We start from the raw sequence: 138,556 nt of genomic DNA, 5'->3' as shown, positions 1-138,556 counted from the left end.
ATGAAGTATCGGTGTTTACCAATATGTGCTCTAGATATATTGGAACTTCCATTGGCCTCAGACAGAAGGGAGATGTGTCTGTGTATGCATGCATATGTATGATAAGATAAAAGTCCCAAACTGATGATATTGGAAAGAAAGTTCACCATGAAAGCTTACTTGGTTGTTTCCTGTACTTTACCATTGGGACTTCAAAAATGGATAGAAGATTTAAATTCTTCCTAGAATGTTGCACTACAATTATTGCAGAATAACATTAAAACAAAATTTCATGAACAAAAAAAGAGAATATGAAGCAAGTCAACATGGTGTACCACTTATAAGCTACATGAAGCCCTTTGTCCTTCCCAAAATTACTTGGCACCATTGAACCCAGTGTTCTATGAATAAGATTTGAGAGCAGCAGTGAGTGATTAATCTTAGAATCTGATATGAACCTGAAAGTGAGTATTCATTTAAAACTGTGTATTTTTAATAATTTGAATAGCAATGAAATTAGGCCAAAATCAAGCACTTCCGAAAAGTTCCATCCCATATGCTTATCTCTAGTTTCAGGGAAGAGTATTTCTACACAAAATTTGCAAAATTAATACCAATCTATAGTAAGTAAATTCTCGGTTGATTTATGCCTTTGCTTTAGTCTTGTTTTTTTCTTCCTCTTTTACTACTTTGGGTGCCGAGGGAGATACAAAGTATTTGCTTTAATACCTGGAGCAAATTGGTTAGTATGGCCAACAACAAAAGTACACATATTACTTTTAATAAAACATCCATCTACAGCTGCTTTGTTACCTCATGTGCCTGTCTGTAATGAAAAAGATGCCTATAACTGCCTAGGCTTTTTTTAAAGTGGTGTTTGAAAGTTAATTCTTTCTAGCATACAGCTAATTTTTTAAATATCAAGAGATGACAGCAGCCTTCTGGGATATCTTCCATGGGGCAGTCCAGCAACCTTACTAGATGAGTTCATTTGTAAATGTTCTAAATTATTTGGAGAGATTTGATGGAAAATGTGGCTCTCCAGATACTCACCCAACCATCCTGACCAGTAGGAATATTGGAAGTAGCACTAGTTAGCTAGAGGGTAGTAGACCTGGCAGTGTAAGTCTATGGTAATTAACTAGAAGAAAAACTAATGAAACTGGTAGGTTAATGTCTGTTTGGTAGGAATGCCTTGAAGGGAAATTTTCTTACTTAAAACAGGCTCATATTCAGTGCTTCAATTAAACAATTTGCATTGATGAAGTTTTTAAACATTAAGTTTTAAGTATCAACATTTTCCATAATTTTGTAGAGGTTTAGAGCCCAAAAAGATATAATTAAGAGAGTTTCATATTCATAAAGAGCTGCCAGTTTCTTACAAACCTTAATCCAGCATCCATTATGATATTGCATTTTATCATTCACAGTTGGGAATTATCAGCATGAATAGTCCCTGGTTGAAAATATAGTCCAGAAATCATTACAGTATAATTTTGCCTATTAATGTAAAAGATTACAAGAGAAGTAGCATGCAGGGCAACAGTGCTACAGTTCTTTTGTAAATGTATCCATAGATGTATAAATTGTTTCATTTTTAAAATACTGACTGATGGCAAAAGGTGATGTACTCATTCTAAAGGGAGATCTTGAATTGGTTATTTTAAAGATAGAAATATATTGCACTTAGACTTTTTTTACTGCTTCTACCTCTCTAAACAGTTTTACAAATGTCAGCATATTGCCTCCAACCATCTGGGTCCTCATTTTACTGACCTTGGCAGGATGGAAGGCTTGAGTCAACCAATGAGAATCAAACTGCTGGCAGTTGGAAGAATTAGCCAGCATTCTAACTACTGTGCCACTACGGCTCTTATAAGATGCTCAGAGGATAGTGGCGATGGATGTGGAAGTATTATAATGGCAAGCTACTATAGAGTGGACAGATAAATGGCAGTCTGTTCTCTGTATGCTTAAATATATTTAATTTCCTTGGGTTTTTTCCCCTAAGGCTCCTGTGTTTGCTTCAATTGTATCTTACTGCTATCTCTGCTGTTTTTCCAATATCTGCTAGCTGGCTTACTCAAATGTTACATTATCTCTGCTTTTTCTGTATCTAAAGAGAGTGATCTTAAGCACATTGAAAACCATGTAGCAAATATAAGAAGCCAGCATGAATTTATCAATATTTTTTCCTTTGTTTCATAGATTTATATGGCCACCCAATTCACAAAAGCAGCTGTGAATGACTTACAATTTGAAGAAACACTGAAGGCAAGGAAGTTTAAAATTTAAAATGAAATAATAAATCTTTGGAACACCACCACAGGATAGGAACAACAAAAAAATAAAACTTTCTCATAGTTAATATGTAATGGATTTTCCTTACTGAAATGGGCAAGCACTTTCGTGCCCCTTTTAAGCCCTGCCTGGGTTGCAACAGTACAATAGCATCATATACATAAAACAACATAAATATAGGCCTGCTAGCCAAATAAGGGGATGGCCTTCCTTGCTTAAAACACCTGCCATTGTATTAATATAAAAGTTAAAAAGGTATCGTATGTAGACAGATTGAAGTAGCTGGGTATGTTTACTTTTGTAAAATAACTGCATATAGCGGGGGGGGGGGGGAAATAGAGCAGTTTAACAGTAGAATCAGTACCAATATAGGAGAATATTTGTAGCTTAGGGTTGAGATGAGGGGTCCTTGGTACTCTCTGAGCATGGCTGTTTTCCTGCAGATGTTTCATTACCAAGCTAGGTAACATCATCAGTGCTCCCCAATGGAATCGGTTAAAGAGGTAATGGGCCCCCAGCATTGGACATGTTCAAGCAGAAGAACTCATCTGAGGCGCTGTAATCAATTCCTGCACTGAGCTGCTGGTTGAATTCAAGTCTGATCTCTTCCAACTAATTATATCTGCCATTTTTCCTAAGCTTAATTTCAGAACTTAAAACATTTCTAGTGTATTGAAATAAAAGTTCCATTACTCTGTCTTGAAAGTTTTGTTGCATATGTAGGATAATTTGGATTGTTTTATTTTTCATAGTAATATGAACAATTAACTGGTTTCTCAGTTACATTTTCCTAGCTTTATTTTTAATGAATAAACTCTTAACTACTTTTAACACTAACAAAAGGAAACTGCTTTCTTAGGATCATCAAAGATCATGCAGAGAATGGGCAATAATGGCTTCAAAATGTCAGGACTTCAGAGCAAGTTTATAAAATGGCTTGCATCAGAATAAGGTATATAAAAAATAATCAAATTCTTCCAAGACAGCCAGTTCAGGGTTTTGAGTCAGTAAATAATAGCATTATTAACAGTCAGCCAGAATGGATTTGGCATTTTTATCCATCTGTGAAGTCCTTCCCAAGGACCTAGGATGGGCAGATGCTGTTAAAGGTATCACAAAAAGTAAGTAAAGCTGCCTTTTGTAATTGTTTGATGGTGATTTTTTTCAATGTGTAGTATAGTAGTAGCAGTAGCAGTAGTAGTAGTATAACCCAGTTTGGTCTAGAGATTAAGGCACAACGCTAGAAATCAGAAAACCATGAGAACTAGTCCTCCCTTGGCATGAAAGCTGGTTGAGTGACTTTGGGCTAGTCACTCTCAGCAGGAGGGAAATTCTTCATCTTTTTTTTAAGCTACATTTTATCATAAGATTAATGTGAAAATCTATAAACTGAAAATTTATACAGGTAGTCCTCAACTTACAACAATTCAATTAGTGACCATTCAAAGTTAACAACAGCATTGAAAAAAGTGACTTAGGACTGTTTTTCACACTTATGATTGTTGCAGTATCCCGGAATCATGTGATCCCTTTTTACGACCTTCTGATAAGCAAAATCAATGGGGAAGCCAGATTCACTTAACAACCATGTTACTAACTTAATAACTGCAGTGATTCACTTAGCAACTATGGCAAGAAAGGTCATAAAATGGGAAAATATAACAAATGTATTGCTTAGTAACAGAAATTTTGAACTCAATATTGGTCAGAGGTTGAGGACTACCTGTATATCCACTAACTCTTGAGATACCATTAACACAGAAAATTGTTACAGTAAAGTGCCTGACAGAAAAAAGGTCTATTATGTCAACCTATTCAACTAGAGGAAGCAGGTTAATAGTTGAAGAATAGTCCAGTGTCAAAAGTCAATGCTCTGTATCTTTGTTTCCATTTATAAATTTTCTGAACATTAGTTGCACAAAGGATGAATATATAAAATATGGCACAATTAATCCCTTCTTAATTTTAACCTAAAGGAAATTAAGATACTGATAAGCCAACAGTTTTCACAATGTAAGGAATAAAAGAATTGGGAGTTCTCCAAAATCTGTACACAGTTCAGGAGTATTCATGTTATTTATAAATTATTTGACACTTGAAGAGGAGTAAATGAACAGGTTTGCAAATGCTAACAGGTTACTCAAGATTTGGAAAGAAGAAGTAGCCTGTGAAGAAATCAATAGAGTTATCTCCAGAGTATATGAACAAGAAATGAAATAGAAAACTGACTTGGACATAAATAAATATAATACATTTTGGGATTCCATTTTTTTATTTAGTACAATAATTTTGCTTAAATGACAGAGGGAATTCTGATGAATAGATCAGTGGAAATTATGTGTGGAAACAGTCAAAAAATTCCATGCTATGGAATTACTAAATTGAAAAATGTCAGTTTTATAATGTTCTTATATAATCTATATTAACAGATTTAGAACACTATATCCAATTTATTCACTCTTTTTTTTCCTAACAGGATTTTATTTATAATTATTTGTCTCCTCCCTAATCAATTGAACAATGAAAAGAAATAAAGAAAAACAATAGAATGGTAAAGAATAAGGAGCTTTTCAAGAAAATTAGAGATATCAAGGGAATATCTTCTTCAAAGATGGGCATGATAAAGAACAAAAATAGTAGGGCCCTAACAGAAACAGAAGCGATGAAGAAGAAATGACAAGAATACCCACAAAAAATCATAAAGAAAAATCTTAAATGTCCCTGATAACAATGATTGTGTGATTGCTGATCTCAAGCCAGAAGTTCCGGAGTGCAAAGTGGGCCTCAGAAAGCATTACCAGCAACAAAGCTAGCAGATGTGATGGTATTCCAACTGGGCTATTTAAAATCCTAAAAGATGATGCTGTTAAAATGCTGCACTCAGTATACCAGCAAATTTGGAAAACTCAACAGTGGGAAAAGGTCAGTTTATATTCCCAATGAAGGGCAATACCAAAGAGTGTTCAAACTACCATACAATTATGTTCTTTTCACATGCTAGCAAGCTTATCCTCCAGCTCCTACAAGCTAGGCTTCAGCAGTATGTGAACCAGAAGCGCAAGCTGAGTTTCAATGAAGCAGAGGAATTACAGATTGTCAACATTTGGTGTATTACAGGGAAAGCAAAGAAGTTCTAGAAAATATCTATTTCTTTGATTGTGTGAATCACAACAAACTGGCAAGTTCTAAAAGAGATGGGAGCACCAGTCAACCTTACCTGTCTCCAGAAAAACCTATATGCATGCCAAGAAGTAACAGAACCAGACATGAAATAACTGATTGGTTCAAACCAGGGAAAGGAGAACAACAAGACTGTATATTGTCACCCTGCTTGTTAACTTATATATAGAATACCTTGTGTGAAATGCCAGGCTGTATGAATTAAGATTGCGGGGAGAAATGTCAACAACTTCAGATACGTAGATGATATCACTTCAATGGGAGAAAATAAAGAAGAACTAAAGAGCCTCTTAATGAGGGTGAAAGAGGAGGGTGCAAAAGTTAGCTTGAAACTCAACATTAAAAAAATTAAGATCATGGCATCTGGTTCCATCACTTCCTGAAAAACAGAAAGGGAAGAAATGGAAGCAGGGACAGATTTTATTTTCTTGGGCTTCAGAATCACTGCAGTCAGTGACTGCAGCCATGAAATTAAAAGTCACTGGCTCCTAGGGAAAAAAAACTGGCATATTAGGATATTAAAAAGCAGAGTCATCGCCTTGCAAAATGTTGGACACAACTTAGCGACTGAACAACAAGCCTGCTCATTTATGTGCAGCTTACAATGTCTAAAACAATAACATAAACCACATTACAGAGCTTGAAAAGATGTAGAGATGGGTAACTACTGTAAATGATCTGTGTGGAGCACTGCATTTGTTCAGACACTGAACCTGAATCTGTGACTCACCTGCTGCTATCCTGCCCTTTATGCTTGAGCTTGGCACCTCAAGCTCATTATTCCATTTGTCAGCAAATTCTCAGACTAATCCCAGTTAGCAATCATAGATTATCTATTGTAAGATCAATCTATAGAAATCACCAAGGTCACAAAACTCCTCTCTGGGTGCATCCCATAAGACTTGATCTCATCTTGTACTTACTATTATGAAACTTGTCCATTTTGCCTTCACTTTTTCTAGCAAGCTCTGCATATGAAGTCAGCCTTGCCATGGCAATCTTTTTGAAAATATTGGGCTTTAACCATATTTAATTCTGGATCCATAACAGTTGTGTTTTGACTGTTTTCCTTATTTTCTAGGTTGGTCCTGAAGTTCAAACATTGAGAAGCTATTTTTTTGGTCTTTGACTATCGAATAAATGATTGATCTTTAGAGAAAACAAGATCTATTGATCTGATACAGCAGAGTTCATTATTTACTTCTGAAATTTCAGCACTCATCAGAAAAACAATTAATGAGAATATTCATTATCTTTTAAATTAGAGTGATGCTGTTATTTCATCTACATATTGCCACTTTTGTGCCCTGATTTTATGTCTTCAGAACTGAATTTTATTTTCTGGATTAAATATCATTTAAGTATAAATTATTACAATCTACTTTGAATCACGCATTAAATAAATTGATTTTATATTCTGCAACAATTCAGGATTTTGTCAAGAAGGCAAATTAAATCAGTGCAAATTGGATCAAATAAGCTGAACTCTACTGGCATAACAAGAAAAGAAATGAAATGATGGTTTCAATATTGCAGAAAGTATTCCACAAAACTATGAGTCATTTTTGGCTTGGCCAAACATTTACTTTTCAAGTAGCAGTTGCTTTTGGTTAGCCAAAATTAATTCCAGGCTCCTGTTTTGACATTGCAGTATGCTTCTTAGACCTATTGCACTTATAGATGTGTGAGTCCATAAGAGATCTGGATTAGCACTTGTTTAAAAGGGATTATCTACATGGAATAACTTGGCATCAAGCATACTTTTTACGCTAGAGAGAATTATCACATCAAGATTGGCCATTGTTGACATATATCAGCTTTGCCAATCAGATATGCAGTGACCCCCATTGAGGAGTGGTGTTAGTCTATGCACATTGATAAGTACCTAGACTCTGATTTTATATTCATGTAGCTGTATTTATGAGCAAGACACAGATGGGTGCTTAAGATTTATTTATCTGGGAATGAAAGCCTCCAGAATAGTCAACCTTAAGTGCCCATGAGACTGAATGACATGAGGCTAAGAAATCCCTAAGAGTTCTGCACACTAGTTAGAGACTTGAGTAAATGTCAATATGAGACAGTTCAGTAGTTAAAGATGCTAAGCTTATCAGCTGGAAAACTGACAGCCCAGGTTTGAGGCCCGAGTGCCACGTGATGGGGTGAGCAAAGGCACGTAGATAAATAGGTACCACTTTGGTGAGAAGGTAATGGTATTTCATGTTCCTCAGCATATAGCCATGCTGGCCCATAACCATGGAAATGGCTCCCTCAATTAAGAAACAGAGATGAGCACCGCCCCCTAGACTCAAACACAATTGAAAAGGAAAAAACCTTTACCTTTATATTATTTAAGTCTGCTGAAATATCATGACCAGGTCATTGATTCATCTAGTTTCCAAATGGCTTCCCATGAAAATTGAAATTGGCCATTCACTTTCATATACTTTAAATACATATCATTCAAATGCCAACAAATCCAATAGTTGAAATGCCATACTACTAGTCACTGCTTCTAAAATAATGCAGCACATATTTATGTATGTAAACATTCTATAATTATGCCTTTAAATAAAATCAAAAGGGAAAATCAAACAAGATTAACAGGAAACACTCAGAAAGTAAAAGAAACCTTCATATGCAGAGAACCGCAGCAAAAATCTAACCAAGAAAATATAACTAACAATAACAAATCATACATGCCCTATCATTCAAACTGCACTTTATAATATAAACTTACAAAGAAAAATAACTTTGGACTTCTATATTAGTGAATCTCAATAAAATGGAAATAATGCAGACTAACAGGTAGAATTATTATTAAAAATAAGTGAATTACAATATTATTTTTTATTCACACAATACTCTTTGTGCCCCAACAGTATTCCATATCTGATAAGACCTATTTGCAGGTCTGAAAGCCATCCATCCATCACATCATCTAATATACTGCTACAAAGATGGTTTTAAGATAACTTTTTTTATCTATCTGGTGTTTTTTTTCTCTTCCCCTTCTCCCATTAACTTTCCTAATGAAGACTTCTAGATATTTGATTTGATTATGGGCCATCAAGTCGGTTTCAAATCTTAACAACCACATTGTTAGATTTTTATCTGTGATTATTTGTCTCTAACTGGTTTCCAATTGTCCTGACACTTGACAGCTGGCCTAATAAAGGTATTTGCTTCTCTGGATATTAGATTTTTAAATAAAGAAGCACACAAGTTCTCCTATAAAGATGTAACTACTGGCTTTTCTATTAAAGAATGACAACAACTTGCACCTAAACATCGGCAAGACGAAAGAGACGGTGTTAGACTTCCGGAGAAAAAAGGAGGAACCTGCCCCACTTTACATCGGGGAGGACTGTGTAAAGAGAGTTTCCTCCTTTAAATTTCTGGGAGTCTACCTCTGTGAAGATCTGACCTGGAAAGTTAACACAACCCAGGTGGCTAGAAAGGCCCAACAGAGACTTCACTTTCTTAGGATCTTGCGGAAGAACAGGGTAGAACAACAGCTAATGACCCTCTTTTACCGGTCTACCATAGAGAGCGTCCTCTCGTATGGTATTGTGGCTTGGTATGCTGGTCTGACAGCCGCGGACTGGAAAGTATTACAGAGGGTAGTGAGCACAGCACAAGACATTGTGGGCTGTTCCCTGACACCACTGGATGACATCGCCAGGGCTCGTTGCCTTGGAAGAGTGAGGAAGATTCTCAGGGATGACTCACACCCTGGACGGTATCTCTTTACTACCATCCAGTAGGAGATACAGGAATATAGCCAGCCGTACCAACAGGCTGAAAAATAGCTTTTATCCGTGGGCTGTTAGGCTTTTAAATGGGACATAATCTTATGCAGAATTGACTTGGGAGACCGGTGTGTGGTGTAGTTGGTTCACATGGTGTGGTAGGATGGAGGGTTTGTTGTCACTGTGTGTTGGGGGGAGAGAGCACGGGGTGAGGCTCAGTTAATCTCAATGTACACCTGTTGTACTTTGACAATAAAGGTTTGTTTGTTTGTTTGTTTGTTTGTTTGTTTGTTTATTTATTTATTTATTTGAAAGGGAAAGAAACATTTGCTTCTCCCATTAGAGTGTAGTCTAGAAAATTGATGTTCTGAAAGATATCAAAGAGTTGGAAGGGGTCATTTAGGCCAGGGGTCCTCAACCCCCACTCTGTGGACTGGCACTGGTCTGCAGCGTGCCAGAAACCAGTCCATGCAAACAAGTGAAGCCACATCTGCAGGGTGCAGGCAGCACACAAAACCATGCACCCTCTGGTCCGTGAAAAAAACCTCTCTCCATGCAACCGGTCCCTGGTGGCCAAAAGGCTGAGGACCTCTGATTGAGGCCATTTCCCTGCTTAGTGGAAGAATTCAAATAAAAAAAGTCTCAAAGTTCACTTCTCTGAATTATTAGTCTACTGTCAAACTGTGCTTACAGCTTGAAAATTTTTAACATTTAACCTTACAATTTAAATTCATTATTCTGTGACCTATTTGTTTCCTATCTTGATAGGAAACAAATCTTGATCTCTATATCTCTTCAGTTATTTGAAGAATATTTATATTTCTTTTCCGCTTTCTCAAGGCTAAACACATTCAGTTTCCTCAAGTTCTCTTCATACCATTATTTTCTAGTTCCTTACTCATTCCTGTTGTCCTAGTTTGCATCTATTTCAACTTGTCTAATTTTTTTTCTAACTGGAATTCCGGAACAAAGGGTGTGATCCCATAAATGTAGAATAGAATAGAATAGGCACAAATGGAAAATCATATTCTACACTAGCAGAATAAGACAAACTGACAAAGTATTTATGATTTTAGGCAATACATGTGTCATTTTCTGTACCTGTTAAGTCTGTTTTTCTTTTTCGAAGTGCTTTTGTTTCCTGGCAGAGGACGACGTGACAGTAAGTCAGCGTTCTTCTAGGATACCTACTGCTGTTACCCACGCTTTGGGCATGGCAGAGGATCCATCGGGGCTTGATCTGGCAGCCGAAGAGGAAGGGGCTGTCGGGGCTGCAGTTGCAACTCCCCCTGATCCTGGCGAGCCGGAGGGGCCAGCAGTGCGGCCGAAGACCAAGGGGGTTATAGCCTCGGCTGAAGCCGGTGACAGTTGGGAGGTAGGGTCTCTGGCTCAAAGCGGGGGAGGGTGGCAAAGCCCTTCCTTGGAGCGTTGGGACCAAGACCGTGGTGAGGGCCGTCCACGGGCTGGTGTGTCGGCTTGGAGGGGGTGTGGGTCACGTGATGTTTTCGCCGTGGTGCCGCCGAGCCTGCTTGCTGGTGTGAGGAGAGAAGCGGGAGAGTCGGAGCAGCCCGGCGCGTCCGACCGGCGGCCGTGAGGTGGAAGCCGCCGTCGCCTCGTAGGCCGGGAGCCGCCAGCTGGGCCGGCGCCGAGGAGAGACCCGCGGCCGCTCATGTCCGGCCGGGCCTGGGAGACCCTTCCCTCGTGAGGGCGGCTGCTTCCCTCCCTCGCCCACCCGCCCGCCCGCCCGGCGTAGCGCTTCGGACCCTGCCCCGGCCCCTAAGATGGCGAGCGGGATGCTTGGCCCCGCCGGGGAGGGCGGCTGCCCCGCGCTGGAAGGCAAAGGCGAGGCGGCCGCAGCAGCAGCAGCCACGGCCACGGGAGACGGCGGCGGCGGCTCGTCCAGGCTGGCGGCGACTGAGGAGGAGCAGGAGCCGGCCGAGAGCGCTCCCTGCCCGCCCCCGGCTCAGCCCCCGCACCATCTCCTGCTCCTGCTGAGGAAATCGCCCAGCAGCTCCCTCTGCCTCGTCCAGGAAGAGGACGCCCTCTTGCCCGGGGACCCCGCCGCGCTGGGCCGAGCGGGAGCCCCTACCACCCCCCTGGGCCGGAGTGGGCCTCCGCTCGCCTCTGCCCGGGCCTCTGCCCTGACGCCCCCGGCCAGCCTCACCTGGGGGGACGACGTGAGGAAATGCGGCTACCTGAGGAAGCAGAAGCACGGGCACAAGCGGTACTTTGTCTTGCGGGCGGAGAGTCACCTGGGCCCGGCCCGCCTGGAATACTATGACAGCGAGAAGAAGTTCAAGAGTAGCTTAAGGGCGGCGGCGGCGGCTGGAGGCAATGTGGCCCTTTGCTGCCCATCTCCCAAAAGGGTGATTCCTCTCTACCAGTGCTTCACTGTCAGCCGGAGGGCAGATGCCAAGCATAAACACATCATTGCCCTGTATACCAAGGATGAGTATTTTGCCATGGTGGCTGAGAACGAGGCCGAGCAAGAAGGGTGGTACCAGGCCATCAGTGAGCTCATGAGCCAAAGCAAGAGAGGGTTCTTGGAGCAGGAGGACCAGGCCGATCAGCAGCTGGACGACGACGACGAGCACTACGGAGCTGCCCTCTGCCCGGGAACGGTGTTCAAAGAAGTTTGGCAAGTCAACGTGAAGCCTAAGGGTTTGGGGCAGACCAAGAATTTGACCGGGGTGTACAGGTTATGCCTTTCCAGCAAGGCCATTCACCTGGTCAAGCTCAATACTGAAGTACCCTCCGTCCACGTGCCAACCGTTTGGCGGACGGCAGCCCCTTGCAGGGAACGAAGTGCGCCTGTCTGGAGAAAAGGTCGATGACAGTCCAGATCACCGAGTATCCCCTGCTGTCCGGCAACCCGACAATGAAGTCCATGGCGATGTCTTGCCATGGTCGTACGGGGTCTGAAACCGTCTGTAGCAGACCCAATGGCTTCCCGACACGGGGTTTTGCTGTGGCGCATACGTGGCATCCCCGGACGTGGTGTTCCACGTCCGCCTTCATGCACGGCCACCAAAATTGACGGCGTGCTAAGTGTAACGTTTTCAGGAAGCCGAAGTGACCGGCCTGCTTGGCGTCGTGACAACGGCGCAAAATGGCGGGGCGTAGTGCCTGAGGCACGTACAGCTTATCCCCGTGCCAGGCCAAGCCGTCGCGCATAGTCAGAAGTCCGGGATGCTCCTTCAGCCAGGCGTCTGTTGCTAAGGCCTCGCCCAAGGCCCGGGACAAATCGTCCCCCACGCTGCAGACTGCCTGGGTCGCGCTCGGGGATGCGCTAGGCGGGATGAGTTCTTGTATAACCGCTTCTCGTTTGGTGTCGTATTGCGGCAGCCGTGAGAGCGCATCAGCAAGAAAGTTCCGCCCCCCCGGTACGTACTTCAGGACGAAATTAAAGCGCCGAAAAAAGAGAGCCCATCTAACGTGCTTGGGCGCCAGTTTCCTCGGGGACTGCAGCACCTCCAGGTTCTTGTGGTCTGTCCAAACCTCGAAGGGATGGACAGCCCCCTCCAGAAGATGTCGCCACGTCTCCAGGGCCGCGCGCACGGCGAACGCCTCCTTCTCCCAAATTGCCCATGAGCGTTCCGCCGAAGACAGTTTTTTGGAGGCGTAGGCACAGGGTTGCAGCACGCCCTCCGTGTTCCGTTGCAACAGCACAGCCCCTACCGCAACATCACTGGCGTCGACTTGGACCACATACGGACGGTCGGGGTCGGGATGTACCAACACCGGCTCCCTAGCAAACAGGGCCTTCAACGTCTCGAACGCCCGTTGACACGAGGTGGTCCATGCCAGCTTCAACCCTGGACGTGGTTTCTCCCCGGAGTTCCGTGTCCGTAACAGGTCTGTCAGCGGCAGGGCTGTCGCTGCAAAACCTGGAATGAACTGGCGGTAAAAGTTCGCAAACCCCAGGAAACTCTGAAGCTGTCGCCGCGTCCGCGGCGCCTGCCATTGCAGGACGGCTTCCACTTTGCGAGGGTCCATTTCTATGCCGCTCGCCGACACGCGATACCCCAGATAATCCAGCCTCGTCTTGTGGAACTCGCACTTGGTGAGCTTCACATAGAGGCGGGCAGCCAGCAGCTTCCGAAGCACCTGGCGCACGAGGGCAACGTGCTCTTCCATAGTCTTAGTGTATATCAGAATGTCATCCAGGTACACTAACACCCCGCGGTACAGGTGCTTGTGAAGCACCTGGTTTATCATCTGCATAAAAACGGCTGGGGCCCCCTGGAGTCCGAACGGCATGACACGGAACTGGAAACTGCCCAGCGGACAGTTAAACGCCGTTTTCCATTCATCCCCAGCTCTGATCCGCACCCGGTAATACGCCTCCCGTAGGTCTAGCTTCGTGAAGATGCGTCCCGTCGACAGGTGTGCCAGAAGATCTTTCATGAGTGGCAGCGGATACAGATGTTCAACGCAGACCGCGTTGACGCCTCGGAAGTCGACACACAAGCGAAGCGTGCCATCCTTCTTCTCCCGAAACAGTATTGGCGCTGCTATCTTGGATCGGGCAGGTTGGATGAACCCCCTCGCGAGGTTTTTGTCGACGTAACGACGCAGCTCCTGCATCTCACGAGGCGTCAGTGCGTACATGCGCGGTTTCGGCAGTTTTACGCCCGGCTCCAGCTCGATGGCACAATCTGTCGTTCGGTGGGGTGGCAGAGCGTCGCACTCTCTTTCGTCAAAAACCTCCGCTAGGTCGGCGTACACCTGTGGGAAGCAGGCTTCCGCCACCCCCTCTGCCCCTTGGACCCGCTCACCCCCAGGCCGCTCTGCAGGACCCACATATGCGTGTGGTGGTGGTTGTGGCCCTGTCCCCAACCGCAGGTGCCGGCAGCCCTCCCCCCACCAGATCGTGGGACCCCACTTGTCGAGCCATGTCAGTCCCAGAATCACTGTCTCCGTCATTGATGGTACGACAAGGAAGCGCAAAGTCTCCCAGTGGGTCCCCATCTCCAATCGAATAGGACCCGTCACCCGAGTGACCGGAGCCCCCCCCAAAAGGGACCCGTCCACTTGCTGGAAACGAAGAGGAGTTGGCAGGCGGCGTACCTCCAATCCCAGCCGAGCAACCACCACTTGGCTGATAAGGCACCGGGTGCTGCCTGTGTCGATCAGTGCTGGGCAAGCCTCCCTACGTCCCGAACGCGGGTTGACGAGTACGACCGGTACTGTGAAGGGCACCACTGGGCCACTCACCATAGGGTCCTCCTCCTCCTCCAGGCTCTCGTAGGGCTCTGGGTCGTTGGCCTCGGGTGGTTCTGTGCCGATTGCTGCTGTGGTCATCAGGGATGCCAGCTGGTGAGCTGCTCTTGTTCGCTCCAGCGACTTCCGTGCGGTTGGGCCTTTTCCGGCGGGAGTTGCTGCGGCGGCACGAGGTGCCGGAAAGGGGCAAGCGGCCACTCGGTGCCCCGGCTGATCACACCGGAAACACTTTATAGCCGATCTTGGAGGCGGCACGGGTGGGCTTGCCGTTGGGGCCACGGCCTTCCGGCCCTCCTCCTTCGGCCTTTCGGGGGTCCTACGGGTCCCGACCACCCCCTCCGCCTTACCCCTGCATTCGCGCAGCCGGACGTCCAGTTCTACGGTGACCCGATACCACTCCAACAGTCGCTCGGGCACTCCACGCACCACGCACGCCCTCCGCAGCGCGCCGTCCAGCCCCGACTGGAAGTGGTGTACCAGCAAGCGTTCCGGCCAAGAACGGAGCTTACGGGCCACCCGGCGGAATTCAGCGACATACTCCGCTGCGGGCCTGCCTTGTTGTCGCAGCCCCACCACCTCCGCCTCGGCTCTGTGAGTACGGGCCACGTCCTCGAACTGCGTCCGCAGTGACTCCAGGAACAACCCGACGTCAGCTAGCTCCCGGGCATGCTCGCCGTACAGGTCAGCCGCCCATGCCGCGGCCTCTCCCTGCAAGCTTGCTGTGATAGCCACCACCATGGCCCATTGGGAGGTATAGGCTGCACCGTACTGGTCCAGGTGGTGAATGGTGTGGCTTAGGAACATGGCAAGCCGGTCAGGGTGGCCATCGTACGTAACCGGCAGCGGTGGAGGGCCCCAGAACACCCCCGGGCCCCAGGGGCCCCCCTGGGCCCTGGGCCCCCTTGTACCTGGCGCTTGGTGCCGCCCGCTCCATGGCCGGGCGGAAGCCCCGGCCGTTGTTGCCCACCTGGTGGCCTCTGCCTGGTCTGACACCCCGGGGCGTTGTCGTTCGGCCTGAACAGCTCCCATCTCCGTTAGCCGTGATGGTGGGCCCCGAAACCTAGGGCCTGCCAGGCGGGAACTGGGGCGGCCCTGCCTGGCCGGGTGTCAGCCTCTGTAGTGACCACCGCCGCGACTCCTGAGCCGGTCCCGCAGGTGACCAAGGTGCAGTGTCCTGAAGGCCGAACTCCCCAAAACGGTCCCGCAACACGTCCATCGTGTAGGCCCCTGGGGCCGTAGAGTAGCTCCACTCCTCGCCTACCCCACCCCTTCAACGCTGATCCGGAGGGAGCGCGCCGATCAGCTGGGCGCCGGCCAGCTGTTCGGCGGAGCCGCGGCGCGCTCCGTGGTGTCCGGGCGAAGCCACGCCCAGCACAGCAGGTTTCGGGACTTGCCGGTGGCAGTGTCGAGGCCCGAGCGGGCGGCGGACCGGCGGGGCTTGACATATGGATTTTCTTTAGGAGGAAAATCCAGAAAAGGGAAAAAATCTATACTTATACATATACACTTGCATGCACGCACACACTTAGTTTTCTTCTAAAATGTGGACAGTAACTCCCAGAATTCTCATAAATAATGGGCCAATTGGTTATGGATAATAGAAATGGTAGCTTCACATTACTATAGGCTATTAGCTTGGAGAAGTCCATATATAATCTTATATTGTAAACAATAATTCATTGCGTGCCTCTCAATACTCCATTGAAGTTGCTTGAAATAACATTTCTTGGCTGTATGCAAGGCTATTGAAGGCTATTTTGGAAAAGTTCTGGTACCGCTTGTTCCCTGAACAGTGAATGAGGTAATTCAATTAGCAGACATCCCACCCTGCCCTCCACCCTTTATATTAGATTTACCTCCATTGTGCAATTCATTTACATGTCCGTACACATATGAACACAAAAGTTTAAACCATAGCTGAAAGATTTATGAGGGGGCTTGAACTGGTCAATTGTAACAAACTGAGGAAATATACTAATCAGAGGCCAAACAATAAATCATCAGAAAATAGGGCTTAGCAGGGAAACTGAACGAGGGCATTCTGTGTAACTAATAATTGCCAAGTGAGCTTCTAAGTACTTGAGCTTTAGAAGTGTTTGGGTGAAGTTATCTCTGGAAATGGAGACATTTCCATCCATTATCTCTGGAAATTTCACATTACCAAAAGATCCATTCTGTATGTTTTTAGCCCATATCTGACTCCTTTCTGTGAAGGAACAGCAATGCCAATGGATGCAGTTGCTGATCTAGTAGGGAGATCCCCAAAAGGTGAAGCTTTGGTTCCCTTTTTCCATTGTAATTTGCAATCCAAATTTGGGGTCAGTTGGAATCTAACCTAATCCTACAAGATTTCTCGCTTCCAAGGAATGAGCCTAAAGCTGAGTGTGTAAACATTCTCTGAGTCTAGAGATACTCAGAAAGATTTCATGAGAGCATTCCTATACAGCAGTCCTGAATACTTAGGAAAATGCATTTAAAGAGTGTCCTCACAAAGACAGGTTTGTGCAAATACTATTTTCTGCTATCATAAAAAAATCGGGGTGGCAAGAGTTTCAAAACATCAAGATGGAGCTATGACCATGGAGAGCTGATGAATTATAGATTTTATTCATACAATGTGTTAGGCTAAAAAGATTAATACGTAGATACAACACCATTTGACTAAACTCTGCACATAACTTTTTAACCAAGCTCTGGCACTCTTATGTGGTAAAAATTCAAATTGGCCTCCCTTTGATGGAACCAGAGACTTGATCACATGCTCATTTAATCCTAGTTATGGACTTGATTCATGGATCACACAATTGCCTTAATGCAATTTTCTTTGATTTTGGCTTAATGCATCTGTGTGAACAGCCATTGTGATCTGTAAACTATAATTTATACAGTAGTTTAACATATTACATGAACCCAAATTAGCTGTGATGTTCTAAATTATGATTATACAAGTTAAAATGATGTGTGATCCCAGACAGAAAATAAAAAGATTGAGAAAGAGCTCTTCCAAGAAACAGAAACTTTAGTGGAAAGCTCTGTCCTAATTCTGCTCCATTTTCTTATGTGTGCATGTAATTATGAAAACATTTGGAACCAATATTTTTGTTTCTCTGCAGGTTACCCAATTTAAGCTTAGAGAGAATTTGACACACCAATAAAGACAAAACAGCCTCTAGACATTGTCAACATGTATTTAGCATGTGTCTAGAAGTAACTGGTAATAATTTACAATAGTGTGAGATAGACATTTTCTCAGTTTTTCCTTAACATTCTAGTTTGGTAATGTTAAAAGGTATTTCCTTTAAAAAGTATTTCAGTCAAATTCCAATGAGTGGTGTTCTTGTTCTTACTTAGTGATCAAGATGTATGCATGAATGTCTTGTCTTTCACTGTGTAGTCATTGTTGAATAATTCCTTTTCCTGGAGAAATTTCAAAGAATTATCACCACCATCCCTTCCTGAAGAGTTGATTGTGTTCTGGATAATTCTCAGAAGAAAATTGTTCCTTCTGCCAGACTTTTGCCCATGATCAAGAATACAGTCATGTCTTTCTGCACTCAGTGTCTCCCATGAAGAAACTCTGTTGCCTTCCTTAACAAACCCCCATCTTGAATCCTTGAAACCAAAGTTCTTTGGATTTGAAATTCTTGATAGGAACCTTCCCACTCTGTGAACCAATCATAGTATACAGTATCTGCATTTTGCCTTTTCTCCACTATATTTGCCTATTTATTTTCCCACAGCAGCATTGCTTATGTGCCCATTGTGTGAGAAGCAAGAGAAATACCTTTCATCAATTTATTCCCCCTGCCAAGTTTTAATCATCTTTCTTTTACAACTAGTTACCTGTTGACGTCAGTTTAATAGCTCAGGGGGGTTTCTGGAGAAGTAAGGCAAGCCTGTACTCAGGCTTACTTGTAGAAATGCCTAAATATCATAAAGATCTCAGAATTTAGTAGGTGAGTTATTGCAGCTGTGATACCATTATAAGTGACTTGTAAACCCTTGGGGACCTTCACTATGAATCCATAACATGGCAAAATCAGACTATCCTCATGTTAAAACAACCCACAATAACAATTAAGAAAAGTTATAACCCTGTGTAACTATCTTTTGAAGATTTGAATTCCTTCAGTTCTGGCTCTGTATCACTATGAGCTTGCTTCAGGCAGTAGAATGGCTTATATACTTCACTGCACAATTCATTAGTGTTTAGGAATGTAAACTTTTATGTGCAATATTGGGAATGATTACTTGAGGGTATATGTAGATTAATTAGCATAGCAAACTGCTAATCAAGCTCCAAGTTGCATCCGGTTCATTCATTACGTCAACCTCTTCCCATGTACGTAGAAAATAGTCTTGGCCAAATTTTCTGATGGGTGTTCACTTATTAAGAAATGCTGATGTAGCAGCACACTTCAGCATCTGCCTAGTCACAAATGTGCTTCTTTTAAATGATTATCCCAAGTTTCTAAGTTGGGAAACAACAATTTATTAGATGTTGCATTGGTTTGTAGAGAAACTGTGTTTTAAAAACTTTTGAATCCAGGTATACAGAAAGTTGCTTTACAGTCAGACCACTTCTTATCCCTTCTGAAGATGTAGCATGGCAAAATGCACTAAACTTAAAACATATGTTTTGTTTGAATTATTAGAATTGCAACTGTGATTCCAGGATTACCTGACTTAGGTTGCCCCCTCTCCTAGCTTCACTGAACTGTCTTAGATCTTAGGTATGTGTTATCTGAGGTATGTATTATCTGAAGCTCATCCAAAGCAAAATGTACTATGAATGAGAACTCCCAACTGTCTTGTTCCAAGTTACATACAATCTGGGCTGACCTTTGTTTCCTAGAAAATTGCTGGGCAGTTTCTTCCTAGTGCTGTGATTTTTATGTTATCATAAGTTTGGAGGTTAAAACTTTAGGATTTGCAAAAATTGGCGAGTCTTGCTATTAAATAAAAATAGCTTTCCCAACCTATTTCCTTCCAGATGGCACTTCTAAGGTACTGAAGACGTTATACACTTGATAGAGCTGTAGAAACTAGCATGGTGAAGAGTGAATTGGATTTACAGTTTGATATGATCAGAACAGTTATTAAGGAAGGAGACCAGGACTACAAAAAGCTTTCTATTGGTGTCAGGATCCAAATGATCTTTTTTTTTGGATCTGGTATTATATCGATTTTCTCTTCAGTTTTGATTCTCACTTTCAATTTTTCATTCCTATCCAATGATTGTCTCTGGCTTGATAGGGGTTTGCCAAAATTAGTACAGGCAAAGCTCCTTTAGTTTTATTATTTGTATTTTATTGACATTGTTTTATACAAAAAAGTATTTAAAGCCTTGAGTGTTCTAATTAGCATTGTAATCTGTCTAAAACAGGGGTGTCAAACTCAATTTCATTGAGGGCCACATTAGCATTGCAGTTGCCCTCATGGGGCCGGGTGGGTATGGCCAGGGTGGGCGCGGCCTACTGGGTGGGCGCAGATGGAGTGTGTATGGCCTACTGGGTGGGCATAGCCAGCTCTACATCATTGCCATCAAGGGTGCCTATGGGGGCCTGGGCAGGAGTGGGAAAGATCTGAGGGTCTCTGGCAGAAGGAGGGTCTCTGGGCCAGGGCCAAGGCAGTGGGGGCCGTTCCCTCACTGTTTCCAGGATGGCTTCGCGGGCCGCATGAAACCACTTTGCGGGCCGGATCTGGCCCCCAGGCCTTGTGTTTGACATGTCTGGTCTAAAATGATATTTATTAAAAGTATAATAAACACAGAGAGAAACATACCACATAGAAACGAAACATGGGAGGGAGAATTTAGCAAGAAAAAAGCTATAATAATAGAAATAAGAAAAGAGAGAGAGTCTTCTGAAACTTTGATAATAATAGCAATTCTCAAGTTAAAGGCCTTCAGTACTGTTGAATTACAACTTCTTCAAATATCAGCGCAAAAGAGTAGATTTTAGTGTAATTATGCTTAGTGGGCTTGAATACATTGGCAGCTTTAATAAAAGGATTCTATAACATTTCTTGTAGATTTCTTTTTAAAGTCCCAAAGCAAAGTAGAAGATTCTGTTTTCCACCTTCCTGTATAAAAATGGAAAGCTAACAGGTGGCTGACAGACATAGTAAAAAGCCTATAATAAAAATACTGGATGGATAAAAGAATTTGAAGATGAATTTAGTAAAAAATCAAATGGAAGAACTAAAATAACAACCAAACAGTTTTAAAAAAACTGAAAAGGAATAAAAATAAAATTCTGGAGCACCACTTGAACAGCATTAGCACTGACAGAATCACTACCAGTCAGTTGGAAAAGGCAGCTTTACTTGGAATAATTGATATCCTGCAATGATACTTTTAACACCATCAAATAACATCTGCCTATCCCATGTTCTTGGGAAGGACTCGATAGGTGGATAACAATGCCAAATCCAGTCCAAGCAACTGGCTGACTATGTGACCAACCATAATAATAGTTGTGTTTCACTAGTTAATCTGTGAAACAAAGGAAAATGAACAGTTTTTTTTCAGGGCAAAATGGCATTGGAGGGCAGTGATCGTTATTATTATTATTATTATTTAAATTTATATACCGCCCTATTCCCGTAGGACTCAGGGCGGTTTACAGGGAAAATTAAAAAACATAGCATACAAAAATTAAAATCAGTTAAAACTATTAATTAAATTCCAGTCCCTGAAATTAAAACTAAAACCCAATTAAATTAAATTAAATTAAAACCCCTCAGTCTGGGCCAAACAGCTCAAAGAGCCAAGTTTTCAAGTCCCGGCAAAATGAGCGAAGGTCGGGGGCAGTCCTGAGTTCCATGGGAAGTTGGTTCCATAGGGCCGGCGCGCCCACAGAGAACGCCCTTCCCCTGGGAATAACCCACCAGCATTCCTTAACCGGCGGTACCCTGAGAAGACCCTCCCTGTGGGAGCGCACAGGACGATGGGAAGTTGATGCCGGCAGCAGGTGTTCCCTTAGATGACTGTAGGAGAAAGTTATGTTCCTACCACTGTGCACAGTAGTCAGTTGTACTAGCACAAGTTGGAAAACACTATTTTGCATGAGTGCTTCCTAAAATGAATAAAAACAGATGGAGGTTGCCTTTGCATTGACTGGCATTGGGTGGAAGATGAATCATGTATGTTCCTGTCTCAAGAAATAGTTAAAAGCTTCTCCTGATACTGCAGCAAGTTGGTGGTTCAGATATGCCCTGACTGTTGTTTTGTCCAGGCAGGGGTAGTGCCCAGTCTATGATGTCTTGAGTCTAGTCAACAATCAGAATTTATATTCTGAGTAGCCTTTGGAATTAGAAATATTCAGTCTGATTTTTATCAGTTGTAATTTTGTTATACATTACATTCCATCACTTCAGACTTTTTAGTGTGGGGTCAGCTTACAGAAGCTTTAGGAGGCACTATTGTGCCACACTGAAACTAGCATAAAATCTATTTTTTATATTTAGACGTTCTCTATTCTTTTGTCTCTCATTTCTCCAACTGATGCTTCATTTTCTTGCTTTCCCATAAGCTGCCATCAGCTAATCATTCTGGGACATTCTTAGACTGTAATTTGTCTAACTGTGTAGAGATGAATCATGGGGAAAATGTACCTGTGTAGTGTCTAGGAGTCAGAAATGGCTTGACAGCCCATAATCAAACAATCAATCAATTAGTGGATTTGGAATAAACCTCAAGATTAGGCTTGTTCAGGGCATTTGAAAACTCTGAATTGGTTCACACAATATAACTACCTGTAACTAGGTGAACTGAACACCCAAAAAGTTATTTTTAACTTTACTTTGTGGCTTAGAATATTGTGGTAGCCCACTATTTTATTAGTTTACAATTCAGGACATTCAGTGAATTTAGAAAATGTTTGAATATAGTCACCACTACCATGTTCAGTATGCTGTATGAGACACCAGCTCAACAATAATAAAAGTGGGAAATGCCATTGAACTTCCTACTGTACCTTCTATCAATGTACTTTTATTCTACATTACTTCCTTCCCCATGGCTTCATGAGGAAAAATCTGAAATACCAAAAGAGCTCCAGAACTGTCTTTTAAATGCTTGAGTTTGACTGTCCTGAATAAAAATATTCAAATGATTGTGTCTTATCCTGAGGCATCCTTTGGAGTGGCTCCATCTACATCTAAGGCTCAGGGCAGTTGCTTTACCCTCCACCCAAAAACCTTGGATTTGCTGAATTATATATACTGTAATGGAGAATATTTGTAGCTCAGGGTTGAAATGTGGAGTCCTTGGTGCTCTCTGAGCTTGGGTGTTTTCTTGCAGATGTTTCATTGCCTACACTAGATAACATCATTATGAGGATGTTATCCAGTTTGGGTAATGAAACATCTGCAAGAAAACAAGCTCAGAGAGCACCAAAAACCCTATACATACTGTTTATAAATTCTCTTACTGGGGTGAAGGAAGATTGAACCTTCCATTTTAATGTGCCATTAATAATTAGACTCATACTTTCTCCTTCCCAAGAATAAATATTTTAATGTACAATGATAGGGAATCTTATGGCAGTGAGAAGATTCTGTCATTCAATAAGGCTATATTAACCCTGTTCACCATAAAACAATAAATAACAAAATTTACCCCTTCTGTGACTATAAATGTGACCTCAGATAAATCTGTTCTGCTGTATAATTGACATTGGTCTACCTGAGTCAAGATTTCTATTCTTTTGCTCATCCAAAGAAACAAGGCATTCTTTGGTCCTTCATGCAGAATTGATTCATTTCTTAACCTTGTGCCAGAAAAATTCTTACTCCAGTTAGCAGCCAAACTAAAATGATAATAACCAAAATGGAATGCTTTGCTGCTTAGTGTCAGTGAGGTTTATTAGTTCAAGAGGGTTCACTTAGGCCTATCTTGACTGTTGTGATTAGTCCTGTCGCCAGACAATATGATGCTTGCAAAAATCTGTCATGCATTTGCCATATCATTGTTCCATGCCTGTAATGTGTACTTAGCTTTGTGTGATAACAGGATGTACCTTGCGAATGGGACTGTTGCATCTCAGCAGGCCTTATCCTGTCTAAATACCAGATAAATAAAAAGAAGCCAAACAGGCAGCTTGAGAAAATACAACAAATAGCTCACAACTGGCCATCTGTGAAAAAAGAGGAAGGTAAAGATCCTGCAGATTCAGAGTAACAAACAATGTTTTCCCTATGATTTTTGTTTTAACCAGGCATGTGAAATAAGACTGGAAATATATATTTATGATTACTATGAAGGATTTATCCAGAAATACTATATGATACAGCTACAAATCAATTGACACCCTACACATAGAAATCCTACTATTAGTTTTAGGCCAGTTCCTTGCAGCCAAAGGTGGTGTTTGTGCAGTAACCAGGAAGAATGTTGCACCTTTGTACTTGAGAGCCAAGGACAAAATCCATTCGTCCAAATCTGCAAGAAGTCAAGGACTTTAATCTTTCTATTACCTTTTGTACTACTGGGGGAAACCATTCCATGTTAAGGACCAATTCTTCTAACCCCTTGCCCCTGCATTTATTGATTTTTAAGTAGACATATGATTGTATCTCTAAAACAAAATACTGGAAAATATTTAAGAGATATAATTATGCCAACTCTTTTCTCCAAAGTCTATGAAAATACAATCTTTAAGATATAATAGAGTAGGTCAACTATATAATTTGATCCCTGTTTATCTTGCGAGTCCCTTGGACTGCAAGGCAATCAAACCAAAAGGAGAAACTTGAACTTACATGTATGGACATGCCTCAAGCAACAACTCATCATGCTTAGCCACTCCAATATATGGGCTTATGCTTCCTGGCACAAAGCCAAGTTGTGACTTTGTGCCAAGAGAGACTATAGGTAGAAATGTATAAGTGAATCACAGGCAAAAATTGGATTGTGAAATACTTCCCATTTGTAATTTTGGAGTGGGGGATGGGGACCAGATTTCTGCACAACAATCTGCTCTGGTACTCTTGTCTACATTTTGGGCTCTCTTTCATTCATGAATATTGGGACAACTGTGAATTTCTCTGTCCTCACACAAAGATCAGTCTCACTTTCTCCCAAGCTAATATCTTTAATGATGATGCAAATTGACAAAAAATCCTTAAACTCTACCCACACAAACACCAAACAGCACCAGTTTGATTGGAGCAACACAAAAATCATCAGCCACGCTACCACCCACCATGCTCATGAATTCATCAAAGCCTGGCACTCCACAAGCAATTCCATCAACAGACAGATTGACTTACAACCAGCATATGAACCCCTCAGAATCCAAATCAACCACACAGCCAACCAGAGACAGCATGGACCCTCAACCAACCCACCCAGGCCCCCATCCCATCCCAATGACCCTGACCTGATGTAACCTCTCCATCACAAGACCCACCACAAAACTCTCACTCAACACACCCACACCTGAACAACAGAAGAACACTGACACTGACATCCCTTAAACTCTTCTGAAAATGTTACCTACCCTGGTAATGAAGCTTTCAGAAACCAACCCACAAGCTCGGAGAACGAACCTTTGCCCTCGGCAAGTACTATTATTAAAATATATGCAAGTCACTTAAATTGAAAAGTTTGGATGAAGTTATAAAATATCACAGATGGACAGGTGAGTTTCATAGCTGCCAAAAATTCAAAAGAGCAGAAATTTTCATTGCACTATTTGGTGGAGAAATAGATTGCATAATTATTGTCTGCCTCCTCTACTGCATTTATTGATTTTTAAGTAGACATATGATTGTATCTCTAAAACAAAATACTGGAAAATATTTAAGAGATATAATTATGCCAACTCTTTTCTCCAAAGTCTATGAAAATACAATCTTTAAGATATAATAGAGTAGGTCAACTATATAATTTGATCCCTGTTTATCTTGCGAGTCCCTTGGACTGCAAGGCAATCAAACCGGTCAGTCCTAGAGGAAATCAACCCTGACTGCTCTTTAGAAGGCCAGATCCTGAAGCTGAAACTCAAATACTTTGGCCATCTAATGTGAAGGAAGGACTCACTGGAGAAGAGCCTAATGCTTGGAAAGGTTGAGGGCAAGAGAAGAAGGGGACGACAGAGAATGAGGTGGCTGGATGGAGTCACTGAAGCAGTAGGCGTGAGCTTAAATGGACTCCAGAAGATGGTAGAGGACAGGAAGGCCTGGAGGAACGTTGTCCATGGGGTCGCGATGGGTCAGACATGACTTCGCAACTAACAACAACAATTTATCTCAATCTTGAAGTTGTTAACTGGTAAGTGCAACATTGTTACAGCCAATATGTGGCTCTAAGTACTATGTATAATAGTATAATCTTCCATTTTTGTTTGTTATGATTTTTAACTTCTATCATCTTGAATCTAAGTTCATTAGAACTTCTCCCACATACTTCAGCCAGGTTTTCTTTGGGACCAATTGCTGTAACTTTCCAACCCACAGGGAGTGATTTTTTCAAAGAAGTTGATACGAAAATTATCATGGGGAAAATGTGTTCAAACTTTTACATTCAATGTATCTGAATTTCACAGACTATAATAAGCTGTTTGCAGCACTATTCTTTCATTTTTTTGATTTTCTGTTTTTTATAAATTAACATCCCTAATATTTTGGCAGTAAATATATTTGGAATATTTTGAGCTTTCTCAAAAAATCTTAAATAAGTTCAAGATTCTGCAGCGTATAACAGCATTGGTAGATAGTATTATTGACCAATAGATTCACATGTTAGAAGCAATGTTTTATGCTACTTTTTCTCCAGAGCCACCATGCCAGTGCTCTGAAGTCTGAGGCAATCTGGCCAGTTCATTTGTTGACATTGGCTGTTACAGCTATTTTGTTCTTTAAATTGTTCAGCTTGTTCAAGCTGAGCTCCATCAACTAAGAAGGCTTCCTGGGAGCCAATATTTGCAGATACCTTTGTACTGTCAATATTGATAATAAAGCTACTGTAGGGATAATCAGCAGTTTTTATAGTGAATAAGATTTCAAAATCTTCTCTTTCACTTTCTGTAAAAATCATGCTTTCAACAGCGAACGTTAGATCTATGATGAACTCATCTTGCCCAAATTTGACACCATACTAATTACGATTTTCAACATGATTGCATTGATCACATTAGTGAACAGAAAGACTTTTTGCTGTCTTATATTAGTACATAAAGGGAAGTCTTTGGATATGTTGACATTAATGGATGGAAATGACTTTATGATTTCTTATCTACCCGCTGCAGAAGGGTATTATTTTACCAAGCATTTATTTTGCAATGCTGGCTGATGGATACTATTACATGCCATGGCAATGTCAACAAATGCAACAATGAGGCTCTTTCCATACCTGTTGTGTTCTTGAAAAATTATTTACTACAAATATTTGATCACAGCATTCGCTTTTAGGAAACCAGCTTATTCGTAGGATACAGTAGTTGCTTCTGAAGCCTTTATTGATTAGTTTCACAAATATTTTGCCTGCAATTGAAAATAAGCTAACCCCATGGTAATTTTTACATTCTTGATTGCCTCATTTTTTAAAATTGTAACTTATTGTCTGTTTCAATGGATTTGGTATTTTTGTGGCTTCCAAGCCATTTAAAATAGTGGAACCAAAATATTAACACATAATCTTCACTCTTTAACACCGCTGCAATGAATTTGTTTGCTCAAGCAGCTTTCCCTCTTTGTAACTGATGTATAATAATCACTTTTATTTCTGAGAATATGGACTTACATTCTTGAAATATTCATCTTGGTGATTCTACTGGAATATCTCCCTGAATAGGATGACTTTAAAAGAGTAGCAAATACTCTTACAGTTATGCAGTTATGCAGTTCCACAGCATACAAAACTGCTTTCTAATTTTCTGATCTTGTCATTTGAATATTAAAATTACCGTATTTGAATATTGAAATTTACTACTGAGGCAGCATAATACAAGTAAAGGCTGTAATATTCGTGGCAATGTGTGGCTTTTTCAAATCCTTCTATTCCTTTATTATCCCAATAGGCATTCTCTTCTATTTTGAAGCAGGTACAAACTTAAATTGCTGGTACTATGCCACATTTTTGAATGTGCACGGTTTTTGTTTGTCATTTAGTGCTAGACATTCATCTGAAATCCAGAGTTATGTTCACTATCTTGCTACAGGACAGGTTTCTTTGGCAAATTCTTTATTAATGAGAATTATAGTGCTTGATCACTTACATCTTGCAGATGTTTAAGGGTGGCAAATCAGTAGCAGTTGCAAATTTTTGCTGGCAAGTAAGATCTTGTAGCTTCACCCAGTCATAACATTTGGGTGTGGCTAATTACAAGCAATTTGTTTCAGTTGGAGTTGTAGGAATACAAGTGATGGTTAGAGCCACAGTTGGTGCCTCTCATGACCAGACCTCCATGAGTGATGTTTTAAAACTGCTGTTTATTAGGACATAATATCTTTTCCACTGGGTAAAGTTTGTTTTATGTACTGTTTTAGTGGATACTGAAATAAGCTGTTTCCAACTGTTATCTCATTTGCTGCTGCAAATGATAGCAGGCACAGGTCATTGTTGTTCAGCTCCTCAGCACCAAATTTGTCCAGGACATTTTCTCAGCCTTGCAGATTTTTAACAACATGGAAATTTTGGTTACCAGTTATCAGAAGTAATCCCCTCCATAGCAATGAATCCAGGATTATTTATATATCTGCATAGAATTTATCTTTTGCCTTATCTGTATTTCTTTGTAGGAACATATACTGCAGTTATGTGGATTTTTACTGTTCAAGCAAGCAATGGAACTATTAATTTAAATGGTTATTTAATTGGAAATTCATAATACTTGGCAAGCTATGTAATCAATAGCAAAGCCAACACTTTTGTAGGTATTTTTCACCTAAAGATCAATACAAAAGTATCCAATTGCCACTTTCTGGTATGTGGACATGGACATTTCCAGATCCTACAAGTCATAATTCTGACAATGGCACAAATAAAAATTTCATATTGAAATACACCTTAAACAGACATATTTTGTTATGTCTGACCTGGAACCAGCTTGAGCATATCAAGTACCCATTTTAAAATGTTTTCTTGACTTCACAATTCTGGTTGGAAACATACTTTTCAGTAGCACCTTTACCTCATCTGCTAAATCTCAAATGAGATGTATGTTTTTCCTTCCCACTTGTCCATGTCTACATTATGATTCCTCAGCAAGGAATCATAACTTGGAACTGGCAGATGTTGCAGTATAATAGTCCCTATCAGAGGAGAGTTAAACAACACTATATAATTAATGAGGACCCAGATTGTGGGAGCAATATGCTGACTCTGTAAACTGCTTAGAGATGGCTGTAAAGCCCTGTGAAGCAGTATATACTCTAAGTCTAACTGCTATTGCTATTATTGTCTCATTGTTATTTAATTTCTGTATCAGTTCCATGATCAATCATTTAATTAAAATAGAATTTCATCCATAAAATATGGCAGGTACCCTCTCATGTTATTCCACTGAATACCGCAGGTAGGTTGCCATGTTTCTATATGTAGATGATGCAATGATACTATCACTATCACTCATAGGGTAAAACAGATGTTTCAGTCTATCATTCTTTAGAAAGCAGCAGCTACTATGAAAATGTAATACAAACAAGTTCAGAAAGATCTTTTCAGAAAGATCTAAAGTGTTGACCTAGATTATTAATAGGCAGAAATTTGTGCAGGTGCTTTGTTTGGGTGTAATCCCACTCATTTGACAATTGAAAAGCAATTTTTATGTACAATCCAAAAGGCTCATGGCAATTTGTTTACTCTTTGCTCAAGGTGAGCCTGCTATTGTTCGAATATCATTAAGGTTCTTGCAGTCAAACTCCTGCAGCACTTCCTTTATAGAATTATAGGAAGTCTGATACCTTTATCTGAGATTATTTGATCCAAGTTTCTAATGAAAGGATTTCAAGGGGCATCTAGCATTCCATATTTAGAACTCCACTTGGAGGCAGATCTAATAAAAAATGAAATTAGAGCCTTGATGAAATATTTTGTTTTTTGATTAAGCAAACTTCTCATCACAACGACTGTGGTAGATCTTTATCATGCTTCCTGGAAGCTGAGGGTAGAAGAATATTGTTTCAGGAGTTAATACAAATCATCTCAAGGAAAACTGATTCATAGACTTACAGATATGATTCCAACACCAAACACTTCAACCAAGCTTGATGCTAATTATCTAACTAGAAGTTGGTTCTAAGAGGTATCTCCCCCCCTCCCTAAACCCAACAAGATAACAGATCAACAGCTTTATTCTTATTTGCATGGAAGTAAAGTTTGAAAAATGTTTTATGTTACTACACATATAATCAACATACGTACAGATACACAATCAGGTTTTCACAGATACAAGGTTAACTTCAACAACTACAAGGGAAATCAAAGGTGTTTGAATCTCAGCATCCAGAAGAAGAGTTCCATTTCTGGCTACTTGCACTTTATTATACTTCCTCTTTCCTGACACACTTGTAAATTCAAGTCAGCTGCTCACCCAAGCGAAACACTGGTTATTCCCCTCTCCCTTGGCTTCAAATCTTTCCACAATGAACATACAATATGAGTGTTTTCCTTAATGAATGGAACATAGATGGAGGCAATCCACATCCCTTGAAGTTGCAGGCATGCATGTCAGAAAAGCATATACCCTGCAGGGAGAAAAAAAAATTCATTTTCCTTCTACCTCTTACTTAGGACTAGTTCTAACTCTCCTCTATATACCCTTTATCACTTATCCCCCTGTTATATTCTTCAGTTTTCTACCCTCACTTTAAAGCTTTGCCTTCTTCCCCTCGTACTTTGTTTCATTTTCAGACTCTGATTCTTTTTCATGTCCTCAAGCTTTTTATTAGGAGAACCACTTTCTTTTCTTTTTCTTAGTCATTTCTTCCAGGTTGTGTCTAACAGAATAACAGAGTTGGAAGGCACTTTTGGAGAACTTCTAGACCAACCCCCTGCTTAATCCGGAAACCCTACACATGTACCATTTCAGATAAATGGTTGTCCAATCTCTTTTTAAAAAACCTCCAGTGTTAGAGCACTGTAACTGATTAATTGGTCTAACTATCAGGAAATTTCTCCTTAGTTCTAAGTTGGCTATCATCATCATCATCATCGAGTCGAGTTGGAAGGGACCTTGGAGGTCTTCTAGACCAACCCCCTGCTCTGGCAGGAAACCCTATACCATTTCAGACAAATGCCTGTCCAGTCTCTTCTTTAAAACCTCCAGTGTTGGAGCATTCACAACTTCTGTAGGCAGGTTGTTCTACTGATTAATTGTTCTAACTGTCAGGAAGTTTCTCCTTAGTTCTAGGTTGCTTCTCTCTTTGGTCAGTTTCCATCCATTGCTTCTTGTTTTGCCTTCAGGTGCTTCGGAGAATAGCTTGACTCCCTCTTCTTTGTGGCAACCCCTGATATATTGGAGCACTGCTATCATGTCACCCCCTAGTCCTTCTTCCCATTAAACTAGATATAGTTTTCATTAAAGTAGTCTGTATGGGTAGAGTCTGTCTGTATTAAGCAAAGTTATCAGGTCTGCTCCTTGTCCTTCAATAGATGTTCTTGTCATTTGCTCTATCTCATCACAGCCACATTTCCACATTTTTTATACATTTTCCAAAATGTTTTCCTCCCCTTAGCTCTATTGGATAGCCTTTCCCATTCTTCCAAAAGTCCCGATTCTATTTTCCTTGCAGGCTGTATTCAATCTCTTGTATCTCCTTTTAACTGATCCCATTATCTTTTCTCTGAATTCCACCATTTATTACTGTTCTGATATGGCATAATGGCTGATCAATAAAATGTAATAACAGGTTAGCTTTATGTTCTGTTTCCTCTTCTGACTCCTGTTAATTATAAACTCTGGGCATCCAGATTCTTAAAACACAAGTTAATTCCATGCTTCTTATGATAAATCTCTACCACTTTAAAGTATTTTCAATCATTTCCCCAACTTTATTGCCATTTTCTGAGTTGCAATGCAAACATTAGAATAGAATCTTTAAAATACCAGAGCAGGATCTGGTTAGTTTCAGATAGTGTAGTAGTGTAAGCAACTTATTTTTCACAATATCTCAGCATACCCATCTTTGCACATTTTAACATTTTCCTTTCATCTATTCTTAAGGGCAGATATGAGAAAATATTACTTAGCCATGTGGGGAAAGTGTCCTAGAAACATTGGGCCATGTTTATTTGTACTACCGTTACTTAAAGTACATCCATAATTCCATCTTAACTTTCCTATTATAAATAAATCTCGGGGACAAGTTTTACATAAGTGTTCTGCTTTCAGATAAAACTATTTGGCAAATAGCAAAATTTTGTTTGGCAGCTTGTTGGGTACAGCACTGTTGTAATGAAGAGCACAAAGTGTAGAAAGATAAAAATCTGTGATCTTCCCCTTTTCTTCATTTTGAAATGTTTTTGAAATGTTATGCTGTTGCATTATTGTATGAAATAATAATAATAATTAATAATGATAATGATAATGATGATAATGATAATGATAATAATAATAATAATAATAATAAAATAATAATAAAATAATAATAAAATAATAATAATAATAATAATAATAATAATAATAATAATAATAATAATAATAATAATAATAGTTGGAAGGGACCTTGGAGGTCATCTAGTCCAATCCCCTGCTCAGGCAGGAAACCCTATACCATTTCAGACAAATTGCTGTCCAGTCTCTTCTTAAAAACTTCCAGTGTTGGAGCATTCACAGCTTCTGGAGGCAGGTTGTTCCACTGGTTAATTGTTCTAACTGTCAGGAAATTTCTCCTTAGTTCTAGGTTGCTTCTCTCTTTGGTTAGTTTCCATCCGTTGCTTCTTGACTTGCCTTCAGGTCCTGCTTTGGAGAATAGCTTGATTTCCTCTTCTTTGTGGCAACCCCTGAGATATTGGAACACTGCTATCATGTCAACCCTCGTCCTTCTCTTCATTATCTTAACATGGGTAGTATTTTGCTAGTTATTTGGTTGGTAGGTTATTAATTTAATATTTTTACACAGTATGTTTGTTTTTTACTGTTTAATCTACCCAGTAATTCAATAATTACTTTTAGACATACTTTTATTATCATTTTAATATTTGTGATTGTATTGTAGTTTAGCTCATTTTAATCTTACATATTTCTTTTTTCAATATTCTCAATTGTATTTTTTCTCTAATTACATAAAATTCAACTTAGTAACTATACTAAAGGTTATAAGTTAATTCCTATAGGGGATTGATCAAGTTGTTGAATGCAAAAGTGATGATGAGCATATTGGACTATGACAGAGCATACCTGCTTAATAAAGAAGAATATTTGTAGCCCAGGATTGAAATGAGGGATCTTTGGTGCTTGATTGTTTTCTTGCAGATGTTTCATTACTCAAACTAGGTAACATCACTAGGTAAGGAGTGGGTTTGCTCTCAGTTTATATGTCAGCGTTGGTGGGGGTGGTCTTACAACTTCTTTGGTTGGGCTGCTTCCTGTTGGCTTATTTGGCAGTTTTTTGACTGGATTATTGTTTATACAATTGTTGGTCTGATGTTAATCTTGGAGTTAATCTGTGCTCATCTGGGTACTGATTGCTGGTGGACCTGCTTAAGTATATTCTAAACTCATTTGCTAAGTTCAGACCAGTCACTATCTCTCAAAACAGCTTCACAGGATGGTTGTTCTGGAAAGATACCATAGGCAGAAGTGCTGTGCACATTGTCTTGAGTTCCTGGACAAAAACTGGATACAAATAAAATAAATCATTAAAAAACTATACAGATTTTGGACTGTTTTCAGCATAAGAAGACTGTTTTAGATTTCACACCTATTGAAGTCCAGCAGGACCTGTTAGAGTCATAGCATCCTAAACTTGAGGTAAGCTCACATAGAGGTAATCTATGTTGCAATACTGAACATTTAATTAATTAATAATTTATTGGCTGTCCAATTCCCAATTTAAGCTCTAACTTTTTTTTTGAGAAATGTTTAGTATGAGCTGAGTTTGGCACAATTTGTATTTTGTTTTTAATTCTCTTCTTCTTGTTCTGAATCAAGTATCTCTGACATCTGCTGCTGCATTGCCTTTAATGCAAGGTTGTTTACTAAGTGCTACTGTATATAATGCTGGTCCTTCATTATTATTGGTCTCTATATTTTTCTATTTTGTTGTAATATGGTTTTATTTGCAAATGTAAGCTCTTGAGGTTTTTAATCTGAAAGAAATAAAAATGTGAAAGTATTAAATATTGCAACTGCTGATAATATTACTAATAAAACAAATAACAAGGAGCATATCATTAAAAGCATATTATAAGGTAATGATATTGCCAGTTTTGTGGGGTTAATATGCAGTGAGTCTCATGCATATTCACTCATCCACTCAAGAACTTAGAACACCTTCAAATCATGAGTTGAATCTATAGACCATGAGTTATTATTTTATCTCATACTAGGAAATTCAATTTGACATAACAAAAGAATAATTCTGTTTTAAGGAAACTTCTTCATATTGCCCGTATGCCACGTCTATTTGATAGAGCTCCTTTAGGAGTCAGTCCTCAGGTAGGTAAAAGCATAAAGGGAGGCCTGCTGAACTGAGCCAAAAATCCATTTCCAGCATTGATTGATTTTCCATATCATAATACTTCCAAGTAAACAATAAGCTTTCCCTATCCCCACTCTCCTGCAGCTACTGTTCATTGAAATTCTGCTCTTTAGTCAAGATCATAGATTTACTCATCCTCTGATCATATTAGTCTCCTAGATTTTCAGTGGAGGATGTCAGAATATATAGATTCTTATTCATCAAAATATAAACCGATGACGATGCTCCCTACCACACCTTTTAGACCCCAAGGATGATGCTAATTTTCCTTACCATATCTTGATTCCAAATGAAACACTGGCCTGCAGCCACCAACCATTTTAATTTTTAATAATGCCTCTGAGACATGAAAATATCCTTGGTAATAAGTGTGCTAATAATGCACATAATGCTTTTTAGTATGTCAATGGTTTTTTCCTTCCTAAAATAAATTCAGTTGGAACGGGAAATTTGAAGAGGCACACATGCAGTAGAAAAGATCCCAGCTGTTCATAATTTATGAAGACTAGAGTATAATTATTTCAAGCTATTAAATTAATTGAATACATAATAAAAAGACATCATAGCTTTGTAGATTCTCCCCTTAACCCCCACTAAATTCATATTTGAATATTACCATTATTATTGAAACTATTACGAAACACGAAAAAGAATGAGCAAGTTTTCAAGGGCTCCAGAACTCTTCCTCAGGCCTCATATTACAAAACCGGTGGGAAAGAGAGGAGAAAAGGGTATTTCTGCTGGCAGCTTCATGTCTAGATTACTGGAATGAGTGCTGAAGTAAAATGGTCATTAGGCTTTATTTGTTTGTTTTTCTAGTATACTGGCTGTAAAAGAAGGTTCGTTTTATTCTGTATAACACAAGTTCCATTAGGGAGCAATGGTAAGGGATTGTAGGGGTTTCCTTCTTCCTTTCTTTGATAAATATTTGCCATCTCAATTTGCCCTTTTCTAAAAGAATTGAGAAACTGTCTACAGAGAACCGCCTTGCTGTAATAAACTATCATTGGGGCTTTTAAAATAAATAGTCAATCAAGCAGGGAAACTCCCCAGTAGGAAATGATTGCTTTCTCTTTAAGAATGATTATTGAGAGGGGGTGACAGGAAGAGTTCACCTACAGGAATGTGAGGGCTGCTCTCTGTTTCCATTGAATCAAGCAGCTGAGCAGCTATTAATGTTTTCGGTTAAGAAATGATACTGAAGGGAAGGTGGAGGACAAGCAGGAGAGGGATTCCCATCAATGCCGGTCTTTGGAAACAAATTAAAAGGGTACAGAATTAAGGGGTCAAGTAACAGGAAAAGCTGCTATGGAAAATGGCATCTTAGATTGCTCAAAGTACTTTGGATTGAGTCATGGGTTTTTATTTCCCCATGCCATTTAATAGGGAAGCACAAAATAGTCTGTTTTATTGTCTTTTTTGGCGCCACTTATGAGTGGACTGGTCTGCCTGTGTTGATTAGGGTGAGACTTTGTTTGCTTTGTTTAAGGAATTAATGGTAGATTCCAATTCCTGTTATAACCTGATCAATCTGAAAATATATATCCCAGGATTAGGAGACTGTAAGACAGGGAAAAAAAGTCAGAGTCAATACTGGAGTGATAGACCATCTGTAAAACACCTTACAGTATACTAGTTTTTTTCTGTCAGTTATGTTAATGGTAGACTTAATATTTGTCTTCTATTAAAAAATCCCATTGTTGCTTATCAATTATTCTGCCTAAAATTCTGCATGCATTTAATGATACAATTTTTACACTTTTAGTTTATGGATCATATTTCACCAGCTATTTGTAAATAAGGCCTAGCAAGTGCTTTGAATTTTTTGTTATAAAGTTTGTAGAGTGAATCAGGTTTCTAACTATTGCCTTGTTTTTTAAATTCCTTTAAAAGAAGAATATATTATAAGAATATCTTATCTGAAAATATTGGAACTGGTCAGGTGCTTCTCACTATTCCAAAGATAATCTCAAAATATTTCATCTTTGCCTTATCAACAGTTAAACCTTGCAAATTATTATTTTTCCATTGACCAAATTTCTTAGCATTTTCATATTCCTGAAACTGAACGCTTAACAGAGATTATAAATCCAGACTAATTCTTTTTCTAGTTTATTGTTTTAGTTTATTTCATACAATTATATGCTGTTTACTATTGAATGATTTAAAATTTATGTTTATGTATTAATATTTCTTTGTTATTTTACTCCAACATTTTTAGCATCTTGAAAACATGGCATGCTTCTTAATATGAATTTATCCAGTCCTTATTAATTTGTCTCACATACCCACACTACTACTCCATAAACTGAATTTTGTAACAGTCCATGCATATAATATAATATCATAACTTTTGCATCACACAGATTGGTTGCACTATAATCTTACTAATCCCAAGCAAGAGAGAAAATGTTGGGACATTGGTTTTCTAAAACCATGATCCCTAGTTTAATTATTTAGTCTTTATTTGTATTTTAGGCAAACCATTTTTATAATAAGTGATTTGCTGTTACTGGTTTTAAATGATTTTAAATAACACAATGGGCATAGAATTTGATAGATTATAGTTTCCCTACAGTTGCATTAAGTCTTACATTACTTCACCCAAAAATATAGCTTATAATCCTAGCCAAATTCATATATATTATGCTTCCAGACAAAGACAAACCTTCAATACAGTAAGTACAAATGAACTTAACCGACAAGTCAACCTTTAGTCTTTCCCAACATTTGCACTACCTTGGATGGATTTATCTGTGGTTTGTGGGTTTGCCCAAAGAAAGCACATGACCTGAACTCTCTTTAGCCCTTCCCTAGCAGCAGACATAGTAAGAACAGAAAAAGAATTAACTGGATAAATCTACTTTTCTAATTCCTTTTGTGATTTGTGGGTTGCTATAAAACATCCAACAAATGTTCTGCTTGAGCACAGGGCTGGACTAGACCTCCAAGATCTGGTCCAATCTTAGAATCATAAGTTCTAAGAATGCTGCTGTTAGAAACCAAGTCCTCAGCCCTAAGGCTTCCAGATAAGCCATACTTTATTGTTCTTTCCCATAGTTCTATTACATTAAAAAGGCATTTTTAGATTTTAATTTCTAGTTTCACTTGTTGTTGTTGTTAGCTGCGAAGTCGTGTCCGACCCATCGCGACCCTATGGACAACATTCCTCCAGGCCTTCCTGTCCTCTACCATCTTCTGGAGTCCATTTAAGCTCACGCCTACTGCTTCAGTGACTCCATCCAGCCACCTCATTCTCTGTCGTCCCCTTCTTCTATTGCCCTCGATCTTTCCCAGCATTAGGCTCTTCTCCAGTGAGTCCTTCCTTCTCATTAGGTGGCCAAAGTATTTGAGTTTTAGTTTCAGGATCTGGCCTTCTAAAGAGCAGTCAGGGTTGATCTCCTCTAGGACTGACCGGTTTGATCACCTTGCAGTCCAAGGGACTCGCAGGAGTCTTCTCCAGCACCATAATTCAAAGGCTTCAATTCTTTGGCGCTCAGCCTTTCTTATGGTCCAGCTTTCACTGCCATACATTGCAACTGGGAAGACCATAGCCTTGACTATACGCACTTTTGTTGACAGGGTGATGTCTCTGCTTTTTAGTGTGCTGTCTAGATTTGCCATGGCTTTCCTCCCAAGGAGCAAGCGTCTTTTAATTTCTTGGCTGCAGTCCCCATCTACAGTGATCTTGGAGCCCAGGAAAATAAAATCTGTCACTACCTCCATTTCTTCCCCATCTATTTGCCAGGAATTGAGAGGGCCAGATGCCATGATCTTGGTTTTCTTAATGTTAAGTTTCAACCCAAGTTTTGCACTCTCCTTCTTCACCCGCAACAAGAGGCTCTTTAGTTCTTCTTCACTTCATCACTACATCATAAGAAAAAATAGATCTGTGGGAAGCAAAAACACAAACTATTGTCTCAATGCAAACTGTCTCTCAGAGACTCAGGCATGTTGCATGTATCTGTGAAAGTAGATAAAAGATGAACAAATATAAATTGGAAAAAATAGTTAGAAAAGGCATAATAGAAGAACATATCCATCCACAGACTGGAATCCACAAAAACTGTGTTCTATGAACCAAAATAGAAGCAATTGTGTTTAGGTGAATGGCCATCAATTACATACTCCATGTTCTAACAAAATACCCAGTACATCTGAAAGAAATCTACCAAAAACAAAAACACCAAAAAAAATCTTTCAGCTTCCTTTTTTCCCATAGCAATGGGCTTTCCCTCAAAGGGAAATATGTGACAATATTTCCTGAAATCATTCATATCTTACAATAACTTTGATAACGACACTGATTATTTTTTTGAGCAAACCAGGAACAGCATTTTTCCACCAAATATTTCTTATGTAATGGGTGTATTAAGATATATATATTATTCTTTACAAAGGAAATACAAATTGATCATAAATCTTTGCTCCACAGTAAAAGAATGTGCTTTTAAAAAATCTACAAGGACTATTACTTGCTTAATCTCATTCAGTCCTATTTTAATATTATTGTGTTCTCATGTTAATAAAATTGTTTCTGATTTTGTTTTTAAAATAAATCAATCTACTTGCACATATGTCATCAGCTATTATTGTTTTAAAAAGTGGGTCTTTGATAAAAGTAGGGGATCAAAAGAAGAAAGAAGTTTTTAGTGTTTTAATGTATAATTTTAGGGATAGTGAACTTCTTTTAGCTAATAAACAGCAGAATCATGAGAGTTTTTCAATCATTGACTAAGGTAAATCAGCCTTAGCAACTTCCAGATGTACAAATTTCAGCTCCCAGAATTCCCAGCTAGCATGTTCATTAGAGTAATGAACATTTTAGATGTTGAGGTTCACACATTTAGGAGTTGTAGAAGTTGTAAATATAGGATTAACTTGTTATTTAAATGTCTGTCTTGGTAAGATTTTTAGAAAATTGTTAAAATTAACCAACTTTAAACATATTTAAATCTAATATAAATTCCATCTCTCAAGACAGATAGAATAGAGGTCAATAAATTGAAACTGATATCAAACACATGGACCCTTTTGTATCTCCATCTATTGTAGTTGTAGTTTGTATTCTAAAAATTGAAATTGTAAGGAAAAGTCTTTGATTCCTTTTCTTGCAGCTTCCAACCATATAATTCAATTTCAGCAATGCAACATCAAAAAATCAGCAATGCTGTAAGCTCTTATATTGTAAAGTTTATGCTACAGAAAACTATAATATAAGCCTAGAGGTGTTTAAAGAAATTTTTAAAACCTCCTAATCGGCAAACCTGGGTTAAACCTAAAATATTCTAGACCAGACCAGCCTCTCTACTTGCACTGTTCCATTAACTTTATCACACTGTCCACTGACCATGGCTGTTTTCCAAATATTGTTAATTGCAATTCTACTGCAATTCTACTTCTACTAAACAGGAGGAGGAAGAGGAGGACAAGAAATCATAGACCTTCCATTGAAACAAGCTGATTATCCCTTTCAGCTTGTTCCAATGGAAAGATCTATGATTCCTCCTCCTCCTCCTCCTCCTCCTCCTCCACCTTTCAGGATAATCAGGATAAAAACATAAATTCAAGCATCATCAAACTCAAACTTCATTCTCATAAAACATCATAAAAGTTTTGCAATCCTTTAATATATTTATTGTTAAAATCCATTATTTAGTTGTTGAAAATGTTCAAGAAATCCAACTCTTGAGGCTAAGTTTAAAATGCATCATTATGAAACAGTAAGGTAACTAGTTTCATTTTGTAAAGGCCTCAAGAAAATATAGACTCTATACTTTGGGAATTAAGAAGGATGTTGCATTTTCATTTATGTTAATAACTATTAAAGCCAGACTAGTACCAAAGGGGAAAAGTCGTTTAATCTAGAATGGAGTGAGGTGTTCTCCACTTCTTGGTCCTGACATCATATATATGATTTCATAAAACCTCAGGTCAGAACTCACAGCTACAGGTAGATCAGTCGCCTGATTACATGATCTAACTAACCAATTACATGATCTAACCAAGCCAGATGCTTCATGCTGAATATTTCTGATTCCTTTCTGCAGAACACTCTGAGACTACAACAGTATTTGCTACCTCTCTCACTCTAGATCACTCTAGATTGCAGGCTCAGATCCTGAATGTGGGAGTTAAAAGCATTATAACACTAAGAAATATTGTGAGAAAGACCGTAAAAAAGGTTGTTGCATTCTCTTCTGAGCAAACTTTCTCCAAAATAGTTCCCCTACTCTTTGATACTATACACTTCAAAAAAAAAGGCATCGACAAATGAATAAAAGTTCGAAGGCCAAAGATAAGGAGTGTTTGGAATGCAAGAGCTATGAAAAAATGCTGAAGCAACTGGGCATATTTATTCAAGGAAAGAAGGAACTGGGAAAGCAATCAAATGTTCTTTGAGTTTTTAACCCAACCATCTCTCCCTGTCCCCCCCCCCGCCCCCAAATCAGACTGAAGCAGATGATCTATTATACAAGTAGAAGAGAAACTTTCTAGTGATTTTTAACTCATTTTAATCTCCAGATGCCATGCTTGTTTGACAAAACATTCCTCTCTATATTTCTCTGATAGCCAAAGTCTAGTACGAATATATTCTTCTTTCTGCTATGCCATATCTTACTGTATCCCTCCCTTTGCAAACATTTATATCTTCAAATTCAACATTCCTTCTCAGCAAATCACTTGAGACAAACACGGAAACTTTCAGCTGTTGTGAGATATATCCAGTTTATTCTACCCTAGTATGTGAGCTGAGTGGATAATATTTTAAGCCCTGAAGCTCCAGCAAGATGCTAAAGGGGAATCCAGGGCTGCAATTGTATGTCCCGTGCACCTGAGCACGCGCACGCACACGCACACACACACCTCTTTTTTCCCCCCACACATACATCAATTTTCTAGTAATGCATAATCAGTGCTCTGTGGTTTGACCCCCTCTGGCTTAGAGCACTACTGAGATGAGGTTGGTTGTACAGGTAGTCCTCAACTTTCGACCACGATTGAACCCAAAATTTCTGTTGCTAAGTGAGACATTTGTTAAGTGAGTTTTGCCCCATTCTACAACCTTTCTTGCCGCAATTATTAAGTGAATAACTGCAGTTGTTAAGTTAGTAAGTGAATCTGGCTTCCCCATTGACTTTGCTTGTCAGAAGATCGCAAAAGGTGACACTGTGACGGTCATAAATGTGAATGTTGCCAAGCATCTGAATTTTGATCATGTGACCATGGGGATACTGCAACAATCGTAAGTGTGGAAAAACAATCATAAGTCACTTTTTTCAGTGCTGTTGTAACTTTGAATGGTCACTAAATGAACTTTTGTAAGTTGGGGACTCCCTGTAATCTGAGATATCTGAAAGCCGACAGGCTTAGTGAAATCTAATCCAGAAACAAGGAACACAATGAAGATTCAAGATGCCACAAAACCTCCCAATTTTTCTTAACTATCACCCCTTCTCTGATACTCAAATGCCCTTTTGACATCCATATGCATACAACCATTTCTTTACAACCCATTTTATTTAAAATATTCATAAAGCTCTGTTTATAAAACACAAGCAGTATGCAATAAAAAACCAGCAACTGAAATATTAACAAATAACAACTGGTAAAAACATACTTTAAAATAGTGTATTAAATGATATGCTACTGCCCTTGTCATCTCTCTGTGCAGAGGAATTAAATGAAAGTATTTATTCTGAAAACGACTCTGCAGTTATTTGCTTTAGAAAATATCCCGTCCCAGATTTGTTGAAAATTCTTCAGAACATTATCTGTCACATGATTGTTTTAGTTTGCTTCCTGTGGAAAGTAATAAAAAAGAGCTGGGAACACAGAATACAATCTATTGAGAAGCATTGCTATGCAAAACCTGCATCCTCCTCCTCCTTTTTTTTGGTTCCTTAGAAAAACAGGTTATGTAACAAGAGCTCTGAAAATTCAGAGTAATTCTAAAAAGATAAGGGAGGATCTAACCCTGTATTATTCAGCATCCCATTTCTGACAATAGAAGCCAGCATGAACATAAATAGGATATCAGAGCATAACTACTCCACTTCCTATGATCCCCAGCCACTGACGTTTCAATTTATACTGCTTCTGAGGATTCCCAGAAATACTCAGCTGAATTTTTAATGTAACTTTAAGGGGAAACTATTAAAAACATAGAGAAAAATCACAGTACATGCATTAAATAAGCAAGCAAACAATTGAACTGAATTGAAATTTTCTTTGTAGTCCTGGCTCCTCCTTTCTCTGGAATGGATGTCTTGACATGCCATTCAAATGCTAGGTACAGGCCTCCACAAAGGTACCCCAATAAATGTATATGTAGAATAATACAAACTATTCATTTAGTTTCTTTTATTTCTTTAAATAAAGCCAATATGCATACTTTATTTCTGTTTAATCAATCCTAAAATATATTTTCCGTTGCAGTGGCCTTTATCTTTTCTACCATCTAAGCTAGTCTATCATTCCTTATCTGAAAAATAATATTGAGGATTCTCTGATTGTCTTCCTACATAATGAGATGTTTTAATTTTATTATTTTTATAATGCTATCCCTCCCAAAGAATTCAGAGTGATTTGGCTCATGTTAAAAACTAGTTGAACACAGCAGAAACAAGCAAGTTTTGCCAATGGCCAAAGTAATGGGGCCAAGCCCTCCTTTTTTTAAAGCAGTTTCTAACTTCGTTCTGTGGCTTGCTTATAATGTTGGACAAGTCACAAAAATATATCAGGACTAATACAGACCCCAACCATGAATCCCCACTCACATTTCATATTACATGCATAGAAAGCTAACAAGCTACAATATTCATAGATATTGATGTGCATATCACACCAAGTAAAAAAAAACAAAATTCATTTGTGAAGTGTATTTCTTCTTTTTTTTTGTAAATAATTGTTCTCTTTCACCTTGTCTCCTGAATTTGCTTCTGCTTCGGAAGAAAAAACAATTAATGCTGCATTTAGATTTGCCTGTCAATTGCTCCAGCATTTGCCTGATTTTTGTCTCCATCAGTCAAATCATAACAAAAGATGTTTATGCATCAAGTTACTGACCCCAAACATGAAAGAATGGATGAAAAAAGAACAAATGTTTTAATGTTTTGGGGTAATTACTAATCCAGACCCCACAAAAATGTTGTGGCAATACTTCAGACAAGTAGTTCATCCTAGAAAAGAAACTTCAAGGAGGTTTTTTGTTGTTGTTTTCAATATTTCTCCACTGTAATTTCTAAATTTGGATAGTCTCCTTTTATTTACTTCATACTATCTTTTAAGATTGGAGCACGTAATAAATACGATCAAATAAATAGACAAACAAGCAAATGTGACTAAGTTGAAACAGTCTGCCATAGAGGAACAGTAAGCTGATCATCAATTACAGGAAGCAAATGGTTGCAGTTACTTAAGCTAAACAGAAGGGGAGGAGAGTAGGTAGAAGGGAAAGGGAGGGGAGAGAAGGGCGTTTGGGGTGAGTAACCCTTTGTGAAGGTATAGGACAGGGGTAGGCAACCTCGGCTCCTTTATGACTCATGGACTTCAACTCCCAGAATTCCTGAGTCAGCTGACTCAGGAATTCTGGGAGTTGAAGTCCATGAGTCATAAAAGAGCCGAGGTTGCCTACCCCTGGTATAGGAAGAGAGAATGTATGTATCTGTTTTCTTTTTTAAAAAATCCAGATATGCCCACAGGTTCTGAGGTTTTCCAGATTATCCTTTGTTTTGTTTTGCTTACATTTTTAACTCATATGTCCATTTTTCCCCCTCATCTCTTGGTTTGTTTATTAGGTGGATATGTTTTTATTGATTGTATAATTTTTGTTTTGCCCATCGTAAGTTTTGAATTCTTTTATGAAAAGAAAGGCAGGTCTTAACCATTTTAATGTAGGGGATGACCAGGCTGAGCCTGAGGGAGGGGTCAAACATGTCATCAACACATCTTGAGTCCCTCGCACCCACAAGAGATGTACATCCAGCCCACCTTGAATTTCATTGACTCTTATCTGGTGCCAGTCTGCATTGACCGTTAGTAGTTCGGTTTCTTATAAAAAGAGCTTAAGCTTGCCCTTATATTCATTTGAACTGCCTGGATCTCCTGATTTCCCACGCTTTAAATTAAATAAAGCAATACAAAACAAAATTCCACAAGGCTGTTGCCTATTGCATCTTCCCATCTCTCTGAATGGTCTGCATCAGTGTTCTCAGCCTGGGCAACTTTAATATGGACGGAGTTTAGCTCCTAGAATTCCCCAGTCAGCATGACTTCATCCTAAATCTGGGGTGGGTGTGGGGGAAAATCATCCTGGCTTTAGTCAGAGTTGGAAGAACTCTTGTTAGTACTAAGTATTTGGAAGATTTAATTGAATAAAACAATATGCTTAAAAAAACAAAGAATAGCAAGAAGGAGCATTGGTAATATTTGTTTCCAAAAATGTACTAATAGCCTCATAAAACAACATCACCATAAAACTGCTTCTGCCAGTATGCAAAGACAGCATGAGCTCCCATACAGGAAAAAAAAATCAGTAACTTTTCTGCTTCAGAAGCAGGAGATATTTTTCTTTCCAGGGACAGTGTCAGCTTGTGCACTTAACAGTTTGTATGTAACCTCTTGTTGCTTAACACAGGTGCATGTCCAGAAATGCCCCCAAAGTTCATGAGTCATTCAGAAAGAGACATTGAATCAGAGGAGCCGAATCAGAATATCAAGTCATTATCCATTGGATGATTGAAAGCAGATGAGCAGCCTTAAAATCAGATTTTCGGTACATACTAGTGGGAATTGAATAAAAAAACACAACCCTCAGCTTTGGAGGGCAAAGAATAAGATCTGGTGTTGTTAATGCTCAGAGAAAACTGTTAAACCTGGGAGATCCCCAACATAATCAAAATAGCAATACAAACATGTCTCTTTTTACTGTAGAAAATAAGGTAAGTCCTCAACTTATAACCATTCATTTAGTGACCATTCAAAGTTACAGTGGCACTGAAAAAAGTGACATCGCTGTTTTCACTCATTGGAGCATCACATAATCAAAATTCAGACGCTTGGCAACTGGCATGTATTTATGACAGATGCAGTGTCCCAGGATCCTTTTGGGAGCTTCTGATAAGCAAAGTCAATGAGGAAGTCAGATTCACTTAACAATCATGTTACTAACGGAACAGCTGCAGTAATTCTCTTAACAATCGTGGCAAGAAAGATAAAAAAATGGGCCAGTACTCACTTAACAACTGTCTCACTTAGCAACAGAAATTTTTGGATCAATTATGGTCATAAATCAAGGACTAGGTTCCTAGATCCTTAATTTGTCCATTCATCTCAAAACTGTTTCTTAACTTCTACCTCAGTACATTCTAGCATGGAGTCCTCATTCTCCCAACTCCGTTGTTCTTCACCAGGGTTCTTCAAACTTGGCCCTTTTATGACTTATGGACTTCAACTTCCGGGAATTCCTCAACCAGGCACTCTGGCTGAGGAATTCTGGGAGTTGAAGTCCACAAGTCATAAAAGGGCCAAGTTTGAAGACCCCTGTTCTTCACCATCCCAAAGTCTCTTGGTCCCACAAAAGAATTTGTCTTTTATTCTTGCTTACTCTATGCTTGGAATTCTCTTTTGGAACAGTTGCTCAATAAAAATGTTCCTCTCATTTCTTACAAATCTCTCCTCAAATCCAGACTTTCCATGAAATTTTTGAAACAATCCACTAGCCCCCAGATCTTGTTATCATTTAGCCAATAACAAAGTTTAGCTAATTGTGCTAAATATCTCACGGTATTCTTTAATGGTTTGCAAGGATAGATATCAAATAATCATCTTCTCAGACTAATAATTGGGCTAAAAATAGTATCATGGTAAACGTAGAAATGAAGGTGGTAGTCCTTGCACTTAAAATATTCCAAGGCAAGGTGATGGCTAAGATGCTATATGGAGCTGAGATTGGAGTGGAATGAAAAGGTTATCACCTAGTAGGAAAAAAAGCCTTTAATAATACTATATAAGTAATAAAAATTCAAAAGATTTATTTTATTTATTTATTTATTTTTTATTTTAATTCCATTTATATCCCGCCCTTCTCCGAAGACTCAGGGCGGCTTACAAGCTTAGCAGTAGCCTTCATTCTATGTATATGCCTGCTTATTAGGGCTTTCACACACACCCCAAGCGGCATTATTACAAAGTCAGCTTAATTGCCCCCAACAATCTGGGTCCTCATTTTACCTACCTCGGAAGGATGGAAGGCTGAGTCAACCTTGAGCCTGGTGGGATGCGAACCTGCACTAATTGCAGGCAGCTGGTGTTACTTAAGGAGGCATTAGCCCACTGCTCCACCAAGGCACAAGTTTAGAAGCTCAAATAAACATGAACTGTAATCATTTTTTTATGCCCAGATCATTAATCTGGTTTTTATTTCTTCCACACTGATGATAGCATGATTATTAACATAAAAGTGCTATATTAATGACTGATTAGGTTAAAAACAGATCATCTAGCTGGGCAGCCACTAAATTTATTCTAAATTACTTCATTTCAGGCTTGATGTATCACAGTCCATGCTCACTCTAAGTTACGAGAACAGAAATCTAGATTATCTGGAGGGCATCTAGACCTTTGGAAGACTTTGTCCAAGATTTCACTATGGGCACTTGAAGCTGTTGTTTTTCTTGCTAACAGTTGACTCACAACAGGTGTAAACATCTTCTAAACATCTTCAGTCATTGAACCAACATCTCAAAGGAAGAGGTGCCTGAAGGAAAAGCAAGTAGAATAGAAAGTTAGCTGACCTTAGACATTCTTATTTAAAATATGCTCAAGTTCAACAGCATTTTATTAACATGGTTCATTTTTCAAGCAAATGTTTACATCTTAATAAACAAATACCGGTATCTATGCAAACCTCCCTCCCTCATATTATCTACATTGGCTAAAATAGATTCTTTGAAGTTTCAGGTAAGATCTTTTCCCAGTCTTTCCAGAAAAGCCAGGAGGAGCTTTGGCTTTCTCAATCAGACCCATCTTGGCTTACAAGGTGCAGCCTTTATGGCAACCTATTGCCTACTCACATATTCCTAGAGTCTATGCTTCTAGAAAACTACAAGTCTGGTTTAGATGGGGAAAGCCAAAAGCAGGGAATTGACCAATCAAGTCCTGTCATTGTCTGAACTAAGCATCTGCCTCCGTCTGTTGTGAATCTGCTGCAATCCAGAGTAGAAAGTTTAAAATCCCTTTTGGAACAGCCAAGAATTGTTCTCAGTCAGGTGTAAGAATGCCAGACTCCAATCAACTGTCCTGTTTTTGCATGCCTATTCTTCCAAGGATATAAAAACTGGTAAAAGAAGAAGAATAGCTGAAAAACCTAGAATCGCAACAGTCTACTCCACAATAGCCATTCCATGCCTATTGCTTTCTACCTGTTTCGGGGAGGGGAGAGGGGGTACACTAGAAATGCCATGATACTCTGGCAGGGCTGTCATGCACAAAGATTCCTGGGACATCAGGCATTTCCTGGAGAAAGTTGGCTGGCCATTGTATTCTCAAAAGAGGACTTTTTAGCAAATCATAAACTGAACAAATGGTTTGACTTCTTACAACATACTAAGCCCCCCACCCTTGCAACCAACAATCTGTAACCAATTAGGTGTATAATTGATTTAGTTAAGCTTATTGTCTGAACCAAGACAGAGATGAGCAAATTGTTTCCCAATGATCTTCTAAAAGTCTAGCTCTCTAAATGTGCTTCAGATTAAGTAGGCTTAAAGTGATGACATACCCCAGACTTAGAGGTCAGTCTCTGTAAGCTGCAGGGACTCTCCCATCAAATAACCTCTTTTGTATTCATGCCAAATAACGGCTACAAGAAACTTTTTATTTTCAGCAAGGTGATTGTCTTAAAGAAGTCTACCAAATGTTTAGAATAGTATTCTCAATGATTATCATAAAATTATGTTTCCAATGTTTCAGTTTTTTACTTCATTCTTTGAATTGTAATGCTATTGCACTTTTTAATGGTGTATTTTTGATATTTTTATTCTCTGTGCCACTCAGAACAAGGAAACCTATAAATTGCAAATAGTTTAATATATTATAAATTTCCAGATACTCTTTCTGTTATATGCATTTTTTACCAGAGGTCTTTTTACTAACGCCCAATAAATCTGGTATATGTTGCAGGGAGCTTCCTTTCCTTTCTTATCTTATATTTTCTCATCTTTATCTTAGTGTTTTGTAAGATGTTGCCTTTCTAGTTAGAGTGCTACCAGCATACAGAGCTACCAGCATAAAGATGCTTTTCTCCCTGTGTAAAGATGGAATCTTTAACATCACAAAAACCAGCGGTCCCTACAGCATTTGTAAAAAGTGGGAGAGTAGTATTGTTGAACTCATCTATTTTTGCTGGTAGGTACACTGTCAGCACAACTTAACAAATAGGATTAAAAAGAAATTGAAATTTATTTCCACTCATCCTGTAGCTGCAATAAATCAGTTTGATGTTTTCTGTGGCCTAATACCACAGACAAATTTATGTAGTCACTAGGAATCAAAAACAACTTGATGACACATCATCATCATCATCATTAAAAAAAACACAGACTATGGAGTTTTTTTAAAAAAATTAAAATGACTATAGAAAAACATGAATCTTAAAAAGGAAATTTTTGAAGAATGTAATGAAAACCTTTCTCTCTCTCTCACACACACACACACATTCTCACACTCACATACATACGATGCAAGCTCAATTTTTAAGGGCTGAGTATTGCAGTTGCTATTTGGGGATTGAATGCACCTCCAGGGATATTTTCTTTCTGTTTTGTTGAAATGTTCCCTGACTGATGACAGTTTCAGATTTACGTTTGGGCTATAGATTTTACTACAGTAATATATATTTAAAAAATGGAAGAGTGATATGGTTGGGCTCATCTATGTATGATAATAGTATGAATGCCTATCATCAAAGGGTGATTTAAAAAAAAGCATGAGAATCATCTACAACTTGTCATGTATTATAATTGGAAGTGTTTGCACTGCGCCTTGTGTTAATATTTTAAACTAAAATTTTGCATCAAAATTTGCTTCACTTAAGAAACCACATATCCCTTCCCTAACTTGCACAAAAATGAAATAAAAGAAAGGATAATAAGAGAACAATTCTCCACTCAAGAGTTTGCTGGTCAGAAGGTTGCTATCCTTTCAGCAGAACAGCCTATGCATTCAGTACTTGCTCAGCCTAGAATCTAGGCCCTAGATGGAAAAACTTTTGATAATGCAAAGATGGTATAAAAGTAACAGACTCCTCCCTCTTTCCCTACTACAGTGAAGACTCAGATAATGCCAACAGTGTCTCCTAAATGCTACTTATTTAGCCAGTAAAAGCATGAAGAGGACAACAATATAACACAACATAACACCATAAGGTTTATTTTATTTCCTACTGCTTTTATTAAGGAGGTTTAAGAACTGGTCGATTGCTATTTTTGATGTTCCTAGCCAGATGTTTGTAATGTTCTGGCAAGAGGGGAAACAGATTCACTTAATAACAGCAATGATTCACGTAACAACCATGGCAAAAAAAAATTGTAAAATCAGGCGCAACTCACTTAACAACTGCCTTGTTTAGCAGTGGAAATTCTGGTCTCAATTGTAGTTGTAATTTGGGGATAACCTTTATGTGCTTTATGTAACAATCAGTGTAGGCAAAAGCAAAAAGGGACAGAATAATAAATATGTCAAGAATGATTTGCCCTTGCAGGGGTGTCAAACTGCCGGCCCGTGGGTCAAACGCATCATCCGGAAGCCGTGCCCACCCCATTGCCAGCAATGGCAAAACTGCCCCAATATGTTGCGTGACGTCACGTGATGTTGCGATTGTGACATGTCTGGCATAGAGGATATTGCTGAGAAACTGCAGTGAAAATCTCTTCCTTTTTGTGGTTTACAATGGATCTCTGTGGACCTGTTAGTCAGCGATGCTTACCTGGGTTAGAGAGAGGTTAATCTGTTTGGGAAAACCAGGAAGTTGACCCACCTTGTCAGAGCTTGGGAAAATTTAGGTGCAACCCCATGCAGCCCTACTCTTATAACTTATTTAAATTTAAATTTATGTGCCACCCACATCTCTGTGGCAGTGACTCTTGAGTGGGTTACAAAGTGATAAAAGGGTAAAAAGAGATAATACAAAATGATTAAAATTAAGATTAAATAAGAAATTAAAACCAAGAGGACTGATATTAATGTCATACCCTTCAAAGATGAATTGTGCGTGTGTTTTGTGTGCACATGTGTATGTGTGTGCACTCATGTGACTAAGGAAGTCTGGGGCATCTACCTGATCCTTTCTGCTGCACAAAACTGGCTCAAAATAAATAAGCAAATAAAATAAGTAAGCAGTAGAAAATGGTGAAGGGGAACTTACAACCTCTTAACCTTTATCACATTAGCCAAAAGTTAAGGTGACTGACAACTAACAGACTTGTCTATCTAAGACTGTGTGCTATAGATGCACAAAAGAGAGTCAAACAATCATCCTTAACTATGAATCCCACACATGGTGGAGAGGACAGGCCTAGCTAGCAGAAGTGGAAGGGTAGGTCCAAATGCCTGGGGAAACACCCATGACTTCTATATCTTGCAAAAGGCTAATAAGGTAGGGCGATCCACTTGGCAGGCATGACATCAAAGTCCAATAAGATGTCATTGTTTAATAGAATGAACCTGGAATATACTCTATTGAGGCTGTGTGTGTGTGTGTGTGTGCGTGCGCGCGCGCATGCACATGCACACACACAAACAAGAAAGGCAGTTCTAAAAGTTACAGCTCTTCAACACAATTTTTCCTCTCATGTTCCAGAGTGTTATTTTTTCAAGTTATAGCATGAGCAAGAAGTACATGGAAATATTGACTATTTTTATTGCCATCATTAATTTATATTGAACCAATCGAAATGTGGTGCTTTACATAGAACAGGTTTGACAATTTTCTACTCAAAAGGCCTTACTATCTATTAGGCAATAATGTTGTTTGCTGACATTTCAAATGGCATTCCTCGCATACCACCATAAGTATATTCAAAACCATGAGGACTTCTTAATGAAAGTTGTATATTGAGATTTAGAAAGAGAAGCACCCCATGCTAAGATTGTATTGATTGCATATTTAGATGCTTTCATAAAGTCCTATTGTCAAATAAATTATTTATATTAAATTATTTTTAAAGACCTCATTCCAGATAGGCCATCGTTATGCTGTATGGGGGCAATCAGTGTGTATCTTACTCCTACTTTCAAGGCTGAAATTCAAAGGACACATATACACTGCTTACTTAATCTAATGGGATTTGTATGTCAACATGTATATCTTCCAAGTTATATTTTTTAACAAAATGTGTTTTTGACAACTTTGATTAGTGAAAAGGCTGACTAATTTTAACGCTGATTGGAAACTCCTTTTGGATTTTTGGAATGAAATAGAAAAATAATAAAATTATGACATATGAATTTAATGATTAGAAAAATGCTAGATAACAGGAAAAAATGAAAATTGTGTTGTAAAGTTAAGTTTAAATGTTGAAAGGAAGTTTAAAAAAGATGTATTAGAAAGTTTTGATTTTATGAATGTTTTTAAAGAAAAGTTTAGTGTTTTAAAATGGGTGAAAAGAAGTATTTTCCCTTTAAGGTTAAAGAATCTGAAAGAATACAGTGAATTTTGTTAATATAAATGGTGATAGTTTATAAAAAGTATTAAGTGCAAACAGAAATGGTTGAATTGACTGTTTTATTCAAAGAGAATATATTTAATTAATTATTTAATTAGTTTTTTTATTTGGATATCATTCTGGATTTTGTGCTTGTGATGAAAAAAAAGAAACTTTGATTTTGTTTTTGCTGTACCTCATATTTTCTTTCTCCCTTTTTCTTTCCTTAATTTCCTATTTTTGTATTTATACATTGATAAAATAAGTCATGAGATAAAAGTTTAATGCAAATTTATACTTACATCTACTATAAAAAATCACTTCTTTGTATTTTTTTCCTGCACTTTTGTCTTTGCTTTCTTTTTCACACTTTCCTTTTCTACTTAAATCATTCTTTCTTGTTAGTTTTTCTATTGAAAAATCTAATAAAATTATTTTTTTTAAAAAAAAGAAAAATATGTGTTTCCTGAATTCCAGCAGAAAAAAAGTCCTATTATGGCGCAGAAATCTTTGAATCTACTGGTTTTCCCCATGTGTATCCCAAGGAAAATAAAGAGGAAAAGTGATTTTATGTGATATTACACTGTTGCACGTGATAGAAATTATGAATGCTATGGCATTTGCATGATGTAACTGATACAAATTATACAATGATAGTATGAAGCATGTGAAACCTTCATGGTTTCTATGGGACACTCTGGGACTTTGCAATAACTCAAATTATTGCCTTGCGTCCATTGGCCTGCAAAACTGGAAGGTTAATTCTGTTCATTTCAGATTAGGGCCCCTACAAGTCATTCCTTTCTCTTGAAAGAGTTCAAATCCAAGTTTATGAAACATATTTTTAAAGTACTTTGTTATAGTCTGAAAGTGGTGCATATCATGTAGCCTACTTAAAACAGAAACTTCTTCCTAATTTGCATTTTCTCTTATTGGCTTAAGCTCTCCTTTTTTCCAGACAGCTTGACTTGTTTAATTATGACCAATTGCTTTCAGTCTTCCTTGTGCCAGGCAACACATGCCAAACTACAACTCGGTGGGTTTTCATGGCCAGCCATCACTCTGATGGGCTATGATCGCACATTAGCTGATCTCAAACAACCAGCCATTGATTTAGAGTTGGAAGCACATTTATCCATTCGACCTAGAAACACCTTCTTGAGCTACTCTGCATACCTTTTCCAATCAGTAAGATATCCTCGCTGCATAACAATTCTGAAATTTAGAAGGGCTTTGCCCTTGGCTAGATTCAATATCCTCCCAACAGCTGTTACTGAAGGGAAATGCTAAAAAATCTCTTTTCAACAAAGATTGTGTCCTGTGTCAGAGAAATAATTGAAACAATGGAGCACAATGTAATAATAATAATAATAATAATAATAATAATAATAATAATAATAATAATAATAATAATAATAATAAGAAGAAGAAGAAGAAGAAGAAGAAGAAGAAGAAATTGGGACTTCCGGTGGCTCCGCGGCGACGGAGACAGCCTTCCCGGGCTGCCCGCGGCTCAGCTGTTGTTTTTTCGCCCGAAACAGCGCCGATCAGCTGTTCGGGCGAATTTGAAGCCCCCTCCTCGGGAGAAGAGGAGGGGGCGAGCTCCCAGGTAGGGGTAGAGTTCTCCAGGGCCGCCTGAGCTTATGGCTTGGGCGGCTGAAGGATTGAACTCCCCCGTAGCCTGGGCTGCTCCCAGCTGGCCGGCGCCTCTGCTCCTGATTTCTTGGAGCAGAGCCAGGCGTCTGCGACCACCCCTGCCTGAAGGAATGACTATGGATTAAAGGAGCAGGCAGAGCGATACAAGAGGAAAAGGTATATTTTACTCTCCAGCTTGATGGACTTTTTTGAATTATAAATCTGAAGTGAAAGTGCGTCACATTTGGTAAAAGATGGCGGCTAAACCACCCCCTAAAACTCTTCGGAGTGCTGGAACTTCTCCTGTGCAACAATCATTACTGCAGGCGCTGCATCCTCCTGATGTATTGACATCAAAGGACTTACAAGATGCTCTTGAAAAACACGCCCAGGTAATTTTGGAATCAATTAATCATAGATTTGTACAGATGGAGGAGAAATTGGAGAAATTGGAGGAGAGAATGGAGGAGAGGATGGAACAGAAGTTCAGAGTGATGAAGGCAGACATCTTGTCTTCAGTGTGTAAAGTGGCTCGCTGTGTGGAAGAATTGGAGGAAAAGCTAGAAGATTTGACTCAAAAGAATGCTATATTAGAAGCAAAAGTATTGGAGAATGAAGATAAAGTGGAAAAGGAACTGAGTCTTGCTCAATATTACCAGATGCAGTTTGCCATTAGAGTTAGAGGCTTAAAGGAGAATACCAAGGAAGATCTAAAGCAGCTGGTTTCTGAGGCTTTTGAAGTAGTGTTGAAACAGCCAGCATCTGAAATAAAAGGAGGCATGGATAAAGTGTTTCGTGTGAATTCATGGATTGCTAGACAGAGAAAGTTGCCTAGAGATGTGGTGGTTTACTTTGCAAAAAGGGAAACTAGAGATGAAGTTATACGAGCTGCTTATGATACTAAAGTTGTGATTGCTAATCAAGAAGTCTTGGTCTTAAAAGAAATTCCTCCAAAGATTTTAAGGAGAAGGAAGGATTTTACATTTCTTGTGCAAGAGCTAAAGCAACGAGATATAAGGTTCAGATGGGAGATCCCAGCTGGGTTGATGGTGACGCACGAAGGTAAAAGGTACCGTCTGGTTACTGTGATGCAAGCGCGTGATTTCTACAATAATGTTTTAAATGCAACGCCATTAACACCTTTGGAAGCTGAAAAGGGATCTGGAGAAGGAGTGCATAAAGAGGTCGAAGGTGGTCAGATAGAAGACAACGGTGTTGGAAGAGATCAAGATACAACTTCGTCGGATGATTCTATAGAACAGAGGGTGACGCGTGCTGCTGCAAAACGATCTAAGAAGAGAAAATAGTAGGATTTGCAGAAGTCTATGGAATTTCTACGACGTATTCATAGTCAAGTATGGGAGGGGGAAAAAGATTTGGGTGTAGACGCAATATATTTTTTATATGTGGTGGTTTTGTGGAAAGGGTGAGGTTTTTTTTTTTGGATTAAAGTTTGGTGGAATATATAGAAGATTTCCAAATGGAGGTTAAAGTTTTGTTTGCAATTTTTTTTTATTGTTTGGAATAATTATAGACGTGCTGGAAGAGGAACGGCCGATTACAGAAGAGTGGACTTTAAAGTTTTCTGATTTGGTTGAGGTGGCGAAGATTTTGGTTAATTTGAAAGATTATTTGTAAGAACGTTATATCATGGAATGGACAAATTGGGGTCTATTTAGGACAAGTATAGGCTGAGAAGTATTATATAGTATTTGAATAATTCCTCTTTCCTTTTTTTTCTGTTTTTTTTTTATCTCTTTATATTTTGGGTTTTTTTTTCTTGTTTTTAATGTATATTTAATATTATTAAGGTTTGTTTTATTCTATATAAGCTAGAAAGTGTTTCTTGTTTATCTTAGTTTTTTATATATATTTAATATTGCCAAGGGTTGGTTTATCTTATATAAGCTAGAGAGTGATGGATTTTAGAATTTATAGTTGTTAGTATATGGTTGCTTATGTTTGCCTTTCTTTTTTTTCTTTTTCTTTTTATATATATACCTTGTATTCAGCTCTGGGAGGTCGGGGGGGGAGGGGGGGAGGTAGGGGGGGGAGGAGGGAGGGAGGGTGGGGGGGAGGTAGGGGGGGAGGAGGGAGGGGGAAGGGGGGTTTTTTTTGAAGGAAAATTGTATTTTAAAACTTTTCAATAAAAAAAAAAAGAAGAAGAAATTGGAAGGGACCTTGGAGGTCATCTAGTCCAACCCCCTGCTAAGGCAGGAAACCCTATACCATTTCAGACAAATGGCTGTCCAGTCTCTTCTTAAAAACTTCCAGTGTTGGAGCATTGACCACTTCTGGAGGCAGGTTGTTCCACTGGTTAATTGTTCTAACTGTCAGGAAGTTTCTCCTTAGTTCTAGGTTGCTTCTCTCCTTGATTAGTTTCCATCCGTTGCTTCTTGTCCTGCTTTCAGGTGCTTTGGAGAATAGCTTGGCTCCCTCTTCTTTGTGGCAGCCCCTGAGATATTGGAACACTGCTATCATGTTACTGCTATCATGTATAGTATTGTTTCCTTTACACAAATACTCATCAGCACTTATTATCTCTGTTCTTCATTAAACATCTTGCTCATTTTGACTTGTTTTATTTTAAGTTGTTAGTATGATTTTACTTAACCATAGCTAAGAAAAAGTACTGCTCTATAGTTTGTACAGTATGCCAGAATATTGTCTTAGACATGTTAGAACAATTTTTTAAATAATTTTTCATCTTAATTAATTGTGATTTTATTGTTTTATTTACTGGTTTATTATCAAATAAACATAGATTGACTGATGATTGTAAACTAGATGGATTTGTGAATGAGCTCAAAGTAGTGTGGACAGAAAAAAAATGTTAAGATATGGTAACTCATCCTGGCCTTTTGGTATTATTACTGATATTCAGTCCTAGCAACTTAAGGCTGACTGCATTTGCATATCCTGACAGAAAATTAGATAGGACAGCTAATATTTTCCAAGTCAGAAATAATATTCAAGCAATCTCTACAGAAATGGTATGAAAGTGATAGAATTAAATGCATAGAGACAACAATACAAAAATGGTCAGTGGAAACAAACATCAAATGCACAGGCATAGCATAGTGGATTCCTGACTTAAGAATGACATGTGAAAAAGTTCTTACACTAGCAATTAATTAGCAAATGAATATGAATCAGTAACCTGCTAGGCCTGCAAAAGAAGTGAATGCATTTTTAGAATTCATCACGATAAAAACAACTGAGGCAGGATATGCTACTTTTCAAATTTCTGAAAAGACATTATGCAGATATCATGAAATAAAAGAGATTTAGTAAGGCAGATTCTGACTGTTCACTGAGAGTCTGGGCAGCCTTTTGTTAAGGATGCTTTAATTTGGATTCCAGTATGGAGCAGGGATTAGAGCTTTCCATACCTCTTTAGGTGACCACCACATCCAGATTATTACACTACCAATAATCATTCAGATAATTACAGCCTAGATACATGGGCCTAGTTTTTGAAAAATATTTCAAGAATGGGTTCCCAGTTTAAGTACTGATGGCAGAGGAAAGATATAGGAAAAGAATCAGATTCAAGCAGCAATTCTTGTTTTTTATCCCTGACAATTTGGAAGACTCATGACCTGTTCAGTTGGACAGTAAGCTACCGTAGTCTTACAATAAGCTCAGCTCAGCTATTTTGGCTCTTAGCCCAGGTATTTGGTGAGGGTCAAAGCCCCTTCCCCTGATTTTATAAGTAAACCATCTAGAGTTGCTGGGGTTGTGCAAAGTAAAATCAAATAAATAAATAAATAAACCATGGATATTGGTTGAAGGTGTTGTATGAACAGATTATTTCATAAACCATGGTGAAGCATATTATAATGTACCGTATATACTTGAGTATAAGCCGAATTTTTCAGCCCACTTTTTGGGCTGAAAAATTCCACTTCGGCTTATACTCCAGTCAACAAAAAAACTTACCGAGGACTTGTGCGCGGCCGAGGCTTTGGTGCTTCCGGGATCACGCGCACCTCTCCCAAGCCACCGCCGTCCGAGACCTGCCGAAGTTTGGGGAGGTTTGGGGAGGTGCGCGCGCACCTCCCCAAACCTCCCCAAACGTCGGCAGGTCTCCGTTCCTCCGCGCCCTGCCTGCCTGCTTCTTTCCGCAGCGGAAAGAAGCAGGCAGGCAGGGCGCGGAGGAACGGAGACCTGCCGACGTTTGGGGAGGTTTGGGCGCCTCCCCAAACCTCCCCAAACGTCGGCAGGTCTCCGTTCCTCCTGCCGACGTTTGGGGAGGTTTGGGCGCCTCCCCAAACCTCCCCAGGTCTCCGTTCCTCCGCGCAGACCTGCCGACGTTTGGGGAGATTTGGGCGCCTCCCCAAACCTCCCCAAACGTCGGCAGGTCTCCGTTCCTCCTGCCGACGTTTGGGGAGGTTTGGGCACCTCCCCAAACCTCCCCAGGTCTCCGTTCCTCCGCGCAGACCTGCCGACGTTTGGGGAGGTTTGGGCGCCTCCCCAAACCTCCCCAGGTCTCCGTTCCTCCTGCCGACGTTTGGGGAGGTTTGGGCGCCTCCCCAAACCTCCCCAGGTCTCCGTTCCTCCGCGCAGACCTGCCGACGTTTGGGGAGATTTGGGCGCCTCCCCAAACCTCCCCAAACGTCGGCAGGTCTCCGTTCCTCCTGCCGACGTTTGGGGAGGTTTGGGCACCTCCCCAAACCTCCCCAGGTCTCCGTTCCTCCGCGCAGACCTGCCGACGTTTGGGGAGGTTTGGGCGCCTCCCCAAACCTCCCCAGGTCTCCGTTCCTCCTGCCGACGTTTGGGGAGGTTTGGGCGCCTCCCCAAACCTCCCCAGGTCTCCGTTCCTCCGCGCAGACCTGCCGACGTTTGGGGAGGTTTGGGCGCCTCCCCAAACCTCCCCAAACGTCGGCAGGTCTCCGTTCCTCCTGCCGACGTTTGGGGAGGTTTGGGCACCTCCCCAAACCTCCCCAGGTCTCCGTTCCTCCGCGCAGACCTGCCGACGTTTGAGGAGGTTTGGGCGCCTCCCCAAACCTCCCCAGGTCTCCGTTCCTCCGCGCAGACCTGCCGACGTTTGGGGAGGTTTGGGCGCCTCCCCAAACCTCCCCAAACGTCGCACAGACCTGCCGACGTTTGGGGAGGCGCCCAAACCTCCCCAAACGTCGGCAGGTCTGCGCGGAGGAACGGAGACCTGGGGAGGTTTGGGGAGGCGCCCAAACCTCCCCAAACGTCGGCAGGAGGAACGGAGACCTGCCGACGTTTGGGGAGGTTTGGGGAGGCGCCCAAACCTCCCCAAACGTCGGCAGGTCTGTGCGGAGGAACGGAGACCTGGGGAGGTTTGGGGAGGCGCCCAAACCTCCCCAAACGTCGGCAGGAGGAACGGAGACCTGGGGAGGTTTGGGGAGGCGCCCAAACCTCCCCAAACGTCAGCAGGTCTGCGCGGAGGAACAGAGACCTGGGGAGGTTTGGGGAGGTGCCCAAACCTCCCCAAACGTCGGCAGGAGGAACGGAGACCTGCCGACGTTTGGGGAGGTTTGGGGAGGTGCGCGCGCCTCACTTGCTTCGCGTCTCCTGAGGGAAGGGGGGGCGACTGGAGCGGGCGTGTTTCCTCGCCTGCTGGGCGCCGCGATTTGCCCGGGGAACGCGCGGGCCCCGAATGGCAGCGTGGAGCGAGGAAGCGGACAGCCAGGGCTTCCCCGAGAGCCGCGGCCACACAGGGTATTCCTGTGTATTCAGGCTTGCAAAATGGCGGATCGAGCCTCTGCTGGCGGCAGAGGCTTGCAGAGCGCGGATCCAGCCTCCGCCGGCGGCGGAGGCTTGCAGAGCGCGGATCCAGCCTCCGCCGGCGGCGGAGGCTTGCAGAACGGCGGATCGGCTTATACTCGAGTCAACAACTTTTCCCAGTTTTTGGGGGTGAAATTGGGGGTCTCGGCTTATACTCGAGTCGGCTTATACTCAAGTATATACGGTAATACCCAATGCATCTGTGTGCTACTTTTCATATAGGTCTGTGTATGTTTTCATTCAACTTACCCTGTCAAAACCAGCTTGAAAACACTGTAGAAACTCTCTTTAGCATTAGTGTTCCCATAACGTTGTTGAGGTTCAGCAGCTGAACTCTTAACCCCCAGTTCAGCAGCAGCACAAGATGAGGGGCAAGGAAAGTTCTGCAGGTTTAGCTGAAACCGTGAGCGCGGTTGCCTCGTCACTGCTGAAAATTCTTGCTTGCTTGTATCTCCCTGATGAAGAGAAGGTGACAGGCATCATTTCACCATCTTTCTCAAGAATAACTTCTCAGCCTTTTGTAAGATTGAAAGGATGGACTTTAAAAAAAAATGAAGCACGCAGAGCACTGCGTATGACATAACTATTTCCCAATCCTATCCAGGATAAGAAGGAATGGATTTGAATGGGAGACGGTTTCAATTGTTTTTCATTGCAAGGATGGGAGAGTCAAGGTGGGGAGGGGGGCACTGGAGAAAAAGGAACAGGGAAGCAATTATAGAGCAATCTAAAAGCAGTTAGTTCTCATTAACTTCTGCTGAGCTAGAACTAATTTTCCCTTGATTTCATTAGGAAAGTTTATTGCTCTGGATCCTATTCTGAATTTCCATGGGTGGTGTTCTATTTCAAGGAAGAAATAATAAGAGTTGCTGTTGTTATTTATTTATTAAACTTGCATGCTGACTGATTCTCGGTGACTGAGTTAAAGAAATTACAACAGAATCACTAAAACATAAAGACAGGGACATCATTTATGCAAATCACATTTCAGAATTGATGTTCACCAGTGAAATTTAATTTTTAAAATGACTGTGCTGTTTTCTAATAAATAATATAAGTTAAAAACTTAAAACAGGAGCATCCCTAGAGTATCACAAAAAAAATGCTGAAACCCAGTCTTTTTTTCATTTGCAAATCCCATCTTGACATTCCCTACAGAGCCCCTTAGACCAAACAAGCAAAAAAGCATGCTTGACTTCATTTGCTCCAGCCAATTTGATAGCCTGTAAGTCTATTTACATTAATATTTAAGGGTGCCAACAATTGTAAAATATTTTCAGCCTCATGTAGACTTTTTCTTGGTAAAGGATAACCTGGAGAACAGAATGTGCTTACTAAGACTATGGAAAGTGACTACACTGAATAGGAAGAAGCAAAATGGAAAGTGTGATAAAATGCTAGGAGGTGTATAGGGGTGTACGTAGCTTAAAGAACTTTTGTTTAACATAGTCCAGCTTCCTGGAAGTTGAAAATAGTATATTAAAAAGCTGGTTTTGGTTGTTGATTTGTAACTTTTGTACCAGAAATAAATCAGACCTTCCTATTATCTCATTCAGCTGAAATAAGGCCTAGGTCTACAGCAGACATGTCAAACTCGTGATGTCATGTGACATCATGCAACATATCTGAACTTTTTCCCCATTGCCGGCAATGGGGTGGGCGCGGTTTCCTCATGACACGTCTGGCCTGCGGGCCGACAGTTTGACACCCCTGGTCTAAGTGTAAGACTAGATCCCAGCCATGCTGAAGGAAAGTTGGATAATATTTAATTGATCTGCTATGTTTGTCAATGTCTACAACAGACATAACAAATTCGCGACATCACGTGACATCGCGCAACGTATTGGAGCTTTTTCTCCATTGACGGCAATGGGGTGGGCGCGGTTTCCTGATGATGCATCCGGCCTGCGGGCCAGCAGTTTAACATCCCTGCTCTACAACATTAAGATGTGTGGACTGCAACTCCCAGAATTCCTCTGTCTGCATGAGAAACACTGGTCTAGAATCAGATAAATTAATCTGCCCTGTAAATTCAGCAAGCTAGGTTCAAATTACATTATCTTAGAGAATGGGTGCCAAATTGTGGAAAGAATCCAGAAAGGGAAATATTTTGGGAAATATTGAAGGGGCAGAATATATTTCCCCAAGGAATTTTGATGGCGGAGGCCAACACCCCCACCCCAGGTCTTTCTGCCCCAAACAGGAACCAGGTCTGCAGAAATGCAGATGTGATAATCTTGTCAGAAAGACTGGAGCCAGGAAGCTTGGATTGGAAAAAATGATCCTTAGATCAACAATCCCTCACACCAAAAATCCAACAGTCATCAGCCACAGCCACAGGGAAACAGGATATAACCTTTGGGACATAATAGGATTAACCCACCACCATCAGAATACCAGAAAGGCACACTCAGACTCAGGTGAAAGTTCATGCCACAGGAACAACTCCAAACAAAAGCTCAAGAAGTTATAGAAGCCCACTACTCTGCTACGGTCAGTTTTCCAAGAGCCATCTTTCTGTTTGGCTCTCCTCTTCAATAAACTACAACCTTCTTTCTAAAGCAGTCTCCATTTTGATTATTCCCAGCTTGGACTGGACCCTGGTAAAGACTTTTCCTTCAACAATATTTTAGTAAAGCGCAACAGTTTTTATTAGCTGTTGTACTTTTAAGCGTTAAACACGTGTACAAATTTTACAAAACATCCCACAAAATAAGAGACACATTAAAAAAAGAAGGTAATTATAAACTAAGCAAAAAAGCAATGAAAAAGGCGTTTCAAAATATACATATCACGCGTCCATTAAACATTAAACAGCATTGAAAATTTTCTAAGTTTAAATGAAAGAATAAATAACACCCTTTTGTTGCAAAGGCCGTGAAATCTGTGCCAAAGGGAAATATTGCAAAACATTTCTACGATTTGTAAGAATACGCGGGTCGCCTTCCTCGGCAGGGACTGGGAACCTCCGGAAAGCTCGTGTGATTTAGACACTTCTCTCTTTTTTTTTTTTTTGTCTATCTATCTTATCGTTGGAGGCGTTTTGGTGCAAGAGCGAGGCGCCGGCCTTGCGTAAAAGCGCCTTCAATCCATGCTTTTGCGTACATCTATCTCCAAGCAGCGAGAGTGCCCCTGCCGGGCCATTTGCAAACAAAGCCCGCGGGCGCCCAACGGGTCACAGGTCGTAGACCAAAATCCTACCAGCGCAGTCAGGAATGTGCGCGGGCTACTCGGGCAGTAACGCGCGCTTCCAGCCCCCAGGCCGTGCGCTGTCTTATCTACGACTTTGTTCACAAGGAAACCTCAGTAAACTAAACGAGACGCATATTGAGATGCGTATGTCGGCGAAGCAGCCGGAAACCGTAAAGAAAGGTGTGGGCAGAGTGAGCCCGCTTCCCGGAGACTTGGAAGTGACGCCCTCCTCCAGCGGGGTCCCCGCAGTATCTCCTTTCGGAGGATTTGAAGTTGGGACTTGGGAGGGAAAGAATTTCACTGACGTTCCCAATAGGGTCCGTCCGATTTCCTACGCTCTGCAACTAAAGCAAAACAAAGCGGGAGGGTCGGCAGCGTCTAAGAAAAGTCTCCAAAAATGACCCGAACTGGAACCAGCACCTGCTTCTCTGGAGTAGCCGCCGAGAACCCGACCGTTTTTACGTAGCTGAGGAAAGAGGGAGGGGAAAGCCACGTATCTTCAGCACATCGGAGCGTAGGGCAGGCTTATAAAAACTGCAGCTCCCGCTCTTTCCATAGGGGCTGATGGCAAGGGAGAATAGAAGCGAGCGCGGGATCCGATTGCTGCTGCTGCTGCTGCGATTTCTTCGGCCGGCAAACGGAGGCGCAGCGCGGACTCCGGGCTAAGTGGTGCGGGCACTTCGGCAGCCTGAGCAGACAATGGGGCTTCAGTCCGAAAACGGCAAAGCCCCGGCAACCGATGATAAGCCTCCGCGGTTGAACACCTGTCAGGGCAAGGTCTTCTGTAACATTAAGGTAAGAAGGACCTTCGCTCGGAGAGAAAGAGGGGGAAGCGGTTGGGAAGGAGCCCTCCTCGCCGCTGGCTTCGTTCGCAGAGGAGGGGCGCCGTTTCCTCCTAAGGACCGAGCGGGGTCGAGATGCTCTGGCTGCTGTTCGCCCCTGTCAGCGCAGCCCTTCTTGCCTCTCGCCTGGCTCGTTTGGACTCATCCGAGCCCGCTTTAAAGGTCATTTAAAAAAAGGGCAAGTTTTCAATCGTGAAAATATTAATAGACAAAACCCACCATTATTTAATTCAGATTTCTAACCTATTAATGGGTTTAATGGGTATTAATGGGTGTCCATAGGGTCGCGATGGGTCGGACACGACTTCGCAGCTAACAACAATGGGTTTCTTGGAAGCTGTATACAGCCCTTGAACTGAGTGCAGTATATCAAGACTATGGTCCTCTCTGTGCACTTATTTCCTCATTGATTTGCCACATTTATAAGGCCCCCTGACTCTATAAAAACTGAATGACACCTAACGTTAAAAACAACAAATAACAATATAAACAGTGAGAAGACCGATGCATGTCTAGGGGGGAAAAAAGTTCAAACATACAAAATCTTACACTGTAGGCTTTTTAAACATCCAGGCTCAAGCCGTGGAAAAAAAAAGACTTGGAATTCTTTCAGGAGAGTGGCTTTGTGGGAGATGCTGTTCTAGAGGGCACGTTCTGTGAAAGAGGAATAAGATTCCTGATTTACTGGGAAGTAAATTGATAGGAAATGACTAAGACTATAAAGCTTTCATAACAAGTAAGATTTAGAACATCCTACGCAAATTAGATAGGAAGTTTATGAAATCAATAACAATGTATTACTCTGTGTGTATGTGGTATAATTATCATTTTGCAATGTACATATGCTGTATATTGCAAAAAACAAAATTCTTTAAAACCAAAATTCTTTACTTGCCCAAACCTATATGCTTTTGCTGTGATTCAGTTTAATTAAGCTGGAGTATTAGGTGACACGTCAAATTGGGGTTGCTCTCAGTGAAACATTTAGACAAATGCTTACCTCTTCGACTTATCTTCAGTACTAAGTACTACTCCAAATGTTGTCCTGTAAGTTGTCCTCCCTCATTTTCCTTTTTTCTAAGCACGGTCTTATTTTATGTTCATAATCTGCATCTTATATCCAAATGGTCTGATTTTCTGCCTACTAGTCACTGCCTGAAGGGAACAGTCAGCTTTTACTTATCCCAGGACTGATTACTTAGTTCTTCTTGCAGTCTTTTCTTATACGAACCACCTTTAGAAGGTGTTTAACTTCTTTCTATGAGTTTTACTTAATGCCAGGCTTTCATAACTGTATATTCTCACTAGAAAATAATTGCTTTAGCTTTTATTTTAATATTTGGGGACATCCTTCATGACGTTGCTTAAATCTGTCATTGACATCCTTTCCAGACTATCTCTTCTCTGGCAGGCTGTCCACCTTTATCTACTTCTGAGCTCACGAAAATAAAATTATCCACCAACTTTACTTTTTCTCGTCCACTGTACATCCACTAAGCATTAGTGCTTCCTAATAGTTTAACACAAAGTCAGGTATTGCTTTCCTCACTTTTGCTTTCACAATGAGCTCTTTAAGATGACCTCTTCTTCTGGCAAACAAACCTGGGGTTATCAACATAGCTTAAATTGCTTAAAAAATGGTTGGAAGTGATTTTTGTCTTGCTTTGCTACTCTGAACTCTTCTAAATTCTGTTCTTACAGTACTTTCTTATACATAAGGTCTTTCCAAAAATTATTACATTTTCTGACATCCTTTAGCTTATTCTGGTATAAATTATAAGCTTTGCTGTATTACTTTATAAACTAGAACAGACCATCTTATATTAGCTATCTGTTCTTGAATCACTCTGCTTTTTCTGAAACCTCCTTATTTACAATATTGGGGATTTCTCTGTCCCTATAGGGCTTCTTTCAGACACTTGTTTGCATGAGAAATTAGTATAGTAGTTCAATAATTTGCACTTTCTCTGCCATATATGTGAACACTCATCTTTTTCTGTCTCTAGGCCATATAATGTCTGTGTTGAAAGAAACAGTAGCCATTTATCATCTTACCTTGTAGCTTTAAACCATTTTAAAGTATACTTTAAATCATGCTTTCCTACCTGACTACTATTGTGCTTCACTTTGGGGAGAATATTTTCTTTCTGTCATCCTATAATACTGTCCATAAACAGTCCATAAACAGCTTGATTTCTTTGATCACATTTTTCTCTGGTGGTTTCTTCTGCAATTATTCTTGAGTATTCCTAACTAAAATTCATGTTTTCTGTGATTTCTCCAATATTCTTATCTTAAAAGTATTGGTCATTTTATTTTCTCCATTAGCTGACATTTTTATTTTTTTATTTTTTTGTGTTTTATAGCTTGATACCAAAAGATGATATTCAAAAGTATATTCAGTTAATATATACAGTTTTTCTTGCCCAAGGCAATTAGGATAACTTGTTCTGAAAGCACTGGAATCTTTTCATTTTGAGAATATTGTTTTTCCACTTTAGTTTTTTCATGTGTCTCGTTCTTCTCATAGATCCTCAGCTTTAGTTTCCTATAAATGAAGTGTGCTAAATATTTCACTTTCTGGATGAGACTGCAGTGAGATGTCAGGTGATCACAGAGAAGAGGGAATCAACCTATTCTTCAAAGTACCTGAGGGCAGGACTGAAAGTATGGAAAATTATCAAAGAGAGATCCAACCTACAATTAAGAAGAATTTTTCTGACAGCAAGAACAATCTGTGGGACGGTTTGCCTCTGGAAGTTGTGGGTGATCCATCACTGGAGGTTTTAAGAAAGGATTGGACAGCCAGTTGTCCACAAACGCTATAGGGTATTATGCTTGAGCAGGGGGTTGGACTAGAAGACCTCCAAAGGCCTTTTCAATTCTGCTATTCCATACTCAGTATTATATTTTGATTGTATGTCCTCTAGATCAGGGGTCCCCAACCCCTGGTCCGTGGACCAGTACTGGGCTGCGGCATGCCAGCAACCGGTCCACACCAACAAGGAAAGCCCCATCCACAGGATGCAGGCAGCACACAAAATCACACCCCCTCCAGTTCGTGGAAAAACCTCTCTCTACACAACCAATACTTGGTGCCCAAAAATGTTGGGGACCCCTGCTCTAGATCTCATTTTATTGGCATACTTACTGTTTTAGCTTTCTACGTTTAACTGATATATTCATTACGGTCTATTCCACAATCTGTCCCTAGTAATATCCTGGATGACGAGTGCATTTCTCTATCTTTTGTTTTCTTTTATGTAATCTACTTGATTCTGATACGGTATATATTCAGTAATACCCATGAATAGAATTATTGACACTCTTGAAGGTGTTGCCAATAGGATTATCTTCTATTTACGTATTTGTACATTTTTGGATTTACTCAGTCCAATTATTTCAGGTTCTCCCATTTCACCCATTTGCCTTAAAATCACCAGTTAGTAATATCAGTGCCTTTTCTTTATAATGTGTCTAGAAACTCTTGCAATTAGCCGCATAATTCCTCAAAATTTCCTTCTATCGGGTGTATCATAAAGCTGGTTGGTCATTCATTCATATCCCACCTTTATTATTTTTTATAATAACTCGTGGTGGTTATTGGGTTATGAACCAAGTATCTTGTTTGATTGTTGCCACTTTGTTCTGTCATACGGTTTCATGGCTGAATCATTTAATCATGTAAGTTAGAGCAACAAATTCTGATCTACTTATTTTTACCTATCCCTTCTTTATTTAACAACATACGTTTTTCTTGCTCATGCTTCTTAAATTTCTTGCTTTGATTTTAAGTTTCCTTGTAAAACTACTAGCATGATCTGTGAGCAGATTTTCTTATAGCTGTGTATGTCAGCATTTCTAGATCTATTTTTGGAAGTTCAGAGTTTTTTTTCCTAATAATAGACGAGTTCTTCTGTCCTAGGGTCTCATCACCTGACATCTCAACCCAGCCACATCGAAAAGGTTTTATTGGCAGAAACACAGAAGTGTCTTCTTCCAGTTTGGAAGAAATTTTGGAATGCCTTAGGTTTGTTTCAATTATTAATGCAGAATCCCATTTACTGTCATCAGCACTGTGTATTAATTTTAATTTTGCCCCTCGTAGTTTAGCTCTAACAGGAAGGGTTTCCCTACAGAGAGCTCCTGCTTGTTTTTTTCTGATTAAGTCAGTATCAGTTTTTAGTAACCAATACTTCTTAAGAAACATCTATCCCGAACCTGGCCATTCAAGTCCTCCATGGATGCACTTATTGCTGTAAACCAGTCCATCTGTCTTGCTATTGATCATCCTTCATCTTCTCTTTCCTTCTAACTTTTTCAGCAGTACAGATTTTTCAAAATCTTTACATAATATATCCAAAATATGATAATTTTAAACTGGTTGTTTGTGCCTCGTAATGACAATTCTGAATTGATTAGTTCTATGCTCAGTTCTATGCAGCCGCGAGAGTTGTGTTGGGAGTTTCCCGACACTCCCATGTTACACCTCTGCTCCGCGAGCTGCATTGGCTTCCAGTTGTCTTCCGGGTGAGATTCAAGGTGTTGGTAATGACCTACAAAGCCCTACATGGCATGGGTCCAGAATACCTTGGGGAGCACCTGCGGCCGGCGTCAACTTCCCTCCGCCCAGTACGCTCCCACAGAGAGGGCCTCCTCAGGGTGCCACCGGTCAAAGAATGCCGACTGGTGGCCCCCAGGGGGAGGGCATTCTCTGTGGGCGCGCCGGATTTATGGAACCATCTTCCGGTCGAGCTCCGGATGGCGCCTGACCTCCGCTCCTTCCGGCGCGATCTCAAAACCTACCTTTTCGAACAAGCTGGCCTGGCCTGATGGGATGGGGTTGGGTTTTATTAATCTGTTTTAAACTATTTTTAATGTGTTTTAACTTATTCATGGGCATTTGTTTAATCGTTTTTCATTTTTGTATCTTGTTTTTTAATATGTATTGCCCTGTTCACTGCCCTGAGTCCTTCGGGAGAAGGGCGGTATACAAATAATAATAATATAATAATAATAATAATAATAATAATAATAATAATAATAATAATAATAATAATTATTATTATTATTATTATTATTATTATTATTATTATTATTATTATTATTATTATTTTCTTGGCTATCCGTGCTATAGTCATAAAAGTCTTTTCTAACACCAACATTCTAAAATATAAATAATTTTTCCATCCTGCTTCTTCAGTGACCAAGGGCCAGTTCTATAGAATATCCCAGGAAAATAATTTCCTGCACAATTCTGATATTTGCAGATATCGACAAATCCCAGCATCTGAATATATTTCCCAATATCTTAATTGCCGCTCTATTAAGTGGTATTCTGCATGTATTTTTGACTGCTGATTCATTTGTAATTGATTGTTAATCCTAAAAATCATACATTATATACCACTTCAGCATTTCATTGTCAGTGTTAAGGCTGGCTGTTGTACCTGTTTTCATTAATTTGTCCTTTTATGTAATCATAGTCCCATTTTTAATTGTGCTCATGACTTTCTTGACTAGAGTTTGCACATAATTTGCATTTTCATCTGTCAGAGTAGCATCATTAGTATGTGCAGACTATTAATCTTTCCTCCTCCAATTTACCCCCCCCCCCAAGTCCCGATATACTGCCTCATCATGGTGGAGAAGTGTCCCTGGGAGGTTTGAGCAACGAATGCTGGGAGTGTATCCCAGATATATATAGTCCCAGTAGGGTCACCCAAGGCAGTTGTCCAGTTAAAACAAGCAGGTGGTTATATTGGATAACAGTGACATAGGAAGATGCTGGAGGTGGATGCTAACTATTGTGACAATGGCAAATGCATTTCATACCGCATAGAAAAAGGCAATAGTAAACCCCTCTTGTATTATATCAAGAAAACACACAAATAGACATTGTTGTGGTAGGAAGGTTCCATAGCTTTAGTGACACCAAAAGAGTGGCATCTCCCTTGTTGTGGTACTAATAGTAATCCCCTGGGATTAATGTTATGAGATAATTAGTAACAACAAGAAAACATTTTTAGAGATGGCAACTACTTGTACATTAAATAGTTCTTTTTTATTTTTACCTACTAACTAGATTTTAATTGAATAACAAATTGCCAAGATGAATTATAGTTTTGTCTGTGGAACTTACGATTTCAGGATATTTGCCATCTGGATAACTTGTCCTCTGTTTTATTTACTGTATGTTAGCATTAATCAAATCAGAACATTTGAATTAATCACGTATGCTTTTCAGACAGTTACAGCTCTCCTCTATAAATAGTTGAAAGTTACTTGAAGAACTTAGCACCACGGCACCATTTCCAAATGCAGGCATCCTGCCCCTTGTGTGCAAATAATAGTGGCATTCAAAGAAAGCTGTACATGTTAGTGCTCTTGCTGATAGAAGAATGTATAAGTGATGAAAGATGTATTCTCTGCCATGTATAGCTCTACTTTATATATATAGTGTTTCAGCTGGTGGAGGCAGGGCAGCTGGGAGAAGCAAAAAAGAGACTAGGTCACTCTCCTGGTGATAAATAGCTGGTAAGTAGAGATAGAGTATAGGGACGTGGTGGCTCAGTGGGTTAGGACGCTGAGCTTGTCGATCAGAAGGTCGGCAGTTTGGCGGGTTAAATCCCGAGTGCGCGTAACAGAGTGAGCGCCTGTTACTCGTCCCAGCTTCTGCCAACCTAGCAGTTCGAAAGCACGTAAAAATGCAAGTAGAAAAATAGGAACCACTACGGTGGGAAGGTAACAGCGTTCCGTGCGCCTTTGGCGTCTAGTCATGCCGGCCACATGACCACAGAGACGTCCTCGGCCAAGCGCTGGCTCTTCGGCTTTGAAACGGAGATGAGCACCGGCCCCTAGATTTGGAAACGACTAGCACGCATGTGCGGGGTAACCTTTACCTTTACCTTTAGAGATAGAGTAATGGACAGGAAAAGAAAGAAAGGATGTCCATGTTCCAGACTACAGGCACATTAAATATTGTAATTCATATGAATGTAACTGTCTGTTAGTTTTTAGTCAGAGTCTACCTCCTTACCCCCTCCCAGCCCCTACAATTTTTCTTTAAAGGCACTTGAGCAAGCTGCCTTTTCTGAATTCTGGCAGGTGGTGCAACGTCAGGTCAGACCATATATTATATAACGATGAGTATTTGCAGTTGAAACATTTTGTGTTAAGTTTAATTTTCTGTATTTTTTAAAAAAACTTCCTTTTTTATTAAAGAGTTTTACAAAAACAAAATTTTACAATATATCCCCAAATCCCTCCCACCCCAAACCCGCCCACTTGCCCCCCCCCCACTTCCCAGAGCTAAATACAGGATTATAGTTAAATTATAAAATACCGATTTGGGGAATTCCTGGACACGCGATAGAGGGCGTATCTATGGGAGTGAGTATGGATATGGTTTCTTATAAGGAACTACTTAGATTGCGAGGGAATGATTGGCAACTTAAATCATTAGAGGAGTTAAGACAAGAAAACATAAGTTACTCTTGGTTTCAATATACCCAATTGAAAGCTAGGTGGAAGTCAGATCAAAAGGTTGGCATCACAATTACAAATCAAAATTTAGTAAAACAAATTAGAGATTTAAATTGTGCACATATAAAGAGGATATATAATGCTTTAATTGAATTGGATTCGGAAACGGAACTGGTTAAAGACTGCATGATAAAGTGGGCACAAAATATTCAGGAACCAATTTCGTTGGACACCTGGGAGATAATTTGGGTCAGAAATGTTAAATTTACTCAGGCTCAAAACTTAAGAGAAAATTTTTATAAAATGTTTTATAGATGGCATCTGGATCCCAAGAAGTTGTCCAACATGTATCCTAATTTACAGTCTAAATGTTGGAGATGTGGTAGTTTAGAAGCTACCTATTTTCACATGTGGTGGACTTGTAGAAATATAAAAGCTTTTTGGATCAAAATTTGGTGGGACATTCAAAAGATTTTTAAGAGAAAGATAAAGTTTTCTCCGCAATTGTTTTTATTGGGTATTGTTGTAGATTGTGATGTTAAAGAAACTAACTTGATGTTGAACATGATAACAGCAGCACGGTTACTGGAAGGACAATATTGGAAGAAGGATAGTTTGCCCACTATAGAAGAATGGGTGTTTAAAGTTTCGAATCTTGCAGAAATGTCTAAGATTTCTGCTTATTTGAAAGATCATTCACAGGAAAGATATATTTCAGTTTGGAGGAGATGGATAGATTATATTCAGAACAAATATGGGACTAAAACGTTCCATTTAGCTTATGAGTAGATTTTAGTGGGATATTGTTATTGGTACCGTATTTTCCGGCGTATAAGACGACCCGGCGTATAAGACGACCCCTGACTTTTGACAAGATTTTCAAGGTTTTTCGTCTTATATGCCGGAAAATACTTACATGCCAGTTGCCAAGTGTCCGACACAAGCCCGATTCAGATTCAGCCCCGTCTGATGCAAATGGTGCAAAGCCACGCGCTCTTCCAGGCCAGACTCTGCAAACAGCACGCCAGAAGCCGCACGGCCAAGCGTGATTTGGCTTTGAGAAAGCATTTGCAGACGGAGCAGCCGCCGCGTCTGGAGCCAAGCCCCGCCCAGGAGACGGTTGGCCAGGCGGGCCCGGAAGACGCGCTAGAGAGCCGGGCTTGGGGCGGCCATGCCGAGGCCGGCTGGCAAGAGCCGCTGCATGGTCTGCGGGCAAGAGGGGCACCAAGTACCGCTGTTCCGCACTCTGTGACCAGGCAAGCGATTCTTCCGGTCGGCGCGGGTCAGGCGGTGCCTCGGCAGGAGCAAAGGTGCTCCCTTCCTACTGTCTGTCGCGGCCTATGGGCGCGACATTCAGCGGGGCCCCTCTTCGCAGCACGCCGCACGGGCCTCACCCGTCTCCCCATGGACGCACCTCCCTCGCTACGGGAGCCACCCCCGCCATCCCTGCACGCCACAGACGCAGGCCCACCTCGACTCGTCGTGAGCCTGCCTTCCACGCGTCAGCTGCTTCTTCCGACCGTCCGACGCCGCGTCCGTCTCTCCAGCGATCGCCGGCCTGGCTCGGAGGCAGGGGAGGCTCACGAAGAAGAGGCTTCTCCCTCCCGTCCGAACCCCGGTGGCGATGGCGACAGCGGCGGCTCAGCTCCAAGCCATTCCGTCCACTCCCCCGATCCGATGATTGATTGACACACCGATGCCCGGAAGCTGGCCAGCGCGTGTGCGCGCGCAGGACAACTCTGCCGGGTCTCGCCCGGTGCCAGCGGGCTCCGCGGCATCCTTGACCAGGACCGGACCCATCCGGGCTGCAGTGCCTAGACGCGGTGTGGGCTGGGAAGTTTGGCGGCGACATGCTGGCTGGGAGGCGGCTTTGGAGCGCGTTGCCGGGGACTGCAGATCAGAGAGGTGAATAATATTTTCCGGCGTATAAGACGACCCGGCGTATAAGACGACCCCCCAACTTTTGAGACGATTTTTATGGGTTAAAAAGTCATCTTATACGCCGGAAAATACGGTACTTTGTTTGTAGTTATGTTAAAGGGGAGTTAAAGCACATTATGAATTTGGTTAATTGTATATTATGCATAATTTTTATTTAGAATATGATTATTGTAACTATAAAAAAAACTTCCTGAAAGAGAAAAGTTGAAATGTTCTACATAAATTGCTTCCAGAACTTTATAGCATGGAACACTGCATAGACATCAACCAGATTCGCTACAAGTGAGCACCAGAATACAGAAACAAAATCATGTGCATAATTTTTGGGAACCTACAGGTCAAATCTGAGGGACAGATTCCTGACCAAAGTCTGTATAGTTGATCAAGAGGGAATTTTTTGTTTCTTTGCTTATTGAATCAGTCAAAAACTGGGAAAGTCCTGAGAAAGGCAAAGCAAAAAGCAACCACAACCTTATAATTTCTGGAAAAAGTAACATAATCCACCACCAGGTGAGAGAGAAATAGCTCACTTAGGGCTTTTCTGTACTACCAAATTGGTACAGTCAGATACCACCCAAATTCTATCCTTGAGGTAACATACAAAATTCCAGCAAATCATTTGCTGTTCTGTCACTATTGCATAATTTCAAGTCATTATGGACTGGCATTGCTTGTGTGACAGTTGTTATAGGCAGGGTGAGTGGTTTTACCCTCTGGCTTTGCTGCTGTTCTTTCCTCAACAAGTCACCAGCCATTCAAGAAAATAGCCATCAATCAAGGTATGCTAGCAGGAATGGGGCAAAGCTAAGACTTTGCATGGACTGGTTTCTCCAAACTACCAAATAAACAGAACAAAATGTCTCTTCTTGAAAGATTTTGGATCAAAAGCAAACATCTTTTTTGTCCCTAGCATTTTCAGGATTGGAATTGACCCAATAATTGAAGTGTACAAAAGTTGGATTGCTATAAGGGACAGTGTCAGTAAAGCCTGACAAACTTTTCTTTGTCAGGAAAAAATGCCATTGCTCAATCTAACTCAATGTTTCTCTACTTCAGCAACTTTCAGATGCATGGACTGTTGACTGAGGAATCTTAACGTTGCTAAGATTGAGAAATACTGCTCTGTGTTACTTCTTTTACCAATAACACTGGTGCAGTGGTCTGCATGGGTATACTGTATATATTGTAGTCCTACAATGTCTCTTCTACAAAATGGTCAGTGGTGGGATTCAGATATGTGAACAACTGGTTCTCTGTGTGGATGCTGTTTCCGGAAGTCCATTCTGGGCCTGGGCAACAAAAAGTTAGGTACCAGTTCTGCCAACATGGTGCAAACTGGCTGAATCCCACCACTGTACATGGGTCTTCTCTACTCAAGAAAGTAGGTTCTTATGATCACTTATGTTTTTGTAGTGATGAGGAATTCAACTCAGTCTCAAAGTGCTTTCTTACATTTACTCTGCATTTATCAGATCAATGGAATTTTAACACTGTCATTTTTTCATTAAAAAAAACACCTGAGCTTTCCTTGTTTCTCAGCAAATTAGATTCTTTGCAAAAGTTTATTGTACCTGTGTGTAGTTTGGATATAGCACTATCTAGAGAAACTATGCAAGTGTTTTCATACATTGCAGCATATACCCACTTTTTTTAGACATGGCCTCATTAATTGCTTAGCATTTCTAATGTTTCTTGTGGTTTCTCTTGCTGAACTGAAGCCCTGATGATAGAATTGTTTTATTGTTTCTCATATTTATGTTTCAGAATGGCATAATTGCTCTCATTAGCTTGGATTGATTCCAAGACTTCCTTCCCACGTCATTTATTTGCTTGTACACCTGGTACAATAATCTTAATCCCATAGGAAGTGCATTTTACAAGGGCGTGGTATCTCAACTTGCATGTCAGCATGCCATGCAGATACCATTAGCTCTACATTGTTAGCTCAATATAAAAGACAGACCAGCATCAATAATTTAATGGTACTGAACACATTGGCTCTATGAAAAACTAAGAAAATGGCACTGCTGTCATAAGCCGATTTCTATTGTTACAATGCACAATATTACTGCTTTTAAAGGTACCCACAATCTGAGGTCTGTTAGCTCAAGATAAAGGAGTTCCTGTTTGTTTTGTAGCGGTGTTTATAAAACGCCTTTCTTAAGCTTCTCCAGCAATAACACCCATTGATTTAGCATAGAACCTTGCATGCAGAGTATGTTTTCCCCACTGCTCCCTGTTTAAACTTATGAATGAGCCTCACCATATAGTTGAATCATTTCCTCATGACTTGTAAAGTGTAACTGAGCTGTTTATAAAGAAATAAAAAAGCTAGGCTTCTTATATCACTCTGCTTTTCTATCTGCTATCTGAATTGTGGAATAATGGGTGTCACCAAGAGATGTGGGTTGGGGAATTGGCAGTTGAGACTGCTGAATGATTAATTAAGTCCTGATGGATGAAAAGTTCATATCAGGTTTGCCTTTCGGCACTTAGAAGAGGAGAGGCAAGCTAAATCAAATAACATGGCACACTCATTGCTTGCTGGATTACAGAGATGGGTGAATAGTAGGTTAAGCACCTTTAAAAGTTAAATAAATTATCTTGTTGGTTTTCACATAACAGTCTTTCAGATGTATTAACTCCCAGAATTCTATGCAGCATGAACAAAACCTTTACTATTGTGGAATCTGGGACTTCTCATTCCACTTTGGGGAATACTGAGTTAATTAGAGGAATGACATGTCCTCCATGCTTTGCATACATGGTTTTAGTAGAGAAAATGCTAAATATAGTAATGGAACAAAAACAGTGCTATTCTCGCACTATTTAAATATATTCAGATATAACCAGTCAGCAGCAGTGAACATGGAAACACTACTTCCTTGTTAATAGGAATCAGCAGAGAGACACATATTAAAAATGTAACAATTCTGAGCCAGAGAAAGGTGCCTGATAATTTATATGAATTGAAATCTGCTTTGTATTAATATACCGGTATTCTGCTTCTACTAGGCTTAGAAATAGTCAAGGAGCTCTTCTCAGCTTCTTGATTGTTACCAGATGTTTTCTTCCAGTTTCAAATGTATCTTTATAGTTGCTGGAACTAAAAAAATTGCTTTAAAAACACTCTTGTGGGTTAAAAGCATGGAACTGAAAAAGCTCCTGGAGTTACAAGTTTTGGAAAAATCCATCATTGGAGATGTTGTCTTAATCTGGTCTTTGCGACTGTTGAGAAATTGAAGGAGATGAAAGAATGTATATTGTTGAACTAAAAGAGATGGCTAAAATTGCATCTAACTCAATCCTTAGCAGAATTAGTCCTACACACAGCATCATAAATTCCTTGATGAATTATTGAATTAAGTATAAATTATTAATTTTAAAATGTATATTGTGAAATCCCAAGGCCATGTAAATACTGCTGGAATCCTAGAATTGGGGACCTGGATTTAAAAATCTCTTCCCTTTGGGAATTATTAAATGATTTGGGGTTGGTCATACTCTCTTAGGGCAATATGTCCCATGGCTTGATTGTGGAAGTTGGGTGGTAAAATATACCATGAGTGAACTCCATTGCAAGAAAACGTAAAGAGGCAATGTAAAAAAAAAACCTGTCAGAATGTTTCTTTACCCATCTGAAGAACTTTTGGTGCTGAAATGTCAGTTACAAAGGTAGCAAAAAGATTGAAAGCATTTAAAATAGGAAAATAAGGAAATGTAGAAAGTAATTCTTTACTTTATCTTCTTTAAGAGACATGTTCACTAACAATTTGGCAGGAATTTAGCAAAGAATAAAAAAATGCAATCTAGTACTCTCTCAAAGTTTTGCAAACCCAGGAAAAGGTAGTTGTGACAATAAAGTAGGTAAGGAAAAGGCAGCTGTTTAAGAACTATGGTGTCTGGTGATACTGAAAGATTAAATTTCAGTTTATACTAAACCATAAATTATACTTTCCAATACTTTGGGATATGTTTGGATTCACACAACACCTTAACAAACCACATAATGCTTTGTATGAACCATTAAATAAAAGCCAAAAAGTAGCTGGTTATCTCCAAGGTGCCCAAACTGGAAAGCCACAGGACAGCAAGATTGGGAGAGCCACCTGAGAGTCACAACTCTGAGTGAACCTATAATACCCATTACCAACATCACTTGGAGTCCTTAGGATTAGTTTGGTATTATACTTGTGATATTCTTGTCTTTGTCCTAAGAAAGTTTATTAAGAGAGTTGGACTTCATTGATGGAAAAGTGGAAACATTAAAGAAGTTAATATTCTTCTATGGGTGATTGGGGTATCAAAATTAATTGTTTTCAGCAGCACCAAAAACACCCTCCTTTTGCAGGTGCAAAATCCATGCAAAGTGTATTTTATATCCTTTCTTCTATTGCCTCTAAGGCAGAATAAATTTTATTTATTTATTATTTATACCAGTATATGTCAGCTGCTCCTTAATAGCTTTCAGAAATATAAATAACTAAAATAAAGGATTATTCTTTATATTTCTCTAGTAATCCTATTGAATGGAGTTTTTCATCTTTGACAACTTGAAGATGGGTGGACTTCAACTCCTAGAATTCCTTGGCCAGCTATGCTATGCTGGCCGGGGAATTCCAGGAGTTGAAGTGCACCCATCTTCAAGTTGCTAAGGTTGAAAAACACTGCTATAGAATAAAGTTTTAATGTGTAACTAAGTTCTAAATAATGCATTTAATGTTAAAGTGACATCCAGGTGTTACTTCATTCTGAATCCATTTCTTCTCTGCAAGTCTTTGATATTTTTAGGTAGGTTGCCTTTCTGGACTTTGGCTCACCCAGCAAGTCCATTTTTATCAGGTTATCTCCAAAACTGCATTTAATTTCCTGACCTTTAGATAGGGAGGAAGGTCAGTTTAGTATATAGGTAGCCCTATTGAGGCATGTCTGCCACTTCTGTCCTTAGCTTCTTAGCTTCTTTTGAGATGTTGGTAGGAAAACAGGGTGCTGATCACTGGAAATTGAGTCAGGATGTGGCATATGTCTGACTTGGCAGCTCCGCCAACAGAAGGAATGGTTCATAGCAAAGTAGATTTGTATCAATGAAATACTTAATATAAAGAATGTTCTATTTTCCTTTGCCCAGAGAAGCTGCCTTGCTCTGTTAGCTTGTCCTGCTATGTTTAATGAGTTGATATTATTTTAATGTCTTGTTAGTAATTAAGAGACAGGAGAATCCCATACGTGCCCTGTAGTTTTAGTCAGATCACTTAGAGTAGATGTGAGCAGTCTGAAGGATGTATACACTCTTGTGCTTATGAGTAGCCCCCTTGTTTTTACTATCACTTGGACCCCGGTAATGTGAACTGCGGCACCTTTTTATTTGCTTTCTTGTGTGTCCATTTAAGCATCACCTTTCTGCCCTCTTGTCCTCAAGTCCTATCCAGTGCACAAAAGCAGTCCTTGTCCAAGGAAAGAGAGCGGGTAACACTTGAACAGTACATTGTGGCTCATTTTTGATCTCGAGGAAAACAAGATCACAAAGGCTAATTCTTTCCATATTATCTTTGAGAAATCTCATAGACCAGTAAGGAGGGCACTTTGTTCTCCTTCAAAATGAGGGGAAAGGATCTAAGAAGCTACCAATCTGTCAGTTTGACAGCAATACTTGAGAAGTTTTTAGGACAGATATAAAGACATTGAACAGTAAGCACATTGAAAACAGTATAGACTTCATAAATTTTGCCAGGTTAATCTTCTCAAATGTTTGACTAACTGGATTCCTTAGTAAACTGTGGCAATGTTGTAGGAGTTTTTTGTGCTTCTGTATGCCTTTGATTTAGTAGTGACTCCTGACAGATGCCCAGATAAGTCCCTGCAATTTTCTTGGTGAGGCTTTTGGGAAGTGTTTGCCATTGCTTGCTTCTTGGAGCTGAGAGAGAATAACTGGCCTAAGGTTATCCAGCTGGCTTTACTGTACGCCTAAAGCAGGGAGTAGAACTCACGTCTCCCAGTTTCTAGCCCAGGGCCTATACCACTACACCAAGCTCGCCGTAATGTAGATCTAATAAACTTGATTTATGCAAAGCATCTGACAGTGTATCCACGCAATTCTCTTATTAACAAACTAGCTAAGTGTGGGCTCAATGGCCTTGTCTGTAACTTACTAAGGTATCAAGTATGGTGCCACGAGGATCCCTCTTGAATTCTCTGCCCTTCAGTCCTTTTCTTAATAGCTTGCATGAAGATGTGGAGGGTATGCTTGCCCTAATTATATTATAAGATATAAATTTGAGTTAGGTAGTGAATCTCCTCAAAATAGACATAACAATTAAAGTAATCTTTATTGGTTAGAGAAATTAGCTGAAAATAATAAAAAAGCACAAAGTTTTGTGGAAACAAAATTAAATACACAAGTACAGAATGGGAGATGCCTTGTGAAAACAATCTTGGAATAGTAATAGATTTCAAACTCAATCAGAAATATGACTGCAAAAATGGCAAATGCAGTTCTAGGTTACAGCAATAGAAATATTGTCCCTGATCATGAGAAATAATGTGGCGGATGTGTTCAGATAAAGGCAAAAGAGTCACTGGGAATGTTTTAATTGGGATTCTTAAGTTGAGCAGTGTTTTCAGTGCCTAAAGGCATATTCCAAGATAAGGTTAGCATAAAGAGGAAGGATAGGTTACTTAATACTGGAGTAGTTGGTGGCAAAGTCTAGGGTGTTAGTAAGAGAAGAAAGTTTAATAAGCTTTAGGTCAAGAGAAGTGAAAGTGAAAGATTGTAGACTAAGAGGAGAGTATAGTTAGTGCTGTTCAGTTCCCAAATGAGGAAAAAACACCATAGAAATTGGGAAAACATGGGAGTAAAAACATATACAGGGAGGAACTGTGAGTTTTCAAAATAAACCAAATTGAAACTAAAGGGCAGTTTTTAACAACAGCAAAAGGAAGCTTTTTATCAGTTACTAACAAAATGGAGAGGTTTATATTACAGGTTTTGAGAAGAAACTTTGGACTCTGTAATCAGCACTTGGTAAAATATTTATACATAATTTTAAATTTTATCCTTTACTCACAGAATTCAGTATGGTTTGCGTGGGTTTCTTCTGCCCTTTCTTTCTTGGGTTAACAATGATGATTCATGTATTTTTGGGGGGATAAACGTCTGCTTACAAATCATGTAATTTGGACTTTCAGATCATGCTATAAGCCAAAAATAAATAACATTTTGCTATAGCGCAGTGTGCAGACTAAGGTAGTAACTTGTCCCAGTGAATCCCATGGCTGAAAGAAGATTTCAGCCTAGTTCTTCTAGTCAAAACTTCTCCCCATTTTTAAGAAAGTAAGAGCTAATTAAAAACATATCAAGCCTCAGAGTAGTATTTCTCAGTATGAGCAAATTTAAGATGTGTGGATTTCCAGAATTCCTTAGCCATTCCACATATCATAAAGGTTCAGAAATAATGTCTTAGAGAACAAACAAGCCTGGACTTCAAAAAACTGAATGAGAAAAAAGATAATTGTAGGCAAAGAACAAATTCTAATGCTCCTATATGATTTGGAATATTATAGTTAATTTAGTGTAATCAGTTGGGGATTTGACCCAAGAGGCAATGTTATTTCTTGAATGATAGAATAGAACGGAACGGAACGGAACAACAGAAAAGAACAGAACAGAGTAACAGAATCAGTCCAACACCCAGCCCAAGCAGGAGTCTGTACACCATTTCTGTCAGATGGCAGTCCAGTCTCTCTTCTTGAAAGCCTCCAGTGATGAAGTATCAACAACATCTGAAGGCAGTCTATTCCATTGGTTGATTGTTCTCACTGTCAGGAAATTTCTCCTTATTTCCAAGTGGTCTATATATATTATTTTGATCGCTCTTTGAATGATGGGTTACCAGTCTATTAATTTTACCTCCCTTTATCACCTTTTGAGGTTTGTTATTAATGCCAGTGTTGCTTCAATTATTTTAGCATCCTGTAGTCATTCTAGCATTTTGCAGTCATTCATACATTCAGTATAAATGTCTCTCATGGGAAAGAACAAGATTACTGGCATTATGCAGCCCCTCAGCTGTATGCGTTTGTTTGAAATGTTAATTTTATGCTGAAATTGAGACGTGAGAATGTTGAAAATTACTTAAGCAGGGTTTCCTAAAAAGGCCAGTGCTTTTTCAAACATTAACTTCATTCAGATATCTCACTGTTTGCTAGCAGATTTCTTGAATAATAGCGATTGCCAGCCAAGGCTTAAATTGTGCCTTAAATTAGGAGAAAAGAGTTTCCATTAGAGAGTTCAAATTGTCTTCGTTGTTTCTCATTGATCCAAAGACAGGGGCCTTGTGTATTAGGGATGAGTGGCTTTTTCTGAAGCCAAGATTTGTAATTGGTCTTTAGATGATATGCCTGGAATACACTCCAAAAGTAAGGGGACTAATTTGATTTTATATAATTAAGTTTAGCTAAATGAGGTAATAGGCTTACTCCCCATGTATTTAATAATCTCCCTTTCTGTTAATAATTACTTTGAAGTGGCAACTTTCAGAGCACTTTCTGGAAATGCGTGCAGATCAGGAGCCATAGAAAATGTGTGCTTTTGTAATGTGGCATTGCAGGAAGGTTCTGTTACTGAACTCTAGAGCTGGCCCTGTCATTTGACAAAGTGTGGCAGCTACTTTTTTTTTTATTGAAAAGTTTTAACATACATTTTCTCTTTAACAATCCCCCCTCCCCCTCCCCTCTCCCTCCCTCCCTACCCCTCTCCCCCTCCCCCCCCCCCGACTTCCCAGAGCTAAGTACAAGGTATAAAAACAAAGAAAAAAACAATCATAAACATCCATATGCTAACAACCATAAACTCTAAAATCTATCACTCTCTGGCTCATATAGGATAATACAAACACTATTAATATTAAATATATATAGAAAAAACAAGAAAAAAAAGAAAGAAAAAGAAAAGGAAGACTTATTCAAATGCTACATGAAACTTTTTAGTCCTATATTTGTTCTGGATATACTCAATCCATTTTCTCCATTCCATAATATAACGTTCTTGCGAGTGATCTTTCAAATAAGCCGAAATCTTTGCCATCTCTGCCAGGTCAGAAACCTTTAAAGTCCATTCTTCTATAGTCGGCAGTTCCTCTTTCTTCCAATACTGACCTATTAAGAGTCTTGCTGCCGTAATTAAATTCAACATCAGCTTAGTGTCCACAACCGTAGCATCTGTAATTATTCCCAACAAGAAAAGTTGCGGACAAAACTTTATCCTTTGCTTGAAAATCTTCTGCATATTCCACCAAATTTTAATCCAGAAGGCCTTAACCTTTTTGCAAGTCCACCATACGTGAAAATATGTTGCATCTTCATCACCACACCTCCAGCATTTTGGCTGATAATTCGGATACATACTTGCAAGCTTTTTAGGATCTAGATGCCATCTATAAAACATTTTATAAAAGTTCTCTCTTAAATTTTGAGCTTGTGTAAATTTTACGTTCCTCACCCAAATCTTTTCCCACGTATCCATTGTAATAACTTCTTGGATGTTTTGAGCCCATTTTATCATACAGTCCTTAACAAGTTCTGTTTCTGAGTCAATCTCTATCAATGCAAGATATATCCGTTTAATATGTGCTGGTCCCTGATTTCTAATTTGCTTTATCAGATTTTCATCAGTCATTGTAAAGCCAATTTTCTGGTCTTCTTTCCACCTGGCCCGTAGCTGAATATATTGAAACCAAGTTTGAACAATCTCTTCATCTCACAAGAAGCTATATGGTTTCAAACACCAGACATTTCTTTCCAAGCTTAAAATCTCTTTATACGTAGTCACATCATGTTTAAAACCAACATTTATGTTTTCTATTGCGTGTTTTGGAATTGCCCACAATGGTATCTTACAGTCTAACTTATGTCTATACTTCTTCCAAACTCTCAACAATGCCTGTCTTAAAATATGCACTCTAAACACATTATCTACCTTCTTATCATACAACAAATATGCATGCCAGCCAAACAGCAAGTCATGGCCCTCAAGATTTAATAATCTCTCTTGTGTCAAATTAATCCAGTCACTTATACCTGCTAATGCAGCAGCTTCATAATATAATTTAAAATTAGGCATTTTAAGACCACCTCTTTCACGAGTATCCTGCATAAACTTAAATTTAACTCGTGGCCTTTTCCTTGCCCAGACAAATTTATTGATACCTCTCTGCCATTCTTCCAAATTAGAATCTTTCTTAAGAACCGGTATCATTTGAAATAAAAATAAAAATTTAGGCAGGACATTCATTTTCACTGCTGCAATTTGCCCCAACAAAGACAATTGCAGTTTTTCCCAACTCTCCATTTCTTTTTGGATTTTTCCCCATAATTTTTCATAGTTATTTTTATATAGTTTTGTATTAGAGGGCGACAAAAGCACCCCCAAATATTTGACCCTTTTAACAATCTCAAATCCAGTTAACCCTTCTAAAAGGGCCTTTTGCGATGCTGTCATGTTTTTAACCAAAATTTTAGTTTTTTGTACATTAACTTTGAATCCAGAAACCTTCCCATATTGCATTATTATCTCCATCAGGTCCACAACAGAGCTCTCCGGCTGGGTCACTGTAACAACCAGATCGTCTGCGAACGCTCTCAATCTATAATCCTGATCTCTAATTTGTATACCCTTAATTCTTTCCGAGTTCCGTATTTTTACCAGTAATATCTCCAATGTTAACACAAATAACAAAGGTGATAACGGGCACCCTTGCCTTGTACCCTTCTCGATATTACATGCTTCTGACAAGCTATTATTAACAATTATTCGGGCTGTTTGTTTTTGATATAATGCCCTAATTGGTTGCAGAAATTTATCCCCAAAATTCATTTTATTTAAAACTTTCATCAAAAATTGCCAATTCAATTGATCAAAGGCTTTTTCAGCATCTAAAAAAATTAGCGCCGCAGGGATCTGGTTGTTCCTTTCCAAAAATTCCAACACATCAACTATATGCCTCACGTTATTTTTCATTTGCCTACCACTAATAAACCCAGTTTGATCCCCATGAATCATCTGTTGCAGAACCCTCATCAATCTATTAGCCAACACCTTAGCAAATATCTTATAATCTGTATTTAATAGTGATATCGGTCTGTAGTTTTTTACTTGAGTAACATCTTGGTCTTCCTTCGGAATCAAAGAAATAAAAGCAGTTCTCCAAGACGGAGGCACCTTTCCCCCTCTCTGGATTATCTGGAACAATTCCTTTAACGGTTTTATCATTTCTAATTGTAAATTTTTGTAGTAGGCCGCAGTCAAACCATCTGTACCTGGCGCTTTATCCACCTTCAACTCCTTAATTGCTGTAAGTATTTCTTCTTCTGTAATCAATTGATTAATCTCCTCTTTTTGTAGTTGCGTAAGAACCGGAATGCTAGCATTCTCCAAATATACATCAATGTCTTTTTCATTAATCTTCTCCTTAGCATATAATTTAGAATAAAAATCCACAAAGGCTTCCTTAATAAGATCCTGTTGAAACACTACCTTTCCCTTATATTCAATTTTGTCTATATTAGAAGCCCTCTGCTTTTTCCTTAGTCTATAAGCTAGCCATCTACCTGGCTTATTAGCATTGCAAAAAGTGTTATGCCTGGCAAACCGCAAATTGGTAGCCACCTGGTCAGCCATTAGTTTATCGAATTGTCCTCTTAATAGCTTAATAACCTCCTTAGTCTTCACATCCAATGGATTCAGAATCAAGGCATTCTCTTTTTCCTTAATTTCATTCTCCAATTCTTTCCTTCTAGCTTCCAAAGTACGTCTGTGTTTATTATTCATATATATCAACACCCCTCTCATATAGGCCTTGCTAGCATCCCAAACCATGTCCATAGAAGTATCCTTATTCATATTAATTTCAAAAAAACCCTTCATTCGCTGTTTACACTCTTCCACATTTTTCTGATTTCTAAACAAGTTCTCATTTACACGCCACGAGCGCCTATCTCTATTGTCCTTATTAATCTCTAACCATACTGGGCTATGGTCAGAAATAGCTCTTGCACAAATCTTTACCTTCTTAATCCTAGAAAAAAAATCGTTAGTCAACAAAATGAAGTCAATCCTGGAAAAAGATTGATGTCTATCAGAAAAAAAAGTATAATCCTTTTCATGCGGGTGTGTGTCACGCCAAATGTCTCGCAATTCCAAATCATCCTTCATTTCAAAAAAAGATTTAGGCAATCTGGCATGACACGGAACACGCTTAAAAAAACCAGCCTTATCCATCTGTACGTCCAAAACACCATTCCAGTCCCCCATAAAAATAAACGATTTGTAATCCAACTGGGTAAGCTTTGTATGAAGTAAGCTAAAAAAGTCAGCTTGTTGTTGTTGATTAGGAGCATACAGTCCAACTAAAAGCGTTTTTTTGCCTTCTAACAACAAATCTATCATTACGTATCTTCCATACTTGTCTGCTTCAATTAAGTCCGCTGTTAAAGCACTTTTAACATAGACAACCACTCCGTTTTTCTTATTCATTGCAGAGGCGACAAATTGCGTACCCAACCTTGAGTTCAATAAAAACTTTTGGTCCATAGCCCTAATATGCGCTTGCAAGCATATAACATCAATCTTAAATTGTTTTAAATATTGAAAAACTTTCTTTCTCTTCTGAGGCGAATTTAGTCCATTAACGTTCCAGGTTAGAAATTTAGTCGCCATGCTTGTCATCCCGAAGCTGTTGGAGCACATCTTTAATAGCCCCTCTGTCGCCTTTGGGCCGTGCTCCTCCCACTGCCTCGCTATAAGTACGCTTTGAAATTTCCATAAACTTCTGCTGGTCTTGTTCTTTTATTTGTTTTGCTCTTTTTAAAGCAGCACGCGTCACCCTCAGCTCTCCAACATCAGCCAACGAAGTTATAGTTTGATCCCCTCCAGCACCATTCTCCTCTGTCTGTCCATCTTCTTCTCCAGATCCCTTTGCCGCTTCCAGAAGTGATAGTGGAGTTGCTTTTAAAACATTATTGTAGAAATCACGCGCCTGTGTCACAGTGACCAGACGGTATCTTTTACCTTCATGCATCGCCACCAATCCAACTGGGATCTCCCATCTGAACCTTATATCACGTTGCTTAAGTTCCTGCACAAGAAATGCAAAGTCCTTTCTTCTTCTTAAAATCTTTGGAGGAATTTCCTTTAAAACCAAAACTTCTTGGTCAGCAACCACTACTTTAGTATCATAGGCGGCTTGAATAACTTCATCTCTAGTTTCTCTCTTTGCAAAATAAACCACCACATCTCTAGGTAGCTTTCTCTGTCTAGCAATCCATGAATTAACACGAAAAACTTTATCCATGCATCCCTTTATTTCAGATGCTGACTGACCCAATACTGCTTCCAGAGCTTCAGAAATCAGCTGCTTTAGGTCTTCTTTAATATTTTCTTTTAAGCCTCTGATTCTAACAGCATACTGCATCTGATGAAACTGAACAAGACTTAATTCTCTGTCCATTTTATCTCTTAACTCTTCATTCTCCAATAGCTTTACTTCTAATTAGCATTTTTTTGAGTCAAATCTTCCACTTTTTCTTCCAAACCTTGCACACATTCAGCCACACTTTCCACTGTAGACAAAATGTCTACCCTCATCGCACTGAATTTCTCTTCCATCCTCTCTTCTATCCTCTCCTCCATTTTCTCCAATTTCTCCTCCACCTTTGCCAATTTATCACCCAGTGTTTCTAAAATTACCTGGGCATGTTTTTCAAGAGCATCTTGTAAATCCTTCGATGTCAATGCAGCAGGAGGAAGCAAGGCTTGCAACGATGTCTGTTGCACCGGGGAAGTTCCAGCACTCCGAAGAGTTTTTGAGGGAGGTTTAGCCGCCATCTTTTTTACTTTTACTTGTTACGCACTTTCACTTTAAGTTTAAAAAGTCCATTAAGCTAGAGAGTAAAAATAAAAGTCCTCTTCACCTTTTCCTCTTGTACCGCTCTGCCTGCTCCTTTTATTCCAGGGTCTTTCCTTCTGGCAGGGGTGGTCGCAAACGCCTGGCTCTGCTCCAAGAATCCCGGAGCAGAGACGCTGAACAGCTGGGAGCAACCCAGGCTACGGGGGAGTTCAATCCTTCAGCCGCCCAAGCTTTAAGCTCAGGCGGCCCCGGAGAACTCAACCCCTACCTGGGGCCTCTCCCCCTCCTCTTCTCCCGAGGAGGGGGCTTCAAATTCACCCGAACAGCTGATCGGCGCTGTTTCGGGTGAAAACAACACAGCTGAGCAGCGGGCAGCCCGAAACGGCTGTCTCCGGCGCCGCGCCGCCACCGGAAGTCAGTGTGGCAGCTACTTTGTACAACTGATTTGGGGTATAGTAAAAGGGCAGAAGAGTATTAAGGGGCTATTTAAGAGATTGTTGTTGCAGTTTCACTGAAGGAACAGTAGGACTTCAAGTGATGTATTATTTCACAAACTTGGATCAAGTAGCAAATAGGCGCTGTGCAGTTGAAAATTAGTTAGTCTGGCATGATTGCAGGTGCAGACAACCTGATGCTTTCCAAATGTTGGAGTCTTGGCTTCCCCAATTTTTTCCAATAGCATTGCTTCATGAATTGTTTCAAAACATCTTTTTCTGTACCTCCTTGCCTACTTATGCTTTATTGAAATTTTATGCTTAGGTGCACTGATCTTCACTTTGAGAACGTGATTACCAATCTTATTTTTCAGCCCCCACTCCTCCATCTTTCTCTTCCCTAACCCTTTCTTGTTCATTCTTTATTTATAACTCTTTGAAATCTGTTAGTGACAGTTGGACGGAAGTAATTAATTGATGGCAAAATCTACCTTTGATAGAGATTCTGAGTTTTAATACCCTCCTCTCATCATAGCTTTAAAACTTTGATTCAAAAGTGCTTGCAGAACCACCGTGATTGTTGTAAAATAACTTGCACTGATTTTGCATTCCCCACACTTTCTATGGCTAGCTACAATGTCTGTAATAACCTGTTTGGAGTTGCCCTTGCTCTCTGCACATCTGACTCATGTTTCATTTTATCTTTTTTTTCATCCCTCTACTTCTGATCCCTCAAGTTCATGTCTGATTATTTAAAACAGACTTTAAAAAGTGTCCCCAAAATTGTGTTAAAGGTAAAGGTAAGGGTTCCCCTGCACATGCGTGCTAGTCGTTTCCAACTCTAGGGGCCGGTGCTCAGCTCCGTTTCAAAGCCGAAGAGCCAGCGCTTGTCCAAGGACGTCTCCGTGGTCATGTGGCCGGCATGACTAGATGCCAAAGGTACACAGAATGCTGTTACTTTCCCACCGTAGTGGTCCCTATTTTTCTACTTTCATTTTTACGTGCTTTCGAACTGCTAGGTTGGCAGAAGCTAGGACGAGTAACAGGCACTCACTCTGTTACGTGGCACTCGGGATTCGACCCGCCAAACTGCCGACCTTCTGATCGACAAGCTCAGCGTCCTAACCCACTGAGCCACCGCATTCCTTAAAAATTGTGTTAAAAAGTTTAATTAAATTTTTCTGGGCGAGAGGTTATGAATATGGCTCTGATGGATTTGGGACCTTCTGTTCTATTCCCTATTGTTATATGTCTATTGACCTTATTGTTATAACTGTATAATTAATTATTAAGTCTTATTTCTAATTACTGAAATACCTAGAAAGGCAGTGACCTTAAAAAAATCTCTTTTGCCCCTAATGCTAACACGTTCCTGTCTCTGCAGAAGAAAGCTGATATTTTTCCTGCTCTTAAACTATCAAAGCAAGTTTTGGCAGTGCAATCTCGGGGGCAAAGTTTTATTTATTACAAAATTTATTTGCTGCTCATTTCGTGTCATACGATTCTGGGTGGAATGGGTTGCTGAGGGGCTCAGACTACAGGTTGCCAACCTCTGGCTTAGAACTGTGTGCCAATTTAAATATCACGATGTCTGTTCAAAGTTTTATTTAAATATCACGATGTCTGTTCAAAGTTTTCAGCTCTTACGATCTTTTTGGCATACCTAATAATAGAACTGTTTTTAGATGGATTTTTTGACTTTCATAGAAAGAGCTGGCAAACACAATTTAGGGCATTTTAAAGAACTATTATTTTTTTAAGGCTGTGTTCTGTGAGACACCTTTAAAATGTTATATTTCAATCACTTTTAAGTACTTCCAGATATTACAAATTTCAGCTCTCACAATTTCTGAGTATTAATCATGTGGACAGTGGTAGTCGTCATCAAAACCAAGAGGAGGGCACTATTTGCTTATTCTTGCAAATGTCCCTGCATTAACACTTTATGAAACAGAAGATTCCTTACATGGTTCAGCCCTTGGTCTGTGTCATTTTAGGATGTCCTAGTAGTCCTTTATACTTTAAAAGAGGTTTTATACAACTGATGTATTTGCCTGTCAATCCAAAATCTTTAGATAGTGAAAGCACCTCTGCTGGCTTTTCTCAAGAGCAACCAAAATGATACTGCTTACACATAATTCTCCATGAGTTAAGATGTTCAAATACAGGACAACCTTATTTTAGATTAATGAAGGTTAACTTAAACTTTGGGTACAGTATCTTGCATTTGTAACAATGAACTTAACCCCAGAAGAAAACGTGCCAGTAGCGTTGCTCCAGTAATTCATAGGAAGAGCAGAAAGGAACAGAATAAAAATATCTTTACTTATAGCTGTTACATATGAATAAACTCTTATTCAGCATTAATTTTATTGATTGAAATTGTTCTCTCATTTGTAGAAAGAAAGAAAAAGGTAGGATAGATGAACAAAGAAAAGCAATTGAGCATGTAGCTTAGGAACAGCCTATAGGTGCTCATTTTTATCTATCTATCTATCTATCTATCTATCTATCTATCTATCTATCTATCTATCTATCTATCTATCTATCTATCTATCTGTCAGGACCCACCCCAAACAACGTCTTAGGAAGACAAAACTCTTGGAGCCAAATCTAGTCCAAAAGGAATCTTTACTATGACATGCTTGCTTGTAGGAATACAAGACAGGACTTAATATTGTTCTACAAACTAAAACCTTATAAAGAGTTCCCGGTTCAACCCCCCCTTAACCCCATTTGGTCAGTCCCCCATCATTTACCTCGTATCATCCCTCTCGTGGGAAAAAGGAACTTAGGACCTTTTATGTTTATTGCTCTCTTCCTTGACACAAGCCAGATGCTACCTACCCTAAACCTCCCTTTTGTTTCCCCAGTTCAAAAGGCTTCTCTTTTCCTTTGAAATGCCTAATACAGGCTCAATACACATTCGTTCCTTCCTCCTCGGGAGATGGCAGAATCCAGGAACAACGTTTTAAACATACATTTATGAATATGATATAAATGGATTCTGACACTATCTATCTCTTAGTCATAATAAGGCTGGTTTACTGTTAAACAAATGTAATATAATTGGTTTAAATTTATGTAGGAATTCACACATTTCTAAAAGCCCATGTATATAGATATCCTATGTGAATAAAATGCACATACCTTGCAAGGAGATATCTTTTCACTGCCAAATTTGTTTCAGGGAGTCCTGATTTCAGAGTAGTTTGTGGGAAATACGGGGGACAAAACGGAATAAAGATAATCCATTCATTCAGTACAACTCCCTCTTTTGACATGCATCACCAGTATGTGTGGTGAGTGAAGGAGAAGTAGCATCAGAAAACACTTCTCAGTGGTGGATCCTATTTCTCTCCCCCTCCAATATATTTTGGCACAGGGATTGGACTTTTGTATTCTTAAGGGTTTTTCAGTGCAGATGTAACATTCACACCTCAACAATTCTCTTTGCATTACTTAGACATACTTAACTGGAAAAATACAGTACAAATAAGGATGATTGTCTTTGGTTTCTTGTTTCTCAAGATGATGATCAGGCTTTCCGAAAACCGCTCCCTTTACTTTTCCTCTGACAAAGGATTCCTTCAAATGAAGGTTTTGTGCCAAATTGAGATTCACTCTGGACTGTTCTGCCTCACAACATCATCTTGTATGATAGGCTGAGTCCATGCTTTACTCCTGATCCTTGATTTTATATAAAGGTATATAAAAGGGAAGTTGCTTTTCTGGAAACAGAGAGTAAATCCTTAACTCTAAACCATGGTAGGATTTTATTGATAATTAATTCAAGGGGAGTTACTTTATACATGAACTTTGATTTTTATTAGCTAATGCTGCAACAATGGCACAGACTTTTTTCTGCCAAATCTCTGGAAATGTTCAACAGTGCTTATATTTCATAGCAGATGTTTGAATGTTGCCTTTAGAAGGGTAAGCAAAGTTGTTGACTGTTATTTTACATAAGCTATTCCGGCTGCTTAATGTGGACTGGGTAGATTTACATTAATTACCCTGATAGCCAATACTAGAGAATAAACAGATTTTTTTTGCTTTATGCCCTAATAATCTATGGGTGTTTCAGATACCAAGATATAACACAAAAGCTCATAATAATATTTTACCCTTTTTCAAAAAAAAAACCCAAAACCCTTCCAGCAGTGACCTATATCTTTTTCCATATATGTCTCATTTAAAGTTTAATAAAAAGATGGTAGAAAACAAAAAGCAGTTGCATTCTCCAGTTCTCTTCTTTCCTCTGCTATAGATCTTCTGCAACTAAGTCTTAGAAGACAGACCATTCTGTCAATTCTGCGTTTTGAAAGTTTTCATTTATTTTCTTATTCAACTATCCCTAATAAGTGTATTTCTTTCTATGTGCAGCTATCTCTAATATCTACATTTTAATTATGTAACTTCTACCTGTAATTGTTGCCTATACAGTCATTTCTGGCAGGTAGGTTTTTATGCATGCATCTTTTTCTAAGAGATGCTTTTTTTTCTATAACTGCATACTTTTTCTACAACTGAACATGGATATGTATTATGGTGAATTACACAACCATGAATACTATGCCAGGTTTTACTCTAGCTAGCAAATCATAACATTTACTTGAAAAAATAAGTCTGTGATGGATTTTTTTAAAGCCTCTCCATTCTATAGTTGTTGGGCATGAGAAAATAGACATTTTAAAAATAAATTGTGGTTGGACTTAAGCTATTTCTATAAACAGTTTGCAGTTATGGTCATTTGTCCAACTTTCAAATAAACATCCAGGCAATGAATAGGGGACTTAAGAAAACACAGATATATAATATTGGGTGACAGTGTTGTGAGACTCTTTTAAAATGTTCCTGAATATGTCAAGGGGAAAACCCTGTTTTGGCCTGGGGGACTGGCTCTGTGCTATACAAGGGGTATCTAAGAATTAACTAAAGTTACCATATTTTTGGTACTTCTAGCTTTTCTAGTTTTCATATGTATGAAAAACCATCGGCTTGTAAGACTTGTCCACACTCAGAAAGCTGTATGTTAGATTGAATTTCCCACATGGAGCACCTTTTAATGACCTACTAAGATCACTCTTTCCCAGTAAGTGCCTTCCTAATGTGTTAGAACCAGACTGACTTATTTTTAACATTCAATTCAGGAGAGCCAAAAATTATTTTCTGCTGTTGTATGTACTAATGAAAAGAAACAAGCTTCTTGGAAAAATGCTAATATATCTCAGCAGGAGCTAGTGTCTCATTTCCATTGAGAAACCTGGATAGCTCAACTGATTTTAGCCAGATGCCTTTTAATAGACAATTCCAATGTCTTTTTCTGTCAAATGGAGCATCCGGGTAGCAACAGAATTTGGCTCCCCCCCCTTTTTTTTCAGCTTTTAACATGCATCTGCCTAAAATCAGGCCACTTTTGGTATCAGTCATAAGGTTTTTTTTAATTTATTTCATCTAATTTACTTTCAGGGAAAGGTTACCTGCTATGCCCATCTGGATTCTATTTCCCATAATTGCTCGTTCTATCTTTTTTTCCCCTCCTGTAGGAGGAAATATCTTCAGTTGTTAATGTAAGATTAAAACATTCTTTATTATTTTTATGTTTACCTGCTTACATGAAAATAAATACCTGTACTTTACAATTCAGTGATTTTGACTGAATAGACAAGTTTAGAATGCCACTGCAAACTAACATTAAAATTGTACCAGCAAATATCATCTTAAAGGTATAGCTATGAAAATTGAAATGAAAATGAAATCCAATTCAGATTAACAAATCAAAGAATCCCTATACAGAACCAGGCCCCTCCAGTCACAAATACATACAGGGGCCTTCGAACTATCTTTATGTATTAGTAGCAAATAGCAGCCTAATTAGGCCAACAAAAAGCCACAAGTAATGGCCCTTCAAATAAAAAACATAAGCGTTAAGGAATTTGAATTTCTTTCTCACTGACACCATGGTTTCATTGCTCTCCTGTATTGTTGCATAAACTGAACTGAATTAATATTATTTCCAGAATGCATAGCTGAATGGAGGTTGGCAGGGGAACTGAAGTCTCAATGCATGCTGGGTGCCATGTTGAGAAATGCTGTTTTTTATTGTGGGCTGCTTGAGACTCAGCATTTGGAATATTTTATTGCCCTACCATTAGACCTCATCAGTGGTGGGATTCAAATATGTGAACAACTGGTTCTCTGTGTGGATGCCGCTTCTGGAAGTCTATTCTGGGCCTGGGCAACAAAAAACTTGCTACCGGTTCTGCCGAAGTGGTGCGAACCAGTTGAATCAATCCCGCCACTGGACCTCATCATGAGCAAGCATATTGATGGAAACATATGGAGCATACATAGTACTGTAGAGCTTCTTTTCAGCTCAAATAATAGAGATAGATCCATTAGTTTAAGGTGTAATTGCCCCAGTAAGCATAAAGCAGAATGGAAGATAATCATCTTTTAATTAAAAAAAAACAAGAATTAGATTTGTTTGATGCTCACTTTGTAAATGTTCTTATCCCTAAAGTGCTTCTCTGAGCTTACTGGCATTATTATAACTTTGCTAAAAAAAATTGGGATATGTAAAGAGGAAGAAGAACTATCTCAAAGAAAAGATTAGATTGTGTTTTTATGGGGAACCATTTGGGATTTTAGGACATGTACTGAGCATTGTTATGAAATGGTTACCAGAACAGTTACGCCTATCACATTGCTTGATCATACTTGATTCTGAGAAAAAATATTTTCATATGCAGCCTATTGTTGTCACTGCTGCTCTAACCAAAAAAAAAAAGGAGGGGGAGAGGAAGAGTTTAAAAAAAACAGAGTGTAGCTTAAGTCTCTCTCAGATAATTTTAATGTATTTATAACTCGACAAAGCCAGTGAAAACATTGCAGCTTCATTCACAATTGTTAAAAAGCTATACAGAAAACATACTGTGCTTAACAAGTAGGCTGTGCTCCTGTGGTGTCAGTCTGAATTCCAAGGAAAAGAAGCAAGAATCTGATCTGGATACTATTAAGAAATTCTAGCATCTGCTTTTTTGATCATAGTCCAGATCTTGGAAATGCTTTTGATTTTCCTTTCTATATATACATAAATCAGCTTTCCAGTATATCTTATTCCTGTAAGCTATGCTGTTTTATCTCAAGAGGCACTGTTTTCTGGGCCAGGCGTAATGTTTTTTACCTTTATTTCTTCATGTATATTTTGCTCGGGGGGGGGGGGAAGTTTACCAATACATACTTTCTTCTTAAATTGTATACTTCCCTGTTTATCATTCATAAATAATGGGTGAATAATGCTGACATAAAAAATGTTGGAACATTTTCACTAAATTATAAGAGCTAAATACAGATTGGAATAAAGTAAAAGTCTACTCTTTATCATGAGTAAAAAAGGCAGTCTGTTTATACTGCCAGAGAGTAACCTGATTTGCAGTTAATGATGGAAAGTAATAAGTTGTGTCAGGAAAATGAGTAGCCATCACAGCCACTTCTGTTATGTAGGAAAGAGTTTTGAGAGGACTTGTTATACAGAATTTTTAAAAATCCTAATAATATAGAGGAGAATTTGGCATGAATTTGTCATTCTCCCTTCGAACTGTGAAGCTGTACTTTATCCATGCCTTTTCTAACCTCACGTTTCTTTTGTTTCACTGTGTTTCTGTCATATTTGTTAAATATTATTTGAGTTAAGAGCTACAAGAAGGGAAGGAATGTTCCACTAGTGGCTTTGATTGGGAAACTGTTCTTTATTATCATTGGCTAAACAAAAATCTCATGCAAAAATTAGGTTTGCACGTATGCACAAACACACACGAAATATAATATTGCTAGCCTTAGTGTTGGAACAGAGGCCACAGGATCTCATGGATGCCTGTTCTATGTCAAGCATAAACAAATACTGGAAACAATTAAGTTTATGATAACCCTCCTAAAAATGACAATCAACAACAATGGGGAATTGAGAATTAGAAAAGCCGAGAGTTGGAAAAATTGTAGTCTAACTTAAGTTTTATTTGTCATTTTAATATTTATTTAAAATATGCATCTATTACCTGTTGGGCAGTACAGGCTCTTAATTTATGTTCTTCAAGCTTTTTTGCATTTCATATTTCAAGTTCTGATTATTTAGTGATTTATTCAATTTTTATCTTGTTATGTTTTATATCATTTTTGGCTTTTTTTTTCTTTCACTCAAAAATACATATTTCGATGCTGCTCCCTACCATAATTGACCAAGCAAGATCATAATTGACCAAGCAAGATCATAATATCTAATATAATAAGTCATAGAACTATATTAAATAAATAATTACTAAATCTGCCCTCCAGAAAGCTCGGTCTCTATCAGTACGGCAGCCAGTTTTTGGTTAAAGATTTTACTCTAGTACTCTCTTTATCAAATATTCCCACAGTTGGTTTCTTTATAAAAGTTCCAGAATGGAATTAAAGAAAACTAGTGTACTTGGCCATTAAGCGTGCATAGTGTCAGGACAAGCAGTAGTGAAAGCCAGTATTTGCTCAACAGAGCCAGATTAATTTGATGCAGGGAGGGAAGAATGCAGTTGCAAGTAGAACAGCGAATCTCCCAAACATATTTTGTCTACCTGTATACTTTGAAAGTATCTTGAAGGCACCTTGAAGGCATGAAAGAACTGAAAATATTTAGACCTAAGAAAAAAAGGATTGAGAGGAAATAGGAAATAGAATATCTGAAAGAATGTCACAGAGGGGAAAAAAATAAGGCCTGTTGTCTGTCTTTTCGGAATTCAGGACAAGGAAGAAAAGAGTTATATTACAGGAAATCTACTTACTATTAAACGTGTAATAGAGCAATGCAACAGTGGAAGGAATAAGCAGTTAAGGATGGACTCAGATCGCTGGTTGTGTTAAAATGGTGGTCGACAGCCAGATGCTTTACTTTTCATTCACACATTAAACTGAGTCCTTCGGGAGAAGGGCGGTATAAAAATTTAAATAATAATAATAATAATAATAATAATAATAATAATAATAATAATAATAAAAAACTGGGGTTGGACTTAATGCCAGAATGGTTCCTTCAGATTCTGTGATTCTATTGTACATGTTATCTTACCGTACTCCTTCTTAAAACTTATTTCATTTTTATTGCTGATTTTTTTAAGATACATATGCTGTTCTAATCTCACAATCTCTATTATTTGGCTACAATATTTCTCTAAGGATTTTTTTTTTGATGACACATTCAAATTGGGTAAAGGTTTAGTCACTAAGACTCCATATTTCATCTTTTAAAGTGATGGCAAGGAGCCATGCTTTATTTTTATGGTTATTTTATTAATATAACACATCTCAAACAAACATGAATTTTTTAGTTGTGATTGTAGCTGCCAAATCCTAGAAAAGTCTTTTAAATGCAGTGTACACAAGGAAATATGGACAAAATGAAACCACTAAGAAACAAAAGGAAATTTAGCTCAAAAATTTTGCATTTACAAAAATGAAAAAAAAATAAAGTGAATAAATAAATAAAAACAATGTTAAAGAAAAGCTCCAAAGGGAGTAAAAAAACAAACAAACTCAGACCAACCCAGTAGCAGAGGAGAGGAAAAATATGGCTTGCTGGATCACAGAGTTAGAGTGAAAGAGTAACATACTGTAGGTCCAGGGTTTTTTTAGCCTAATGCCAGATTTATTTCTTGTTTGTTTTAACAAGCATTTATTTCATGTTAAAAGCAGAGCATGACGACATGATCCCTATGTCAAACAAGAGCTAAATTAATGATTGTAGCAGAAAGCTTTGACCATCAGAAGGCAATGCATTCATCAATCATAGTCTATATACTGTGTAACTTACTGTCAGTCTAACATGCTACAAAAAATACACAAATCACAAAGAAAAAAAAGACTTTTTCCATCTTCTTTATAACTTTGGTCATAATATTTAATTTTTTCTTTTAATACCATAAATTCAACCTCTCAAATATTGAAAATGTGAGCTCACTGACCATCATGTAGGGCAATGGATCCCAATTTTTAAAAAAGTTTGATTTTCAGTTAAGCAAATCCTCTTCAGATGTTTGTGACTTTGGTTTTAAGTTTATATAAACATTTGGTTGCTATTTTGCCTGTAACTCAGAATCATCCAACAATATCATGCAGATACAGTACATATTGGTACTTCCAACCTAGCCCTCCATTAAGGTAATACATCTAATTATGCATCTTCTTGCTAACAGGTGTTTGTGTTCTGCCATGGCCTGATGCAGCTGTCTCAACTCCTCTACAGTGCTTACTTTAAGAGTAGCTTGACTACCATCGAGAAGCGCTTTGGCCTCTCCAGTTTATCTTCTGGCTTTATCTCCAGTTTACATGAGGTAATTGTATCAACTGAGCTGCTTCAGGATGAAGCTGTTGTAGGGTTACTCCAGCTGAACTTCCAAAAAGTGATGGAAATATGGTTATACCAGTATCTACTGAATTACATTGGATTAATAGGCTATACAAAATTTTAACACAGATTAATCTGAGAATATAAAAATGAGGCATAGTGAGTACAGTATGTGTCACATGTTATCTATCTCTACATATACCATGTGTCTAAGATACCATGTGTTTCCTATGGCATCTAAATTAAAAATAAACAGTGGTAAGTAGTATTACAAAAATTGTCTATCTGTGTGTACATGTGCACTGGGTAGCATACATGCACTGCATTCTGGGTAATGCATCCAGGACAGGGGCCTTGGGTAATTTCTGTGTCAGTGAATTATAGTATGTTGTAGGAACATCCAGTCACCTATGACATGAAATTGGTGTAGCAATGGCTGGATGACTCTGGTAACTTTAAGATGTGTGGACTTCAACTCCCAGAATTCCACACCAAGCCTGAAGTTAAGTCCACACATCTTAAAGATGCTAAGTTTTAAAACTAGAGGTCTGGAATATGCTATAAATTATTAATATGGAAATGAACTTAGAATGGAGGAATCGGCAGCATTGAGGCATTACCTTTAAATAGACGTATTTGGAGATTTGGGGTTTTTTGGAATATTTTTTATTGCAACATCAAACCAGATCTGGTCCATTTTTTAAAATATATATTACTGGGCTTTTGCTGATTTTTCTTGCCATACCAAATTTGGTTCCATTCTGTTTGATTTTCAAGAGATAATTTGCTGATGGAAGGCATCCTGAGCCTTTTACAGAATTTCTTTCCCACATTTGGGTAGGTTGGAAAGAATAAAAAGGAGAGCAGAATCACTTGATTAGAAATTAAGATAAGAATGTTGCATAATTCCATAAGGAAAAAAGAATTGCCAAATCTCCCATTAATCAAAAACATAAAAGCAGCTAAACTTTTATCAGCACCTCTCATTGGATATTGTAATAAGAAAAATGTCCATTTAAATAAGGAACCCAAAGACTTGGAGACAAAAGCAACAAAATATCTTTTAATGGCATGCACAACTGTAACAATCATTCCTTGCCAATGGAATGCAGAAAAGATCTGAAATTTCACAAGCTATATACACTCTGAAATTATACCTAAGAATTATAAAAGGCAATGTAAATAACAGCATGTTCTTTACAGCCAGAATATAGCATCTTAATAAATACATGAGATGATCTTACTATGGGCTGATCAGACACCATTAAGTTTTACTTTTCTAAGAAGTCTCCAAACATGCTGTTAACATTGATACCAGCAACTTATAAATAATATATTTTATTGTACTCATGTATTGACTCCTTTCACACCAAGAAAAGACTACAATCTGGTTTTTAACTCTCTGTCTCCTACCCCTCCAGGGTCATCAGATGGTTTCAGTTTGCCTGCTCCTTCAGCTGTAGAATTTAAAATCTCTCACAGCGATCATGTTTATAAGGCTAAAAATGTTATTTTTTCCCCATAATATGTTTCACATTCCATTATCCAGATTATTTTAGAGTAAATCAGTCATTCTGATGTCCATCTTCATTAACCTCCTCCAGATTAAGGGTGTAAATTTGTGCCTTCCAGATGCTTCAGACTGTAGTTTCATTTCATTTCATTTCATTTCATTTCATTAAATTTATATGCCGCCCTTCTCCCTGAGGACTCAGGGCGGCTCACAACAATAAAAATTAAAAAACATAGAGTAAACAATTTAAAAGAGAATTAAACAAGGATCCAAAATTAGAAAACAATTTAACCCAATAAAAAGCCTAATTAAAAATCGTAGTCAGTCCAGGCCCGCTTGTTGGAACAACCACGTCTTCAGGTCACGGTGGAAGGACCGAAGGTCAGGGGCCATCCGCAGCTCCGGAGGCAACTCATTCCAGAGGGTTGGCACACCCACAGATAAGGCTCTCCCCCTGGGGGTTGCCAGCCGGCATTTCCTGGCCGACGGAACCTTGAGGAGGCCGACTCTGTGGGAGCGAACCAGGCGATGGGAGGTTTGACAATGGCAGCAGGTGGTCTCGCAAGTACCCCGGGCCTAAGCCATGTAGGGCTTTAAAGGTTATTACCAGCACCTTGAATCACACTTGGAAGGGTAACCAGAAGCCAATGCAGCTCGCGCAGGAGTGGTGTAACATGGGAGTACCGAGATACTCCCATAAGCACCCACGCGGCCGCATTTTGCACCAGTTGAAGCCTCTGGGTGCTCTTCAAGGGCAGCCCCATGTAAAGAGCATTGCAGTAATCCAGGCGAGAAGTGACGAGGGCATGGGTAACCGTGCATAGGGCATCTCGGTCCAAAAAGGGGCGCAACTGGCGCACTAGGCGAACCTGTGCCATGGCAGAACACAAACACCTGTCAGAAGCAAAATGTCTTCAAAGAAAAGCAGTTGCCTCTTGAAAATGCATCCAGTTCTCTCTTCAAAACGTATCTTTGGTATAAAATATGTAGAAATTCAACAAAATGTCTGCAGATGGAGTTCTAAAAAATCACTAGAAATGTTTTGCAATTAATATGTTACAAACATCAAAACTGAACAGCCTCCAGATGTGTGGACTACAATTCCTAGAATTTTCAGCAAAGGCCCTTCTGGCAAGAAATTTTAGGAGCTAGTTCACATACCTAGAGGACACCCAACGGAAAGCTGTTCCAACAGAACTCCAAACACATTGCCTCATTTACGGTAGGAAACACAGGAACTTCTTAAGGATTTTTTTTATAAAAAAAAGATCTGGTCTTACTCTTGAGGGTTACCGTAAAGTCTGCTTTGTGATGTTCTTCCCTGAAAATTTCTTCATGGTCACATTTATTCTAGCCCACAAACGACTGTCATTATTGTCCTGCCAAGTACATATGTTTTTGCTTGGAACTATTTTTCATGCTTTTTCTACAAGCTTCCCTGCCTGATCACTGGGATTGTAGGTTTTCTCAATTATATGTTGGAATGACTCCAACAGCTGGGCCAAAAAAATTGATTCTAATGTACAGATGGAACAATGGCAAAATATGTTGCTGAAATGATTGAAATGTACCTTATGTTATATTAATCTTATGGTTTTTATTAAAAAATTCTTTTTGTATATGTCAACAGAGAAATTGTCCATAATATTTAAACTTCAAATTTATGTTGGAAATGTGAACAAGAAGGGACATTTTATCATCTCTGGTGCATGTGTCAAAAGTTAGAAAATTCTGAATTCAAATACATTCACTAATTAAGATTTTAAAGATTAATATATAATTAAAACAAGAAGGGTTTCTTTTCAGATTGATGGACAAACAGTTGGAAAAAAGATATGGAACTTGTTTTTATCTATGATAACTGCTTGTTTTTATCTATGATAACTGCTGCATGATTATTATATGCACAAATATGAAATGATTTGGCACTATCCACAAATGGAGGAATGATTGTTGTAGATGATGGAACTTGCTGAGACAGCTAAATTGACTTCTTTGATCAGAGAAAAGATAACATCTACATTTATTGCTGACTGAAGCCCCTTATAGACTTTTTGCGTAAAACAGAAAATAATGAACTTATGATTTATACTTTTGAAAATTAGATTATAGAAAGAAAAGAGTTGTGTTGTAGTAACAGAATGCGGCGTAAATCTGTAATTGAACTTATAGCTGCTGTAAAGGTCAGATGCTAATTCTTTGCATTTTCTTTTCTTTTCTTTTTTTTAACTTTTCTCCCCTTTCTTGCACTTTTAGCTTTCTCTTTGATTTCTATCTTCTTCTTTTCTCTTTTCCACTTTATATTAGTTTGTATTAGTTTTGCATCTCTTTAAAATATCTTTATAAAATTGTATATTGAAAATAATGATTAAAACCAAAAAAGGATGATTATGTGTGTGTATATTTTTGTATATGTGTGTGTGTGTGTGTATGTATGTATATGTGTTTGTGTGTGTGTATTTGTGTGTATATACATACACACACACACACACACACATTCACAATTACAAAATCTTTTCTAGTTCTAAGACAGAAAACAAGCAAAGGAAGGAGGAAAAGAAAAAATCCAGATGATCCTCCTCATCTTGTGGAGTCACTAACTTGTGTCCTTTGGGACTTTCCTAACACATCTGTATATTTTTGTATCTCCACAGATTGGCAATGTCATCCTCATCATCTTTGTTAGCTACTTCGGGAGTCGAGTTCATCGACCTCGGATCATTGGCCTGGGAGGCTTGCTGCTGGCACTAGGGGCCTTCCTTTTGACTCTTCCACATTTTCTTTCTGGTCGATATGAATATTCTTCAGCACAAATCTGTATGTAACTTTCTAGAACTCTTTTCTTCTCCAAGCCCTCTGTAGATATTTGAAAGTTTAGTGGAGCTCCCTGCCTTCTTCCTCTTTTTTGCTTTCTTCCCTACCTTCAGTTTAAAAGCATCCCCAAATTCTTGATTTGTTCTTGTTAAATCCTGTGTAATAGATATATGATTCTCTCTGGCAGGTAAGTCTGGAGGGTTAGTTGCATGTTAAAATAACTTGGCCTTTGGCCATCTAAACTTCCAACATTCCCTGCAGGCTATGTGCAGCCTCTGTGTAATGACTTGTCTACTCTAAGCATGCCAAGCTGGATCAGGACCAGGTGAATCTGAGGCAGTGCAAGTTTTGTTTCATGGGTGTCATTGATTATTGTTCTATATATTGAATTGCTGCTCTGAAAGTATCAGGATTCTTTGATGCTACTAAAATGAGTAGAAACTGTGAAGTTAGAGAAGTAATAGTAATTGGAATATTGCTGTATAGTACAAGCCTTTTCTGTGGTCAAAGTCCTATAAAAAGCGAAGTTTCAATCTTTATATGATATAGTACTTTATCTGTATTAAGGGAAAAAAATAGAAAAAAACAAAACAAAAAAGGGGCAAGGAACAGTATATATAAACATACGTACATACATAGCAGTATAATCCCTTACACATCTATGCTATTTATCTTTTTTAAACTTAATGCTATTATTGCTAATATATAAACTTTACGACCCCTTCATGGATTACTGCCTTGTCATGGCAAAGGGGCTTGCGTAATTCAATGAAGCTATGAGCTATGCCATGCAGGGCCACCCAAGACAGACAGGTCATAGCAGAGAGTTCTGACAAAACGTGATCCACTGGAGAAGGAAACGGCAACCCACTCCAGTATCTTTGCCATGAAAACCCTATGGACAGTACCAAAAGGCAAAACGATATGACGCTGAAGGATGAGCCCCTCAGGGATCGAAAGACGTCCAATATGCTACTGGGGAAGAGCAGAGGGCTAGTACTAGTAGTGCCAGAAAGAATGAAGCAACTGGGCGAAAGCCGAAAGGATGCTTAGCTGTGGATGTATCTGGTGGTGAAAGGAAAGTCCGATGCTGTAAAGCTTTTTTCTCCATAGGAACCTGGAATGTAAGATCCATGAATCAAGGCAAGCTGGACGTGGTCAAAAAAGAGATGACAAGACTGAACATCGACATCTTAGGAATCAGCGAACTAAAATGGACAGGAATGGGTGAATTTAATTCAGATGACCATCAGGTATATTATTGTGTACAAGATCCCTCAGAAGAAATGGCGTAGCCTTCATAGTCAATAAAAGAGTAGGAAAATCAACACTGGGATACAATCCCCAAAATGACAGAATGATCTCAGTTCGAATCCAAGGCAAACCATTCAATATCACAGTAGTCCAAGTCTATGCCCCAACCACCGGTGCTCAAGAGGATGAAATTGACCGGTTCTATGAAGCCCTACAGCACCTTATAGAACTAACACCAAAAAATGATGTCCTTATCATCATGGGGGATTGGAATGCTAAAGTAGGAAGCCAAAAGATAACCGGAATAACTTTGGCCTTGGAGTACAAAATGAAGTAGGGCTGATAGAATTTTGTCAAGAAAATATGATGGTCATAGTAAACACTCTTTTCCAACAACCCAAGAGACGACTAGCACGCATGTGCGGGGGAACCTTTACCTTTTACCTTTAAGATATGCAAATGATACCACTCTAATGGCAGAAAGTGAAGAAGAACTAAAGAGCCTCTTGTTGCGGGTGAAGAAGGAGAATGCAAAAGCTGGGTTGAAACTTAACATTAAGAAAATCAAGATCATGGCATCCGGCCCTCTGAATTCCTGGCAAATGGGGAAGAAATGGAGGTAGTGACAGATTTTAAGTTTAAGTTTAAGTTTATTATATTTGTATAACGCCCTTCTCACGAAGGACTCAGGGCGGTGAACAGGGCACATATAAAATACAAAGTACAAAAGTTAAAAGAGAATTAAATAGAAGCCCGAGCTAACAATAAATAATAGTGTAAAAACCCACAATAAAAACCCCAACACATCCCCCATCAGGCCAGGCCGGCTTGTTCAAATAAAAAGGTCTTCAGATCGTGTCGGAAGGAGCGAAGGTCAGGCGCCATCCGGAGCTCAACCGGCAACTAATTCCATAAGACCAGGGCACCCACAGAGAAGGCCCTCCCCCTGGGGGCCACCAGACGACATTCTCTGACTGGTGGCACCCTGAGGAGGCCCTCTCTGTGGGAACGCACAGGGTGGAGGGAAGTTGACGCCGGCAGCAGGTGATCCCCGAGGTACTCCGGACCCATGCCATGTAGGGCCTTGAAAACCATTACCAAAACCTTGAATCTCACTCGGAAGACAACTGGTAGCCAATGCAGCTCACGGAGCAGAGGTGTAACATGGGAGTATCAGGAGACTCCCAAGACAACTCTCGCGGCTGCATTCTGTACCAGTTGGAGCCTCCGAGTGGTCTTCAAGGGAAGCCCCATGTAGAGAGCGTTGCAGTAGTCCAGACAAGAGGTCACGAGCGCATGAGTGACCGTACACAGGGCATCCCGGTCTAGATAGGGCCGCAACTGGCGCACCAGGCGTACCTGGGCGAAGGCCCCCCTAGTCACAGCCACTATATGGTCTTCCAAAGTAAGCCGCGAATCTAGGAGGAGCTCAACCTCCCCATAATCCTGTCCACTTCCTCCGGGGTCACAGAATCAGATAACATCGACAAGACCGCCCGTGTCCTGATCATCAGACTCTGCCCAGTTGGAGTCCAGACCGGTCCGAATCCGAGCGATTTTGTCCGACAGATGTTGACTAAACTCCTCGGCACGACCCTGCAAGGGTTCCTCCCTCACCTCCTGATTAAGGAGGGAGCGGGTCACCCTAAACAGGGCAGCCGGGCGGTTATCTGCGGACGCGATAAGGGCGGAGAAGTAATTAGACCTCGCCGCCCTTATCGCTGCGAGATAAGACCTAATATAGGTTCTTAGTCGCAATCGGTCGGATTCGGATCGGCTGGACCTCCAACAGCTCTCTAGGCCCCGTCTCTGACGCTTCATCTCCCAAAGCTCCACGGAGAACCATGGAGCTCGCTGGGATCTGCATTTTCCTGGGCTCCAAGGTCACTGTAGATGGGGACTGTAGCCAAGAAATTAAAAGACGCTTGCTCCTGGGGAGGAAACCCATGGCAAATCTAGACAGCACACTAAAAAGCAGAGACATCACCTTGTCAACAAAAGTGCGTATAGTCAAGGCTATGGTCTTCCCAGTTGCAATGTATGGCAGTGAAAGTTGGACCATAAGAAAGGCTGAGCGCCAAAGAATTGAGTCCTTTGAACTGTGTTGCTGGAGAAGACTCCTCTGAGTCCCTTGTACTGCAAGGCGATCAAACCAGTCAGTCCTAGAGGAGATCAACCCTGACTGCTCTTTAGAAGGCCAGATCCTGAAGTTGAAATTCAAATACTTTGGCCACCTAATGAGAAGGAAGGACTCACTGGAGAAGAGCCTAATGCTGGGAAAGATTGAGGGCAATAGAAGAAGGGGACGACAGAGAATGAGGTGGCTGGATGGAGTCACTGAAGCAGTAGGCGTGAGCTTAAATGGACTCCAGAAGATGGCAGAGGACAGGAAGGCCTGGAGGCATTCAGCCTAATCTTCTGTGCTTTTACAACATGTCTAAATCACATTTTTTAAAAATCAAGCTGATTTTATTGAAATAGAAGTACAAGAATGTTCCTTAAATGGACTCCAGAAGATGGTAGAGGATAGGAAGGCCTGGAGGAACGTTGTCCATAGAGTCGCAATGGGTCGGACACGACTTCACAGCTAACAACAACAACAACAAACTTTACGATGAGATGAAGATTGAAGTGGAAATTCAAGATGAGATTTAATATGATTGGGAAATAACACAAAAATTAAAAGAGAAAAAATGTGTCTAATAAAAAAATTGATACTCCCCCTTTTCTTTTCCCCCCTCTACTTTAATATTGTTATATTGCAGTATGTTTCAAACTTCTGTATTACTCCTCATTTCTATTTAAACCTAAGAGGAAACCAATGATTTATACATTGATTTGTTATATAGTCAGCTTGGCTTCCGGCATTTCCCACATTTTCTTTTAATATCAGGCAGAAACAAAGAGCCTTATCTACTCTACTTGAAAGGAGTTCAACATCTGGTTGGCAGGAGCAGTTGTTTCTAGTGACATCAGCTGGACCTGATTGCTCAGTTGCCAAGGATTTGGATTAAAATTCTGAATTTGTAAACATGCTATTCATCAAAAAGCAATGTAGGATGATGGGTAAGAAAATTAATTTAGGAAGCATTGGCAGGTACATTTGCCTCCTTCTAAACCTTCTAATAATACATATAATCCTGTAATAGTAACTTTTAATTCTGCAGTCATGATATTTATCTATAAAGTAACCAGCAAGAATACAGGAAAACATTCTCATTTTTGGAAGAGTTAATCTGAATATCCACAAAGCAGATAATAACATCTTACAATATTTTCTCTTGCACTACAAGAGATTTTTGTCATTCTATAGAGCCATCTTTCTGCACAAACAATTATGAAATAAAATCATTGGAAAATGTGTTTATAAAAAATGCCATGATCTTGAAAATACTTATGAATTTGGTAAGAAAGATCTTGAGGAAAGATTCAACAAAAAATGTTATTACCTAGATTGTGGATTTTTATTTACTGTGGCATTGCAAATCTTCAAAAGATTGCTTCAGAACACATGGAAACACATATGAAGTACCTCTTACTTCTGTGGGCTCTATTTCACTGCAGGCAATGATTCCAAAACGCCATTACTGTATTGTGCATTATGGACTGTCACTAAGTAAAATCAGAAGAAATCATTTCATCCAAGTGATCATGCCAGCAACCTTCAAAAACACAAATTAAGGCTAATAGGAAATCTTGGGGAAGATATAATCAGTTCTTTGGAGACAAAGTTATTGTGTAAAGTTCACATGGTGATAGTAAAGGCAATAAAGACTTCTCTCATCTTTCAGAAAATTTCTGGGAATTGAGACTGGGCATTTTTAGTTATGTTTATTAGAAATATTCAGGCTAAATGAACGTGGATAATACTTCAATAAATAGAATGTATTCTTAGGTTTATTGAACCATTTTTAAACATAGTTTTCTTCATCATAGAATGTATTCATTTTTATGTTTGCCTCCAATATACTTTTCTAAGTAGGGTTGTCGTTTCTAATTAACAGTTCCTAGTTACCATTTAAATGCCATCTGTAGATTCATTTCAATTCCACACAGATAGCTAAAACGTATTTACCTCAACTGTATGTGTGTGAGGACATTTTCTTTTCTATAAAGATCCTTTCTGATCGCCCCAGAATCTCTTCAGTAAGAAATGAGAAGTAAAAATTAAGAGCATTTATATAAACAAACAAAACAGAAATTTTTGGATTGTATTATTATCATTTACCTCCAAATAGGTTCAGTTTTAAAAATTGAACTTTGTCATGAAATGTGTCTCAAATATGGTCTTATGACAATTGAATTATACAAATAAATATTAAATCGTTATGAAGGCTCCTGCATTCTGGAATTACATCCTGGCCTCCTGTGCTGTAATACTGTTGCTGTAATGAATTCATATGGAAATGTCAGTACAATGTATTAATTGAATTCCCTACATTAACTGCTCAGCATATTTTGTTTTGCTCACTTTTAAATTGATAGAAGTACACAAACCTGCATGGTAATTCATTAAGTGCTGAAAAATTGTGGTAATATCTGAACCAACAGTGAAAATACAGAAATAATGACCTACGATGTAGGAAAACTAAATGAGGGGCAAGGACAGTGTGTTTTAATTTTGCTTAGGTCCTGTAATAACTATCCACTTATCTTTTGATGTCTGTCTGTCTGTCTGTCTGTCTGTCTGTCTCTCTCTCTCTCTCTCTCTTTCCTCCCTTCACCCTTAGAACCGAGGTTCCAAAAATCTTTCTGAACATATCCGTATAACCAATGTTATCATATCTTGACAGAAAAGTTGAGGCCAGGTACTAATTAAACTAAGGAAGTTTATAGGTGTGGCAACTCTCTAGCAATCCAGGAATGAGATCGTTAAGCAAATTTAAGGATATAATTCACTTTTCATGTCTAGCTTGATGTTGCTAGGAGATCTCTGAGATTATAAGAATTGCAGTTGTTACCACCCATGATGCTGCTGTTACAAAGGATGATTTTGGATGGATGTTAGCCAGCATAAGGTGCTTCAGGTGCTCTTGAGAGTTTTTCAGCTTTCTCCCCCTCTGCACTCCAAAATGTTCACTTTCCACTTGTGAGGCCTTTAGATCCCAAATAGAGTTATTGTACCCCCCAGCCTCTATTGTTAAATAATTATTTGTTCATCTGGACTCTAGCTATGCATACCAATAACAATGGCAAATATGGCTTGTGTTACCTCCTCAATCCTCTTTTTTTTCCTGGAGCATTGCAAGTGATTATGTATGGATAACCTACTGCAGTTTGATTCTCAAGTTTGCTGTTCGCCCATTTTTATATATACAGTAGTAATTTTCTTTTTCAAACAAAAATGCTAAAACAGGATTTAATATAAGAACTTAGTATAATAAAGAGTTAATTCCCAGTGTGTTCCTCTGAAATTATTGTTGATTTTGTTCTAGATAACCAAAGCAGCCAGTCCAGATTAGAGCTCTGTCAAGGGGGATTTAAATGTTTGAATGCCACCATGAACATCCAGGAAGAGGCCAGTATCATGTGGGGATTAATGATACTTGCCCAACTCTTGGCTGGAATTGGAACAGTCCCTATCCAGCCTTTTGGAATTTCCTATGTGGATGACTTTGCTGAGCCAAACAATTCTCCTTTGTACATAGGTAAATATTTGATTGAAAGTTGTATTGTTGTAAAATCCTTCTTGTCTGGTTTGTATGGCTTTAATATCAGTGTCATGCTGGCTGAGAAGATATCTACTAAGTAAAGTGTCACTGATGTATCACTGATGTAGAAGAACTGTTTCTGATGTAACATAAGTCTGGGACATAATCTTATAATAAAAAGTGCTGTCCAGGAAGGACATGAAATACATATTCAGTTGTGGGAACTATTGACAGCTTTTGCCTCATGAAGTTCTCTGATATAAAGAATTTTAAGCAGTAACCTTAGAGGTTTCTTGCCATAATATATGTGGCTATTTCAGTGGTGGGATTCAAATATGTGAATAACCGGTTCTCTATGTGGATGCCGCTTCTGGAAGTCCATTCTGGGCCTGGGCAACAAAAAAATTAGCTACCGGTTCTGCCGAAGTGGTGCAAACTGGCTGAATCCCACCACTGGGCCATTGACATTTTGTGTGCTAAGGTTTTTGCAGTTTCATTACACACTTGTTCCTCCAGAGCTGATGTTTTGCTCCTTTACCGGTAACAGTCTTCTGGCAATTGCCAGATACCAACTCACCGTGGCATATCCAGAAATTGCAGCATTATATGCTGTATTGTAGCACCAGTGCTGCTATCCTATAAGATGAAGCAGGTTGCCCATGTGTCTCAAGCTCCTGGGTTCTCTTACTGCAGACATGTCAAACACAAGGCCCGGGGGCCGGATCCGGCCTGCGAAGTGGTTTCATGTGGCCCATGAAGGCATCCTGGAAACAGTGAGGGAACGGCCCCCACTGCCTTGGCCCTGGCCCAGATACTCTCCTTCTGCCAGAGACCCTCAGATCTGTCCCACTCCTGCCCAGGCCCTCATAGGCACCCTTGATGCGAACGATGTAGAGCTGGCCATGCCCACCCAGTAGGCCATACGCACTCTAGCCACGCCCACCCAGTAGGCCACGCCCACCCTGGCCATACCCACCTGGCCCCGAGGGCAACCGCAATGCTGATGCGGCCCTCAATGAAATTGAGTTTGACACCCCTGTCTTACTAGATGCAACTTCTGGTAAGTTTATGCAGGAAAAGAGAGGAAAGGTAGAAACTAGCATCCACAATGCTGACCTACATGCGTAAGGACATGTTCTACAAATGTTCAGACACCAGTCAGACTCTAAATGCTCTTAAGCAATTTTACCACAGGTTTTAATTTCGTATTTGTTAATTGAAACAAGGCATTTGTTTGTTGTTTGATTCAGTTTGAGGAGGCTTGTTTTATTTTGTTTTTTACAAGAGGCTTTTCCTCTTCTAAAAAAACCTTACTTTCAGTCTTATTTAAACATTGGATTTAAAAATGGGATAGATACAATAAGTGTGGATCAAACTGATAAAATCAGTTATATCCTGGTTTTGTTTCTATGATTGTTTGGTCATCTATATATGTGTCTGTCTGTCTGTCGATCTTATCTATCATCTCATCTTTTTTCAGTTTTGTTATGCCAGCATAGGTTGCCAGTCCTTATGCTAGGAGAAAATAATACCAGCATAACATTTGCTATTCCCACTGGTGATCCCTATCCTGCCAGAAACACATCATTTTTTTCGTTCCCATTAAAGATGCAGACCCAGTTGGGAAGTCATCATCAATCACTTTCTTAGAAAGCAAGTTTTTAACAGATGCTAGACCAGCATGTTTAGCTGTCTGCCAAAACACTCTGGGTTATTTTTACAAGTATTTGGCCTATGTACGTTCATAACTTGACACTCAAGTTACTTTTAGATACAGGGTTAACAATGTAAGTCTTAATTATACAATTTGTTTTACAATAGTACTTTACATAGTTAGTTTGTAGTACAAATAAAGGTCCTTGCTTTAGATATTCAGATCAAACTTCAATACAGGCTTGGAAGAATTAAGACCAGTGAATTGTATTCCACGCAACGTAATCCACTTTTTCATTTTTTTTTCTTTTCAGCAATCTTATTTTCCATCTCAGTGTTTGGTCCAGCTTTTGGCTACCTTCTTGGCTCTGCAGCATTGAGGATTTTTGTAGATTTTGGACAGGTTAACCTGAGTAAGTGTTTGGTCTAATTTAGGGAAGTCATGGGCTCTCACACATAAGCTTTGAATATTCAGAGACTTGGAAATTAAGCTACAATAACATAGAATATGTTCCTGTCTCCATTTGCCACTTGCAGGCAGATTTTTGAGACACTACAGGGTGGAAGCATACAGCCTTCCTCAGAGGTACTGTGAAATTCTGCAGTTCTTTGTTCTTGAAGCAAAAAGCCATTTATGCCTTCTTATGGATAGATGTTTGGAAACAGTAGGAAGTATGCAGATATGTTTATTAAAAGATTATTCTAATATGAACATTATCAAATTGGGAGGGGAAATTTAGTTGTTCACATAGTGAAGTCAGTTGGATATGCATATATAAGCTACTTCGGCTTGAATAATGCTTTGAATGAGGTATTTTCATGTAATGTGTTGCCAAGGTCTCAGATCAAATTTACAGAAACCAGGTGTCAAGATGGATCTCTTGAACAGAGAGATCGGCTTCCACCTTTTCTTGTCCAATTTTCCCATGTCCTATCTAATTGTAATGTTATTTCTATTATTTATCATGGGATTTCTAGGAGAAATTCACATTTTATTGTAATAGGTTTTGCCTATGCAAAATATTATGCAACTAATTAAGAATTTGGACTTATAAGCTTAAGTGTAATGCAATATGTGGATGACCTTGGGAAATGAGGGGAAGAGAAGCTGCATAGGAAAGAATCAGACAAGAAAGGCAGGAGCCCCCTGTGGCTTAACAGTCAGAGGAAGAAACTTAGAAAGGACCCAGCTAATTGGTCAGGATGCGGTGGCTCAGTGGGTTAGGACGCTGAGCTTGTCAATCAGAAGGTCGGCAGTTTGGCGGGTCAAATCCCGAGTGCCGCATAACAGAGTGAGCACCTGTTACACGTCCCAGCTTCTGCCAACCTAGCAGTTTGAAAGCACGTAAAAATGCAAGTAGAAAAATAGGGACCACTAAGGTGGGAAGGTAACAGCGTTCCGTGTGCCTCTGGCGTCTAGTCATGCCGACTACATGACCACGCAGACGTCCTCGGACAAGCGCTGGCTCTTCGGCTTTGAAACGGAGATGAGCACCAGCCCCTAGAGTCGGAAATGACTAGCACGCATGTGCGGGGGAACCTTTACCTTTACCTAATTGGTCAGGCAGTTAAAAGTAGCAGCAAAAAGTTGTGATGTCAGTCCTCCCAGGTAAATCAGACAGGAAATATAACTAGATGAAAAAGGCTAATAGAATTAACTAATTCTGCTAATAATAAAACTAACAGAATCTTTTAAATCTGAAGGTACAAACTTCAGTCACTATACTAGGGCATTTATAAATGTGTGGGGTACACACAGTTCTTTCTAGCAGCCCACAGATTTTCTTTCTCATACACATGCCAAAGACATCCCAGGCAGACTGGAATTTCAGAAGGGTTGCTGACATCTTGTCCTACATTAAGCAAATAAATATGCTGAGAGCAGGAAGTGGCAATGGGTTTCTTCTCGTTAGTTGCCTCTTGATTATTTCACCCAATCTTGAGTGGGATAGTCACATCCAGGAACATTATACCATTGTTTAAATGGGGTGTGGGCTCTTCTTTTCTGCATGCTTTTAATGCTGAAGGACAGGAAATCTGGGCAGAGCTGGAAAAGTGAAGATTGCTATTTATTCCTTCCTGCTCATTAACAATGTGGAGCGACCCTTTCTATGCCAGCTTCAAGGATCAGCTGCTGTTTGAAGCAAGACCTCCTACTGGGAGGATGTCCTGTCTCAAAATACAGTGATTTGAGGTCTCTTCCCTAAGATTGCAGGACAGTAGAGATTCCAAATGTCGGCCTTATTAAGACAGCTGCTCTACTGAGATTCTTTTCAGGGAAAGGACAGTTAATATTTCCAGCTACATTGACTATTTATACTGTTGACTAATCAGTTTAAAAAACCATCAGGCGACTAGAAAAAAATTGGAATACAATGGTTTCTATAATAATGCTGCAATTCCACAAATGAATCAGACATGTCACATTGCCTCCCTCCTTCAGCCATAAACTGTTAAAAGTCTTTACTTTAAACAAATGCTATAGATAAAAACTATAAAAAGACATAAGCAGTACTAGGATTTATAAAATACTACTAGAATGTAAAGCTATGCTAACTTACATTAAGATTAATACTTGCTGAAGCCCTTCTAGGGCTGTTGGAATTATGACCATTATCCAACCCACTAAACAAAGAAATATTGTTAGGGTTAGGATTACTGAATAATAGATAATTGTGGTTGACCACAACTTTAAAGAAAGGGGGGTGTAAACAGGACCACAGATCAAATGTGACAACATTGCTGGCTTCTTCTTTTTTTTAAGAAATCCTGAGATAGATTGGAATCTGAGAAAATAGATTCTAACAATAGAAATAATTAGAATTTCAAGGCATTTGGTCACTGTGGAAGAAGGTTCATATTTTAAGTATTTGCAGAATTGTAATGTAACTTCTTGGTACAGTATACATAATACTTAGTGCAGATTTCTCCAGTCTGATACCTTCCAGCTAAAATGGGATTGCAATTCGCAAGGTGACTATGGGTCATGCTTCCTGAGAATTTGGGGGATTGCAGATCCAGTACATTTGAAAAATGCCAGGTTGGGAGTCTGGCCTGGTGATTTCACTTCTTGATATTTATGATTTGTTTTTCCATATGTCTCTTAGAAGATGTAAACTTGACCCCAGGTGACCCACGTTGGATTGGAGCATGGTGGTTGGGTCTTCTCGTTGCTGCTGGTTGTTTGCTACTCTGTTCCATTCCCTATTTCTTCTTCCCTCGATATATGCTGAAAGGGAAAGTAAGTCTTAAGTATTGGATTGGAGATGATCTTGCTAAATTGCCACAGTCAAAAAGTCCTGTCCATAATGGAATATAGCATGTTACATAAGAGGGGGGGAAACCTATTTATTTCCACTTTGTGAGGTGAGAAGTGATTGCTTCTTGTTCTAGATTAGCCATTTTTAAAAATTATAAACTCTTTTTTTTAACTGTCCTGAAACTGCCACTGGTTATTTTAATATATGAATTAAATTTATAGACAAACATCTTGATATACATAATCAAAACAATAGATCCAGATATAATGAAAAGATAAAAAATATATAACATCTTTGTAATGCCATGTAGGATTTTATAAATAAAACAAATGCTTTTATTTTGACATGGTAGGCAACTGGAAGCCAATGCGTCCAATGCTGTACAATGCCACCAAGAGATTTCCAACATAAGCTTGGATACTGCATTTTAGACATGCTACAGTTTCAATAACTTTGTCCCTCTATATTCAATGACCTTTCAAATGACCTTCTGTTTCCTTACATAAAAAAGCTTTATTGCATCTGTGAGCTCATTCATTAATCTTTTTCCGACACATTCATTTTTTACTTTCTGCTACTCACTCCTTAACAGTCCTTCCTTCCAATCTCAGATCTTCAAGAAGAGTACAAAAATGTGGTAATATTTTATAACAGAGCCTAGAAAAAAAATTCACTGGGCTCCTAGCAGTGATTTTTTAAATGTTTGTTAACTACCGTAGTTTCCGGCATATAAGACGACTTTTTAACCCATGAAAATCATCTCAAAAGTCAGGGATCGTCTTATACGCCGGGTGCTGAAACTTTAGGGACAGGGCTGGCTGGAAAACCTGGAGCGGATCTTCCATTTAGTCTGCGCAGGGAAAGCGGGACCAATTGGAGAAGAAGCTGCAGTCTGTGATTTTTTACAGGCTGGGGTCTGGGCGTCTTTCCTTCTAAAGTTGAAGAGCAGCTGTCTGCTCTATCCCAACTTGAAAGGCAGGTGGGGAATGCCGCAGCCAGAGCAGCTGCTTAGCTCTAAGGACACATTTGACTCAGGAACTGGGCGGGCTGGCTGGAAAACCTGGAGCGGATCTCCCATTTGGTCTTTTTTTTTAATCCCATTTATATCCCGCCCTTCTCCGAAGACTCAGGGTGGCTTACAATTTAAAGCACAAATCAATGTGCTTAGCAATAGCCTTCATTCAATGTATATGCCTGCTTATTAGAGCTTTCACCCCCCCCCAAGCAGCATTATTACAAAGTCAGCTTATTGCTCCCAACAATCTGAGTCCTCATTTTACCTACCTCGGAAGGATGGAAGGCTGAGTCAACCTTGAGCCTGATGGGATGTGAACCTGCACTAATTGCAGGCAGCTGGGGTTACTTAAGGCTCTGTGCAGGGAAAGCTTTAGAGTGAATTAGGAAAAGTGAAAAAGTGAATTAGGAAAATAGCAAACGGTTGCTGGAATTGGGTATGTGTAGTTTAACGAAGAGAAGGGTGAGGGGTGACATGATAGCAGTGATCCAATATCTCAGGGGCTGCCACAAAGAAGAGGGAGCCAAGCTATTCTCCAAAGCACCTGAAAGCAGGACAAGAAGCAATGGATGGAAACTAGTCAAGGAGAGAAGCAACCTAGAACTAAGGAGAAACTTCCTGACAGTTAGAACAATTAACCAGTGAAACAACCTGCCTCCAGAAGTGGTGAATGCTCCAACACTGGAAGTTTTTAAGAAGAGACTGGACAGCCATTTGTCTGAAATGGTATAGGGTTTCCTGCCTTAGCAGGGGGTTGGACTAGATGACCTCCAAGGTCCCTTCCAACTTCTTCTTCTTCTTCTTCTTCTTCTTCTTATTATTATTATTATTATTATTATTATTATTATTATTATTATTATTATTATTAAGTTTAATCCACTTGCACTGTTTTATGTTTACATGTTTGATGACAAACAGCCTTATGTTTATAAGTGACAGTTTTCCTACTAAGTACCTGCATGTCATAAGCATTTGAATTAAAATTACCATATTAAAATCAAATCTGATGGTTTTTAATTTTTATTTGGTGTGCGTTGGAAGAGGGGTAGTCTTATACGGTGAGTATAGCCCAAACCCTATAATTTAACAGGAAATGTAGGGGGTCGTCCTATACGCCCAGTCGTCTTATACGCTGGAAAATACAGTATTTAGATTACCTTGCTAGGCCCCAAACATGGGACAAATCTTATTTCCTGTTTCAGCCTAACTCAAGGCCATCCACAGGCAGTGGTCACAGTAGTGACATCTCATATTTGTGTAATTTTTTTTGGATTGCTAATAAAGAATTAAAGGGAGACTGATATGCATTTCAAACTTATTCGTTCTCATCAGTCAGCCATACCCTTCTGAGATTCGAACCTGGGCTGATTGCACATTAGGCAGTGGTTTTAACCTCTAGGCCACAGGCTCTTTCTCACTTGGTTAGCTGAGAAGCAAGGGAGATATGTGTTAAATGTTTGTTAACTATTTAGATTATCTTGCTAGGCCCTAATGTGCAATCAGCCCAGGTTCGAATCTCAGAAGGGTATGGCTGACTGATGAGAACAAATAAGTTTGAAATGCATATCAGTCTCCCTTTAATTCTTTGTTAGCAATCAAAAAAAATTACATACATACATACATACATACATACATATATATATATGTGGATCCTTGGTTTTTCGGGTTTTTCCCCGCGTAGAACTAAAGGTGTAGGCGCAACGTTTCGACGGAATCCCATCCGTCATCATCAGGCTTTAGCTTCCTTCTTCTGGGAGAAGCATGTGGCTGTTTGTTCAGTTTGATCAGTCTCCCTTTAATTCTTAGTTAGCAATCCAAAAAATTTACGCAAATAATGATTGTCGCAGTTGCGACTGCCGTCTGTGGACGGCCCAAGTTTGGGCTGATACAGGCAAAAAGATTTGGCCCGTATTTGGGCCGACAAGGTGTTCAAAATACTCAATACATATATTTATATATATTCTTTTCCATCAGGAAGCATCTGAAACAGATATCCTGAAGAAGATTGAGAAAGCAAAGGCAGAGGAAGAGTCCCTGGTAGTTTTTATCAAAAGTAAAGTGATTTTAATAAAAGTGTATTTCCAGTAAAAGTAAATGGTTGTTTTGGTAAACAATTATACCTATTTAGGAAAAAACAATGTTTCTTAATATCTATGACAGCAACCACCCTGTTAATATTTGCAAGTTCAATATGGATTTATTGTTTGGATATTTCAAGTCAACTCTTACCAGATTTCATTCAATTTGCAGCAATACTGAAAAGCAGGATAACTAAAAATAGCTATTTATTTCTTACTCATTCTGTTATGGTTTGAGTTAGCCATCTAATGACCTTTTAGTGTTTTTAGATGACATTATAGTAGCTGGCCTAGCTGGTAGAGGTATTTTCAAATTCTACTCCAAGAGACAATAAATATTCCACACTGTTTGAAATATGATTGAAAAATCATATTCTAATAATCACTTAGGCATACTGTATAGTAATCTTAGAAAATTGTCCACTAGTTCCAACTGATGGCTAACTCAACTCTTTCGCACATATCTACTAATATTTTCAAAATACACAGATGACCACTAGATAGAAACCAAGAGATATAAACAATTCTAATCCATTGATGCTACTAAGTGGTCAGTAGGTTGAACGTATAGTTTCACGGATGAAGATAAGTTCAATTTGTCAACAGAAAAGAAGAAAAATCAGCGCATGGAGTAACTAGAGCATTGTGAATCAATTGGAAGAAGATTTTTGGCTAATTAATTATATTGGGCAGGGCTGGAATTTCAAACAGAGAAACCACCAATCACAGCCCTTAGAATTTTTGCATCTATCTGTTTTAGGAATACAATTAAGGGCCAATGCAGCAAGCCTCAGGAGGTGTCAGCAAAATTTATCATAGTATGATAACCTGATGGCTCTGGGATAGGATGGGGGCATATCAGAGTAGCTGTGTGAATGTAGCCATGACTTTTCATAATATACAAGGTAGTCCTCGACTTAGAACCACAACTGAGCCCAAAATTTCTGTTGCTAAGCAAGACAGCCATTAAGTGAGCTTAGTCCCATTTTGTGACCTTTCTTGCCACAGTTGTTAAACAAAACACTCTACTTGTTAAGTTAGTATTCTTAAGTGAATCTGCTACCCCATTGACTTTGCTTGTCATAAGGTTGCAAAAGGTGATCACGTGATCCCTGGGACACTGCAATCGTCATAAAGAGGAATCAGTTGCCAAACATCTGAATTGTGATAACGTGACCATAGGTATGGTGCCACAATCATAAATGTGAAAAGTGGTCATACGTTACTTTTTCAAGTGCCACTGTAACTTTTAAGTGGTCATTAAATGAACTGTTGTAAGTCAAGGACGACCTAATAAGACTTTAAACTGGGAGACTTTGAATTCTAGTCCCAGTTTTGGCATAAAGCCAGTCCTAGGAAAGTAGTAATGGCAAAACACATATCCAGGAAGTCTCCAAGAATCAGACATGATTGAATGGAAACAAAAAGTTTAATCTGAATACTTTCCATACCACATGCAAGTATGAAGTTTCTGCTGAGATGTAGAGAACTAATCTTATAGATTACTTTATAACCTTGGTTCCCTTCTTCCCATCCGATGCTTGCTTTCCAAAAGTAATTTTATACTTTGTTGGTACTGATTTGCTTATTGACTTTTACTAGATGAGCATAGAGAAAAGTTTACAAGATAGAGGAATATAGCTCTGAATGTGCTTTAACAGTTTGAGGATTGTAGACTTAAATCTCTTAAGCTGCAATTCAGAGCTATCTCTGAACATAAGACAGTGAAAGTATGAGTAAATGTTATCTGTGTTACATATCTTATATACTTCTTTTGAACTATTGTTAGATGGAGGGATAAGGAGAAGAAAAAAAGATTCTAAAGAGCTCTCGTCTTTTTTTTTTCCCGTGAGCATTTTAGCAGAAAGCAATTAAAGCCTAAATCAATCAAGACTGGTCTTCCCCAGTCAAGGGGTTTCCAGATATGTCGAACTGCAACCCTCCAGATTAAATAAATCTGGAGAATATCAGATAGAGGAACCTTAGTCTAGGAAAGCATCAGCATCTTTAAGAATAGATGCCTAGTAGACTTATCTTAAGAATTGGTCTTCTTGTTGCAACTGACATCTTTAATAAAATGCTACAATCATTTTTTGGGTGTACCCATGTCCTGAAGCCCTTTTCCTTTCCTCTCTGATCTTCACACACTTCTATTTTTATTTTCAGAGTTCCCACAAGGATTCTTAAGACTGCTCCTCAATCCACTCTTCATGTTGTTGGTCTTGACGCAATGCAGCTTCTCCTCTATTCTTGCTGGTCTCTCTACCTTCCTCAACAAGTACCTGGAAAAACAATTTGGTGCTACCTCCTCTTATGCTAATTTCCTCATAGGTGAGAAAACTAGAGCAACCCATCTAATTTGAGCTAGTGGCTGAGGCTTTCTGAGAACAAAGCACTGACTACTTAAACAGACTGTTTAGCTACTTTCTTCATATTCATTTCATCCTGTAATGCACCAGAAAGCAACCACACTATTGAGATTGAAGATCTAATCTGTGAAATTGGAAGGTATAGAATAATTAGCAAATAATCTATGGGTTGACAACAGTGTGCCACCAAATATCTGCTAACAAATATTTGTTAACAACACTAAATTGAGGGCAATGAAAATTAGAATTCACCAAGAATATTGCTCTCATTGCATCTGCACTAGTGGCTACAGGTGACCTTTCTACACATTCTGGTTTTTAATCCATCCAAAATCCTTCCTTTTATATTTATGTTTGTTATTTTTTTAAGACATAGTGTTTGTGCAACTCCTTTGAAGCCTGTATTGCTGTCTTAAATAGTTAAGAGGCATGTTGATTTAAATCGATGAAATACCTCAATATCAGTAAAAGAAAAGATTTGTAGCTCAGGGTTGAAATGAGGGATCTTTGGTGCTCACTCCTTATTAGCAGCTAGTTTGGATAATGAAACACCTGCCAGAAAACAACCAAGCTCAGAAAGCACCAAACCCAACATCCTTATGATAAATTAAATGCCCTTCTATACAGCAAATAAATACAATACTGTATAGGAGGATAGAGCCTAGGGCTCTCTTGCTGTTACTGTGGAAAAAAAATGGCTCAGGAGTACTTTTCTTTTGCCACTAGCAGTAGTGAACTAGGACTCTCAATGACAGCAACATGTTCACTGTTTTCCCTATTACTGAGAATGTTATGTTGGAAGGAGACAATGTTATTTTTTTTCCCCTTGGCTCTGGGAGGGTAAACAGAATCGCAGTATTCTCTGCAAAAGAATCGCCTGTGTTTGCAGTTGCCTTTCCTGTAGAAATCGTCTGCCTTTTTGTTGGATGTTCAGTGTGCAAGATACAGGATTCCTTCAGTTTTATATGCAGAAAAAAAACGCCAGTAGGAATTTCAAAGTGCAATAGCTAGGAAACGGAATTGATTGTCCAATCATCACAATAAAAATGAAGAAAGATTTTACTATGCAAAAAGAACACGCAATCCTGTCTGTCCCAATTTTAAGACTGATTCCATCCTGTTTCCATTAAGAGATTTTTGTCTTTGTGTAGCACTGTTTCCAAATGTTAAGGATTTGTAACTCTCCTCAATCCTTTCCTTTCTTTTGTAGGATCTGTGAATTTGCCTTCAGCTGCACTAGGGATGCTCTTTGGAGGGCTCATCATGAAACGTTTTGCTTTTTCACTCAAAACCATTCCACGTTTCACCATTGTGGTGTTACTTTTCTCCACCCTTTGCTATCTTCCTCTCTTCCTTATGGGCTGCTCTTCACAGACCGTGGCTGGAATTCACCTGTCCAGGTAACATGCTCTATTCTTCCGGTAGTACTCTGTGGCAACTGGAACATACTGCTATAAAATCATGGCACAGAGATTTCTCTTTACCTTGTTTTGACAATTTCTTCCTGTCCCAGTCTTCAGATTTTTATTTAATTTTTTATTTATTTAATTTGTTCAAATTTTTTTTCTTTATTCCTCCTTATCTAACAAATATGGCAAATGAGTGTGGCGATGAACTCCAAAATGTGTTCTTTAGCCAGTGTTTTGTTGTGGTTTTATTGTTTTTGCTATTCTGACTTATGCTGACTTGTGCAGTCTACATTTTGCTGAATCATTTTGTGCAGGGATATCACCAAAACTATCTCCTTTGTTTTCCAATGATGCTTGTGCATCTCCTTGCTGCATGTTATGGGACTGTATCACTGGCCCTGTGTGATATTTGGGATGAACTCTTCTCCATAGACTACTCATAATTAAGTTATGGAATTAGGTGGAATTGCCACTATTTTAGATGGCTTTAAAAGATAAGTAGAGGGATATGATAGCTATAAGTAGAGGGATATGATAGCTATAACTGTCAGTTATGATGGACATGAATATTGCTTTGAGATAACCAGCAAGAGAGTTAGTGTCCATGCTCTGCCTTTGAATATCCCAGTAATTCCCACGGTAAACAGGATAACTACTCACATGAAGTTTTGGTCCAATTTAGTAGAGCTGTTCTTATATTATAATATTGCAAAAAGCTCCAAATTATTCATTTAAAATTATTTGGAGACATGAAAGCACAACTTACGACCACAGCTGAACTCAAAATTTCTGTGGCTAAGCAAGACATTTCTTAAGTGAATTTTTCTCCATTTTACAACCTTTCTTGCCATAATTGTTAAGTGAATCACTGTATTTGTTAAGTTAGTAATGCAGTTGTTAAGTAAATCTGGCTTCCCCAATGATTTTGCTTATCAGAAAGTCACAAAAGGTGATCTTATAACCCCGAGATACTGCAACCATCATAAATAAGAACCAATTGCCAAACATCCCAATTTTGATCACATAACTATGGGGATGCTGCAATAGTCGTATGAAAAATGGTCAGGTCATTTTTTTCAGTTCCATTATAATTTTGAACAGTCACTGAACAAATGGTTGTAAATCAAGGACTACCTGTATCAGTTTTCACTAACTCTTCCATAGAGCATAGAGAAGCTAAATGATGGAAGTCTTATTCATTCGAAAGATTATAAGCTCTTTCCCAGAAAAGTTTTGAGCAAATCCCAATATTTAGTAAGCTTTTCCTGTGATATTTTAGAAAGATGAAAGCTCACTGATAAAATACATGATCTGTGCTTATAATGAAAGTGGCTCCAGTTGTAGTCCTCAAAAAAGCTTATGTAACGCATTCCATTGATTCATAACGTTAAATTGTCATTGGTCAGGAGTTCATAATTTTGGGGGAATGAGGGGTCCAATTCAAAAAGAGAATTGTAAGAATGTGATCCTGCCTTGGGAATGTACTTTTGCCTTAAGAAGCTTTTCCATTTTAATTACAGTATCATTTTGACATTTTCCTCCTCGGCTTCCACTTGATTTCTACTGATTGGCTTACATAGATAGATTATTTCAGGAATCAAATGATTTTCTCCCCAAATCATCTACACATGTTTGTAAGTGTAATGATTGTGTATGATTTAACTAAACACCATTAGCAATACCCTCAGAAGGCAATAGGCCAAGGTTCAAGATGGCAAGAGCCCAACAATAATAGGCTGGAATCACCAGCCCACTCAAGAAAACATATTTCACTCATTGGTTCCGTGTTATTTTGTCTCCTTTTTTCTGGCAGTACATCAAGTTCCCCAGAACAGGATCCATGTAACCTTCGCTGCTCCTGCTCAAAGTATCTCTTCCATCCAGTCTGTGGAGATGATGGTGTGGAGTACCTCTCTCCCTGTCACGCTGGCTGTAGTGGTTTCCTCTCTAATTCTTCAGTCTCTGGAATTGTAAGAGGTTAAGGATGCAGAGTGGCTCTATTTATGGGATTCAAATCTATCTAGCACTCATCACGTAGGCAGGGTGGGACTAAGGCCAAATCTTAGATAAAGAAGCCAAATGCTTTCTCCTTAATGATAGTGTTTAGAGCAGGATTCATTACTGAGAATATGTGCTTTTCATGCAGAGAATCTGTTTTAATTCTGATTGTTTTAATTAAATATACTTCTCAAGAAAAAAATTGAAGAAATATTGTTATTCAACATAAATAATAAAAAATACATGGATTGGTAGTACAACATGTAAGATAGTTTTACTAATACTATCAAGACAAAACCAGTTTTTTGTCAGGTTTAATATGAGTCCTGTTCTATTTATTTAAAAAGCATCCATTTCTTTAATATCTCATCACACTCCTTAATCGCTCTGAAACAGAAGTACACAATTTTTTTTCGGGCTAGGAGATACATCAAAACTTTGAGAAGTATGGTGACAAGGCACGCTCCACTTAAAAATGGGTCAGGCTGGAACAAAGTTGATTTTCTTGTTTAAATTAAAATTTAGCATCAGATCAGTAAATTAATATTGTAAATATGTTTATTGTCCATGTATCTAGTCACTTCCCCTTCTCATAATAAAAATTACAGTATATAATAATTTTTGGAATTCAAAAGCATGCAAATTCAAGAAGATTAATAGGTACCACTTCAGTCAGAAGGTAACAGTGTTCCGGTGCTCCTTTGGCATATAGCCATGCTTATAATGTCTGCTGTTTATTTTTGGGCTTTCACATGTACTTCAAGAAGTGCAGAAGTCAAAATCTAAGTTAGCTTTAGAAGCTCTGTTTTACTTTTAAAATTGCTTTTTGTGGTCAAAGCTAATTGTTTAAGATGCAGTATCAGCACTGTACTTTTTAATTTATTTATCTACTTGGGTATTTGTATTTATTAATTCCTACTCTAAACATTCAGAATAGTGGATCACAAATGTAACATCAGTATATAATTTTAAATGCGCATATAATGTCTATAACACTAGAGTAATACTACAACCAAATTCCACACTGCCCTTTTTCCCTCAAACATATAATCACAATTCTCAGCAGCCAAACAGTGAATTGGCCGTGAAGTAATTAAGCCATGAACGTTGCTTAAGTTCTTGCACGAGAAATGCAAAATCCTTCCTTCTCCTTAGAATCTTTGGAGGAATTTCTTTTAAAACCAAAACTTCTTGGTCAGCAATCACAACTTTAGTATCATAAGCGGCTTGAATAACTTCATCTCTGGTTTCTCTCTTTGTAAAATAGACCACCACATCTCTAGGTAGCTTTCTCTGTCTAGCAATCCATGAGTTTACACGAAAAACTTTATCCATGCATCCCTTTATTTCAGATGCTGACTGATCCAATACTGCTTCCAACGCCTCAGAAATCGACTGCTTTAGGTCTTCTTTAGGATTCTCTTTTAAGCCTCTGATTCTGATAGCATGCTGCATCTGATGATACTGGACAAGACTCAATTCTCCGTCCATTCTATCCCTTAAATCTTCATTCTCCAGTACCTTTACTTCTAATATAGCATTCTTTTGACTCAGATCCTCCACTTTTTCATCCAAACTTTGCACACATTCAGCCACGCTTTGCACTGTAGACAAAATGTCTACCCTCATTGCACTAAACTTCTCTTCCATCCTCTCCTCCATTACTTTAAACTTCTTTCTATCCTCTCCTCCAATTTCTCCAATTTCTCCTCCACCTTTGCCAACTTGTCACCCAGCATTTCTGATATTACCTGGGATTGTTTTTCCAGAGCATCTTCTAGCTCTTTCGATGTCAATGCAGCAGGAGGAAGGAAAGCTTGCAACGATGTCTGTTGCACCGGGGAAGTTCCCGCACTCCGAAGAGTTTTTGAGGGAGGTTTAGCCGCCATCTTTTCACTTTCACTTGTTACGCACTTTCACTTTAGGTTTATAAAGTCCATTAAGCTAGAGAATAAGAATAAAAGTCCTCTTCACCTTGACCTCCTGTACCGCTCTGCCTGCTCCTTTTTATTCCATGGTCTTTCCTTCTGGCAGGGGTGGTCGCAAACGCCTGGCTCTGCTCCAAAGATCCCGGAGCAGAGACGCTGAACAGCTGGGAGCAACCCAGGCTACGGGGGAGTTCAATCCTTCAGCCGCCCAAGCTTTAAGCTCAGGCGGCCCCGGAGAACTCAACCCCTACCTGGGGCCTCACCCCCTCCTCTTCTCCCGAGGAGGGGGCTTCAAATCCACCCGAACAGCTGATCGGCGCTGTTTCGGGTGAAAACAACTCAGCTGAGCAGCGGGCAGCCCGAAACGGCTGTCTCCGGCGCCGCGCCGCCACCGGAAGTCCTTAACATTTGTACTTTTAACTAGGAAGGCCAGGGATTGAACTTGGGTACTTATGATTCTGATGCTTTACCATTAAGCTATGGTCCAACCTTGAAGTGAATTGATTTCCTGAGATTGATTTCCCTTTTGTTTCAACAAGATCTATACAAATTGCTCCTGTATCTCCACCAAGAATGGACAATCTTCAGCAAAGACTGGATCTTGCCCTGTTAGCTGTGCCCATCTGTTGTTGCCTGTTATATTCATCATCTCATTTTCTGCATTGATTGCCTGCCTTTCTCACAACCCTCTCTACATGATGGTGTTACGGTAAGGAGGGGCTAGGGCCTTAGTAGATAGTCCCATGCAATACATTGTAATAAATACAAATGCCAACTGTAGCATAGCAATATGGAATAAAATAAAAGAAATCCTAAAACCTTGATATGTTTTCATACAGCTTTTCCCAGTCTAGGTGCTCTACTGACATTTGAATCAACTTCCAAAATTCTTGAGCCAGTATATCTATTGCTGAGTACTCTGAAATTGAAGTCTAACCATTAGAAGGGCAGCTAGATGCCTTCTAAAAGTAAAAGAAATTAGGTTTCACCTGGTCTTATTGTACAAAGTATAGAATTTATGGAGTACTATCACCAGAAATATTTTTATATTTTTATAGGCTTTTTTCAAGTTTAACCCTTTTTATGTAAAATAATTAAATAACTAAACCCAAATGGGTTGCTGAATGCCCAGACATAGGTAGACATATGAATGACCCTACAAAAACAAGTGTCAGGCTTTGAACTACCATGTCACCCATGGACAACCCCCAATAGGATTCGCACCCACACAGCATCTGCTGGGACCCTCCGTATAAATGGGGCATTGTATCCTCCCCTCGGTGGTGATTGCAGGGTCCCACATCAAACTGTAGATCACAGGTCCCCAACCATTGGGGCACCAGGGACCAGTTCCGTGGAGATAAGTTTTTCCGTGGACCAGAGGGTGCATGGTTTTGTGTGCTGCCTACATCTCACAGATGGGGCTTTGCTTGTTTGTGCTGGTCCACAGACCAGGGGTTGGGGACCCTTGCTGTAGATCAAATCACTGTAAGCTGAGGGCATACACCAGTCCAGTATCTGATTTTTTAAAAATAAATGATGCTGCGCTTCAGTGGTTGGATGGCCTAGATATTGGTATTTGAACGTAGATCTTTTTAACATTTATATTGTACTGTGTTTTACTAATCTAGGTGAAATGTTAATATATATTGCTAAACCATGTGTGATATATGCCATATGCTAAATAAATAGATAACTAATTTGCTATGGCTATTCCACAACCATTCACAATCATCATCAATCTTTTTAGCTTTTCAGAGAGCAGGAACAAATTCTTGCTCCCACTATCTGGCTTTCTGATATACTTTACTGTATTTTGATTCTAAACAGAGTGGTGTCCTATGATGAAAAGTCTTTTGCTATTGGAGTCCAGTTCCTACTGATGAGATTACTGGGTGAGTATCAGCCCAAGTCTGCAAACCTAAAGTTTTTTATAAAGCAATAACCCACATCGAACATAGTAGGGATTTACTTCTGAGTTATGATTCTATGATTCAGTATTCAAACCTTTTTGTACCTCTTTCTTTTGCCCATCTATGAAATAGACTACTTGCCCTCTACTTTGGGCAAGAGAGAAGTCATGTTTTCATTTTCCCTTGTTTATTTGTTAATTAATATATTAGTTAGTTACTTATCAAATTTCTAAGCTGCTCAGTTCCATATGCAAACAGTTAAATCAAAAATAAACACCAGTGTTTCCGGTGGCTCCGAGGCGCCGGAGACAGCCTTCCCGGGCTGCCCGCCGCCCAGCTGTGTGATTTTTCGCCCGAAACAGCGCCGATCAGCTGTTCGGGCGAATTTGAAGCCCCCTCCTCGGGAGAAGAGGAGGGGGTGAGGCCCCAGGTAGGGGTAGAGTTCTCCGAGGCCGCCTGAGCTTGGAGCTTGGGCGGCTGAAGGATTGAACTCCCCCGTAGCCTGGGCTGCTCCCAGCTGGCTAGCGTCTCTGCTTCGGAATGGAGCAGAGCCAGGCGTCTGCGACCATCCCTGCTTGAAGGAGAGACTATGAAAGGAAAAGAGCAGGCAGAGCAGTACAAGAGGGAAAGATGAAGAGATGAAGAGGATTATTTTATTTTACTCTCGAGCTTGATGGACTTTGCTTAAAACTTAAAGTGAAAGTGCGACACAATTGTAAGTAAAAGATGGCGTCTAAACCTCCCCCTAGAACTTTTCGGAGTGCTGGAAATTCTCCAGTGCAACAACAATCACTACTGCAGGCATTGCATTCTCCAGATGTAGTGACATCGAAGGATCTTGAAAAACATACCCAGTTAATTTTGGAGTCAATGGGTGTTAAATTTGCACAGATGGAGGAGAAATTGGAGAAATTGGAGCAGAGAATGGAAGAAAGGATGGAACAGAAACTTAGAGAGATAAAGGTAGACATTTTGTCCTCAGTGCATAAAGTAGCTAAATGTGTGGAGGTGCTGGATGACAAAGTGGAAGAACTGACTCAAAAGAATGCTATATTAGAAGCAAAAGTATTGGAAATTGAAGATTTAAAAGACAAAATGGATAGCGAACTGAGTCTGGCTCAATTTTATCAGATGCAGTTTGCTGTTAGAATTAGAGGCCTAAAAGAGAATATTAAGGAAGATTTAAAGCAGCTGGTTTCTGAGGCTTTTGAGGTGGTATTGAACCATCCAGCATCTGAAATAAAACAAGGCATGGACAAAGTGTTTCGTGTGAACTCGTGGATTGCTAAACAGAGAAAGTTGCCTAGAGATGTGGTGGTTTATTTTGTAAAAAGGGAAATTAGAGATGAAGTTATACAAGCTGCCTATGATACTAAAGTTGTGATTGCTGGTCAAGAAGTTTTGGTTCTAAAAGAAATTCCTCCAAAGATTTTAAAGAGAAGGAAGGACTTTATATTTCTTGTGCAAGAGCTCAAGCAAAGGGATATAAGGTTCAGATGGGAGATCCCAGCTGGGTTGAGCTTCTTGTATGAAGGCAAAAGGTACTGTTTGGGTACTGTGAAGCAAGCGCATGATTTTTACAACAATGTCTTAAAAGTAACCCCATCAACACTTTTGGAAGCTGCAGAGGGATCTGGAGAAGGAGAACATCAAGAGGATGAAGATGGACAGATAGACGAGAATGGTACAGGAGGAGATCAAGATGCAACTCTTTTGGATGATCCTAGAGAACAGAGGGTGACGCGTGCTGCCTTAAAACGCTCAAAAAAGAAAAGAAAATAGGTCTAGTAGAAATCTATGGAACTTCCACAATATACTGATAGTCAAGTGGTAGTTGTGTTTTTAAGAGTTTTGGGATGATATGTATGGTAACAGAATCTTTAATTTGGAATTAATGGACAATTTATTACAGAGGAAGAGGAAGAAAGTTTTGTGGGTTAATGTGGGTTAATTTGTGTAAGAACTATCTATTATAGCCTATTTTGGCTAGAGAGGTTAATAGGGATAGGTGTTTGTGATGTGTAAATGAGAATATGTTTAGGAAATAGTGAATTGTGGAAGAACATAGATGGGAATGACGCTAGTTTTCTTTTATTTTAGTTCTTTATACACATTTAGTATTATTAAGGATTGGTTTACTCTATATAAGCTAGAGAGTGATGGATTTTAGAGTTTATAATTGTTAGTATATGATTGTTCATGATTGCTTTTTAGATATATACCTTGTATTTTGCTCTGGGAAGTCGGGGGGGGGGAGGGGGGGAGGAGGGGAAGTAGGGGGGGGAGGCAGGGGAGGGAGGAGGGAGAGGGGGAGGGGGGGATAGGGGGGAGGTAGGGAGGGGAGGAGGGAGGGGGAAGGGGGGGGTTTAAAGGAATAAAACAAAAATAAACACCAGTGTCATCCAGAAGGAACAGTAATTAATTCTCTGCCCTACCATTAGAGATAAAGACAGACAAATCCCCTAATCATCGAATCCAAGGCCTTGGAAAATCGTGTTTTTATTGCTATTTTAAAAACTGGTAAGATGGGTTGTGCAAATCTCTAGGGGATGCAATTGCAAAGGGCAGATCCTACAATAGAAAAGGCCCTCTCCTGAGTCCTACTAGAAGACATTGCTTGATTAGCAGGACCAGGAATGAGCCAACTCTGTCAGATCTTACAGAGTGGTCAAAAAACAGACAGATAGTTGCTCATATAAGCTTTTATCATGTATGTCATGCACTATCTTTAGAAAATCTTCTGAACTTGGATCCGTGCTCCTCCTGGCTAGCTTATGCGGCTCGGGAGGGAACACGAGGCTGGTTCCATGCAGTAATAACTGCTTCTTTGAAGGAGGGTGTCTTCCCTGCCGCCTTGAAGGAGGCGGTGGTGAGACCCCTCCTCAAGAAGCCTGCTTTGGACCCGGCTGTTTTAAACAACTATCATCCAGTCTCCAACCTTCGCTTTCTGGCGAAGGTTGTTGAGAGTGTGGTGGCGCATCAGCTCCCTCTGTTCCTGGAGGAAACTGATTATCTGGACCCGTACCAATCGGGCTTCAGGCCCGGACACAGCACGGAGACGGCATTGGTCGCGCTGGTGAATGATCTCTGGAGGGCTAGGGACAGGGGTTGCTCCTCTGTCCTGGTCCTATTAGATCTCTCAGCGGCTTTCGATACCATCGACCATGGTATCCTGCTGCGGCGTCTCAGGGGGTTGGGAGTGGGAGGCACCGTTCTACGGTGGTTCTCCTCCTACCTCCAGGGCCGCTCGCAGTCGGTGTTGACAGGAGGGCAGAGATCCGCCCCGAGGTCTCTCATTTGTGGAGTTCCTCAGGGGTCGGTTCTCTCGCCTCTCCTGTTCAACATCTGCATGAAGCCGCTGGGCGAGATCATTCGTGGTTTTGGGGTGGGGTATCACCAGTACGCTGATGATACCCAACTCTTTCTTTCCACCCCGAACCAACCCAGTGATGCCCTCTCCGTGATGTCCCGGTGCCTGGAGGCGGTTCAGGTCTGGATGGGGAGAAACAGGCTTCGTCTCAATCCCGCCAAGACTGAGTGGCTGTGCATATCGGCATCTCGGGTTAACCAAGTTATTCCACCTCTAACGATGGGGGGTGAGGTGTTACCCCCCCGTTGATAGGGCTCGCAACTTGGGCGTCCTCCTGGATTCACGGCTCAATTTTGAAGATCACATAGGAGCCGTGACCAGGGGGGCTTTTGCACAGGTTCGCCTGGTGCGCCAGTTGCGTCCCTATCTGGACCGAGACGCCCTACGCACAGTCACTCATGCGCTTGTGACCTCCCGTTTGGACTACTGTAACGCTCTCTACATGGGGCTGCCCTTGAAGACCACTCGGAGGCTTCAACTGGTGCAGAATGCGGCCGCGCGAGTTGTAATGGGGGTCTCCCGATACTCCCATGTAACACCTCTACTCCGCGAGCTGCATTGGCTTCCGGTTGCCCTCCGGGTGAAATTCAAGGTGCTGGTTATCACCTATAAAGCCCTACATGGCCTGGGTCCGGGTTATTTGAGGGAACACCTGCTGCCGGCATCAAACGCCCTTCGCCCAGTGCGCTCCCACAGGGAGGGTCTGCTCAGGGTTCCGCCGGTAAGAGATTGCCGGCGGGTGACACCCAGGGATAGGGCCTTCTCAGTGGGAGCGCCTGCCCTCTGGAACCAGCTGCCGGTGGAGCTGAGGACCGCCCCCGACCTCCGATCATTCCGCCGGGGCCTGAAGACCTGGCTCTTTGAGCTCCCGGGCCCAGGCTGAGGAGAAAATTTTTAACTGGGGTTTTTAAGAGTACAGGGTGAATTTAATATTTTTTTAACTTGGTTTTTAACTTTTGTATGTTTGATTTTTAATTCCCTGTAAACCGCCCTGAGTCCTCAGGGAAAGGGCGGTATACAAATGTAATAAAATAAATAAATAAAATAACTATATCATATTGTATTTTGTCTGTGTCAGACAGTAGTTACCTGACTTTAATGTGAACCTTTTGTTCCACAACCCTGGATTCCAACAATAAAATGCCACATAACTTTAAAATTCTTCTGCTGTGATCCTAGTTTTAATTAATTCAACAGCACATTAAGACATCTGAAATAACAGCCGTCTGAGGGAAAGTGGGAGAGAGTGTAACTCTGAAAATGTAGTTTTTCTAGCTTTCTAATTCCTTATATTTGGGAAAGACTACATTTCTCAGGATCTCTAGAATGGGGGACACTGCACCCTCATGGAGAGTGGAGAGCAGTCAGCAGTCAGCTACAAAAAGAAGGTACTATAGGGGGATAATTTTCATTTGCTATTGGATTTGGAGAAAATCTTACTGTCTTGTTTCAATGTTTGCTTTACTGTAATTTCAAAACAAAATAGAGTAAGATGTCAACAAAGTGTGATCTTTCATAACCTTGAAAATGTAATACGAACTGTTACATTAAATTAATTGTAATCTAGATCCAGTCTTGATTCAGATGATACCTTGATTATTTTTTCCCTTGGAATTGATATAACTGACAGATATAAAGTTTTAATCAGAGTTAGCCCATTGGAGTTTTTGTGAACATGAAAAATGTGTAATGTGTTGTTTACTTGGAGTGTGAAATACTAGTGGGTTTTTCTTTCTTTCCTTCTTTCCAAGCCTGGTTGCCAGCTCCTACCCTCTTTGGCATCCTCATTGACTCTACCTGCACGTGGTGGATGAAAGCCTGCAATAGTAAGAGTGGAGCCTGCCATTATTATAACAACAGCTTCTTCCGCAGCAGGTAAGAGAGGAGAATAGTGATCGTTCTCTCTGTGTGAAATAGGCAAGGGCTTTTCTTATCTGTGGTAGATAGATGGAACCAATGGACTGCTTGCCTTCCATAAATCGTATCAGAACGCCAGTATTTACTGGGCCCTCCAAAAATGCTGGTGTCATTAATAAATTATTATTATCTGCAGCATAATCTAACTTGGTAATTTGCCCAATATTTTCTGCATTGTGCTTAGCAATCAGTATGCAAGTCTGCTGCACTAAAATCACTTTTAAGCTGTGTAAACTAGACGAAAATGAATAATTACAAAGCTTAAAGCAATAGCAGGAAAACCTGTTCGTAATGTGGCTTTGTTCTGGTTGTCTCTTCAGAGGCGTTGATGCAGTTATTTCTGCATCTGACTATGTATGAACAAAGGTAGTTGATGCCTGAATCTTCTTGGCTCTTCTTTCTCATGTTTAGGCCTCCTGGGCTTTGATCGCTGCTCTATCTATGCATCTGAATTGGCTGAGTCTGAAGGCTGTTGTTGTTTAATCAGCTTAAAAAGTGTAATATTTTGGGGGAGACAGAATTATTTATGCTCCTGAAGCCTAAACTGTGAATGTCTTGGCATTCCTTTACAACCACTTAGGATGTTTACAAACATACGCACACAATCATTTGAGAAGACATGTTTTGACTTGGTTTTGAGGAGGATGTAAATTCCCAGGAATTCCCCATCCCCTTTGTCTCAGAACTTTTGCCATATGCCTCTTCTTAAAGCACCTTATATCACTCTTCAGAGAGGATCCCCATCTTAATGCAAAAAGCCTGGTGTCTTCTCAGAGATACCATCCTTTTCATTTAACTTTTAAGCACATTGGTTACAGGCTTCAGGGAAAATACATGAACTGCCAGCGTAGTGTATTTTACTGGGTCTCTAGGAAGATCACATTCACAGTCCTACTTGAAGTTAAGAGTTTACTGGATGATTTTCGCCAGTCAGTCGCTCTGAGCTCAAAATGTCTTGCAAGATTACTGAATAAAATGAGAGGAGACCACCCGTTCCACCCTCCCCCCACCCCGTTTTTGAAATACATTGGCTTTTGAAATACATGCGCTCCCACAGGGAGGGTCTGCTCAGGGTTCCGCCGGTGAGAGATTGCCGGCGGGTGACACCCAGGGATAGGGCCTTCTCAGTGGGAGCGCCTGCCCTCTGGAACCAGCTGCCGGTAGAGCTGAGGACTGCTCCCGACCTCCGATCATTCCGCCGGGGCCTGAAGACCTGGCTCTTTGAGCTCTCGGGCCCAGGCTGAGGAGAAAATTTTAACTGGGGTTTTAACGTACAGGGTGAATTTAATGCTTTTTAATTGGTTTTAACTTTTGTATGTTTTGACTTTTAATTCCCTGTAAACCGCCCTGAGTCCTCAGGGAAAGGGCGGTATACAAATGCAAATATTAAATTAAATTTTTGTGAAAATGTTTGTGTATTTGTGTATTGAATGCTGTAGGAAAGTTCTGTGCATTATGAAGGTGAACTAGCTGTGGCTATTCATCACTGAGCAATAATTTCCAGGACAGGCCCTTTAAGGGAGTAGATTGGGAAAGTAGATTCCCGATGATTTAATTTGAGGACAAGGGCTTCCTTCCCTTGATCCTCAGACTTCCTGCCATCATCAACTTCAATAGAGAGTTTGACTAACATAAATAGATGAGAAAAAATTGAATGCATCTTGCCAGGAAATCCCCAGTAATCTTCCATGAAGTCCGTCTCAAGAGCAGGAACATATACCCTTTCTGCCCTTGACTCATGCCTGCCTCTGACTAGGTAAAGTTAAGAAAACAAACTTGGCTGTCAGTGCATTAGCAGTTTCCTCCTTGGGATGCAAATGGGTTGAGCTTTCCTTCCATCCTACCAAACAAGGCTCCAGCAACCCCAAAATCAGTAACAAAGGAAGTCTTTGCAACGGCCCTTTGGCTTCTCTTACCACATTCTCCAGTGACTGGTCTGTTGATACCTCAGGAGATTCACCTCACAAGGAATCTCAGATATTTCTTAGCATTCCAACCATGGGAGTGAATTAAGCATCCATAGAGTACATATCCTGATTTTCAGTTTGTTCTTTCATTCCTCCTCCCAAGGAACAACTATGAGGTGTAAATGACTTCCCTTCCTAGAGTAGAGCAGTTAACTGGGGCTAACTGAATGGGGAACAAATAGTAATAGTTCCACAGCTACTCAGGATGCAGACCCTTGAGTCAGAGCCATCTGTAGAAGACTTCTCCAACCTGCTGCCTCCAGATGGAACATAAACTCTCAGAAATCTATAGCTTGCAGTTCCAACACATGTAGCGGTACCAATTTGTACATAATGGAAGCTGGAGAGCCATATCATAGGTGGCTGGGAAGATTGCAATATGGATTCAAGGAAGGAAGGAATTTTGTCTTAAAATGAAAACAAAATGGAAACCAATCTGAGGCAAGCATATTCCTGCCTTTATAATAATAAATCATTAACTTGGCTGGCACATCTTATGATCTCCACAGAGCAGAAAACATTTTAGCACACTGAATCACACAATCTGCCATGATATGAACTGCTTCACTAAGTAATTATGAATTCCTCACCTGTATAATATTGCTGTTATCTTATAACCTCTTTTTTTTTTGAAAAACCATATGACTAGGAATTATCTGGAAGTTCAGGATAATGGATCCTGGAAGACTTATTACTGTAATGCCAGCCACTTGTAACATTCCACTTCATAAAATGATTGAAAAATTACTACTGTACCTATCCCACTTTGTTAATTTTCCAAAAGAAATAATATAACAGTTTTGGGACACCTATAGGAGGGAAACTATTTTTTGTCCCTAACAGAGGAGTTTCTTCCCATTCCACTTTCTTTTCTTATCAACATAGAATCACATAGACTAACAGGAAGGGACCTTAGAGGTCTTCCAGTCCAACCCCCTACTCGAACAAGGGATACTATTCAAGACAAATGGTTGTCCAGTCTCTTGTTGAAAACTTCCAGTAATGGAGTTTTCTGGAGACATTAATCTATTCCACTGGATTAATTGTTCTCACTATCCAAACTCACATCCAGATCTGAAATTTCCATTTTCATAGAAATCCAAAGATTTCTAAAGTTCACATTTTTGCCTCCAAATCTGACTTTTATCATTTCGGAAGTGTTCGGAGCTTAAAACAGAGCATTTTGAAACAGTTAAAAATTATTGAAATAGCCCAGACATGTCAAACACAAGGCCCGGGGGCCAGATCCGGCCCGCGAAGTGGTTTCATGCGGCCCATGAAGCCATCCTGGAAACAGTGAGGGAACGGCCCCCACTGCCTTGGCCCTGGCCCAGAGACCCTCCTCCTGCCAGAGACCCTCAGATCTGTCCCACTCCTGCCCAGGCCCCCATAGGCACCCTTGATGCGAACGATGTAGAGCTGGCCATGCCCACCCAGTAGGCCATACACACTCTAGCCATGCCCACCCAGTAGGCCACGCCCACCCTGGCCATACCCACCCGTCCCCCTGAGGGCAACCGCAATGCTGATGCGGCCCTCAATGAAATTGAGTTTGACACCCCTGAAATAGCCAGTTTCAGCAGCGACGCATTTGCTTTGCACTCGGGCAACTGCTTGGAGTTCAAATTCAGCATTGTTTACTTTTAACATGTTTTGCAAATCACTCATTTTTTTCTAAGTCATTCAGCTAAGTTTTTTTATTGCATCCCTACAAATGTGATAAGTTGCATTTCAAAAGAAATGATCTCTCTCTCTCTCTCTCTCTCTCTCTCTCTCTCTCTCTCTCTCTCTCTCTCTCTGTTTTTCTCTCTCTTTCTCTCTCCAGGTACCTAGGCCTCCAGGTTGGCTACAAAATTATTGGCATTCTGCTATTATCGTTCATCAGCTGGAAGCTGACCAGGAACAAGCAGTACAATGTGCAAGATAAAGCTGCCGATCCAGAGTAGCTCCACACTACAATGAGACCTGCTTCAAGCATCATTTTGTATGATGTTTAAATTTACTTAACTTGGCCTTTGTGCCTTTTGTTTTATGTTTATTTTTTTCACAATACAGGCACCATTTTATATTAGCAGATGAACTTGAACTCCTACATGACCAGCATGTAGTCCAGCTAAAAGAACATTCTTGTGTTGGGGAACAGAGATCACACAGCCAACTCACCTGAGAGGCACTGAAATGAAAACACCCACAGCCAGCAAAAGGGAGCCCCCAGGCTACATTGGTAGAGGCATCTTCAAAGACTGGGCCAGAGATGCAATTTGGAAAACAACCGGTTATCTTGCTTTTATGTCAAAACAATGGAAATGGCAAGTGAAAACTGTTACAGTTAAAAGAACCATATGAGTCACTTAAAAGTTGCTAGCAGGGGAAGCCATCCAATTTGGCTATGGGGTTTTGGACTGTTTTACTCAATCAACTTTGACGCATTATCCAGGCTTGCCAAAGGGATGGGACCAAGGGAAAAGCAATCTCAACTTGGTCTGCCCTCTCTCTGTTGCCTTTGCTTCTTCCTTTACTTCCTTTACTATACAGGCCAGAACGGATAAAAATGCCAGTCAGTGTATAAAGTTGGTTGTTATGACATGTACACTTTTAAATAAAAAAACTTTTTTTCTAGTCTGTTCTTACAGGTTTTTTACTGACAGATTTTGAAGAAGCCACTTTTTTCAATATTTCCCCAGCTTTTGAGCCTCCCTGTTGCTATAAGCGTACTGTTTGACTTTGGAATTTTTTGACCTGGTACTCATCCAAATTTTAATTCTATGAATCTTTTTAGTAATGGAACAGCTTTTAATTATAGTAATGGAAATATGTGATGTTTCATCAAGAAATAATTCATTTCTCATGTTACTTTCTCTTCAACTTAAAAACATGGCTTGTTATTTTGGTCTTTTCCCCTACTGCCCTAAACAGAAAAGTACTGTTAAGAGAGAGAAATTCTGTTAAGTGTCTTAAATCTAAAACTACTAAAATGCTATTTAGTTTATGCTGCATTATATTTGCTTGAGATTTGACCCATTTAATCAAAGGCGGTGTTCTCTATTTGCTTGAGGAAGAGAAAGATGAATGATAAATGACTGGATAAATAAATTGATTAGGAAGCATGCCTTAAAGAGAAAGATGCACAGTTGGTGAACAACTGTTTGCATGTGTTTACAAAATTATAAAGTTTGAGGAAACTGTAGGTCATTTTCTAACTCCATAAATAAGTAGTTCCTACAAACCTTTTTTTAAACATCTGCATAAAAGAATAAAAACCTATCACAAATGTTGTACCACCATCTAGTGGCACTTTGATTTATGATGGACATATTTTGTTATACTTAACAAAGTTACTATACTGCGTGCCAAAGCTGAGCAATAGAGCAATTTAAAGTACAGCTTTCTTTTTTTGCTGATTTATGGTTTTACCAACAATTTGAAAATGAAATACATATTGTAAACAGAGCCAGTGGGAAAAAACACATGAGTCATTTTAACTTGCAAGGCATAAGAAGATGTAATTTTAAGTGTTGGATTGGCAATGGGAGTAATGGGGTTTAAACATTACTCACTGTTTAGCTGACCCAAACACACACACCCTTTGTTTCTAGTTTTTACCAAGTTTAACATTTATTTGGGATGGCAAAATAAAATAGTACAATTTGAATAGGAAAATGGTTTGGAGAGTTATATGTGTTTTTATATTCAAGTATACAGTACAAAGAACAGTGCAAAGAAATAGAAGAAAACAATAGAACAGGAGGACGAGAGATCTCTTCAAGAAAATTGGAGAGACGAAGGGAACGTTTCATGTAAAAATGGGCATGATAAAGGACCCAAATGGCAGGGACCTAACAGAGGCAGAAGAGATTAAGAAGAGGTGGAAAAATTACACAGAACAACTATACAAGAATGAGCTTAACGTCCCTGATAACCACGATGAGGTGGCAATTGACCTCGAGCCAGACATCCTAGAATGTGAAGTGAAGTTGGCCTTAGAAAAACTGAGCAACAACAAAGCTAGTGGAGGTGACAGTATTCCAGCTGAGCTATTCAAAATCTTAAAAGACAGTGCAGTAAAAGTGCTACACTCAGTTTGCCAGCAAATTTGGAAAACTCAACAGTGCCACAGTTTACATTCCAATTCCAAAGAAAGGCAGTGCCAAAGAATGTTCAAACTACCATTGCACTTATTTCACATGCTAGTAAAGTTATGCTTAAAATCCTACAAGCTAGACTCCAGCAGTATGTGGATCGAGAACTACCAGAAGTACAGGCAGGATTTCGAAGTGGCAGAGGAACTAGAGATCAAATTACCAACATACGCTGGATCATGGAGAAAACTAGGGAGTTCCAGAAAAACATCTACTTCTGCTTCATTGACTATGCTAAAGCCTTTGATTGTGTGGATCACAACAAACTGGCAAGTTCTTAAGAGATGGGAGTACCAGACCACCTTATTTGTCTCTTGAGAAACCTATATGCGGGCCAAGAAGCAACAGTGAGAACTGGACATGGAACCACTGATTGGTTTAAAATTGGGAAAGGAGTCTGGCAAGGCTGTATACTGTTGCCCTGCCTATTTAACTTACTGTATATGCAGAGCACATCATGAGAAAGGCAGGGCTAGATGAATCAAAAGTTGGAATTAAGATTGCCAGCCCCTAGAGTCTGAAACGACTAGCACACATGTGCGGGGGAACCTTTACCTTTTACCTTTAAGATATGCAGATGATACCACTCTAATAGCAAAAAGTGAACAAGAACTAAAGAGCCTCTTGTTGCGGGTGAAGAAGGAGAGTGCAAAATGTGGGCTGAAACTTAACATTAAGAAAACCAAGATCATGGCATCCGGCCCTCTCAATTCCTGGCAAATAGATGGGGAAGAAATGGAGGTAGTGACAGATTTTATTTTCCTGGTTTCCAAGATCACTGCAGATGGGGACTGTAGCCAAGAAATTAAAAGACACTTGCTCCTGGGGAGGAAAGCAATGGCAAATCTAGACAGCACACTAAAAAGCAGAGACATCACCTTGTCAACAAAAGTGCGTATAGTCAAGGCTATGGTCTTCCCAGTTGCAATGTATGGCTGTGAAAGTTGGAC

The 138,556-nt window shown here is 39.6% G+C and overlaps 2 protein-coding genes across 5 annotated transcripts; both read left to right on the top strand.

Annotated features, from left to right (window-relative positions):
• Nucleotides 1-10,993: 10,993 nt before the first annotated feature.
• Nucleotides 10,994-12,046, top strand: LOC308668545 (insulin receptor substrate 2-A-like; the record flags this gene model as incomplete). Its single annotated transcript, XM_081328550.1, has 1 exon — nucleotides 10,994-12,046. One exon carries the CDS (start codon nucleotides 10,994-10,996, stop codon nucleotides 12,044-12,046), a length of 1,053 nt encoding a protein of 350 aa, XP_081184676.1.
• Nucleotides 12,047-62,942: 50,896 nt separating this feature from the next.
• SLCO2A1 (solute carrier organic anion transporter family member 2A1) lies at nucleotides 62,943-136,479 on the top strand. 4 transcript variants are annotated; one of them, XM_081329076.1, is made up of 14 exons: nucleotides 62,943-63,172; nucleotides 97,207-97,344; nucleotides 101,526-101,688; nucleotides 108,375-108,587; nucleotides 110,558-110,656; nucleotides 113,351-113,484; nucleotides 116,493-116,571; nucleotides 118,763-118,927; nucleotides 120,176-120,365; nucleotides 122,188-122,344; nucleotides 124,840-125,009; nucleotides 126,131-126,195; nucleotides 131,335-131,458; nucleotides 135,293-136,479. In XM_081329076.1, the coding sequence occupies exons 1-14, from the start codon at nucleotides 63,077-63,079 to the stop codon at nucleotides 135,411-135,413; spliced, it is 1,914 nt and encodes a 637-aa protein (XP_081185202.1). In that variant the 5' UTR covers nucleotides 62,943-63,076; the 3' UTR covers nucleotides 135,414-136,479. The 4 variants fall into 4 exon arrangements, with proteins under 4 accessions (XP_081185202.1, XP_081185205.1, XP_081185203.1 ...); XM_081329079.1 differs by lacking the exon at nucleotides 101,526-101,688 and having other exon boundaries at nucleotides 97,207-97,255; XM_081329077.1 differs by lacking the exon at nucleotides 110,558-110,656.
• The last annotated feature ends 2,077 nt before the right edge of the window (nucleotides 136,480-138,556 follow it).

The sequence above is a fragment of the Vipera berus genome, assembly GCF_964194415.1.
Source record: "Vipera berus genome assembly, chromosome: 5".
NCBI classification, from domain to species: domain Eukaryota; kingdom Metazoa; phylum Chordata; class Lepidosauria; order Squamata; family Viperidae; genus Vipera; species Vipera berus.
Note: the sequence above shows the minus strand (reverse complement) of the source record. Positions and strands in the feature narration are given on the sequence as shown.

Bases quoted from the DNA above. Each gene is read 5' to 3' on its own strand.
- SLCO2A1 (XM_081329076.1), top strand. From the start codon at position 63,077: ATGGGGCTTCAGTCCGAAAACGGCAAAGCCCCGGCAACCGATGATAAG. The intron at 97,345-101,525 runs GTAATTGTATCA...GTATCTCCACAG, and splicing joins TTATCTCCAGTTTACATGAG to ATTGGCAATGTCATCCTCAT. The intron at 110,657-113,350 runs GTAAGTGTTTGG...TATGTCTCTTAG, and splicing joins TTTTGGACAGGTTAACCTGA to AAGATGTAAACTTGACCCCA.